General features: G+C 41.0%; 1 protein-coding gene across 1 annotated transcript; it reads left to right on the top strand.

Annotated features, from left to right (window-relative positions):
* Nucleotides 1–31,923: 31,923 nt before the first annotated feature.
* On the top strand, nt 31,924–121,004 carry LOC148035128 (O-fucosyltransferase family protein). The gene is made up of 9 exons (XM_087680097.1): nt 31,924–32,311; nt 32,491–32,686; nt 56,694–56,772; nt 56,860–56,930; nt 100,408–100,496; nt 100,583–100,709; nt 100,792–101,075; nt 119,105–119,234; nt 119,702–121,004. The coding sequence occupies exons 1-9, from the start codon at nt 32,304–32,306 to the stop codon at nt 120,338–120,340; spliced, it is 1,623 nt and encodes a 540-aa protein (XP_087536223.1). The 5' UTR covers nt 31,924–32,303; the 3' UTR covers nt 120,341–121,004.
* The last annotated feature ends 23,175 nt before the right edge of the window (nt 121,005–144,179 follow it).

The raw sequence follows: 144,179 nt of genomic DNA, 5'->3' as shown, positions 1-144,179 counted from the left end.
TGAGGGAGCAGGCAACTCGATTTGGCATGGAGGTAAGCTCACTACATCTATAGAGATGGATAGCGCATCGGCTATATGAGAGGTAGCCATTAGTGCTTGGCTTGAAATGCTTGAAACAATAAGTGGTATGTGGGTCTTGGTGGTTTGCCTCTACATTTTGGTTTTATTGTCGGGACCAAAGGATTCAAGCCTTGAGTGCTTGCGTGCTACGAATCAAGCATTGAAGTAGGGTTTTCCCCCGAACTGGTGCTTCAGGTAGATAGGTAGGAAGCGAGGGAGTTTGAAGAGGTATTCAATCTCCTTAGCAAGTAAATTTTTGGTTTCTTGGATTTGGAAAGGTAGGTTGGAGTAGTGTAGGTGTTTGCTTTGTGATTTGGATGCATTAGGGTAGGAAAAAAAAAGTAAAATAGGCATTAGGGTTTCTCTTGTTATAATAGGGCAAGAGGGTTTGATTTGTTTTTCAATTTGTATTTGGGAGTTTATTTGTTGTTCCAGGTATACACAATCCTTCATTAGGGTCTATTCTTACATTCTAGAAGTTTGTGCGACCCCTCATAACCAAAATCGTTAGAATCGAGTGATTTTTGTCATCCCTGAAAGCTCATCCACATGAATCAAACACTGTTACTAGAGTTCAATTCCCAAAATTGGACGGCCCAATTTTCAGACTCGAACCAACCCATCCTGTCCGATCGGACATAACCTTTTTTATTTCGAAAATCAGACACCATCTAATCGGATGTCTGATTCCCAAAATCAGACGCATGAAAATCGAGCACACAAAAATCAAACCATCCAGAATCAGACACTCCAAAATAGAACACCTATCAAATTGGACGCAAAAAGATCCCCACGAAGATCCGACCAACCCATAATCGGACCACTCGGACTCGGACTGCTCGATCTGTCAATTGGACCAACCCAAAATTGGATGTCAGATTCTAATACTAGACTCCTAAGAATCAAACCTCTAAGAATCGGATAGAAAAATGTCAAAATTGGATGGGTGAATAGAATACAAATTTGACACATCTAACCCCTAAAACCGATCAAGAGATCGTATAGAGCCAAAAGCACATCATAGATCTATCATTGGGCTAAAATCTAGAGTAAGTAGTTCTAAACTTGGCTACAAATGATCCTTCAAATCACGCATGGTGTTTAGCGTAACGACCTTACAAGCTGGGGGGGGACTACCCCCCCTCCTCGAGACCCCCGCAGAGGGGGCTTTGCCCCCCTTCGCACCTCCTCCAAGTAGGTTGGAGAGAAAACGTGTGCCATGACAGGATCCTAGTGTAGTAATGGCTCTATACAAGCATAGATTCTCACTTGCAAAATAGTAACCAAAAATCCATACCCGAACAGAGACCCTAGAACCTCAATGGGCCAATCTAGCCAACAAGGGCAAAAAGGCCACACCACCAAAACATGTATATTTTGCATTCAGACTGCATTTAGTCAAAGCAAAATGGAACAACATCAAGCTACAACTATGAGAATGATTAGACATGACAGTTTTGATGATAGATGCAGCTTGAACGGCACTACACAGATGACCCAAGACATCAATAGAGAATCCACATCTGGTTGTGTAGTTGGGGACTCAAAGGCATGTATCGCAAGGCTTGAATTTATAAGCCAAGACCTGAAAGATGAATACATAGTACCGCTTGCTTATCTAAGGGTCAAACTCACTGCAAAAAGAGAGCATAGTATTGATGCTCTCATCGATGAAAGAGCTGATTTTAATATCTTGACCTATGAAGCATGGACCCTACTAGGCCAACCAGAGCTCACACCAACTAATGCAACTCTTAGTCCTTACGAGGATGCCCACAAGCACTTATAGGGAAGTGTAAAATCCTTGTAACTATTAAAATGGAAGGCTTGCCTATCCTATTCCTTGTTCCTCCAAATAGTTCTAGTCATGGAAAGGAAACCCTCCTAGGAAGACCCTTCAAAAGGGCGACGAAATGTGAGGCTAATTATGTAGCACAGAGGATACACTTGACACTACTGGGTCTGAGGATAATCACAGCCTTTAGCAAGGGTGACCTCATCGAACCTGGAGGGAAAGACAAGGAATTTGGCATACCAGGCAAGCCTAGTAATGAGAGCAAGGACTTGTTGAAAGAGTTGATACAAGTGCATGTTGAATAGGAGAACTAGTGAACAAGGCCATGCTTGAAACAAGAAGGTCAGGAGACAATGCTAAGGATACGTTTTAGACTTACAAATATCGTAGAAGACTACAAAAGAAGCCCAAGCCTTATAGATGAAGTTATCGATGGAGAGCCAATACAACACCGTGATGGATATCCAAAGTGTTGCTACGTGCTCAAGGGTATTACAGAGGTAACCGATGGATTGGGTACCAAAACCCCTTGCTAAACCATCTCTATCAGTTGAAGACTAGGTCGTATCAAAAGCAAAGAAGCACAGGAGGAAATCTAAACGAAAATCTGAGTCTCCAGTCAACAATATTGGAGTGATTGAGCCCCTCACGATTGACATCAAGAAACCAAACACGACTATTCAAAACGTAGATCCTCAACCTAGTGTGCTTAACAAGTGGATATTAAATGTAACCTTCGAGTGTGCATAAAAGCCACTAGTGCCCAAGGAGCCTTTGACTTCCCAAGAGGATAATGAGCACCATAGGCACAATGTTGCCCATGATAAGGCTAATTGCTCAACAAAGCAAATGGCAGAATCGTCTAACAGCCAGGAGCAAATCTTCAAACCAATGCCAAGTCCCCTAGGAGTCCCAAATCTCCTATACCCTCTTTCCCTAAATGGACACAAGAAGCACAACATCAGTCATCAAGTGCAACTACTTAATCCCAATCTCTATCTCCATTTGAGCTTCCAAATGTCCAAGATGCATGACATGACACCACCCCTAATTCTCAGCCTAAGGATATGCATGTGCAATCCACCATGACTAGCTCAACTGCTGATGCTCCAATCTACACAAGTGAATATGCAAATGGCAACAAAAGACATGACCACTTGTGATTTGCTTAAGGACTTGACACCACAATCCACCAATAGTGGTTAGTTCACTAAACTAGCTGCTACTACTTCCTATCAGGAATCACAGCAGTCACAGCCTTTGGCCATGACAATGCCCCTTGTGGAACATATCCTTAGCAATTCACCTATACAAGAGATGTCACAACCAACATCCTTCACACCTTTAGCACTTCCAAAGCACCTAAAGCATAGGCTTGAGGAGAAATCTCTCAAAGATTTGGCCAAGGAGATGGCGCATTTGACCAATGAACCAGAGATGAGGTGCCTAATGAAGCTTCATCACAAGCTAACAGCCATCACATGTGCATACATCCATGTGGAAATTGGAAGGCCAACACTAGAGCACACAAAGCTCATAGTCGAACCCCTACCTTGGGATGAGCAATAACATGTTTGCTCCCGCTATGTAGCTATTGCTGAGGAAGTCATAAAGGACATCCCAAAGGCCACAGCTAGAGAATTGCACTTGATACCCTCACTCTATACTGCTCAATGTGTGACAAACAAGGAAAAGCTCGAAGTAATCAAACGAAAAGGGAAAGTGTAGAAATGGTACTCCAACCAAAGTTTGGTAGCCAAAATTGGCCATCAACTAATGACACTCGCGCTGAGCAAAGAAAGGCCCTCTAAACATCAAAACATGATCCCACGTACGTTGCCCCAACCTCATTATGAGTGTTGGCAGCAATCCATGAGGTCCAACTTTCTACCATTGTCCAAAAACGTCCCTTGTACGACAAATTGCTTCTAGAAGAAGTTCTACACTTGGCTAGCATGCTAGGAGTAGGAAGCATGGTATATGATGTTAGCGCATATGTCTTCTGCCTCACTCAAGTCCCTATAATCCTATATCTCTATGCTTCCCATCAATACAACCTTGACTTCTTCAACTGGTTTCATCCAAGCCTACATGATGGGAACCCTAAATCGTCTCTTGGTTCTACACTAGAGTTACTCGAACCTCTTGAGCAAGAGAAAAACACTTCTAAACACAACACCCGCTCTAATAAGAAGCAATGGAGGCATGTTCCAATGGGTAAGGAGACAAGATTCTAGAGTAAATGCCTGATTATGAGAAACTGCCAATGCAATCAGATGAGGAACTAAATGGAGGGGAATTAACTAAAGAGCTAGACTCTCCAAAAAGAAAGGTAGTTGTACCCTCACAACCTAGTGAGGCTGTTCAACGGGCCGCAGCTATGTCCCATGAGGACACACTAGAGAAAGAGAATGCTGAGGCCCAACCAAGCACATCAATGGCTGACCTAGTTCAAGGTCCTGGGTCTTCAAGGGATACACCTCAATTGCCTAAGAAAAAGAGAATAAAACAACGAAAACAACAACAGTATTTGCAAGTGGCTATAGACGCCAAGAAGATTGAGACCAAGAGTGCTGAAGAATTGAGGAATAAAGCATCGAGTCCATCCACAAATGAACCCATTGCCATCTCTCCTAACAACGGTGAAACCTCAAACACATTCGTATGTTCTGATAAGTCAAAGCAACCATTGCCATCAACGGTTGCTTGTAACACTCTATCCACTGACAATAGAACTTACATTGACCAATCAAGAGTGGATACAACATTGTCACAACAAGTTGACAAACTATACTAGTCACATCCGAGGAGAACCATGACACAATGGCAGCAAAGCCTCAGGAGAAATATGAAAACCCTGAGGACATAAGCAATCCTAGCATTTACCAATCTTGCTTGTCTAGGCCTGAGCCCCCAACTATGCTAAAGCCTAGAGAAACTCCCAGAACCTTGCATGAGATAGTAACCAAGCAACAAGCCTTTATAGAACATAGAAGTGTCACAAAGTACTTGACCGAGTTGGAGGCTAAACTCAAATTATTCGCATGTGCTTACATCCTTGCAGACATGGGCACATTCCCTAGGGAGCAACTTGAGGAATACTTTCATATCCACTATCCTGGGAAGTAGAGAGCTGCAAAGGGTGGAGGAGGAATCGAAGAGATTAGAATAAGAGTGCAAGCAAATGCCAAAAGAGGAGGAAGAATGACTAAGGCAAAAAGGGAGGATGAGATTACTCTAATGAAGATGGAATCAAAGATTTAGCCTACAAGCTGGCACATCGCTGCAACATGGACTCCATGCCATGACACCTAAGCCTAATACTGGCTTAGGAGTAGAGGAGAAATGTGCTCCCCCAATCTTAACTAGTTGAACTCACAGGAACTCTTCTTGCTAGGGGCTTGGGAAGCCAAAATAGCAAATGTAGCTGCCTCAATAGGAGCCACTGGAGTTGGTCCACGAAGAAGGGCATGACTTTAAATCAAAACAACGAAACAAAGAATGAGTGTGGGAACCAAGTCCCCCTCTGTGGCCACAACATGTACAGTCTGAAGAGAAAAGGGCTCCATGCCAAGCCATGCATTCCTTATGGTAAATCTCTTAGGCCCCCTCGGAATGTAACTACTGTAGAGCATTAGGATGATGTCTAGGTGTGCGCCCTCCCAATGCATCTCCAAAAAAAAAAGAGAGCAAACAAACAAAGACTCACACAAAGAAAAAAGAAAGAAACAATGAGCTTTTCCATATATACAAGAGTGCCACATACACTACACCTAGGGGTCCTCAAGTTAGGCATGTTCGATGGCCTTGGTCACCCGACCCTCTAGCCCTTCTTGTCTCCCCACTTCACACTTACGGCACATCAAGGGCAGGACACACCTAGGGAGTTTGTGCTCGCCTATGGTTAGATCTGTCTCCCTAAGTGACACTCACAGCACCTCCCCTGTACACAAACCGGGTCCTTAAGTGTGGGACAACACCACAACTACCCGATCAAATCTTATATCGGCCTTCGCAATCTAATCTCAACATCGATGAGCTCAATTAAGCTACATCGTGTTGTCAAATGCACAATTAATGTCTCAAGAAGCCTTCGAGTGTCCATCTCCTCAACATCGATAATTTTTTCCATCCCATTGAACCCTCGCTTCATCCACACATTGCTACAAGGAACCTGACCAGCAATATTCTAACTACATACTATCTAAGTATGCATATGCACTCACATAATATCTACACCACAATCTATGCATAGTTTGGGTCCTCAAGTACAGGACAATACTCTCAGCTAACTTGTCAATCTATCTCCCAAACTCATCAAACTACGTCTTGTGCATAATAAGAATACTAGCACTATCCCCTAGGGAGAGACCATGTGAGAGGTTTTCAATTGCGGGTATTGAAAACTCCAACGAAAGTACAGTCAGCTCTTCATCAACACTCAACTCTAAACTATTGTCCTTTATTATCATGCAAGCCCAACAAAGAATCGTCATGTGCAGAATCCCCAAAAACCAATGCATGTGCCAGCCATGAGTGTAATTCTCAACAAAGAGCAGCCCTATCACCAACTCCAACAACCCTACCACCAGCCAACCAAGCCACCAATGTGACCCCAACCAACGACCTTCATCCACACCACCACCAAGACTCCTCCAAGGCAAACCACATCAATCCCTTCCACACATATCTTTGATGCATGCCAAAGCCTACTACCTACCACAGTGAGTGCCATGGGACTAGCACTCGTTTAGGAGGGGGTAATGTTAACCCTTAGATGAACAAGGTGGAAAATCTGAAAATTTTGAAGCAGAAGACAAGGCCAAGACAAAAGTGAAACAGAAGACGAAGGGGTGCCAAGAAAAATATGAAAACATAAAAAGTGCAGAAAAGTACTAAAACAGGGAGAAAGACGCACAAGAAAAAGCGCAAGTCAATACTTTTGTAAAAGAGCGCAAGGCGCACCATGATTTATTTTAAGAGCATCAGGCTCTCACCTGTGCAAATTGTAAAGGTAGATGGGTGGTAGGAAGAAAGCTAGAAAGATAGGAGGACAATGGGAAAAAGGGCCTAGGCCATGTAAAAAAGTGGATAAGGAGATGATCGCCCAAAAGGGATTTATGGTTTTGTATATAAAGTTGAAAAGTAAATGAGAAGCTCATTCTTATGTGTGGTTAAAAGTGGCTCTCCTCCTCCTCCTCTTCTTCTTCTTATTCTTCTTCTTCTTCTTCTTCTTCTTCTTCTTCTTCTTCTTCTTCTTGCTTACTTACTTGCTCGAGCTTGTGCTTGAGGGAGGGAGTATGAGAGTGTGAGGGTGAGGGACTGTGGTGGAGAAGCTCTCCATCTTCTCCTCTCTTCTTCTCTTATCTTATCTTCTCTTCTCTTCTCTTGCTCGTGGCAATGGAGCTTGGAGCATGGAGCTTGAGGATCGAGCTTGCTTGAAGCTTGCACTTGGATCATAGAGCTATCGGAGTGCTTGAGGGAGCAGGCAACTCGATCAGGCATAGAGGTAAGCTTACTACACCCATAGAGATGGATAGCGCATCGACTATATGAGAGGTAGCCATTAGTGCTTCGATTGAAACACTTGAAACAATAAGCGGTCTGTGGGTCTTGGTTGTTTTTGTTGAGCTTGAGCTCTCCTCTACATTCATGGTAACCTAATTGGACCATGGCTTGTTGTAATTATTTTGTTTTTATGTACTCCCTAAGCTTGTTTAGTTTCAACTTTTGCCCATGATGATACCATGACTTGATATTGGCTACCAAGAATATCATTGCCACTTAATGTAGACACTATTGCACTCGGCTTGATTGTCTTTGACCATGATGATGTTGTGGCCTACTCTTTGGCCGCTTGGAAGATCTCAACTCGCAAATGTAGATTGTGTGTACAACTACACTCTCCATGACTGGTGTTTGTTAGATATGATCAATGCCCCACCCTCATTAGGTGCTACTTATGGGTGGACATTGAGGGGGGGTGTTAGATATGATCAATGCCCCACCCTCATTAGGTGCTACCAATGATCCATGGTGCTCAAAGTTGTAAGGCCCCCATTATGAGGAGAAGCCAAATGTGAGCCCAGACATTGGTTGAGTCCTGACTTGTATATCAGATGAGGTCTATGTGACCGAATGGCAAAAAGGTGACCGTTGTGGGTCTAATCTTTGGGTTAGACGGAGTGGTTAAGCTGGCCCGATGGTAAAGGGAATATTCCTTGGAATATTCTTTGGAATATTCCCTCACCGACTAGTGGAGGCTCATATGGTAGGTTGGTCAGGCCGACCTAACGACCTTCGCGGGCTATAAAAGATAAACCCCTTCACAGCCATCAATCACTCATCTTTCACCTAGTCAGAGTTGTTGTTCCAGCTAGCCTTAAGCTCTTCACCTATCTTCTGTCTAGATCGTCATCTAAGCTTCACACAGTGGAAGCGCATGGGTGGACAGAGCCATCTTTGTATCAGTTGTTTGGAGCTAAAGAATTTACTGATTCTTCTCTTTTCTGTTGCGTACTCTCTATCTCTATCTCAGATTCTGTTCGCTGCGCCGTGTAATATTTTACAGTGTTATGACACCCTCTCTAATTTATCATGAATAGTATATAGGTACTCTAAGCAACATGCATATTTCTCAAATTTTCACACTTTCTCTTTCCCTAATCTATTGTTTTCTGTAATTAAATAAGGCACCCCCCTATTTGCACTCGATTCTAGACATGTATAACCTAGCCATACATGCTTGTAATAGATTCCATACTACTGTTGCTGCTATATACGATCATAATGCAACCATGCTTTGGTGATTAATTTAAGTTTTTCTTTGAAATATATCTTTATTTATCATGGTTTTTTTTTAATATGCTCTTACATAGTAGTTGACTATGATGGTCTACTTAGAGAGTCAATAAACCCTTAGGTGAAAGTATTGCATCAACTCCTCTCTTCCTCTTTGTTTGGTTCTTTTTGCTTATGGATGACGCACCTAGATTACTAAGCTAGGTACTTAAATATTGGCCTATTTTTCTTGAGCTCTAGTCATTATGTTCAAGGGAATTGGGGAACATCATAATCAAATGTCTCGACATTGAAAAGTCTGAGTGGTATTGATGGTACGATTACTAACCTAATGGATAGGTTCTGTCGAGGGCAATCAGCATGTATGTGTGTGATTCCACACTCTAAACATCTTGAGTTAGTTTTATCCTTGTTAGCTTGTTCTCTTTCAAGACATCTCAACAATAAAAGTCCAACATACTGTGGTTGGCTTCCCCCCATGCATTGACCTTGTTCCTTGCGTAGAGCCATAACTAAAATTATCCTAAAATCCATCGAGATTGGATATCCCTCTTTGTCATAAGTGACATAAAGATTCATGCATGTTTCGTGTTCCAATTGCTCTTCCCCAAACTACACGAGTGTCACTAGGTGGATGAGTGACAACAGGTCTAGATGGTATGGGTATTCCTGTCGGCCTACCCTGGGAGCCATAGGTCTTTGTTTGTTGGATGTTAGTAGTGCTATGGAGCTCCTCTGCTATAGTTGAGCTATCTATTCATTAGATAGAATGGTTGAGGATAGGGCTAAGAATTTGACAGTCTCCTAGGCCATCTAAAATGAATGGCCTCATGACCAAACCCTCCACAACTTGTGCAAGTGTGGGGTCATAGGTTGGGGTACCTTGATTGGAAATTATTGACGCCACAATGGATGCACTGAAGGTGTGGTCTCATGCACTACCTCAATGCATTTTGAAGCTTTGTGAACTCTAGCTTGATGCATGCCATTTCCTCTATAAGGTCCATGCCTTTCCCCTTGTCTTGAATGTTAGAGATAGGCTACTCACTATGGATTTTGGATCTCTTGCTGTGAATGGTAATTATGCTTGTTGATTGAATAGCCTTGGCATTCCTCTCTTATAACAATCATCATCATGGATCACCTATTTGAAAACTTTGACTAGTATATCTCTCTATATACTCAAATTACTTTGCCAACATCTTATAGAGTTTCTCATTTCTAATTCCATTAATGAACATTGTGGTGACTGCTTTCTGCATGGGTTGTTCGACTATTGGGAGATCCTCTTGTAGAGACTATGGATGTGGGTGATATAATCAAAATTTTCTTTCTTGTCTTTTTTATTAACATTAATTAATTTGAAAATAAAATTGTTTATATATCTCACTTTTGAGAATCTTTTGATAAACAGGTCCTTAAGCATATCGAAGTCATTGTGTTCAACATCATTCAGCTAGTGAACTAGGTTTGACCTTTTCCCCCTAGAAATAATCTAGAAGGTTGTGCACATTGGCAAGAGTCTTCAAGATTGTTAGCCTCACAAACTTGTTTAAATTACTCCATGAAGTTGTATGGATCATCTCATGCTTTGTACTACTCAATTTGTTTTGTGACTATAGGTATTTTTTCTTGGTTTGTGGTATTGGGTGCTATTCCTAATCCGGTTAGGATTGAGGCAACTAATGCCATGCTACTTTGCTTGTTGGCCAAATTAACCAGCAATTGCTTAGTCATGATTGGTGTGAGGTTTGGTTCAAGGGCTCTTTTCCTATTGGCATTGGCTCTTGGTCTAGTTCTTTTTGAGAAATCTAGGATATGTAGTTTAGTCTCTCTCCTTTGCTAATAAATTCTTTGTGTTGACAGGAACTTATTGACCTGTTGCAACATATTGACCTGTTGACATGAACCTGTTGACCTGTTGCAACATATTTTTTCCTAGTTTCCTTTTCTCTTCTAGATTTGTTATTATATTCTGTGCCAATCTTCCCAGGCGTGTATCCATGTCTTCTAATCATTTTGGACTAATAGTTGCAAGATTTTTGTTGGAACTTCAGTAGGGTCACGAACCCTAGGTCGTTTGTATCAGAGCTCAAAGCATACATTGTTTTTGACTATTCTCATTAGACTAGGATCTTGATGAGATTGATCAAGTGAAGTAGGGAGATGTTGGCATGTGGTCATTGCATTGTACAATAGGTGCTCAAAATATAGTTGCCCAATTACCCCTTGTTGGCTAGTAAGGCTTGTTAACAAGTAGGTCATATCATGTATATTTGTAGGATATTTTCGATGATGATTGGCTTTGTCTTCTAGTAATCTTTTCCTTTTTCCAATAGGGGCTATTAATTGGTTCAATTTCTTAGCTTTGGGGTTTTGTTTTTCCTTGCTTGGCCTCTCTTGGGTAATCCAGATTCCTTTCTGAATTAGTATGATATGTGTTCCACATTCTTTTTTAGCCACAAATAATCTTTTTTTTCACTTTGTGCAAATGTGAGTGTGTGCGAGAAGTGAGCATTTGGAGTGAGCTCTTGATTGAGTTTTTTTGGTAACCTCTATGGGAGCTCTCATTCAACCGCCAAGACCCACGGACCGCTTATTGCTTCAAGCGTTCCAAGCGAGCTCTATGGCTACCTCTCACATAGTCGATGCACTTTCAAACCTACGAATGTAGTGAGCTTACCTCAATGCCGAAATGAGTTGCCTCCTCCTTCATGCACATCGGTAGCTCCACGATCCTTGATGCTAGCTCACGCACCCTCAAGCCTCCTCCATCAAGCTCCATCCACCATGGCCGTGCTTGTGCGAGCAAGGAGAAGAGAGAAGAAGAAGAGAAGTGGAGATGGTAAAGAGCTTCACCCTCTTGATCCCTCACTCCCACACACTCACTCCCTCACACTCTCATACTCCCTCCCTCAAGAGCACACACACACAAGTAAAGAGAAGGGAAGAAAGGAAGAAGAGAGGTCTCTTGTTAGCCACACACCAAAGAATGAGCTTCCATTCACTTTTTGAACTTTATATATACAAGCCCTAAAATTCCATGGCCGCCCATCCTTTTTACATGGCCTAGGCCCTTTTTCCCATTGTCCTCCTATCTTTCTAGCTTCCTTCCTACCACCCATCTACCTTTACAAATTGCACGGATGAGAGCCCGACACTCTTAAAATAAAGCTTGGTACTCTTTTACAAGAGTTTTTAGAGTTTTTTGAGGCGCCTTCTCTTTAAAATTGTGATTTCACCTCCGCTTAGTCTTTTAAGGGCCACCTTTGCGCCCTTGCTCTTTTTCTGTTCTTTTTTTGCTTTTTGCTTCATTTTTCTATCATCTTGAACTAAGGTTAACATTGCCCCCTTTCGAGACGGGTGCCAATCCCATGGCACTACAAAGTCTCTTTTGTGAAAGGGTGGATTTTGGGCGAGGGCTGGGGGACTCGTGTGATTGGGAAGCTTCGAGAATGATTGGGGTGGATAATTAAGGGGTGTAGAGTGGATGATGGGGGTCTCCGAAGTTGATGGGTCGCAGCATCCTATTGTACCTAGAAAGAGAAGGTGCTCGACCTAATGGGGGTGTCTACCTCGCCATGCAGTGTTTGGTGCTCATGCTAGCGGAACAGGGAGTTAGGTCTAACCCTACGTAATCCTGGGTGATGTCCCACACTTGAGTATCCTATTTGTGTAAGGGGAGGTACGGTGTGTGTAGCTTAGGATGACAAGTCTAACTCGAGGCTGCTGTCAACTCCTTAGGTGTGTCCTACCCTTTGGGTGCCCTAAGCGTGAAGTGGGGAGGCAAAAAGGGCTAGGGGGTTAGGAACAGGGCCGGCCGACCAAGGTCACCGGATGTGCCTAACTTAAGGACCCCTAGATATAGGGACTATGAGCCATGTGCCACGACTTGCGTGTGGATACGTTTTTCTTTCTTTTTCTTTTTCTTTTGTGGGTTCAATAGTAGGGAATTGTTAGTCCTCATCATCAAGATGGGGTGGTGAACGAGGTTTAATGGAATGGCTCAAAAATCTCTAGCTCTGCATGAAATTCTTAAGGTTCAAGCGGACCTGGAGGGGAGTGGTGGAAAGAAATGGATGGCTGCAGCAAGTAAACTGGTTTTCGCTCATATCTTCTAGGACTGTGAGGCAGAAAGAAGGGAGGAGGCTTGCTTGCATCATTAGGCAGGTCATCACGTAGCTATCAATTGTGTTAGGATCAAAAAAGAGTGGGGGAAGGCCGCATTCGGTCAGGGTGAAGTCCTGCCTAAGTAGGATTTTTAAGAGCCTAAGATAGTTGCAAGTGGTAATGAAGGCGGGATCTGGTAAGAGGAGAAATTAGCAATAAAGCATGTCATGGTGGCATCTAAGCTATCGGAGGTGAAGGTGAGGACTTGGGCTAAGGTAGTGGTACAAGGGTTATATATGACAGGGAAGTTGTAACGGCCATGGGTGTTTGCATTGAAGTCTACTCCTATTCTACGAGGGTACGCCATGTAGGTAGGGTTGTTCCTCTCCGAAGGGAGAGTGTTATAGAAGGCCATCCATGCAAACACATCGTCGCAGATGCGCCTCCGCCACAGTGGTTGGCACTCGTATTCGAGCACGAAGTGAGGCACTTCAAAAATTTTATTCTGCCAACATTCCGCATCCTCTATACCCCAGAGGGTGGGATTCTTCTTTCTTTCCTTCAACCACTGTTGGCTTAGCCGGCTTCCAAAATTGATCACCTCATCCACTATTTTAGGTGAAAGGACTCTGCGCAGGGCATTGGGGATGAGGAAGCTGAAGTTGAAGGAAGGCTTCTCCTTTTCTTGTCTCTCCTAGATTATGAGCTTCGTAAAACTGGTCGGCATGTCATTTGGGCATGGCAGGAGGGGTATAGACGGCTGGTGAGCCATAGGGTTAGCCCTCAATCTTTGTCTGGCTTCTTCCACCAATTTCCTCCTCTTCTCCCTCAGGGTGGTTTTCCTTTCCGTAGATGCATCTGCTAGTTGCCCCTGCCCTTCAAGATGGGGTGAAGGGGGTTGTGGGACCACTTCTTCTTCGAATCTGCCTAGGTTGATTTGCAATTCAGCCTCACTCCCCGGGCGCTCTTGTTGTTGTACCTCTTCTACGAACCCCAGAGCATCAATCTCCTTGGGAGTTAGGCCGGCCGATAGCAGGTACCTACGTTGTTCCTTCGGGCTTAGCCCAATTGCAATGGGTTGGGAGGGCATGTGTAGCTCTGCTCGCAGAGCTCTGCGGGCTATGCTCAGCTTCTTTTTTACCGCCTCCAAGGACTCCCCTTCTGTCGCATGAGTGGCATCCATCAAGGTATTCAGGAAGATTCATTATTGAGTATTGAAGGCCACTTGGGCTGCCTCTGCTCTGCCCTTTGCTAAAACTTTCTCTTTTCCACAAGAGCCAGGCGACGCGCCAAGGTCTTCAGTCTTTGCTCATTTTGGCTTACCCACTCTTCGGCTCTCTTTTTCATTTCCTCCATGCCTTCACCCGATCTTTGTACCAAGTCCATGAGCCTCTGCTCCTAGTCTTCCAATTCCCTGTTCATTCTCTCCTGCTCCTCTCTTTTGAGGCTCAGCCTTTCGGTGATAATTTCCATTTCTCGGTGGTGTTGCTCCTCTTCTCGCTTCCTTTCTTCCGCCCCTACGGTAAACTCTTTCATGCCTCATTCGATCTGACCTATTTTTGCTGCTAGATCCTCATGTTGTATGATCAGAAGCTTATACTCTCCTTTCATCTTCTCGAGCTCTTGATTTTCATCTATGAGCTATCACCACCAGCTTTGCTCCTTTTCTTCTTTGGTTTTTATTTCCCATTTCAGGTCGAGAATTTCCTTTTGTTGTGTTACCATTTGCCTTGTCTTTTCGAGCTGGAAGGCCACTACCGCTTCCCTTTCCACTTCCAATTCAGCCACCACTATCCTCCTCCTCCCTTGCCCTCTCTAACTGAGAGAGCAATTCATCAATGTACTCGTCATGGTTTGTGGGTGGCGTCATAGTGGTGGGGATTGGGGTGGTTGAGGCTTCCATTTTTTGGCGTTTTGGCTCTTGCCTAGACTCGGCATCTATAGTTGGCCTTTTCTACCCGGTGGCTGTGGTCTCCCCGCTCTTTCCTTGTGCTAGTTTCTTATTGATAAAGTATTGCATCCATGCCACAAAACTATTCACATCGGTGCTGGCCGGGATGCTTGGGGTAACAGTGGTTGCTTCATTGGCGGGTACCAAGAGGGGAGGATGGGATGGATGGGGGCCTTACCCTTGCCTTCGATGACCATGGATGGCATGGCTTCAGGTACTTGAGCGCTTGAGCAAGGCCTATCTTCCCTAGGTGGACTTAAAGCCCCTAGACCATCGAGTTGGCTCTATTGTTCTATGGACCGGTGAGTTGCTTCAGCCATGTCTTCCTCCTCCTGTCTCCTCAACTCTGCCTCCTCTTCCATAGCTCTTCTTTCTCTCTCTTCTTATGTTTTCCTTGCTTCCTCTACCAACTTTTCAGCTTCTTCCTTCTCCTTCTTTTTTCACTATGCCACCTCTCTTAGGGATTCCTTTTTTGCTCTTTCCAGATCTTCTTTTTCCTTTTTCCTACCCGCCTTCTGTTTCTTCTTCTGAGTTGCCTTCCCAATGGACTCCTTTGTTTTTCTTTGTCCGAGTTGAGCCTCCCGCTCCTCCTTCTCTGTCTCGATTTCTGTCATGTCGTTCGATTACTCGTCCTTTTGATGGGTCAGTGACCTGTCTAGGGTCTCATATGCTCTTTTGTTTCCTTGTTGGGCTTCTTTCACAGCCTCCTAGAGGATGGTCGTCAATATGCTTCCATACCCAATGAATGAGGATTTCGAGGAAGGTTTCTTTCTCTCCATATTCTTAGATGTTGGGGATTCTCCGCCTACCTGTCTATTGCCCAAGGCTAGTACTTTGGCTGCTTGGTCTATTGTCTTACCCACGTAACCATTCCAATCCACCTCATCTAGGGTGCGGGCTGCCACATTCTCTAGCATAGGTACACTGATCTGATGCATGAGGAAATTATAGCATTGGCTAGAGAAAAGGGAGTGCACCAACTTTGCCTGCATGCGGATCTCAACATCGGGGATATCCTGTATGCTGATGCCATCGTTTGTTAAAACTTCTTCCCTCTTCATCTTCAGTAGAGCATACACATCCCTCTTACATTTTTTCTCCACCTTAGGTTCCAGCCCCAGTGCCTTCTCTACCAAGGCCTGGTTTAGTGGTACCTGCACTTGTCGGGCATTGTCCCCCCTTCCCACCATCACCGTTCCGCATTCTTGGTCGAGGTTGTACATTCTCAAAAATTCTACACACTTCATGTGGTCAGGTTCCTGTGCAAACTTCTCTAGGTACTTGTGGAGGTTACACTATTCCACTATTCTCCTTGTGGCATGCTCCTTGGCCACCACCTTCTCAAGGTTGTGAATGCTGCGGAATTTCAACTGACTATAAGCCCAATTTTCCAAGCCGACGTCATACTACGCTCTCTCTTCCTCCGTGAAAGGGAGTCGGTGAGCACGATCTTGCTACTACATCTTTCGTTCCTGTCATAAATCATCATTTTCATTAGTGCTTGCGAAAGAGTTACTTGTTGAAAAGAAAGGCTTTGTGTTCATTGAATGAAAACATTTAAGCTCCAACATAAACTTTCATTTCAGACTTTTTCGCACTTTAATTCAACTTTTTCATGGCATTTTCCTCACCCACAAACTAATATATTCCTTTTCTTCCCGTTTTTAAATGTTGACTGAGGTTTTCACCGCAGTGTGGCTTTTCCTCACGTGTTTATGTGTCTATTTGATTTTGATTGGTTCCCTTCCTTACCTTACCCCCCTTCGCTTCCGGATTTGGGGATAATCCTTCCTAGGATTGAAAGCTAGTAGGCCCTAGGTTGTTAGCTTACGGTCGAGTGTTTACCTTTGCATGAGCCAAGTGTAGAAGTCTGGATTGTATTCTAGCTGAGGATCGCGGTCCATATCAAAGGGTCGGGTACCTACGTGTGTAATGTAAGTAAGGACATCTGTCAGGACGTCACCGAAATCAATGCGACTAGCAATATGTAACTCTTCCTCTGTCAAGAGACGGTCAAGGTAAGGGTTTCCTTTGATGTGCTCTTCTAGGGGTCGGTCACGAATAGTGGTTAATACCCTATATGAGGTGGGAGTGACATAATTTGGCTCATATTCTGACATCTTGATGGCTCGGCGCTGCTTAGCATTGGTCATTATTTGGCATCCCTTGAGTTCCCATTGCAATAGAAGAGCATACCAGCTCCGTAGGAATGGGGATTCGATCTCAGCAAGCCTTTTTTAACTCCTCTAATTCTCGATCAGTGATGCCAGAAGAGGCTCGCTTATCGTATGATGTGATGAGCCGTTGTTTGATGGCTTGCTCTGTAGATATCTATGTGCGAAGCAACTCTGCAAGCTGAGTGGGGTGCTTTGACGAATGCAAATTCCAATGTGTCCCATGAACAAGGCATTGTATGAATTTATGTTGCAAAGGGCTCTTGCAAGAGGTTCAAGTCCAAGTATTCATAACTCAGAGCTAGCGACATGAATGTGGCATCTAAGTGTCTGAGGCAAGCAATGATGTCATCCCCCGTGTCCTTGGATGGATCTGCAACCAATGACAAGAATGATTTCCACTCATAGGAGGGTCTAAGACCTGCGGGTGGTTGAGGTCTGACCGAACGCAGGCTCGATTGTTCTTAAGATTGCAGTTGGGTCGCTTGCCAACGGGCTCAGATGACTGATTGGGACGTCCCTACTTGGGGGTGTGGCCTCCTGCATCTTGATTAAGTCACGTGAGACTCATTTGGGAACAACATGCTAAAGTTTGGGCCGGTAGATTTGGTCGATCTGCATGTGCATAATCCGTTGCGAGTCAACGTGCTTGGTGACTCGAGTCCTTTGTAGCATTAGGCCTTGACTAGTTGCACGGTGGGGTTCGGTTACTCATGCGGGTGGCACTTGATTGGTGCTCTGGGCTGCTTTAGACTTAGGGATCCATATTCGGGTATTATCCTTGTAATAACCTTGTGCTTGCAATAGGGTCTTAGGAACCCAACGCAGCTTCACTACGTGTCGTTGTGTGTAGCTTTGTTTTGGCCTCCTAGGTTTTGGGGCTATGTTGTGAGTCTTGTGAAGGCATGGCCGATTGCCTTTGGGTGGTAGGGTTTGACGTTTAGGCACCCACCTTAAGTGATGTTCATGGGCATCGACCGTGGTTTCAGTCGGTTGCTAGCATAGAGGTCTCGAAGGGTACGACAAATCACAACACTCCTCCTTGGACTTGGCTGGCTATGTGTTTACCAATGGCGTTGCGGGTCTGGTGGGGATTGCGTGGTCCTTGTTGAAGGCTGCCACTATGCGAACACTGCCAATGGCTAAGTGGATACGTTGCGACTCATAATTGACATTGTAGTGAGCTTTCTTTTTAAAGGTTCGACCCAGCAGAGATTATGTGCCTGCATTTCCGTGTTTGGCAACACATAAAATGTCATTGGTGTGCTCACAGACTCAATAGAAATAGCAACCCTGCACTTCCCTAGGAGTGCATATGAGGGCCCCCCATATGGGCTCAGTTTGGTGGTAGTGAGCTGTAGTTGTGGTTTGCCAATACGGGTCCAATGATTGTGGGTTAAGACATTGAAGTCTACTCCATCATCAACTAAAGCATTGACATTGGAGGTTTGCTTAACAGTGATTGTGATGCGGAGGTAGACAGGTTCTACAATTTCCTCATTTTCCTCGTCAATCTCCATGATTGTACCTACCCGTACTCTGACCGGTGGTTCTAACATAGGTGGTTCATGCAAGGGGTGCATGGGGGGATAATACTTCTTGATGCGACTACCATTAAAGAAGCCTACACCCTCGCCTTCCAAAGTCTCGAGTTCAACATTACAGGTTTCGGCTAATGACACGAACCTTGAAGGGCCCTAGACCTTTAAACTTCATTTTCTACTTATGCTCCTTAATGGAGTACAGGAGCACTAAGTCACCTTGTTTGAAGTCGCACTGCTTGACATGTTTGTCAAACCAGCTTTTGCATCGTGCTTTCTTGCATATGAGTGCATGGGTAGCTAGGAAGCGTGTTTCCAAGAGGTGTTCGAGTTCAATTAGATGTTGCGTCCATGCTTCCTTTCCTTCCCATCTTTCGTGAAGTGTGATTCTTAGGCTAGGAACGAAGAACTCTACAGATAGAATTGCTTCCGTTCCATAGGTCAACCTAAAAGGTATCTGGCCTACGACTGTTTTGTAGGTTGTGCGGTAAGCCCACAAGGCTACCATCAGCTTGTCATCCTAGTCGTTGCGTGACATAGAGACCACCTTGGTCAGGGCATTGACTAGAATTTTATTGGTGGATTCCGCCTGGCCATTCACCTGAGGGTAGTATAGAGAGGATTTTTGATGGATAATCAGAAAGGTGGCTAGAAGATACGCGATCACTTGATTAATGAACTGTGTGCCTTGGTCACTAACCAATTCAATGGGGTAGTCTAATCGTGAGATTACCCGCTCCCATAGTAACTTGGTAGTTGTTCTCGCATCATTCTTTCACGTAGCTCGTGGTTCTGCCCATTTTGTTAGATAGTCAGTGGCTACAATGATATACTTGGCTTGAGAGTATTGTGCCGCAGGACTAATGGGTCCTATGAAGTTAACTCCCCATTTCTCGAAGGGTTGTCGTGCAATCACCGGGGTTAGCTCCATCTGATTCTTACGAATCGGGACCTTTGTCCGTTGACAATCGTCACAGTGCTTAATGAACAGCTCCGCATCGCAGAAAAGTGTGGCCCACCACAGTTGAGACTGCAACACCTTGCAGGTTGTTGTCTCTCCACTAAAGTGTCCTCCCGTGATTCCACTATGTGCTTCTAAGAGCACTTCTTGCATCTTGTATTTGCATACACATCTGTGCAACAAGTCGTCTTGCCCTAGCCTATACAGCTGACCTGCTCTATCAACTGATAGGGTTGGATCTTAAGGATGAGCTATCTAAGTCAGGCTTTCTCCATTGGTCTTTCAGGTAGTCCATTCTCAAGCACTTGGACTATGTCATCTACCCAATATGGCATCAAGTCGGCTCGAAATAACTCTCTCTTGCTCGACAGGCTAAACAAGTGCACGTCTGGCAAATCATCTACGATGCCTTGTCCAGCAGCCTCTCCCATGGGGATGCGCGACATGTGGTCAGTCATGTAATCTTGTTTCCCTTTTCATACAACCACGGTCAAATTCTAGAAGTAGAAGGAGCCATCGGGCTATGAGGTCTATGACACAAGGTTTGTTTACTAAATATAGCAAGGCTTGATGATCCACAAAGAAGGTGAAAGGAGTGGCCAACAAATAATGCCAAAATTTCATCACGGCAAACACCATGGCTAAACCTTCTCTTTCTGTTGTCGAATAATTAATCTGAGTCTCAATGAGTTATCTGCTGGCAAAGCTCATTGGATAGTTGAGATTGTGTTCGCCCGGTTGGCACAACATTGTCCCTAAGCGAATTTAGAAGCATCAAAATGCACGTGGAAGGTAATGGTCCAATCCGAGGCTCACAAAATTGGTGTTGTGGTCAAGGCTTTTTTTAGCTCCTCATACTGTGTTGGAACTCTTCAGTCCATTCAAATACAATCAATAGCTTGTACAAAGGTCTAGCAATCAATGTATAATTCAACACAAACCGTCAATAATACCCTGTATGACCTAAGAAGCCTTGCACTCCCTTATACTTGGTCAGGGGTGGAAGATCAATAATGACCCTGACTTTCGAAAAGTTCGTGGCGATGTTGTTCTTCGACATCGCGTGCCCTAGGATACATCCGTGCTTTACCCAGAACTGGCACTTTAAAGGGTTCAAGAAGAGGCAACATAGGCGACAGCGTTCAAAGACCACTCGGAGTCTATCTAAATGTTCTCTCTAGGTCGAGTGAACACACAAGTCGTCTACGAAGACCTCCAGCCCTTTCCTGAGCATGTCTTTAAATATAGTGTACATAAGGCGTTGAAAGGTGGCTGGAGCATTTGTTAACCCGAAGGGCATGACTATGTAGGTGAAGACCCCCCCACTCAGTAGCGAATACAGTTGTATGCCTATCGTCAGGATGCACCTGCACTTGATTGTATCCAGAGAAGCCGTCCAGAAAATTGTAGGCCTCCTCACCGGCCACTCTCTCAAGCATGTGCTCTGTGTACAACAATGGGTAGTTGTCCCTCTTCGTTGCAACATTCACCTTCTTGTTATTGATGCATACCCCAATATTTCCGTTCTTCTTCATTACAATGACTATAGGTGATACCCGGTCTATGTAATCAATTTCGTAGTTGAACCCGGCTCTCATCAGCTTGTCGATCTCTTCTTTGATTGCATGAGCATGCTTGGGATTCATGGGGTATAGTCGCTGCTTGGCCGGCATTTCATCTGGTGTCATGGGTATGTTGTGAGTTACTACACTTGGATCTACCCCCTTGAGTTCTTCTAAGGACCAGGCGAATACGTCTACATACTCTTATAAGAGGGCAACGAGACGTGTCTCCTCCTTATCCATCAGGTCATCGGCAATGAAGATAGATTGGGGTGTCTCCCCCTCCAGAGCTAGGTTCACCTCCTTGACCTTGGCGAGCCCTTCAATGGGTTCACTTGTTTGCCCTTGACGTTTAGCACCCAGCAAGATCACTACCCTATCGCTCTTTTTGAATCTCGTCAACCTTTTGGGGAGGTGTCATGTGGTTTTCGTTGTTCGTCCACTCTTGCATCCTTAGATTGGTCCGCCCTTTCTTCTTTCAAGCATCTGCGCCTTAGGTGGACGGGTAGGTTCAAAGTCGTATTCTATGGTGTCTATCTCGTCCTCACCCTCGTTACTGAAGCAGTGACGGTCCTTGCATTCGTCATGGGAAGTATCTTCATCTAACCGCTTGTCGTCTCCTAGGTCTTGGTCTGTTTCGTGTGGTTATCTGGGAATCAAGGCCCGATTGTACTTGAGGTTTAGGTCATACACCTTAGCCCATCACCACCTTGGTTCATTCAAGAGATCTTAGAGTGGCTTGAATTTTGCTGCTGGATTGCATGCTAGCTTGCCAATCAAATACTCTACAACCCCCTGAAGCTCCCTCCAGTTGGTTGGCACTTGAAAGGTGACAAGGTTGGGCCTTTCGCGAAGGCTTCCTGCCATCATGCAAATTGTCACTGAGGGTGCACTCTTGGGTTCGCCGATCATCTTAAGGGCATGTTTGTACTCCTCGTCGTTCAAGAACAGCAGGTCGATGGTAGCAAGGACATGCATCCAGTCTCACTCGTCTTCAGGACATGGGATATACTTAGTTAGGGGATCATAGGATTTTCTAATCTAGGTACCACCCTTGAGCATCGTAGAGATGGCGTCGAGGTCAATTGGTGTAGTTTCCCAGGAGTCCATTTCTACCCTCACGGCAGCTGTTCTATTGCCTAGGAAGATAAGACCATTACCCCAATCTTCTATCACTTTGGTGTTGCGCATCCAGGGTCGACCCAATAGGACATCATAGTCCACTCCCTTCATGACTATAAAGTCAACCGAGAATTGGATTCCATTAATTCTTATCGACTAGTTTTCTAGCACCCCAAATGGCTTCACTTTCATTCCGTTAGCTAATGTGACGTTGAACCTAACAGTCTCAACAGGTGGATTGCCCCAAGTTAGGAGCACTGCATGACTCATTACACTGACTCCCGCTCTTATGTCTACAATCCCCTTCCTTGTTATGTCGCCTAGGGCTAAGACTAGCAAGACTGTGTGTTTCTCGATGCCTTCCCAGAAAGCGTTAATGTGCAAGGATTTGGGCACGGAGTGTAACGTCAAACTCGGTATTTGTGTCTCTGCATCATGTTGTTGTAGGTTTGTAGCAACTTGCTCTTGTGACCCTTCAACCCACTGCCTTAAGTCCTACCATAGACTCGGTTGTTGCCTAGGCAGATTTCCCAGGTTTATCGTCATCGGGGTGGTCACTAGAGTGGTAAGGAGGTCATTGGCTACCCATCCTTCTCTTGCTCTGGATCGTCCTGGCTAGCGCCCCTGATTGGATTGCTTGCCCATAGAGCAAGGCCTTGCCTAAGCAATAATGCTTGTGGCACCGCTGCATCCCTCAGTTTCGGCGGAGGGGGTGAGAGCGGCATGCTCGTGCTACAGAGATCCTCAATCTCGTCCTCCAAGGTGGACTCTGCATCTTGCAGGTGTTTTCGAGCCACCTTTACCCACTCCTTCACCTTCTCAATTGTCTCTAGTTGGTGCTTCGGGTCGGGGTACTCCCCTACCTTTGCTTCCATTTTTAGTAATCTTCCGGGCTGATATCTCTACTTCAGTATCAGTGACTTTCTTTCCAGCAGGTAGCGCTGTGGCGCTCTCAGTTTTCAACGTGATTTTAGCTTCGGGTCTCTTCTTCCTCCGCCTATGGCTCTTCTTCCCTATTGAGGCTGCATCAAGATTGTTAGGGCTCAGCGGTGACATGCTAGCCTGCTTCATTTGTGCACGGGTCATGGCATGCAATGGTATAGGTGTAGCTTCACCATCCAAATTCTCGACACCAAACAGCCCCAATGGAACGGAGGGCACATTAGCTAAGTTTGAGGGTGTTTTCCGCTTTGGACTGTCAACGAAGAGATGAGTGATTTCACACTCAAGACACCTTGGGTCAGTCTTGTATCTATTTTGTCGCTCTCTTTTTGGGACAATGTGAAGAGATGTGTCTAGGGTGGCCGCAAGTTCAACACATGATTGGTTCCTAGGTCTGGCCTCCTAGGCCTCTACCTCATCCCCTACCTAGCGGCATCATCGGTACTGGTCGATAGTCCATAAGGACTGCATTGCCCTCATCGTCGTGCGAGACATAAGGGTATAGGTAAGGCTCCTCCTCATTTGGCTCTTCCATGTAGTGGATTGGCGCGTTGCTTGGCGGATGTGTCACATAGGGGCCCGGTGGTCTGGGTATGCTAGTGGGATTTATATCCATTCTAGGAACAACCAGCTTAGCATCGTTCGGTGTGGAAAGAGGCAATGGCGCTCCCCTTCTGAAGAATTGTTGCGGCCTGCTTGCTAGGTACGGCTGATTGTATGGTTGTGAGTATGGAAGTCTTCTAGGCAATCTACAATGTGCACTATCGTGACCAAACCTACCACAGTTAGCACAAGGCCACAACTTGGGGTCTTGACACTCGGTCGGCAAGTGGTTCCTGCCACAGTACACACATTGGATGTATGGTCGCGTTGGTGTCTGCAACTTTCCCTTATCTTGGGTGCTTGTGCCTGATCGCTCGCCAGATGCTGAAGCTCTCTCTAAACTTCTCGAGTGGTTCTCATCTTGGGTCAAGTTCCTAGAGCTCCTCTCCTTCAATTGGTCATCGACCCGAATGGCCTCTTCGAACACCCTTGCTAGTGTGTCTCGCTGCAAGCTCGAGTTGCCCACCAGGGCTTTATACAGCTCTTCATTTCGTATCCCACTGATAAATACCGTCGACACTGCTCTTTCAGTCGGCCGTTCACCTATCAAGATTCTCTTGAAGAGACTCCTTACATGCGTCACATAGTCGCGGATATCCTCTTTTTCCTTCTGCTTGACATTCATAAGGCATACTAGTAGGTTATCCGAGTATCCGAGCTCGAAAAATCTCTTAATAAAGAGGTTTTTCAATCCATTGAAGTTTACTCGCTCTGCGGCATCTAGACTCGTGTACCAAGTCCGACCCTTGTCTCCCAAGCAAAGCCCGAATGCTTGAGAGCATTGAGTCAAGTCGGTGAGACCGTTGGCCTTGCAGACCTGCTCCAACTGCTCTATTTGGTATCTTAGGCTGGCTCTTGGAGCCTTAGTTCACCCCCAACCCCGCTAGTAGTATATATATTCATCATTTTTAAAAAAATATTCATGGAGTTGTTAGTCTCTTAAAAATATTTCTCATTAAATCATCACAAAATAGTCAAATAATAGTAGCATTTTTGTAACATTAGCATATACTTATTTAGAAAAGTCAAATTTAGTTGAATATGGTAAGTAAAATTTCTAATTTCTTTTTCTTATTTTCCAATTGAATAAAAATAAATTAAAACACCTTAGTATTTAATAATATATACATTCACACATTCATAAAGACTTAACCCAAGTTGTGAGTTGATTATTATTTGAATAGAAATTATTGGGATTCCATTGGAAAAGTAATATTAGTATTTGTTTTGAAGAAACTATTTATCTAATTATTTTTCTTGACAGATTTTGATTGAAGCAAAATCTTGATCATGATTCTAATCACATTCGTACCTTCGACGATCAAAGGGATTGAGACGTTCTGCCATCCCTAAAGCCATGCCTAAAAACTCTTCACCCAAAGTTTGTAATAAACTCCCTAATGTAGACAACCATCACTTAGGTATGTATAGTCATCAATATAGGAAGGTTTGTCCTTACAATATGCAAGAACTAATGGGGCTGTGCTAAGAGGTTATAATCTTGCATTAAGTCCTTTCATAGGGAATAAAATCCATATGAGCCTAATATCGTTTAGCATTGGAAGGCTTGGGATGAACATGGCAAGGTGGCAACCCACTTTTGGGTTGGTTTTGCTCTTTGGAGCGGTTGTAACTATGATAATAATGTAAATACATTGTTTCCCAAAGGAATGCTTTTGTGTTTGTTGCCTAAGAACATGACAACGAACCCTATGTAAATATTAATTAATGAAGCCATCTTTATGTGTTTCATAGCATGAATAACATATTTTCTTAGATAACTAAAATACACCATGTCTAGAAATGGGAAGCGGATGGATGGTCTTCTTAATGAAACTATCCTATGCCTAGATAGACCCAATTAGTTGGGTGACTTCTTCCAAAAGTTAGGAAAGGGCCATGAATCTTAACAATCCTAAAGTCGAGTTTTAGAACTGATTTAGCACATTTTTCGAGGACCAATGTGAGACTATGCCTTATGGGTAGAGGGGTCGACGCTTCAGCTCCCCCTTGTTTCTAACTCTTAATGAACTAAGGGCAGTGCTTACTACTTTGAGTCTTTGACGGCTCACACAATAGTAACCGTCTTAGCTTGATACTAGAATATCACTAGAGATCATAGATGGGTCATTAAGGGCTTTTACGTTGATCCTCATGGGATGAGGTCAGATGCTTCACTTGCAAGGGAGACCTAGGGAACACCTGGTCATATACATATAATAGGAACTAGGTGTTTTGCACCTAGATTCTCCCTACGCTTTGTGCTAAGATTCTCCAAGTCCTTGGCACTGGTATTCTCAAAGCACTAGTATTCTTCAACGCTTTGCACTGAGATTTGAAGGCATGTTCCAAATGGCAAGAGGGTTCATGGGTACATCACAAACAAGCCAATTGTGAGAGACCCCAAAGCTTTTTTGTGAGCTAAGGATTTCTTTGTATTCTCCTTGTGCTTTGCACAGGTGTTATGCCAATACTTACACTGATTTTAGTTTAGTGCTTTGAACATATTTTATTATCTATTCAAATTTTTATATTCTCTTTCTCTCTCTCTCTCTCTCTCTCTCTCTCTCTCTCTCTATGTGTGTGTGTGTGTGTGTGTGTGTGTGTGTGTGTGTGTGTGTGTGTGTGTGTGTGTGTGTGTGTGTGTGTGTGTGTGTGTGTGTGTGTGTGTGTGTGTGTGTGTGTGTGTGTGTGTGTGTGTGTGTGTGTGTGTGTGTGTGTGTGTGTGTGTGTGTATATATAATCTCTAAATGCTTCACACACACGTGCGCATGTGCACACACGATATATTGTACATATCATATAGGTCTATAAGATATATATGTATCATATATATTTCATACATTATATATTATTATATCCTATACATTGTTTGTGTGTGTGTGTACAGTACATATATCATATGTCTTTAGTATATATACATAATGTATATATTTTGTATATTATATATTATTATATTGCATGCACATTGTATAACATTATGGCATGTAGACGCATGAGGTAGATGGTGAGTGGGCGCATGAGGTGGATAAGAGTGGGCACGTGATGCATGTGCGCATGCCATATGGCGAGGTTTTTGGGGGGGGGGGGGAGGGGATCCGCATGCCCCACCCCACCCACTCACCACCTAGGTTCACAACTTTCAATGCATACATATTGATGTGTGTGTGTGCGCGCGCACGCGCCTGTGCGCTATCGAGCTTGGTAGCTCTCAATTCATGCCCTAAATAGGCTTAGGGTAAAGGGGCCAATAGATTGTCCTCTAACAATCCTCCATTATAATTTTTTTTTCCAAGTGAGTTACATTAAATGTTTTTTAATAGTCAAACTATTTATATTATATAGAGCTCAATGAAAAAATATTGCGATATTTTGATATTTTTATCAAGTAGCCTCAGTTACAAACGAAAGGTTCATAAAAGAGGGGCAGTGAGGGGCGAATAGAGTGACACTCGAGGATGCATTGCTTTAGGGTTTTACAAAATCTAAAATATAAAAAATTTTACATGGCTCAATTCTTTGACTTAAAGCTCATATGTAATTTTAAAAAATTCATATTATATTGTTAAGTGACTAAAAAAGTCAAATATTTATTATAAAATTGTCACTCAACTGGGGTGGGTGTGTTTTCCTTTTGGAGGGCGCTTCTTTATTGGCCCCTTTACCCAATAACGCTCTAGAATTGGTAGCTTGACTTCTAAGTTCTCCACCAACCTATATAATGGTGACTCACAAGTATCTTGCTATTATAAGCTGATTTGCTTTACATATAATTGTTTCAAATCTGAATCAAAGTCTCGAACTTCTTTTTTAGCTTTCAGATCACTTGTTGTAGGCTTGCGATCAAATTTAGAGGTACAAACTTACCTTAGCTTCTTACTTTAGAGAATATATACAAGATATTGAATGCATAGTACAAGGAGTTATTCTTGTGAGGATTTCTTGGAAACTGCAGAAATCGAAAACCCCTCTGAGTCATGTGCAATGACTTGTGGTTTGTGATTTTTTGATGAAAAACCCCTATCCTTTCAAGAACACAACTTGGATGGTTGATCACAAGAAAATCACATCTTATTTTAAGAAAGGTCCCAAAATAAGACCTTAGTCTTGGTTTTTGGTGACTATGACATTCGTAACAAGCACATAAGCTTAACAGTTCATTCCATAAGGCTTTTTGCTCTATGAGCTATCTTAGATAAAGGAACTAGGTGCTCTGCACCTAGATTCTCGCCATGCTTCATGCCGATGTTCTTTGAGTGCTTTGCACCAGTATTCTCAAACCATTAGTATTCTTCAATGCTTCGTTTTGAGATTGAAAGCTAGGTTTTAAATGGCAAGAGGGTTCATGGGTATGTCACAAAGAAGCCAATTGTGAGAGACCCCAAAGTTTTTGTGTGAGCCAAGGATTTCTTTGTATTCTCCTTCACAAGTGTTAGGTCAATACTCCACATTGATTTTAGTCAAGTGCTTTGAACATATTTTATTATCTATTCATTTTTTCACACACACACACACACACACACACACTCTCTCTCTCTCTCTCTCTCTCTCTCTCTCTCTTTGTCTTTTTCATTCCCCCATTTCTTTTCAAATGTGCACACACACACACACACACACACACACACACACACACACACACACACACACACACACACACACACACACACACACACACACACACACACGATGTGCGCACGCGCACACATGATCTATCATCCATATTGTACATATTTTGTACATTATATATTATTATAATGTATACATCATGTATGTATGCATGTATGTGTGCATGCGTACATATATCATATGTCTATAGTATATATACATATCATATATATTTTGTATATCATATATTATTATATTGCATGTACATCGTATAATATTATGGCACATAGGCACATGAGGTAGACAATGAGTGGACACGTGAAGTGGATACAAGTGGGCACTTGATGCATGTGGGTGTGTGAGGATTGCGAGCATGCCACGTGTCCCCCCACTAGGACCACCAATATATACAGAGATGAGATATAGAGATTTCTAATTATAAATATAATATCATGACTACATATGTATAACATATAGGCATTATAATTATAGTTTAATATATTCATATAATATAATGCAAGTCTTTAATATCCAAGAATAACAATATTAACATAATATACAATAACATAATTGTATTTCACACACACACACACACACACGCGCGCGTGCAATGTAATTATAATTATATATACATTAAAATTTTAATGTATCATATTTATTATAAATCGTTCTATATTGAATGTTATTTATGTGTGTGTGTGTGCACGTGTTTGTGTGTGTAAATAAAATCATGTAACATAACATATTATATTGTATATATACATAAGTTATGTTATATAATACAATAATATAAACTTATAAATAAATATAACATGTTTAATTATAATTTAATTCATTCTACAAACACGTTATATATTATAGTACAAAATAACATATAATCACAACACATATAATGTATAATAACATGCAAAAATGATACATTATATTGTGCATATAATATAATATACTTTACATATATTATGTTTTATAACATAATATACATATTATATCATAAATTGTTTTTATATTATATTGTGTATTATAGTATTACATAGATAAATATATACACATATTATATCATAATATATTTTATGTTATATATTTAATCTTTTGTATACTATAATATATATAACATATTCACAAGGTGAAAATGTGCACACACACACACACACACACACACACACAGAGAGAGAGAGAGAGAGAGAGAGAGAGAGAGAGAGAGAGAGAGAGAGAGAGAGGGAGGGAGGGAGGGAGGGAGGGAGGGAGGGAGGGAGGGAGAGAGGGAGGGAGAGAGGGAGAGAGAGGAGAGGGGAGAGAGAGAGAGAGGGGTGACCAACGTGTGGCACCTGGCCCTATTTTTCATTTTTTGGTAGGGGGAGCATGGGGACCACCAAGTGGCACCTGCCCCCATTCCCCCTTAACTAATAGTATAGGTAGTATGGTTACTTGGGAGGAAATAGCCTTTAAAAGGTTTTTGGGAACTATGTAGTAAACTAGGTAAACTCAAGTGTAAGGAAGTGACCAAGATCTCTTTACATGTGTAGCTAATCATGAGTTTCAAATTGTGTGTGTGTTTTTTTTTTTTTTTGGTTTTTCCATGTAATGTCTAGAATTTTTTTGGTTTTTAAAAAGTTTGAGTTTTGAGTTTAAAACAAAAAAACAAGTTCTCAACTTCAATCAAAAGCAACCAAAGTATCACAGTCCTCAACACAAATGCATATGCAAACACAAATTGGTTTGAGTTGTGCAATCATATGAATGCTTTTGATTTCAATCATCAATACAATCATGATCCTAGAGTTTCAATCATCAACACAATCATGGTCCCAGTCTAGCTTCAGCTTGTGAGGTGAGTACATGCATTGATTTCCATAATGTCAATTAGTTATTTAGTTTTGAGTTTGCTATTTGTAAAGGTTGAGTGGGACGACAGAGAAGCTCTCGATTTAGAGAAGAATCATTATTGCCTAGAAACAATTATATATCGGCTCTCCCTCCCCCTCCCCATCTCCTCCACCACCACCTACTCCTCCTACCTTGACCTCCAGCACTTGCCCCAAACCTCCAGTCCCACTGTTGCCTTCCCAAAAACCTCTTAATGGATCCTTGACCCCAGCCTTGAAGTCTCCTCACTTCAAGGCTCGGAAAATGATAAAAAAGATCAGGTTGCTTCATTCTAGAGCTGATTAGTTGAAAGTTCACGAAACCATCATAGGAAACATGCATATACATTCGTAGTCAAACTTATACAAATCTATAGAGGCAACAACATGTGTGGTCTTGGGCTGTCTGGTCACAAATGTCATAGGAAGAAGTTGGGAAAGAAGGCGATGATGAATAAGAGGAGGAGGAGGAAGAAGTGGGAAAAGATGAAGAAGAAGGGACAAGTTAGAGGCAAAGGAGTTAAGAAGTCGAAGAAGAAGGAGGAGGAGGGAGGAATCAAAGGTGAAGGAGCTAGTTTAATTAGTAGATTGGTGGAGATAGAGGAGTTAGTTTAATTAGGGGATTGGTGGATGAGGAGAGAGGTAATTAGTTAATAATTAATTACTTAATAGAGATGAAGGAGTTAGTTTAATTGGAAAATTGGTGGATGAGTAGAGATTGAATACTTTATATTTTTAATCAATAACTAATCTATTAATTAAGTTAACTAATTAGTTAATTAGTTTGTGATGGGACTAGTGTTATCGTTAATTAACTAAGTTATGAGAGTGTGTATATGTGTAGTTCATAGAGCGTGTGTCTAGCTAGTATATACTAATTAGTCAATAGTTGATAAACTAATTACTTATTTATTTATTATTAATTAGTAATTAATTAATTAATTATAAATTGATTATTTAGTTTAGATAATTAAATAATATTAGTTACTAACTGATTAGTTAAGTATTTACATATATTGTAAAATATAGTGTACTTTCTATTATTTAAAAAAAGTCGTATTCACTAGTATTAGATAGGTAATATAGTTAGTTATTAATCATATTAAATAGTATATGATCTGTGTTGTAGTTCATTATTTAGTGTATCAAGTTGCAAACTACACACCCACACACACCCACACACAATTTATCATTAAATAGTTTATTATTGGTTTTGAGTGTGAAACTAATTATTGTTGTAGAATTTGCTCATTCGATTTTGTCTTATCACTGCAAGCTTAGCTTTAGCAAAGGCAAATGCAATCTTCATACATACAAACCTTCACAAGGTTAGAATGTACTCGTTTTGCTTTTTGTCACAATGGATAGTAAAGAAAAGTAAAGAAAAGGAAAGAAAACACACATATTTTTGAAAGGCGAGGATTAATGAAGTGTGAAAGCCACCACATTTGATACTTTAACTAAGCAATTTTCTGAGTTGTGATTTTATGTTTTGCAAGGTATTTTTTATCAACAAGAAGTAATCTCAGGCTACACAACAAGTTTTCACCCAAATTCAATTATCTTCAAAAACTTGTGAGTGTTATTCATTTGATGCATATTTTAAAAGAGATGTTTCGTTTTGTTTAGATTGATATCATACATTTTTAAAACACTTGGCTACACTTGTCAACCTAGTTCTTTATAAGGCCACAAACTTTTATCACGATTGCTATTTATTTATTCAATACAAATATTTTTTATATAAAAAATAAGACCTTATTCAAACCGAAGCTATTCGAAACCAGAAACCAGAAACCACTAGAAAAACTGGTTTCTCGGAAACCCCCTTATGAGAAGAACTCGGAACTGCCATAGATTAGGACATAGATGATAGATCAATCATGAGCACTGCGAATTTCCAAAAGTTCATTTGAGAAATGGTAGTAGAAGTTATTCATACCAATTATGTAGCTCATAGAGAACAGAGAACTACTGAACTCGTGAGGAAGCTGATCTGAAAGGGGCCACTTAGCTGTACAGGCGTTCTCTCTCTCTCTCTCTCTCTCTCTCACACACACACACACACACACACACACACACACACACACAAAGAGGTACATGCATTTGTATCTTCCCGTCAGATCTGAAGAAGATATGCGAGCACGATTCAGATCATCTCTCTCAAGATCAGCTTAACCTGTGCAAAAGTGCGTACTTGCGACAACTCAGAAGATGCGCAGGTATGGTTTATCATATGTGTGAGTTTCTTTCAGTTGTATATGGCGCCTAACTTCCCACTGTTTGCAGTTTTTGTTCGTAGAACTCTGAACATCCCTCTCATTGGTAAAGCATAAATATTTAGACAAAGAGCAGTGTAACTTGGAAGGCTTACTTTCATCCTCACCTTCCTTGAATGCAGGGTTTCGGGGCATCCTCATGATGACATCCCTGCTGGTGTGCGGCGTCCGCAGCTTGGCGGCCGCCAGTTCAAGCAGATCACGGCTAGCATGAGGTCTATGGCTGGCCGCCTTTCTGTCTCTGTTGCTGTATTGCTGTTCTGCAGTTTCTCTCTCCTGTCTCGCATCTCCGAGGATAGGCGCCTGTCCCAGTCTCAGGTATTATCCACATGCATGCTTAAATGCAACTGATGTATCCGGTTTGTGGCAATGCTCTTTTTCTACATATCGCATACCCTACACACATATTTGCTTTAGTTGAGCAGTGGGGGTTGTTTAGATACACATTTTCATAGGCAAATGGAAAGGTTCTGAAACAAGCCTTTCTTCTTGGATAGGGTGGTAAATAACCTGATTTAACACTTATTACAACAAGCAAATATATTCACAAATTTGCCAACTTTTTGGTATCGGATACTGTGTTAGGTCATGGAGTGCTGTTTTCTGCTGTTGCAGGTCTGCCAACTGTTGTTCCTGATCTTTACTGACTGTTGCTGCCCATGCGACCTGATTCTAGTGCAAAATGACATGTTTTTAGCCATCTGCTACTTGCGTTCTAACATCAGTTTTAAATTTTCTGCATTATTTAATTACTGTCCACCTGGATTTCATGTTATTACTGATTGTGTTTTGCCTTCTAGCATCCATGTTTTCAGTTGTTCTCTTTCTTGCAGTCTGTGCAATTGTGTTCCTAGGCTCTGTTGGTTGAGACCAACCAAAATTTTCTTGTTTCAGCAGTTGTTTTTGTGATCAGCTATTTATCCACTGCGTATGAACTTGTGATCAGTATAGTCTATGCTGTGTTTAGCTGTACTTTCTCTTTGTTTCTCTTTTTTTGTTTATCTTCTCATCCTATCCTCTCCACATGGCACATCTGTGTTGCTCTATCGAAGATGAACTTCATGGCCCTAATTTACATGGAGTGGTGTTATGAAACTTGAACGCTTTAATCATGATTTGTACAAAAGAAGGCTGAATACAATGAGGGCTGGTCAATCCCTCAGCCCAAGGTGTCAATGAGGGCACTAGATCAGGCTAAATAATAATGATAGCATCATCGACTGTGATGGTGATGGAGACGGTGACGGAGATGGAGAGTATGCAGCTTGTTGTCCATGATGGAGAAGGAAAAGACAACAGTTACTTGACAGAGCACCTGTGAGGCAAAAGAGTGAATCACTATCCCAACAAATCGATCAACTATATATAACTAGAAATCAACAAATCTGGCCGACTTGATATTGGCTGTTGCATTTAATGCAGTCATCGGTAGTATTAAATAATGTAAAAAAATGCTCATGTGGCATCTAGATAATCGGAAAAAAATGGTAGTCACCATAGGGAGTTGGAAACCATTTGGCAAACCATCATAATTGACAAACACATGGCACATCTGTATTGCTCTATTGATGATGAACTTCATGGCCCTAACTACCTTACGTGGAGTGGTGTTGTGAAACTTGAAGGCTTTAATCATGATTTGTACAAAAGAAGGCTGAATACAATGAGGGCTGATCAATCCCTACATGCAGCCCAAGGTGTCAGTGAGGGCACTGGATGATAGCATCATCGATTGTGATGGTGATGGAGATGGTGACGGAGATGGAGAGTATGCAGCTTGTTGTCCATGATGGAAAAGGAGAAGACAATAACTACTTGATAGAGCACTTGTAAGGCAAAAGAGTGAATCACTATCCCAACAAATCGATCAACTATATATAGCTAGAAATCAACAAATTTGGCCGACTTGATATTGGCAAGTGCATTTTATGCAATCATTAGTAGCATTAAATAATGTGAAAAAATGCTCATGTGGCATCTAGACAACTGGAAAAAAATTGTAGCCACCATAGGGAGTTGGAAACCATTTGGCAAAGCCATCATAATTGACAAACACATGGCACATTTGTATTGCTCTATTGATGATGAACTTCATGGCCCTAACTACCTTACGTGGAAGTGGTGTTGTGAAACTTGAAAGCTTTAATCATGATTTGTACAAAAGAAGGCTGAATACAATGAGGGTTGATCAATCCCTACATGCAGCCCAAGGAGTCAGTGAGGGCACTGGATTAGGCTAAATAATAATGATAGCACTATTGATTGTGATGGCGATGGAGACAGTGACGGAGATGGAGAGTATGCAGCTTGTTGTCCATGACGGAGAAGAAGACGACAACTACTTGACAGAGCACCTATGAGGCCAAAAAGTGAGTGATTATCCCAACAGATTGATCAACTATATATAGCTAGAAATCAACAAATTTGGCTGACTTGATGGTGGCTGTTGCATTTAATGCAATTAGTAGCATAAAATAATGCGAAAAAATACTCATGTGGCATTCGAGAAGTTGGAAAAAAATTGTAGTCACCTTGGGAGACTGGAAACCATTTGGCAAGGTAGCATAGTTGACAAGCACACCAAAATTGGGAAGAAAGAAAGAGTTAGAGCTCCAAATGTCCTTGTGAGACTCTGAGGCCTTACAACTAGGAGATGACAGACTGACAAAAGAACGCAGGCTAACACCACCTCTCAAATCATGGGAGTGTTTGAAGACCCAATAGTCTCATGTGACAAAGCATGGAAGCCTTGGGAAAAGGTTGTGTAGAGATCCATTGTAAAACGTGCTTTATAGTTGATTAGCATCTTTAAACAATCCCAAAACATGCTTAATCAATGAAAAATGCAAAAGTGGTGCACGGTTCAAGAGAGTTTCAGTGGTTCCCCAAAACCCTAGTTTTTTGGGGCACCCTTTAATATCTATAAATAGACAGGTTGCCCACAATTTAGTCTTATTCCGTTTGTATAGGTTCTTGCTTCTTTATTGTATCCTTGGATACTCACAACCCCCCCACATGACCTTTTAGATGCAAGGATTTCCATCCTCTGCTCCATGTGTCCCTATCGCTCCACCTTGGGCTCCTCATGTGGTTACCATGCCCAAACCTAGTCCACCCATGGTCACATTTGAAACCATTGTGTCCCTATCCCTTCACCTTGGGCTCCTCATGTGGTTACCATGCCCAAACCTAGTCCGCCCATGCCCACATTTGAAACCATTGTGTACACTTCTTATATGCATGGTGGGCACTCTGGGATTACTTTCCTAGTGTAGTCCACTTTCCCACCCTATCCCCCCTATCCGCTCTACCCCCATTACACACCTCTATCTCCTAGCACCACTACTCTTGTTGCAACGGCCAAGAATACCTTCAAAGATAAGTGTCGTTTCAACGGGTTAAATTTCACCACTTCGTCGAACTTCATGTATCAAGTGCTTAAATCTCACAGACTTTGAGACCTCGTTGTTGGTACCAAACCCTGGATTAGCTCACCTTGATTACATCTGTCAATGGAGATTTTGCAATGCCATGCTAATGTTGAGTTAATGCTAGGATTGCTTCTGGAGTTCTACTTTGTAAGCCACAAATTTTGGTCGTCAGCATCGTTTATCACATGGAGTTGGATACCATAAAAGAGCAATATGTTGTTGATTCAAACTTTGCTAATTTTTATGATCAGCTTTGGAATGGCCAAAGGCATGAGCACGTTGTGCTAAGAGATGATTTGTGATGGTGCATGGACAACGGTGTGTCACAAAGTAATTTTGGCCCATAGTTATCATTGAAAGTCATGCTTCTCGGTATGCAGCACACAAAGGTACTGATGCCATGGTCAAGGCAATGGAGCATTTGTTGGGAATAAAGGCTCATTGTGCCTTTCATGGTGTTCGGGTGTGAACACACCCTTACACTCTTGTACTTTATATATATTATCTAAACCTAAAGTGGTACACCTATCATCGTACCTACTCTTCTTTTTGCACTCAGTCTCGATCCTAACTAGGCTATCAAAGTGGTATCAAAGCATGGTGCAGGTGAGTAGGTGACGGGTTGCGCGAATAGATAGGCGAGTAGCTGATAGGTTGACACGTGGCGTGCAGAACCAGCAAGAGACGAACCTGGTCGGGCATGGTGCAGGCGAGTAGGTGATGGGTTGCGTGAATAGACAGGCAAGTAGCTGATAAGTTGACATGTGGCGTGCAGAACCAGCAAGAGACGAACCTGGTTGGGCATAGGCGACATGTTGTAGGTCGACATGCAGCACAAGCTCTTTGGGCAGAAATGACAAGTCGTGAGCGACATGCAACAGAAGTTTGTCAGGTCGCAGATCTGGACGTAAGTTAAACAGACTGAGTCGGTTGATCAGGTGCTAGGTAGGCGGCATGAAAGCAGGCAGGACAGGCCGGGAGATAGATCTTGGTCAATGCAAACTTTTTTAATTAAACATTTTAAAAGTTTTTTTTAAATTTAAAAATTTTCGAACATAGTTTTTCACACACTTGAAAAGGAGATAGAATAAAAGAGAGAGAGAAGAAGAAAAAGAAGAAGGATAAAAAGAAGACGGAGAGAGAAGGGGGAGAAAGAGGAAAGAGAATAGTCTTTTTTTAATTAAACATTTTTCTTCTCCCCCTCCCCCCTCTCTCTCATGCGTAGGGCCTAGGTTCTCTCTCTCTCTCTCTCTCATTAAACTTTTTAATGTAAACTTTTTGTTTAGTTAAAATAAGAAGGGAGATATGTATGTATATATACACACACAAAGAGCAAAAAAGAAAGAAGAGGAGAGGGAGGGAACAAAGAGAAAGAGAATTATAGAGAGAAAATATAAAATTTAAGAGAGAGAGAGAGAGAGAGAAGAAAAGAAAAAAGAAAAAAAGAGGAGAGGGGGAACAGAGACAAAGAGAAGAAAATGAAAGAGAAAATAAGAAGAAGAGAGAGAATTTGAACACAGAGAGAATTATAGAGAGAGGAAAGATAAAATTTAAAAGAAAAAGAAAAGAAAAAAATTTAAAGAGAGAAAAAAAAGAAAAAAGAGGAGAGAGAGAGAGAGAGAGAGAGAGAGACAGAGAGAGGAATAAGAAGAAGAGAGAGGAAAAGAGAGAGATCTGGGAAAAAAGAAAAAAAAAGTCTTTTTTAAATTTTAAATATTTTTTGAGAGAGAGAGAGGAAGGGAGAGAGAAGGAGAGAGGGGGAAAGAGAGACAGAGAGAGAGAATATAAAATTTAAAAGAGAGGGAGAGAAAAAAAAAGAAAATTAAGAGAAAGGGGAGAAGAAGAAAAGGGGACGGAGAGAGAGAGAGAGACAGAGGAGAAGAGAGAGAATATAAACATAAAGAGAGAATTATATATAAGGAAAAGATAAAATTTACATACTTTAAGAGAGACTAAGGGGGCGAAAAAAGTGAAAGAAGAAAAAGAGAGAGAGAACATGTAGAGAAAATTATAGAGAGAGAAGATAAAATTTAAAAAGAGAGAATAAAAATAGAGGAGAAAGAGAGAAGGAAAAGAGAGGAGAGAGAAGAAAAGTGCAAAGAGAAGAAAAGGAGAGGGAGGGAGAAAGAGAGAGAGAGAGAGAGAGAGAGAGAGAGAGAGAGAGAGAGAGAGAGAGAGAGAGAGAGAGAAGAAGAAGAAAAAAAAAGGAAAAAAGAGGAGGGAGAGAGAAGGAAAAGAGAGGAGAGGGGGAATAATAAAAGGAGAGAGAGAGAGAGAGAGAGAGAGAGAGAGAGAGAGAGAGAGAGAAGAAAAGTGTGGAGAGAAAAAAAGGAGAGAGAGAGAGAACCAGGAGAGGAAAAAAATAAGCTAAAATAGAAGGCAGAGAGAGAGAGAGAGAGAGAGAGAGAGAGAGAGAGAGAGAGAGAGAGAGAAGAGGAGAGAGAAAGATGAGAAATGGATTGTTGAGCGAAGTTGCCGCGAAGCGGCCTAGCATTCTGTGCGCGCGAATGCTAGTCATAAGTCAGAAGGTAAAGCATTGATAGGCAAAAGATATTGGGTTTGTTGCAATCCTTGTCTATTCTAGATAGGCCTTGGCAGAGCATTGCAATGGATTTTATTTTTGAGCTTCCTAGGACACCTATAGGGAATGATGGGATATGGACTATCATTTGTAGGTTTAGCAAATAAGCCCACTTTAAGGAAAAAATAAACGTTGATCATATGGCGTGATTGTTTTTGCAGCACATTTTTAAGCATCGTGGTATGCTAGAGTCGATCATTAGTGATCGAGACTCGTGGATGACCAGTTTATTTTGGAAGGGTTTTTTTGAGAATATGGGTATCACATTGAAATTCTCATTATTCTTTCATCGGTAGACAGATGGTCAGTTTGAGGAAGCAAATTCCACCACGTTAGATCTTTTCAGATGCTAGGTTTTGTGATCACAAGACACAGTGGAAGCAGTATTTGCTCTTGGTTGAGTTTGGTTACAAAAATACAATGCATAGTTTCATTGGCAAAGCTTTGTTTGAGGTGGTTGAGGGTGGTAAGAAGGTACCACCTATCTTGCAAACTAAGGATAAGATCTTTGAGGTTGATCGTTATGTGAAAAACTTAGATGCAGCCTATGCAAAGATAAAGTAGGCACTTTAGAGATTATAGGAAAAGCAAAAGAGAGTAGTTGATCCTCATAGACGTGCTTTGCAGTTTGCAGAGGGCGATTATGTATTGCTGTGTTTTGAAAAGGCAAGGTTGAAAAAGATAAAAGGAAAAGAAAGACTGTATCGGAACTTGAGTATGAGATACTATGGGCCCTTCCAGGTGTTGGAGAAGATCTGCGATGTGGCATATTGATTGAAATTACCTCCACATTTGTGGATACACAATGTCTTTCATGTTTGTTTGTTTGTTGAGGCCTTTTCATGGTGATGTGCTAGAGGATATGTTTGTTGAAATTCAACTTGAGGTTAAGAAGCTTGATGAGATTTTGGCACTCGAGTAGATTTTGGGACATAAGAAAAAAAGGTCAAAGGTAAAGTTTCCAGACGATACTTGAAATTCTAGAACTATTTACCAATGGATGCCAAGTGGATGAAAGAGGATGACTTGACAGATCATCCTCAGTTGTTGCAGCTTTACCTAGATGCCTTTCAGTTAGAGTCGACTTTAGTTCGGACTTAGTCAGGTTCAGCAGAGTAGGAGTCCAGAGTATTACCTAATGCTCAAGGGGGATTTAGTATTTCCACTCCGCTAGTTGTGGACGGGTTTCGTATGTAGTGGATCTTGGATGTATCTAGCATGTATCCAAGGTATTGTAATGACAATATGTTTGCCATGAGAGCACTACTTAGTGTACTAGTCACTGTGAGATGCATGTAGATAAGTATGAGTTTCACTTGAGCACTGGAACTATACTTTTACATTAGCTTATGATTATTTTGGCATGAAATTTGGCTCAATTTTGAGACAAAAATTGTGATAAGTTTCAGCTCTGTTTTTGATTAGTTTGAGAATTATTTATGGTCACTTTTGGGTTTAGTTTTGCATTAGTTTTTGCAATGAGTTTGTGATCAGTTCTAAGATCAACAAATGATCAGTTTATGATGAGTTTATGCTTAGCTTTCAATGGTTTACAGCTGGTTCCATGGACAATAGCATGTTAGTAAATGCCATTGATAGTTTTAGCCATGGTTTATGCTGAAAATATGCTTTATTGTGGTTCCGAATTCAGAACAGTTGAGAATCGTGAGTTATGGATGCATCCAATGGGTTTCTAGAAATAGTTCTGGATTGTTTATGCTAGTTGAAAATTTTCAGCAAGATTTGGGGCATGTAACATGGTTGGACAACAATGCGTAATCTTGTGATTGTGATGCTTTATGAAAATTCCAATGCAGTATGCTTTTTCTTTGGCACAATGCAATGCAATTGAGGACGAGCGCAAGGATTTTAAGGGGGAGGCTTGTCACGGGGATGTGAAATTTTGAGATGCTTTAATCTTGCTGATAACATTTGATTAAGTTACTAATCATATACGCAAGGTTGTTTAAGCACATGTGATGCACATGGTAGATATTTTATAGTAATAGACCAAGGATCCTGAGGATGTAGTGGGTGTCAAAGGCAAAAGTTGTGATAAGTTATGTCGAATGGATTTTATTAGTCAGTTGCAATCGGATTTGACTCTAGGATAGTGGTTTGGTCAATAATTGTAAGTGGTGACACTAGAGACTAGCATTAATTAATTAATTAATGCTAGTCTAAAAGTCAACAAAGGTTGGGAATCACTTTGGGTTACAAATGGCCTAGCCAATTTAATTATGGATGGGCACATTTAATTTTGGGTAGATTTAGAAGTGTTGAATTTAATTTTTCAAGATTATTTAACTCTGAAAATTAATGAAATGGTTGGGTAATATTGAAAAATGAATTTAGAAGGTTGCCACTTGGCAAAAATACCCATGTAAGAAAAAAAAAACGTTTTTTGGAGAAGAGAGAGAGAGAGAGAGAGAGAGAGAGAGAGAGTGTGTGTGTGTGTGTGTGTGTATGTATGTGTGTGAGAGAGCGAGGGAGAGATTCATTTAGACTGAGGAAAAGAGAGAGAATATACTGCTGATTTGAGTTTTTTGTTGTGGAGGATCGGAGCAACAAGAATCAAGCCATTCGATGGAGGTGATAACATAGTATATGATGTAGGAGACTCATTTGGCTAATATTATGGAAGTAGATGTAAGTGCGGTGAAGAACGTGAGAATGACAATGCTTTAAACTTAACCAACTCGATCAATTATCACCATGAAAATTAGGAGAGAGAGAGAGAGAGAGAGAGAGAGAAAGAGAGAGAGAGAGAGAGAGAGTCGACACCACCTTGAGAGGGGGAGAGGACAAGAGAATTTATTAAAACAAAACCATAGATATCAAATGCTTGAACCATATACGAAAAGGTTGATTGTCTACAATTTTGAAAATTAGGGTTTTGAAATCCTAATTTTTGTAATCTTTGAGCAGCAAGTTGATTCTCTTCTTTAGTAGTAGGATTAGATTAAGCTAAATAGAAAGTGCTTCTTAGATGAGAGATAGATAGGAGAGTACAAAGTATGTGGTTGAGATTTTAGCATGAAAGTTTGCTTCAAATGAAAAGAGAGATTTTCAATATACATGTGTGGCCCTTGGGTTCTCAAAAGTGAAAAGTAGAGGTTACAAATGATAAGTGTTTGTTGAAAATGACAAGTATAGAGACACTTGTAGGGACACTTGTTTCTTCAAAATGACACGTTCTCTTCTAGATGCCATATGTTACTTTTTTAGAGAAAGAAGCTTCCAAACCTTCAACTCTAAAAATCTCTCAAATGGTTAAGAATTTGAGATAGCTACTGAAGACAAAATTGTTTTTTGCAAAATTTCAGAGTCTTTGATGTAAAAAAAATTTCAATTTGAGCAACTTCTAAAAATAGTAATATTTTAAATTTTAAGAGTTGCAAAATTTAGCTTCTAGAGAGCTCATTATATAGGTTCATTGGTTTATGGCTTGTTTTTTCGATCATGAGTATCTGGTTTCACTTTCTAAAACCATTGATTATATGGGCTTCTAGTCAATGTGACTATTTGAGTGTAAAAGTCGTAATCATTTGAGCTTTCTGGTCAATTAAATGGTCCCGACTAAACTTTTAATTTCTCTTGGGTATCTCACCAATGACGACCAAAGTATACTTATAGGGCATTTCGGCCATTGGCCATCCTTAAATAGAAAGATGAACATTTAATCACATTGTGAAACACTTAAATAATATAAATCGCCTTTCAAAGTACATGAGCATCAAATTAATTTGGAATCATTGAGTCAATATGTCTTGGTAACAATTGATATACAAAAGATTTATTACATTCCTTCCTCTTGAAATCGGTTTTATACGTAAGACGGTGCTTGAGGTATTTCTGATCCTATAGCTTCTTTATAAACTGCAAGTATTTTTGGATAGTCTTTAAAATACTCTTATGGCATCCATTTAGAATCTAAAAGAGAGTCATTTTTAAATTTCAAAAGAAATTTTCTAGAAGTGTTTCTTTTTTGATTTTTTGATTATATGAAATACTCTTTGCTTTGGTTAAAGTATCTCTTTCTATTCATCTACTTCAGTGGATTATTTATTATGGGTTTCAATGGCGGAGACCTTTCATAAGGCTTTAAAAGATGGATATGAAAAGCATTGTGAATTCTCTAATACTTTGGAAGTTGTAACTTGTAACAAACATAATTATTCTTTTCAGTGACTTGAAATGGCCCATAATTTCTTGTTGTGAGCTTAGTGACTTGGGATGAAGGCTTGTTAGAGCTTCTTAGACCAGCTTTGTCAAGTTTCAGCCACACCTAATCTCCTTGTAAAATCAATTGCTTTCAATGCTTATCTGTTGTTTTCTCTTGTTTTTCTTGATATCTTTGGATAGTTTCTACATTTTGCAACCTTCTACTTGTATAAGCAACTGTATGCGTACCAATGTAGTCTCTTGAAGTATTATATTCCATTAAGAAAGATTTCGATAAATTAGGTATAATCAAAACATATTCTTTATTGATATAGAACTTTAGAGCTTCAAAAGTTTCCTTCTCTAGTTTGGTCTGTTAAAATGTCATTGCTTTTTTGGTTAAATCATGCGATGGTTTAACAACCATTGTAGACCATTTAATGAATCTCTTATAAGAAGAGTATAATCCTAAGAAACTTGAAACTTCATGAACAGGAGTCAATTCTGGCCATTTTACAATAGCTTTGATTTTTTTTAAATCCATCCAAATTCTATCTTTGGGAGCAGTATGGCCCAAGTAGTGAATCTCTTCTAAGAAACATTTACTCTCTTTGCGATTCATGTAAAGTTTGTGTTTGCAAAGTTCTTGAAATACTATTTTTAAGTGTTGCTTATGCTTTTCTTTATCTTTTGAATGAACCAAAATATTATCAAAGAAAGTACTTGTAAACTTCCAATGTGTACTAAAGATTCTTTTTATTATTCTATTAAAGGTTATAAGAGCATTGGTGAGCAGTTAGTATCTCCACATAGCATGCTAGAGATTGAGTTAAGCTTAATTGGAGAGGTGCTCCAAGTCCTCATTTCAATTTGTACAATGTCCTTCCTATTCTCCAACAAGACAAGGCTATTGCCCCATTCCTCAAGAAGTCATGCATTGTGCATCTATGGACATCCAAGCAACGGATCATAGTCCCATAGTAAATAGAGGGTCACCCTATTTTGATGGATTATAGGCATGCGCCTATCATGATGTTAGGATGAGGAAGAGGACAACCTCAAGAATGATAGCTTGTTGGAATTGTGAACAACTAGGACACATGTCATTGTGCTAAATGATAGCACGAGAAACTCATATAAACCAAAAGTTGTCATGAATATTGATGTATGAATATCTTGAGGAGCAATCCTTTTTTGATGATAGCCACTCTTCAAGTCAATCCGGTTGAATACTTTGGATTCATCCAATCTATCCAAGATATCATCAATTCTTGGAATGGGAAACCTATTCCGTATTGTAATTTTGTTGAGGGCCTTGTAGTCCACACATGTGCACGAAGATCCATCTTTCTTCTACACTAGGAGGACTGGAGAGCAAAAATATGAGGAACTGGGTCTTACTAGACCCTTCTCAAAGAGCTCATCCACTTGCTTCATGATCTCTTCTTGTTGTGTTGGACTCACATGATAGGGTGGCCTATTTGGAGGTGAGCTCTTAGAAATGAGATCAATGTGATGATGTTTTGGCCTCTCTGGTGGTAACTCGTCAGATAAAGGGTTTGCAAAAGAATCTTTATACTACTATAAGAAACTGATTCAGCCCTAGTTTATATCTGAGATAGACTCTTCAATTCTAGACTCTTTATTAGAACCTTTGTCAAAAATCAAGTACGAGGAAATAAACTTTTTCATTGATTTACAAATTTATACATGGGATAAGATGGGAATAGATTTTCCTTCCACTCCCATATCAAAAGATATATTTTTATCCTTGAAAGGGAATCTCAACTTATTTTGATTCCAATCAATGGTTGGATCTATTCTTCTATGCCAGGGTATTCCTAATACAACATCATAATGACCAAGATCTCAGATGACAAAACTGTCATGATCTACATAATCCCCGATCTCAATTCATAGTTTCCCAAGAATGGGAGTAACTTTAGACTCCATTTCTTGAAAAGGAGTACTTGGCATTTCTGGTGTTTTAAATCTCTCCTTTGATAGATATAGAGCTTCAACAATGGGAGGATGGATATAATGATAAGTAGCCTCTGTAGTATCAAAATGAATGAGAACATGTTGATTAGCAATCTTACCTAAGCCATAAAAAGCTTTATTTTCTCTAATGGAGTTTCATCCTTTTGTAAGGATTCCTTAGGTACAACATTTGCTTGAGGTGTCTTTTGGGGCTGGTTTTCCTTCTTTGCCTTATTAGGATATTGACCAACCAATGTGTCATTTTTCTCCGTAAGAGAAACATCATCCTTCTATTGTATAATCTGCTAAGCGCTGATATGTTAGCTTCTTTTTGGATGACAAAGGTAGTCTACCTCCATCCTTATGCTTGGGTTCTTCTTTATTTGACTTCTTTTGGTTAAACATCTTGATCTTCTTCCTTTGTGGTTCTTCTTTTGAGGCTTTACCAAGCATTCATGGCATATCTAGTCCTTCAGCTTCTAAGGTTGTATCTTGGGCTGCTTTCAAAGTATCAGGCTTTGTCATCTTGACAGCTCGTTGTACTATCGGACGTAATCCATGGATAAACCTTCTCATCTTCATATTGGAAGAAACTTCATTAAGAGGTGTAAATTTAACAGAAATAGCAGCAAACTTGTTAATATATGTTTCAACATTGTCTCCATGGCTTTGCTTCAACTCATCCCATTCTTGCACATTGGCTTTAAAGGATGAAGACATAATTTTTTTATTGAACATGTCCTTAAACTCTTTCCAAGACTTGGGTTCCTTTCCCTCTTGAACAACTTTGAGTCACCAATTCAAAGCAATATCCTTTAGATGCATTTTAACCATTCCAATTTTTGATTTTTCTATATAATCTTACCACAAAAGTAGCATTAAACTATCTAGTAAAAGACAAATTTTCAAGAATGTCTCTTACCATAGAAAACGTCAAACTTGACACTCTTTCCTCCAGGCTTGAAGTCTTTTTTAGCATCGTTTTCCTTTGCTAAAAGCATCTTTGGAGATTCAGCTACCATGGAAACAACAGGTTCTTCGAAATTTTCCGCGTCCTTCTTCATGGAGATTCTGGGGACAAGAGGGGGCAGCTTGTGTATGATGAGACTTTGAAGTCACCGCTTGGGTGGATCCTCGAATGATAGGTGATCTATTACCTTTCATAGTCTTAGTTGCATCATTAACATTGATACCTTCCATGCTAAGATAGGCCTTCACAACTGTAATACAGTATGTCTCAAGAGACTTCTCGGTAAGGAAATCTTCAAAGATCTTTGCTTTAATTTGTGCTTTAGCCCTTCTCGTCATCAAAGCTTGAATTTTTCGATCGGCTTCTAGCTCCTTGTTGTTGAGAGTCATGTCTTGCCACGTCAACAATACCATGTGGTAGTTTTGCCACGTGGTAGCAGTCGGACTATTGGACTGTCTGACTACAGCTAGCTGCTGCATTAAATGCAGCTGACCTGGTTATTTTGGGTATTTTTCGAGGCATTCTTTTCAGTCTTTATAAGGCTGAGTTTCCATCAGACTTCCACACTTGTATCTGATAGATTACAACTTGGAGGTGATGAAGACAACCTTCGGGGCTTATGGAGATCAAGGTCGTGAAGGTGGAGACATATGCAGATATTCTCTCTGCACTCTGTGTATATTTTTGCATCCGTATACAACATTCCTCATTGTAGATTTTCTGCGTTTCACTATCTCTTTCTCTCTCTCTTCTCTTTGTTCACTCTTTGTCACAGTCATTTGCTTCCGCATTGCTTCACTTTGACATGGTATCAGAGCACTAACCTAGGGTGGACCTATATGAAGAGGAGTTTTTAGTGCAATACAAGGTTGCATTTTCAGCATTCAAGTGTTTAAGTGAGAGTAGGTGGGCTGTGCATAAGAACAAGGCTGAGGCGAGCATGGCGTGTGAGAAAAGAGAAGATTTGCTGAAGCTGCTGCTGTTTTTTTGCTGTTAGAGAAGGAAGATGGTTGTGTTTTTGGCCTTCAAGTGCAGATTTTACCTTTTCATCATCTCTAGTGGCTGAAGAAGGTTCAGTACGCAGAGAAAAGAGCCCTAGTAGGCTATGTTTTCACAGTTAGAGGGGGTTTCTTTTGCGTTTGTGTACACATTGCAGGTGAAGATGTCTACAGAGATTGACGTGGAGTTCCAGGCGATCATGGACCGGAAGGTGCTTGTCTTACTGGCTTTTCCATCAGATCAAAAGCTCGATGGCGACAATTACTGCATTTGGCATGTGATGATGTTGGCCATATTGGAGTCCTATGATTTGGCGGAGCTTGTGATGGAGGAGATCAACAGGCCCTTGGTGCGAGATGAGTCCAAACTCTCTTGAAGTGCTTGTGCGGAGTTGACCAAGGCCTAGTCTCATTGGGACAAGCTGAATGCTAGGATTCGTTATTTTCTTTTTTTGTCTTGTACAGTAGCCGTGATAGCCCATATAGAGCACTTGACGGTGGCTCGAGAGATATGACTGGAGCTTGACGAGATGTATAATTGGATGACCCTTATGAAGAGGGTTTCTTTGGAGGTGCAGATACGGACCTGTTCGTGAGTAAGTCTTCTTTGCTTTGGGAACACATCAACAAGCTTCGGCAGCTCCAGATGCAGGTTCAAAATGTGGGGAAGCCCATTTCCTCTGAAGACATAGAGATCGCTTTATTGTCTTAGTTGCCGCCACGATTCGGTACTTTTTATTCCGCTCTTATTGCTTCACGGCCGGAGTTGACTCTTTGTTGGGAAGAGTTAGTTTCTATGGTCTTGGACCAAGACAAACAATTGAAGGGACAAAATGCTTCCAAATCAAAGACATTGATTGGTCAAGCCTCTCAGAAGAAGGGGAAGGACCAAAAGAAGGAGGAGAACAACGAATCTAAGAAGGACAAAGAGAAGGAATCGACATGTCATATTTGTGGTAAGACCGGCTATTGGAAGAAGGATTGCCTTGACAAGGACAACGATACCAAGAGGAAGGACATGAAGGATTCTGGAGCGGTGGTTGCATTCTCATCAGTTGCTTTTATTCACTTAGGGCTCATTGAGGACTCTACATCGAAGACTTCTAATGTTGCGATGACAGCTTCCCAGGCTCGAGAGTGGATTGTGGACAGTGGTGCCTCACAGCACATGACTCCTTCGACAGTTGGTGTTGCCCATTTTTGACCCTCGCGTGGGTAGATTCTCATAAGAGACAGCTCTTCTGTGTCTTTTGCTGCACGGGGTGAGATGCAGTTGATTCTAGATAGACGTGGTGATACCTATACTTTACAGGTATTGCATTGGCTAAGTTTAGAGTAGCATTTGCTTTCAGTACATAAGATTTGTTCTCTTGGTCTCTCGGTAGGGTTTGACAATGATGTTCGCGTTTTTGATCGTGCATCGAGGAAGGTTCCCTCTTCAGGGTATAAGGAAAACGACATCTATAAATTGAAGTCTTCTTCCGCTCTTACCTTCTTTCTATCTCTCAAACACAGTTCAAGCTATGGCATGCTCGGTTTGGCCACTTGAACTATGAGTATCTTTGGAAGGCGTCGCAAGGATGGCTCATTCGCGGTTTGCCGAGACATAGTGGTGAGCTAGTAACCATGTGTCTCTTGCATTCGTGGGAAGCAACATAGGAATGCGATTCTCAACAAAGCTTTCAAGTGGTCTACTTCACCTATGGAGCTTGTATATACAGATCTTTGTGGCTCGATGAGGAATGAGTCCTTGAAAGCTCCATGTAACCACCACATAGACATAAACTGCGGTATCTCCTCCATGCCCTCAAGATATCGAATCGGTCGATGGTATGTATTGCGTTGAAATTCCGATCGCGCTACTTTCTAATATTTCCTAGCTTGCTTGTACTATCTAGCAAGCCACTTCTCCATATGGATGTATAATGCAATATACAAAAACGATTCACTTTCTCCTCCATTGTAGCATCCATCCTCTTTTGTATACCATTTCCAACCACCACATCTCCGGTGAGTCTATCATCATCCTTTAGCGACCATAGCATACTGTCATCTGAATCCACCGTTGCTAACCACTGTGAGATATGCATTAAAGCCTTCGACATTAGTCAACCTTCAACCACAATCAATCAGCCCTTCAACGCTGCTCTGATACCATATCAGAGTGTAGCGAATGCAGAAGCGTATGACTAGATTGAAAGAAAAATGAACAAATCGAGAAAAACTTAAATAGAAAGAGACAATAGAACGCATATCTACATCTAGGACATGCGTAACTAAAACGTCCCCCTAGGATCCAACTTGCACATGAGACACGACATAAGCTAAACTCACCATAAAAGGGATTGGACATCAGACTCACCTCCCAATCATAGAGCCAAACAAGCTCACCCTCGAGCATGGGAGTTGGCAGTACTCTGAGCCACGACCACATCCCAAGGGTTGGTGTCCCATACCACTAGCCGATGCCATCTCGATATATGGATGCATTGGCCAATGGGCCAAGAGTCCAAGAATGGTGATCACATAATGAACGCGCATAATAGGGCGTTGAGTCCTATTTATAGGACTCAACTACCCTAACCCCGAAGTATCCTTAGTGCTTTCAGACCAAGTCACTTTGTAACCATTGTGACCAATGTTAGTAGTGTCTATTCAGATGTTCATGGACATAACAGTAATTGTATCCAAGAATGCTAATTGTACAATAGTACACTACCAATGCACATGTAAGGGATGACTAAATCTCTAATAGGTGGTTGTTGTGATCCACAGAGAATGTTGGGTGGCTGCTAAAACTAGACAACACAAGTGTGCAACAAAATTTGGTTGCGCATTAGGGTGGGTGGCAACTTGCAAGAAAAAGCTTTGTGGGTACGAAGCATGGGAGTATGCATAATTGTGTATGAGCTGGAGAGTAGCTTGGATTCTTTGATGACTACTTGTGTTTGTCTTGTATATATCTATATTACTGTTGAGAGTAGAAGGATCATGGCTCTTATCTTTGCTTTGTGCTTTTGAAGACTAGAGGTATTGTGAATTGAATGTCATTCTCTATTTGCCACACTTCTAGAACTTAATCGATGTATGTAAATTAGGTCATAGGCAACCAAGTGGATAGATCACATCTTATTACTATCATGTCTTTTTTGTAGGCATGCATTGAACACTTGTAGAAACACCCACCTATTCCCATTCACCAATACTTAAACTCTTTGTCTCATGCCTTTTTTGTAGGCATGTATTGTACACTTGTAGAAACACCCATATATACTCATCCACCAATACATAAACTCTGTCTCATGATGATCATAAGCACTAACTATCACAAGGACATGAAATTTTAATGCCTTGCTTAGCGTTTGATTAAGTTGTTTATTAAATGTACAAATGTGAGGCACACATGTGATTTGCAAGTTAGTCGTTTCACAATGATGGGCCAAAGACCTTGAGATGTTAGTGGGTATCAAAGGCAAAAGTTGTAATAAGTTGTATTTGAGAGGTACTAGGTGGGTCCTGGTATAAGATTTCGGTTTAGAAGATTTTGTCAGTCATAAATATCAAGTGGTGACATTAGAAACTAGGCATTAATTAATTAAATAATACTAGTTTATGGGTAATAAATGTTGAGGAATATTGGGGTGACAAATTGGCCTCGCCGATTTAATTGTTGGTTGGTAAAATTATTTTTCTAAGTAAGATCATATTTAAATAATTTTTTAGAATTAAAAAAGTTAGAAATTAATTCAATTAGATTGAAAAATCTAATTAGAAGGTTGCCACTTAGCAAAACTTGCCCATGTAAGTGAGGGAAAGGCTATCAAGGTTGGAGCCTCATTCCAACATTGTGGAGGTTGGGAGAGGAAGAGAGAGAGGTGCAACCATAGGAGACTAGGAGAGAGGAGGCCATTGGAGGCAAGTGATAGCATTTTTAGCTATTTGTAGGCAGGTGACAACAAGTTTGGGGCTAGCAAGGGCAATTGACTGCATGTGAGGCTCCTATTCAGCCAAATTTGGTGATGACACTCTGAAATTTCTCTCTCTCTAGCTCCCTCTCCATTCTCTCGACCTATTCCCAGCTCCCCTTAAGAGATCTCAGCCAAATTCAGTCCTTAGAGGGTGCAATTGAAGAATTTCTGCTACTAAACCTTGATTTATGGTAGAAATAAGGGTTTACTAGCCAACTTGGGAAGAGTGCTCAAAATTCAGGGCAAAATTTGTCTTTCAAGGAGCAAATGAAAGTCTAAATCCCCAAGCCTACCAAGGGGCAAATTGGTTTGAAGTCTTGTTGGTTGTTACAGACACTAAGAGAAATATTTGTATTCCTAGATTTGCGTATTTTATGCTTGTTGTAATTAGTGCGTAATTAGGTTATTTACGACCCTTGCTAAGAAGGAAAGCCGGTTTCATGGTTCCATTGCCAAGATATATCAACTCCCTTGAGTAGGTGGACCCAAGGCTGTGTACAAGCCAGAAGAGTTGAAATTATGATCAGCTGAGTGCCTTACTTATAGCAAGCACGTCTTTAGATAGTGAGGTAGGATCAAGCAGGGATGATGCCTCTTAATTTGGAAAATTCGCAAAGTGTTGGGGAAATGCAATACCTAATCTTGGACAAGGCACTTAGTTGGGGTAGCAAGCTGAGAATGTGGGAATTGGACAAGAGGTGGATCCTTATAGGACTCTTGAAGTTGATGATCAGGAAGTCGATAGGGATTTGATGACCAATTTAAGGATTAATTGAGGATAATTATTGAAATGTTTATGCAATTAGCAAATGATCCTATAGTTTGTGCTTTTTGAACTCCCCAAAGGGAGGCAACAAAGGCAAGAATAGGAAATCGTTTTCAAGAGCTTCGAGATAGCTACGCATTGAAGGAAGGGCTAATCTATTAGTATGATGTTTCAAATGTGGATAATGAGCATAAGCAATGATATACCTAGTTTGCATCTAGGATACTGTATAATGATAGTATTTTTGTCATTGTGAGTTGGCATATAGATGTGTATGGTTTGCACCTAAGCTTTAAAACTATGCATTTGCAAGGTCATTGACATGCATGGAATACATGGAATGCACATTTAGATGTGATGTATATTTGCAAGGCATGTATAATATTGGATGTGATGTACATTTACAAGGCATGTATGGGATACATGGATGGTATACAATGTACATTTATAGGTTATGTAAGAGAAGCACATTTGCCTAAGATTCATGTGGTTTGCAATTGATGGATGCTTTACATGAGTATAATGTGTTACATCATTGCTTTAAGGCACTGCTTATGCTTAGTTTATGTATCACTTTGACTGGTGGTCAGGGTAGTGTTGGGATTTGGTATATGGATGCATCCCTTATTGTTTTGATAGTGGTTATGATCCATGTGTGTAGATCATAACCCATTTAAGTGGCTAGAATTTCAAACATGTAGAGGGCAGGAGCATGGTTAAGCAATAGGTGCATACGTTATTTGACTATGATGCTTGCATGGATTTCTAGTAGTAGTAACAAATGCTTTTGACAAATTGGATTGCAATTGAGGGCCATTGCAAGGATTTCATGGGGGAGGTTTATCTCGGGGACATGAAAAATTGATGCTTTGCTTAACATTGGATTAAGTTGTTAATCAAATGTATAAATGTGAGGTGTATGTGTGATGTGCAAGTTAGTTATTTTATAATGATGGGCCAAGGACCTTGAGATGTTGGTGGGTGTCAAAGGCAAAATTTGTAATAAGTTGTATTTGACAGGTACTAGGTGGTATTTGGTGTTAGATTTTGATCTAGAATATTTTAGTAGCCATAAATCTCAGTGGTGAAATTAGGAACTAGGCTCTAATTAATTAATGAATGCTAGTTCAAGGACTAATGCATGTTGAGGAATAGTGGGTGTCAAAAGATGACGTACCAACGAGATTGTAGGGTTTGTGGGGAGGAACACGGAGTGAACTCGGCAAACATGGAGAAGAGAAGAGAAGAGAAGAGAAAAGAAACTCTGATGAATGGAATGAGGAAGTTCTGAATCATGGAGTGAATGTGATACAAGGGAACAAGGGTGCCTCAGCATAAGGAAGATGATGAAGACAACCACGAACCACGAACTGCAATGTCCTCGTGAAGGGATGTGAGAGTAGTGGAGAGCTTGGAGAGAAGAGGTGAGAGGCTGAATGAATCAACTGTAAGGAATGAATGAGAGAGTGGCCTATAAATAGGCACAGTTAGTCTAGGATGGCGCCTCTTTTTGGGGCTGCAAATCCTAAACGGAAAAGGCAGAAACGCAAAAAACGCAAACTGTGGGTGAAGGGTTTCTCAATACCCCCTCTTAGGCCCAAAAAGGAAAACAAGAGAAGAGTGAGGTGGAGAGGCAATGCTACATCCTGAAGAATGCTCATGTAGCAGGTGCCACTTGGACAGTGTCTCTCGTGGGGAAATTGTTCACTTGCCTAAGCGTCCTAGTACAAAGATAATGAAAACATGCAATGCATAGGAGGAATGTCGGACTTTGTGTGGTGCCGAGAACCATAAGGATATGCCCGTACTCGATCTCGGGAGGTGGCTCTATGCTAACCAAGTGACCAAGGCAAGAAGAGAAGAGGAGGAAGAAGATGTAGAGGATCCCTAAGATCCAAGATTTCCACCGGAAAGGGAACCGGCAGTAAAGAACAGTAGATTGAGTGAACTGGAGAACTCGAAACTCAACCTCGGGAGAGAAGCCACTAGCTCCGTGCATCCATGCTGGAAGGAATATTAAGGCCTCATCACCAAGTCGCGGCTCAACCTCTGAGGTCCGGATCTAGGTGATACTTGAAGATCTTGGGTATTAGTAGAAGAGATGACTGGTCGAAGACAGCCACCCCAAGAAAGTAGAGGATGGGTGAAGAACTTCATGTGGAGTAGGTTCCCCCTCTGAGGTGGGAGGTGGAGGGGTCCCCGTTGAAGTCCTGAAGAAGTAGATGCCCCTCTGAGGGCAAAGAAATAATATCTCCCTCTGAATCCCCCTCTGAAGTAGATAGGGAGTGGAAGAGGGTGGGGAAGGAGGCGGCTCAGGATGAGCGAAGGGTGGGGCTTAGAATGAGCAAGAGCTGGGCAACAATCGCTGTCTCTCAGTGGAGCAGATTGGGTAGCTGAAGAAGAGGAAGGAGTTGAGCAGCCACTGTCTCTTGAAGGAGCAGACTGATGAGGAGACGGTATCAAACAATCATTGTCTCTCGGTGGAGTGGACTGCAGAGCCGTAGGTTGTGGAAGCCACTGTACCTGAAAACAAGTGGGAGAAGACTGCCGTTGGCATTGTGACGATCTCCAGGAGGTTGTAGCGCCAATTGATCCTCCATGTGCTCGAAAGGACTTAGTGCGCATTGGATGCGTCTTATTGCCTTGAGCATAGTACTCTAATAGCCGATGCAGAACGATCTCTGTGGTCCAGAAAGGAGAGGTGGCACAAGGAGTGCCTGGTGGAAGACGTATATACTCCGGGGGGGTGGGGAGCAAAGGTCGAAGTCGTCCGGTGATACCACAGTAGGAGCACCCAGTAGTCTGGATATCTGTTGGTAAAGAAGCCATGGATACTAGTGTGCCTTGCTGAAGAAGGAAGAGGTCAGCCACCATGAACCACGAACCGCAATGTCCGCCTAAGGGGTGTGATGGCAGTGTGAAGCACGAACTGCAATGTCCCCCTCAAGGGGTGGGAGGGTAGTGGAAGGGTTGGAAGTGAGCTGCTAGTGAGAGGAGGATGTGACCAGCAGTAAGAGGTTGCAACCAATAGAAAAACGCAGGTGAGGAGAGAGAAAGACTAAAAACGCAAGCAGGACAATCTGTAGGAGAGAGAAAGACTATAAAAGTAGGCAGCAGGTGAGAAATACTAAAAACGCAGGCAGGACAACTTGCAGGAGAGAGAAAGACAAAAAACGTAGGGATGACAGTCTATAGGAGAGAGAAATACTAAAAACGTAGGCAACAGGGGTGAGAGAGACTAAAAACGCAGGCAAGTCAGTCTACAGGAAAGAGAAAGACTAAAAACGCAGTTAGCAGGAGAGAGACTAAAAATGCAAGTAGCATGACTGCGATGACATGGCAGGCTGTACGGCAGCAGGTCTGCACAAGAAAAGCAGTCGCTTGGCTAGAATCAGCTCCAAATTGCGTGAAGAGGGCTGGAAATCAAGTGCCAATTGATGGAGACAGCAATGGACAGCTTCGGCTAAGATGTCCTCCGCGAACGGGGTGTGGGCAGTAAGCTGAAACACCTGAAATATGCAAAAATGAGATTTTGATGCAATGGAAGTAGAAGAGAAGTGGATGCCGAACCCGCCACTGGTCTTTGCCTTCACTGGAGTGGAGGATCTTTGCTGCTGTTTGAGTAGATCCAGCTCTGATACCATGTCAAAAGATGACGTACCAACGAGATAGTAGGGTTTGCGGGGAGGAACACGGAGTGAACTCGGCAAACATGGAGAAGAGAAGAGAAGAGAAAAGAAACTCTGATGAATGGAATGAGGAAGTTTTGAATCATGGAGTGAATGCGATACAAAGGAACAAGGGTGCCGTAGCATAAGGAAGATGATGAAGACAGCCACAAACCACGAACCGCAATGTCCTCCTGAAGGGGTATGAGGGTAGTGGAGAGGCTGGAGAGAAGAGGTGACGGATTGAATGAATCAGCCGTAAGAAATGAATGAGAGAGTGGCCTATAAATAGGCACAGTCAATCTAGGATGGTGCCCCTTTTTGGGGCTGCAAACCCTAAACGCAGAAACGCAAAAACGTAAACTGCGGGTGAAGGGTTTCTCAACAGTGGGGTGATAAATTGTCCTAGCCAATTTAAATGTTGGTAAAATTACATTTCTAAGCAATAAATAATGATTAAATTAATTTTTGGAATTAACATTTTGAAAATTAATTTAATTAGGCTGAAACACCTAGTTAGAAGGTTGTCACTCTGCAAATCTTGCACATGCAAGTGAGGGAAAGGCTATTAGAGGTTGGGAGACAAGGAGAGAGAGTTGTTGTTGCAATTGTCTAGCCATTGGAAATTGTCAAAGAGTCGCTCCTAGTTGATCAAGAGGCCATTGGAGGTAGGTTATAGTATTTGTAGTTGTCTACAAGTAGATGGTAGCAAGTTTGGGGCCTGCAAGGGCACCTGATTGCATGTGGGCTCCTGTTGACAGTGGGCTGTAGTAAATCATGCATTTGCAGCAGGGTAGCATTAAATTTCAGCCAATTTTGGTTATGAAATTTTGAAATTCCTCCTTCTTGAGCTTCCTCTCTATTCTCTCACTCAATTTGGAGCTTCCCTCAAGAGATCTTAGCCAATTCAGTTTCAAGGGGTGTAAATGGAGAATATCTGCTGCTAAACCCTAATTTACAAAAAAATTAGGATTTACCAGCCACCTTGGGAAGAGTGCTTATAATTTAGGGGCTAGTACTTGAAATTAAGCAACTGAAATTTGAGAATTTGAGAGAATTTCAAGAGGCAAGCCCGCCAACTTCAAGTTTGGGGCAAAATTTGTTGTCTAAGGAGCAAATTAAAGGCCGATCCCCAAGCATACCAAGGGGCAAATTGGTTTGAAGTCTTACTGTTTGCTATGGAGAGCAAGATGTATTGAATATTGAAGGAGATCAGGCCGGATCTCAATGTACTTCAACCTTTAGCCATACAAGTTGAAGGAATACTACAAGGGGTGCCTGTTTTGGGGCCAATTGGGTGTCCAATGTCCAAGATTAAGTAGTAACATTTGTATTTCTAGATTTGTGCATTTTATGCCTGCTGCAATTAGTGCTTAATCAGGTTATTTAACACCCTTGTGGAGAAGGAAAACTGGTTTCACTAAGAAACTTGCTACAAGGATAATAACTATGTTAGGTGGGTTGCTTGTTATAAGCCCCAAAATGAGTCAACTATAGAGTACAAGTGAGACGAGCTTGGACACTTTGCGCTTCGAAGTGAGAAATTACTCAATGATATCCAATTTTCTAGTCTCACTAATGTTAGAAATTTGTCCCTTTTTGCTAGGATCTTAGAGGACACTTTTTTAATGAAAAAGACTACACGAGTCCTCTTATGAGGCACATAAAGTGTGGATGAAATGTGCACCCATGTTTGTAAGAAGTTTGACATATTGTCATGACTCACACGCGATTATGTTTAATATTTAACAGCTATCTTGATTTTAAAGCTGCTTTTACAGTTCTTTTTCCCTTTTCAGATAGATTTTGAGAAGCTTTGGACAACTCAACCATCAGATGGCTGGCGTCCATCTTCTGTACCAGGATCTCATTGGAAATGTAAGTAGTCTTCATGTAGTCTTGGAAGTTCATGGTATGCAAACTTTACCTTAATCATAATGATGGTTTTGTTTGGGTTGTCTGCAGCACCCTCAACCAGTAAAAATGGGCACCTTGTTGTACGTTGCAATGGTGGGCTTAACCAGCAACGCAGTGCTGTAATGCCTCTTGCAATATGCTATTATATTGGTCAGATGACAAGGATTACCTTGTTTGCGGTTATTGCTTGTTTTCTTCTTTTAAAGTGGGCAAGAAGATTGGAACATGCCATTCTTCTTGCTAACAGTATCAATGTTTTCCAGTCAAGATGTTCAATTTTGGTGTCCAGTTTATCATATCTCTGCAATGATAGCATGATTGCATGGGGTGTACTTGATAGATTCTGGCTTTTTACAATGAGATTCATTTTCATCAGTATTGGAATTGAAACTAGATGTGTTATCCTTACTCGGCAAGAGGACAGGTTGCATGCTAGCAAGCCAGACAGTGGGCAATCTGATTGTAGTGGACAGGTATCTTGAATCAATCAACCAGGCCCAAGTCAGGTTAGAGAAGAAGTTGTTGGCAAGGAAAGGACAAGATGGAGAAAGGATCACATGTAGGGTGCATATTGGTATGTAGCTCCTTGTATACCATATCCCATAGTCGTTGCCTCATGAGATTTTGGAATCTGATTCTTGAGCTAGTTTTGGCTTCCTAAACCATTTTGCTTTTTCATAGACATCTTTGTTTCTTTCTTCCTTTTTCATCCATTCAATCTGCAGCAAAAAAAAGCATTGGCAGAGTTTGAATCAGCATTCAAGTACAAAAAGGTTGCTGAACTTGTAAGGTTTTGTATGGAATCTGATTCATTTACCTAGTTCTACTTGACTGACCTCCACACGATTTTTTATTGCCTAATATTGAATTGAGTTCTCAAAAGAGAGTACCTTTGCGATTCGTGAGGATTTTAAGGCCTATGAGACAAACAAGGTGCTACAATACTGATGCAATATGACATCGATAGATAGAAAAGAGCATAGCATGGAAACACAAAACTAGAAATATCTCCAAAGGGGCCCTCTCGTCATTGTGACCTATCCTCATCATGGGTGATAAATCCAATGTTCTAGGTAGGAAGCTCATGCCTTTTTGAAGTAAACCTAGACCTAAAGCTAGTGCTTAAGAGGATGATGGATGTTGTAGTTAGGGTCATCCAACTGTGCCTCAAGGATGAGCTCTAGAAATAGTGGCATGCAGGTGAGTACTATTGTTGTACTTTGTCATAGAACCAGCCTAGTATATACTGTCAACTTGAGTGTGTTAGGGGGATCTAATTGCATGTGCCTCTCTAAAGTGGTCAATGCACATGCTTTGAGAGGAGGCAGGGAGTGGGGAAGGATAGAAGGGAAAGGGTGTTGGATGGGGAGGGAAGGGAAGGAATGAGGGAGAGGAGGTAGCCTCTTCACAAGGTGGGACACACACTGATAGCGAGGGTGCTGATGGTGAAGACTAGAAGGCTGGTTGGCCAAGTGTGTTCTGTTATGTGTCACCATAATGACAGGTTCCTTAAACTATGCAAAGGGCTCAGTGACTAGTGTTGGCTATACCAAAAAGTGACTAGGTGGATCAAAAAGTGGCCAATTCTCGAAACTGTGGTGGCTGGCCTAAGGGGACACAAATGCTAATCTCTCCATTGACTTAGTCTAGGGCTCAAACAAGAGACGACCAAGTTGCTAATAACCCTGTTTAGATCTTGGATATATGTGCATGAGGAATGCTAAGGATGAAGAATGGAAGGCAATGGAAGCAACTTTGTGACAATGTTTGTCACATTGTCAAAGAGACCAGATGGATGAAAATGTGGAGAATTCCCAAGACTGTTCAAGTGGACAAAGCTTCTAATCTCTCCCATTCACTTGGTGTAGGGCTCAAGAAAGTATGAGATGACCAAATTGCTAACATTTTCTCTTAGATATTGGGTATGTCTAAATGCCTAAGGAGTGCAAATGATGAAGAATGGAAGGCAATGGAAGTGATTTTTTTGAAGATTCACCACGGTTTCCCTTGTTGGTTCCTCATTAAAACTTATATAAGAAGGGTCTTGGGCTCATTGTTCTCATCAATCTTCTTCAAGCAATTGAAGCTATCCTTCAGGTCTATACTTGTAGGTTATGCTTTGTTATTTCATCTATTTCTGCGCCTTATTCTTAGTTATGAGTATCTTTAGTTTAGAATCCAACATATATATGCCCAGTAGCACCAGATCCACCATGATTTTTGTCATAGTATCAGTGTGTGGTTGAGCTAGTTAGGTAGCTGTGATAGCTAGGTTTGTAGGATGGAATTCCTTGTTGACTAGACTTTTAAGTTGCATTGTTTGTGTTCTCTTCATCTCAATTCGTTGCTTCATTGTTTATAATCAAAGTGAGGTTCAAGTGTGGGAGTTGAACCCATAATTAGCCCCTGGGTAGTCATTCATCAAGGGTTTGTATAGAAGCTAGTCTGAAGCCAATACTTTTTATTTTGAAAGGTTAAAAAAAAAGAGAGAGATTAGAAGCATCTGTGACTTGTAACAGTGTGAATCTGCTTTAAGGAGGCAGCATAGCCACATGACTTATTCACTGTAATTTTGTTTCGATCTATGCCAATGTCTCTTTCTGATGATATTGATTAAAGCAACCAGAAGAGCAAAAACTGGTTTTAGCGGTGCGACTGCCTAGCACTGTTTGCAATTGTGTTTTGTACATTAGATAAAGCGCTATCCAAAGCCAAAGCAACCTTAACCATGGTGTACAAAGGATGTATCTACAAGCAAAGAAGAAAAGTCTCAATGTGGAAAAGATGGAGGTGTCCAACCAGAACATAAATATTGATCATGAAGGCAAAAAGAAATAAGAATATGAGCAATGGTTCCTAGTGGATGCTTACCTCCTTGGTTGATTCCCTTAGTGGGTATTGTTTTTTCCCCTTTTGGATGTACAGTTATGCATGAATGTAATGTTCCGTTAAATTATTTAGGCTGCCTAAAGAGCAAGTCCGCTAGCCCATTTGTGCTTTTTTTGGGGGAGGGGAGGGGGGATGTCAGCAAGAGTAGTAACTTCTCATTTGTGGAAGTTGTTTAAGATATATGGTGGTTCCTCATTGAAAACTATTAAAGAAGGGCCTTTGGCATGGAGGTCCATTCTTGTAAGCTATCCTTTGTTTATTTTCTCAAATTCTCTTATCTATGAGTGTGTAGTTTACTTTCCACCATGGCTATTCTCATTGGTTTTAGATTCAAAATATTTTTTCCATATCCAAGATCTGCTCTCAAACATAATGGTAGTAGAGCTGTACGTGCGTCATGTGCATGCCAAACACTGAATTTCGATGTGGTGAAAAGCTTGAAGTCTCCTCAACCATTGCACATGTAGTCCTATACTGCAAGTTAGTAAAAAGGAAGTGTAACAGTTGGTTGCTACTTCTTGCTCTATGAATAGTACTTGATCCCAAAATAAATCAAAAACATGTAGTGGTCTTTGACTGTGATGTCTACCTACCCAATTTGAACCTGTCCATCTTGTCAAAGTAATCCCATGTTTATGTATAATCTTGTGTTTTGAGTGCCTTGCAAGTGCTGCAAAGCTCAAGATGTGATAAGAGGCACCTTTGCATAGAAAAGCTTCGACAAGCAAGAGGAGAATGGAGTAACAGCCAGGTTTATTCGTCCACTATAGATGGTTTTGAATCTATTAGAGATAGTGAAGGCTCTTCAACATCAATATATTTGTGAATTATATATTATTGGTAAGATGCATAGAGCTTCATTTTAGAAGGATGGGCATGTACACATGTTTTAATGACTTTGATTGAAGAGGTCTCTTAGACTTCAAAAAAGGTATAGGTGAGAGGAGAAACCAACAAATATGGAAATGGATCAAATACAAAATAGTTTCTAATACAGTATGACTAGAACTTGTAAAATGCAGAAATCAAATTGAAAAAATAGTCCCTATAATAAAGTTGCTAAAATCATGACTCGTCATGAGGCGTGGTACGATAGAAACTTCAAGGTTGATTGTTTAAGAGTTTTTGGTGTAGAGAAATGCTAGGCCAAGCATAAAGAAATACACTTGTATGACACATGATAAACACAATTTGATGAATGCTGAGATAAAGATGAGGGTGTTGAGAAACCCTTTACCCTTTACCCTTCGCCTGCAGTTTATGTTTTTGCGTTTTTGCGTTTTGGGTTTGTAGCCCCAAAAAGAGGCGCTATCCTAGACTAAGTGTACTTATTTATAGGCCACTCTCTCATTCATTCCTTATAGCTGATTCATTCAGTCTGTCACCTCTTCTCTCCAGTCTCTCCACTACCCTCACACCCCTTCAAGAGGACATTGTGGTTCGTGGTTCGTGTCTGTCTTCATCATCTTCCTTGTGCTACGACACCCTTGTTGCCTTGTATCATATTCACTCCATGATTCAAATCTTCATCACTCCATTCATCAGTCTCTTCTCTCTTCTCTTCTCTTCTCTTCTCCATGTTTGCCGAGTTCACTCCGTGTTCCTTCTCGTAAACCCTACTGTCTCACTAGTACGTCATCTTTTGACATGGTATCAGAGCTAGATTTACTCAAACAGCAGCAAAGATCCTCAACTCTAGTGAAGGCAAAGACCGGTGGCCGATTCGGCATCCACCTCTCTTCTTCTGCTAACTACCGCGTTCTACTGTGGCGTTCTACTGATGCGTTCTACTATGGCGTTCTATTGCGATGTTCTACTGTTGCGTTCTACTGTGGCATTTCACTGCGGTGTTCTACTGTTGTGTTCTACTGCTGCGTTTTACTGTGACGTTTTACTGCTGCATTTTACTGTTGTGCATTGGGAGATATCCTTCTTCTCCCTCCCACCCTCCCTTATCCAATTTACCATACTGGTATCCATGACTTTTTTACCAACAGATGACTAGACTGCTGGGTGCTTCTACTACGGCACGAATGGTGACACCACCAATGCTTGCCGACTTTGACCTTTGCTCCCCACCCCCCCGGAGTATATGCGTCTCCCAATTGGCACTACCTTTGCCACCTCTCCTCTTTTGGGCCACAAAGATCGTTCTATATCGGCTATCAGAGTATTATGATCGCGGCAATAAGATGCATCCGACGCGCACTAAGTCCTTTCGAGCACATGGAGGCTATAAGACCTTCCAAAGCGATAAGCCCTCCTGGAAACCATCCCACTGCGTGGAGGTTTTCTCCACCCACTTTTGGGTATAGTGGCTTTCAGGGCCCACATCTCCTCCACAGTTCACTCTCTTGAAAGCCCGCGACTGTTCCGCACCCTTGGTGGCTCATCTTGAGCCTCCTTTTTCCCCACCCTCTTCCACTCAAGTTCGAGAGACCACTTTTGGATGCTTTCTGGCTGCTTCTTTCGAGTCCCAGATACCTTCTTCAGCATGTCCGACGACACTTCCTTCGTCATTAGATGCTTTGCAATTCGTGAGCCATGAGTGGTTGGATTCCCTTTCTCTCTTAGACTGGGATTCAGAGGGGGATTTTCTTACTTTGCCCTCAAAGGGGGCTTCCAATTCTTCTTCAGCTTCACAGGGGGCTCCTACTTCTACTCCTTCCGATTCAGAGAGGGACCCTATGTGCCATGAAGTTCTTCATACACCACTACCTTTCACTTTAGAGGAGTGGCTCTCGTTTGAGCAGTCATTTTCTCTACTCATACCCAGGATCTATCTAGATTAGGGCCCTTGGGTCTTCAACAACGACTTGGTGGCTAGGCCTTCGTATTCCTTCCAGCATGGAGTCACGGAGCTAGTGGCTTCTCTTCCGAGGTTGAGTTTCGGGTTCTACAGCTCATCCGGTCTCTCGACCATCTTTACAGGTCTCCTTTCAAGTGGTATTCTCAAATTACAGGTTGGATATTATTTGTCCCTCGGTTAGCATGGAGCCACCTCCTGAGATCGAGTATGGGCATATCCTTACAGTTCTCGGCACCCCACAAAGTCTGACATTCTTCCCATGCATTGCATGTTTTTATTATCTTTGTACTAGGGCCCTTGGGCAAGTGAACAATTTCCCCACAAGGGACATTGTCCAAGTGGCACCTGTTGCATGAGTATTCTTCAGCATTTGGCATTGCATCTCCACCTCACTCTTCTCTTGTTGCCCTTTTTGGGCCTGAGAGGGGGTATTGAGAAACCCTTCACCCTTCACCCACAGTTTGTGTTTTTGCATTTTTGCGTTTTGTGTTTAGGGTTTGCAGCCCCAAAAAGGGCGCCACCCTAGATTATACCTATTTATAGGCCACTCTCTCAGTCATTCCTTACAGTTGATTCATTCAGTCCGTCACCTCTTCTCTCCAGCCCCTCCACTACCCTCATACCCCTTCAGGAGGACATTGCAGTTCATGGTTCGTGGCTGTCTTCATCATCTTCCTTGTGCTACAACACCCTTGTTCCCTTGTATCACATTCACTCCATGATTCCGATCTTCATCATTCCATTCATCAAAGTTTCTTTTCTCTTTTCTTCTCTTCCTCCATGTTTGCCGAGTTCACTCTGTGTTTGTCCCCGCAAACCCTACTGTCTTGCTGGTACGTCATCTTTTGACAAAGGGTGTATAGAGATGGAAAAATGATAGAAGGGGCCTTGAACCTCTATGTCTCAAGGACTGGGGTAGAGGTGAACCATTGAGCTGAGCGTGGTGTTGGAGGCCTTGAGAACAACTTTGAGAGTGTCATAATCGAAACGGATCCCAAAAATTGCAGCAGCAGAAGTCCAATGTGTAGGCTGATGATGTTGATAGTAGTGGAGGGAATGAAACTCGGTGTTTGGGCAGTCAGATGTTGGTGTAGACTCCAGGTGGCAAAATGAAGGTGTGCTGGCGGAAACACAGCATCACGAGCAGCAAATGGTGGTGAAAACGATAAGACCAGTGGTTTTTTACTTGCCAGCTGAAAATGTAGGCTGCAGCAGTCCCAAACAGATGGTGACATGGGAGGACAACTGGGTGGCAGGCTGAGATAGCAGGCGATGGTCCTCTAGTAAAGGATGGCAGCTCCAGCTGATGGCGGCTGCTCCTAGCAGCAGCAAACAAGATGGGCGGTGCCTCCAACAGCAAGATGGCAGCTTTAGATGTGGGTTACAACTCTTAGAGAGGGTGTGGGGAAAAAGGGGGAAGAGAGTGATGGATGATGGCTGAGGAAAAACAAAGATAATGATAAGGGGATAGGGATGCATGTTTAGAACACCTCCCCCTCAGACTAGCCATGGAGTCCTTGGACTAGTGCCACTTAGGCCAGTTCCTAGTTGAGATTCAAAAGCTCTGCACATCATTACTACAGGTAGGTATTATAGAGAGAGGGGGACATCGGACACAGTTTACCGATTTCTTCTAGGTAGTGATTCCACACACAGCACCTACATAGAGAGGGGTTACACTCCAGAGAGATGAGATGAGAGCAACACACCGACTGTGGATATAGGGGCACCGGATGCAAATGCTATAGTAGAGAGAGATGAGGGAGATTTGTTAGTGACACGAGCAACATCTGATAGAGTTGAGGGATCAGTCCAAATGCTACCCCCATACTAATTCATAGGGATATATGACATACTCTGCCCATCTATCTTGAATGGGTGGAACTAGATATCTGTGTATTATTCAGCCACATAACTAGACATGCATTCCTTCATCTTCTTGTTGTAATCCTACATGGGCATTACTTTCTCTTGTACATCACCTTGGCTTCTTTTTGCAGTATATTTGCCGATCATCGTTTAGCATGTCACACTTTGATATCTAGTGATGATCATCATTGTATATGGTTTTGTCTCATAGGATGATTTTGCCCTCAGAAGACATTAATATATATCTCTCTCTCTTTATCTCTCTCCTCTCCCTCCCCAAATCAAAAACAAACACACACACACACACACACACACACACACACACAAAAAAAAAAACTAACAAACCAATCCTAGAGCCTTCATAGAGTGGTTTTTGGAAGGTCTTTATTTTATAGTTTAAATAATGATCGATTTAGATTAAGTTGTGGGGTTTACCTTTGACCATTTTCTTTGTAGGGTTATGCACCGAAAGATTCATCCAACAAGTGTTCAAGATGATATTTGTGAGGTTTGCTTTACAAAATAACACATGGTAATTGTAGAGGTGTTGAGAACATTGGTTACTCTTGGTGATCATCTTCTTGTGTCTTTTTTGCAATCTACCCATAGCAGAGTAGGGATTTTTGAGATCGATTCAAAACTCAATACTAGTAGCCATTTGTGCATTGAAGATGTGATTGAAGTTACGTAATATTGCTTGTAACAGAGAATGGAGATACCTATTGGAGTATGGCCTTTGTAACAACATGAACTTACATGGTCTATGTTTATATATTGTATTTCAAGATAAACCAGTATAATGTTTGAATAGTCTATCTTATAAAGAGTATCGATATACTAAACCATAAGAAGAAGATAATGAGTTTTTTTTGTCTTGAGAAAAGTAAAAATTATATTACACCTTAGAACAAGGTGTCCCAAGGCAAAAACCCAATACAAAGTAGCCTTGTAAGGGACTTCCATATCAAGAATTATATATCAAGGGAAAGTAGTATGAAGAGGAGGTTAGTAAGTATATAAAATAATGTACTAAAGGAGAGTTGGATGCCATTGCCCAACTTTCGAAGGTGGAGTCCTTGCAAATAGGCGTATAAGATGATTTAATAATAAGGTGGTTTAAAAAGCTTATACTGTTTGTGGAGCTCATTGTTTTGGCAACATCTTGAGTATTTCTCGTACCACAAGCCATGAGATATTGATGGAATTCTTTCAATCAAATGATTTAATAATGGAAAGAATAGATGGTATATTTGTTTGTTAAACTCTTCAATTTTAAAGTAGATTCTAGGACGTTGGTGAATGACGTGAGCTGTCAAAAGATGAACATTTTCACATTAAATAAAAGTCTATATTCTTTACAAGAACCATTTAGATCACATTGAATCATCGAATTATGAAGAATGGTTTTTTAATTATTTAAAAAAATTTGCTTGGCATAGTTATTTGTAGGTATACATGTGAAAGTACTCGCAACCTTCACAAGCTTGCATCAATGTATTACAATCTTCTTTAAGATTCGAAGAGTCTGCCAAATATACGTGTCTCGTAAAAATTTTTCGATTTTTAGATTGCTTGTCTTGAAGGTTTCCATCAAGCATCTCATGGCTTATGGTGTGAGACATGCTTGAGATGATGCACATACACTCACAAGAACTTGAACTTTGAAAGTTGGTAAGTGGCTTTCAACTTCCCTTTAGTAGAGCATTATTCTATGCAACATTCTCTTCATCTTCTTTTGATTCTTTATCTTTATCTTCTTCTTGTGGTATGTATACATTCGTTATAAGATAAAAACTCTACTAATTCACTTGGAAATGCATTGTGTAAAGAAAGATCTTACACGTTCATGTTTCTATAGAGGCAATATTTCAAAGTCAGTATCTTCATTGTATGTAAGAAGAAACATTGTAGGACTTCGATCACATCTTCAAGCACATGAGGATTCTAGTGTTGAGTTTTGAATAGATCTTGAGAACTTGCAGTTTGCTTGGTTGGGAAGACGTAAGAAGATGGCGGGTAGGAGTAACCAACATTTTTAATGTTGTACGATTAGTCTATGTGGGTTTGTAAAGCAAACCTCCCAAGTGTCAACTTGAATGTTTGTGAAATAGAAACCATTTAGAAAATTGCTCTATAAAGACTACAAAATGAGAGGGAGAGAGAGAAAGATAGAATGTCTGTTGGCACATACTAATATTGTAAATGACAAAACATAAAAAGAGTAAATTTCAAAAGATAATATAAGTCGAATCTTTTGTTACTTTGATAAATCTAGGATGTTTAAAATACAAAAATACCACTTTTAACGACAAACATAAGATCTCCTATTAGTGTGATAAACCTAGAAGAGATGCAACCTGTCACAAGGATGTAAAATTTTATTGCTTTCCTTAGCATTTGATTAAAAGTTAATCACATCTGCTAATGTGATTTGCACATGTGAAATGTAAGCTAATTATTTCATAGTATGGGACCTAGGATCTTGAAATATCAGTTAGTGCGAAAGTTGCATTAAGTTGTGTGATAGGTTTTAGGTAGTACCCAGTGTTAGAATTTGGCTTGGACCAATTTATTGACAACTAATGTCAGTGGTGACATTATAGAGTAGGTATTAATTAATTAATTAATGCTGGTCTAAGAGGTTGTTAACCCTTAAACGAACAAAGGTGGAAAATCCGGAAAAGCTAAAGCAGAAGACAAGGCCAAGGCAAAGTGAAACAGAAAACAAAGGCACGCCAAGAAAATCTAGAAACACAAGAAGCGTAGAAAAGTCCTAAATAAGGGAAAAATGTGCACAAGGAAAAGTGCAAGTAAATACTTTTGTAAAAGAGCGCAAGCGCATCATGATTTAATTTAAGGAGCGCCGGGCTCTCACCTGTGCAATTTGTAAATGTAGACGGGCGGTGGAAAGGAAGCTAGGAAGATAGAAGGACAATGGGAAAAAGGGCCTCTGCCACGGCCGGCCATGTAAAAAAGGGGATAAGGGGATGACCGCCCAAAAGGGATTTAGGGTTTTGTATATAAAGTTGAAAAGTGAATGAGAAGCTCATTCTTGTGTGTGGCCAAAAGTGGCTCTCTTCTTCTTCTTCTTGTTCTTGCTTGCTTGAGCTTGTGCTTGAGAGAGGGAGTGTGAGAGTGTGAGGGAGTGAGTGTGTAAGGGCGAGAGACCGGGGAGGAGAAGCTCTCCATCTTCTCCTCTCTTTTTCTTTTCTCTTCTCTTCTCTTGTCTTGCTTGCGGCTATGGAGCTTGGAGCGTGGAGCTTGAGGATGGAGCTTGCTTGAAGCTTGCACTTGGATCGTGGAGCTACCAGAGTGTGCGGGAGAGGAGGTAACTTGATCGGCATGGAGGTAAGCTCACTACACCCGTAGATATGGATGGCGCGTCGCCTATGTGAGAGGTAGCCATTAGTACTCGACTTAGAACGCTTGAAGCAATAAACGGTTCGTGGGTCTTAGCAGTTGAGCGAAAGCTTCCACAGAGGTCCTCTCTCCCCATTATGACCCTATCAAAGGAGGGTGTGGATTGAAACTAGTCTATTGGCATAGATGCTTCAAGATTGCTCGGTTGATTGGCTTTATAAGAAGGTCAACATGGTTGTTGGATGAAGGTACACAAGCAAGGCATTGGGCATCCTTTTCCACTTGCTCTTGAGTGAAGTGATAGTGAATTGTCTCCTGATTTCTCTTGTTGGAGAAGATTGGAGCCAATAAATGCCATGACAGTTTGGCCATAATAGCAGATCATAGTAGGAGCTTCAGATTGAAAATGTAGCTTCGCCATCTGACTCCAAGAAGATGGCCTCCATGGTACCATCATGTGATTCCCAATATATTGTTTGATTTGAAGATGCAACAGCCATATCTTGCTTTTGGCTCGACCAAGATATAGCAGCAAGCCGAAGGAAAACACGGACCTGCAAACCCGTTAGATTTAGTATATCCTTGCAATGTTAGTTGTTTACTAAAAAGGAAACAATAAGCAAAGTTGCATAGTTTACCTCAAAACATGCATATAACTGTTCCAATGAGATTTCCTAGGTGCCTTGAAATATTTGCTCAAATTAGAGACAATGTAAGGGAGATAAATGCGGGTATGAATCAGCCATAGGAGTTTCACAAGTACTTGATGGTAGTCATGCTCATAAAAAAAAGGAGCATCATAGTTTTTAGTTAGCTTGACAATTGGATCTAGGGATGTAGCTATTGGCCAAACACCATTTGAAAATTATTGATTAACTAATTGAAGGACATACTTATGTTGGTAGGCAAAAATACCCCTTGGTATGCTATAAGACTTCAATGTGTAAGAAATAGGAAAGAAGACCAAGGTTGGTCATCTTAGATGTGGAGCTGACTTGTGCATCAATAGATTATATGGTAAAAGTATTGGAACCAGCAATCAAAAGATCATCCACATATAGAAGTACATCTAAAGTGTCATGAATAAAAAGATATGTGTCATTAAGGGGAGAAATGGAACCGACGCTCTTTAAGGAATTATGCATCCTATGTAACGATGAATGAGATTCTTTCTTGACCCTGTAGAGAGCTTTTTGTAAACGAAGTACTTTATCCTCATAGCTTGTAACGGAGGTGGCTAGGCCATGTAGACCTTGTCTAAATAACCATTTAGAAAAGCATTCTTTGTATCAATTTGATAGATTGGCCAACTATGTGGGCAGCTAGGGTAATAGTAGTCTAAGGTATGTTAGGTATGGAGTGGGAAGGAAAAGGCTCCTTATAGTCAATGCTATGATTTTGTTGGAAACCTTGCACCACCAAGCCAGCCTTGCACTTGTCTAAGGTCCCATCTGGCTTTAGCATTGTATGGAATGTCCACTTTGTCCGAATGACTTTCATTGTGACTTTGATGATCCCACAAAGTCCAAGTCCCGTTACGGTGAAGACTTTTAGGTTTCTTTGCCATGGTGAGATGCCAATCGAGATGCTTCAATTCGTTTTACAATGTGCTACAAAATTTGTCGTGAAGATAGACGCAAAGGAAGCAAAAGGAGCTAGCTTGAAAGATCTTCTTGAACCATCTTGGATGAAGTTATGGGAATGATCCTCAGGTTCCACATGGTCTCTTGGTACTAGTGAGGTAATAGGTCGCAAGGAGGTGGTTTGGGGTAGAAGTCTATGTGGGTAAGCTAGGAGTGAAAAGCAAATGTGGTTGAGATGGCAGAGGAGAGGGAAAATCGTTAGTGATAGACTCATGAGTTAACGAAACACATCTCTTGTCAAATTTGACATCTCTCCTAAACAAGATCCTTTTCATCTTGGTATTGAACAAATGGCAAGCATTTGGACCTAAAATGTCACATTAGATAGCTTGTTTGAGTGTGTTGAGATATGTTATGTGTACCTATTCATATGGACTCACTTATGGTTGTCGTTTGGATTTATAGGGTGGTTGGGTTCAACAAGATATGAGAGAGAGAGAGAGAGAGAGAGAGAGAGAGAGAGAGAGAGAGAGCTAAGGTGGTCCTTTTACGAAAAAAAAAGAGCTAAGGTGGATGTTGCTCCATGGGAGTGAGAGTGAGAGATAAAACTCTTGTAGTACATAACAAGCTGAATAGATTGATGTGATAGATGTTCATGAAAGTACAATGGTTAGGCCCTCATTATATAGGCCAAGGATTTCTCCCAAGCCTTTGACCCTTATTAAATTGTGGGAGGTATAAAAGGCTTTCAACCTTTGACACACATACTTACACATCTAAGGTGTGTTCACACACGGGAGTGTGTATAATACTAACAAACCCCTCATTGGTCATGGGTGGCTTGTTGAGGTAAAATAAGCATTTTATGTTGAGTTAGCCATTTAAACAATCCGAAAAATGCTTAATTAATTAAATCCCTAATTGGGTGCACGGTTCGAGAGAGTTTTAAAATAGTGCACTGTACAAGGTTCCAAAACTTTCTATAACTAAGCCGATTGTCCTCCATTCAGCCTTAATCTCGTTTTTGCAGGTCTTAGGAATTGTATCTCTGCTGGCCACACCCTTTTGTGGAGGACATTGCAGTTAGAGCTTCCCCTTGTTGTATGCTACCATCTGGCACCAGATTCCAGTCTTACTCTCCGCTTGTTGGTTGTTGCCATCAATCTGGAGCTATCACTTGGTCCTTTGGAGCTGTCATCACTCTCTTGCTGTTGCTTCATCATCTAGCATTTGTGTTTGGTGTTTTCTCTCTCTTCTGCTCGTTGTGTGGCTCCTGGTGGCTGTGTTTACACTCATCTACTGTAACCTAGTTTTTCTTTCTCCTCAAGTATATGCATTTTTGGTATTTCTCTCTCCTCAATGCTTGTCTACATGAGATCCAACCTTCTGTGGTTGCATTTGCTGGTGTTCGACTCTTAGAGGCTACCTTTGGTGCGTTTTGGGATCCATTAGGAGTACGACACACTCTCCTACTTAACACCTCTAACTTGGTCCTTGATATATGAGAGTTCTTGATACAATTTTCATTCTTGCACCTTGTGTTTGCTACACGAGCATTGTATATGCAATATTTAATCATTCATTTAGATTCTTTGTGTTCATTGTCTTTGAGTTACCCTAACCCTAATTGATTTTCTTTTAATTCTATGCTTTGGTATTATGTTTTTGCATTAGGGTACTTCTTCACATGGCTGAATTCGTGACAAGAAATATACAAATAAATGAAAATGAGAAGGTCTTATCTCAAAGAGACAATGTTTAGTCCCGTATAATGGTTTAGGAAAAGAAGAGATAAGTGAGAGAGGTGCAACTTGAGGATGGTCATGGCATGGTCTATCGAGAAGCTTAGGGACCCAAGGTAAGGGATGGTGCAAAAGTGCATGCGCATAGCCTAGAAGTTGATGAAAAGTTTGCATGGCTCAAAGGCACTGTGCACATGACTAGAGGTTGAATGCATTGGGTATAGCTTTTGGGATGAACTTTGAGGTCATGCGTAAAGTAGTTACAAATTTCCCCTCAAGCATAACTCATAATAGAATTATAAAAGAAAAATATAAATCTTTTTGGATAAATATCTAGACAGAGTACCTTGTACAGTGCTGAGTAAATAGATGCGTTGGAAGGGTCTTAACGTATGTATTAGCATGGTTAGTATCTAATTCCAAACACATTATTTATTTCTTAATTATTTTATTTAAAATGTATATTGAAAGGGCTCATCATTGCCTAAAGACAATGATTGAATAGACACATTTAGAGCCTTATTATTAGTAGTTAGTGGCTCGTCAAGATCACTATTTGATAACGTATTAGCAAGGGAATAATGGGTGTGTTGCTTGTTTTTCTTGATTCTTGGTGTAGAAAGGTGTGGATGCTTTGTCCGCATATTTGGTGCACCTTTTCTTATCCAAAATGATAGCGACCATTTCCTTATATTGCATCTCTTGAGCTACTTTGAGGGTGGCCATAGTTTCATTGAACTTTGTTTCTTTCATCATGCTGTTAAGAAGTATAGCCTTTTTATCATCATCATCCGTATGACTATTCAGAGTGGCCAATTGTTGGTACAAAAGACTTAAATGAGCAATATGTTTTTAAGAGTCTCCAAAGGATTGTAGGAGATAGTAAATAATTACATCTTTAAAAATAATTTGGAATGATTAATATCTCCCTTGAATGTATCTTGAAGTTTATATTGTATCTCTTTTGCTGTTTTTGAGAGATTGAGGTGATGAAGAAGGTTTCTAGAGAGGCCGAGCCCAATGATGGCGAGTGCACGCATTCTTCTTAAGTCATCCTTGATGCAGTTGTGGGTTGCCGTTAGGGTTGTCTCTATACGTAGTACGGAGTGATCCGTACGGTACGATACGGTATGTATCCATACGATTTAGTACGAAAAAATAGGCACTTTTTGGCTACTCTTCTTCAAGCATACAACTTTTTTTTTTCTTTTTGCTTTCTTTTTTTTTCTTCTTTCTTTCTTATTTCTCTCCCCTGAGCCTCTTTCTCTCTCTCTCAAGCTTCTCACACCCTCTTTTTCTTTCAAGCCTCCCCCCCCCCTCTCTCTCTCTCTCTCTAGCCGCTTTCCTCTCTCAACCATAGTTGCACTAGTACCATGTACGAAAGGTTTCATACTATACCATACTTTAGGTACTGTACCTTACATATTAGTACCATAAGGTACCAACTTAATGGATACATCTTTCCCATTCGAACTGCACTTTGGGACGAGCTAAATGCTCCTTACATTAATATGATTCTCCCATGAGATTGGGTTATTTGAGATTCAAACAATTTCTCTCAACCTTCTCTCTCTCAAGCCCACACTTCTCTTATTTGTATGATCATGCATGTATGATGTATCCACTCCCATCTATATAGTTATAAGTTGTAGATAGTAGTAGTGCATGTTGCACATGCAGCATTAGGTTTTGGCATGTTACCCTGAAGTACTCATCTTATATACTCTAATAGCATTGCTATTTAGACTTGAAATATCTATTCTATTATCTTTAGTCCAAAATAATCGAGTTATTTTTTTTCGTACTAATATCATACCGTACCTTATAAAATCTTAAGGTACCATTTAGTACTGTATTTTATCGTACCGTACCGTATCGTACCTTTCGTACGTGACAACTATCGTTGTTGTGAACATGCTCTGACTCGCAAGTGGACATGGCTCTCCTTTTACCTTCTAGCACAAGTATGAGATGGATCTTCGTCTTCTAGATTGAGAAGCCAACACTCAAGAATTTTTTGATGATGGTGCCATAGTTTGACATTCCCATGATAGATGCCATGGAGAGGGCTTGGAATTTTTGATAAAATTTAGATAAATTTCAAAGAGGATAAAAAATGCTACTAAGACTTTGGCGAATTGAGTGATTTGAGGTGAGATTTGGTGGTGGCTTAATAAGCCCCAAATTTTATTGACAAAATTTGTGAAAATTTGACCAAAAAATTAAAATCCCCAATTTCATGTGAAGAGCCCTTTACAAGCCAATGCTTAAACATTATTCATCTAAGGTTTAATTTGAAATCTTATCCTTGTGAATACAAGCCGAAACAAAGCATTGATGACAGCCAGCACGTGGATGGTTGGGGTGGCGAACAGGTCAATCAACACATGGATAGTAGGCATCAATGTTGATAGATAGCAAGCATTGATGTTGATGAAGTGGTCGATTGATAGGATATGGGTTGTCAAAACAAGCTGATGTTGGCGTGTGGGCATTGGTGATAGGTTATAGGTTTTGGTTGGGCAGAATTGTGCTGTTGTGTTGGCGTAAAAGGAGTAAGTGATACATGAGACACATTGATTATGAAGCAATGTAGCGCGAGTCAAAGGGAGTAGGCAGTAGTCTCGATGGGCAGAGCTGAAGACCATCATCTTTTTCTTCTTTTTCTTTTCCTTTGTCTTCTACAGGGGTATTGTCAATGGTGGGTAGTTGAGGTAGTGGGCTGAGCAATGGTAGAGACGAGGTGAATGTAGTGTGGTGAGATGTGGCTTTGATACGATTGTTGGGTTCAATAGCATATGAGAGAGAGAGAGAGAGAGAGAGAGAGAGAGAGAGAGAGAGAAGAGACGGAACGATGGAGAGGAGCAATGGCGAATCTGCTCGTGACGGGACGTTCCTGCTGCGGCGATTTTCCCTGCACCTCCTGCTCGTCTAGGGCAGCACGTCGACCTGGATTCGGATCCTGCCCCTCCACGTTGTGTATTCCGTGTGTTTCTGCAGGCGGTTGTGTGGTGGCAGACCTGTGATAGCCTGGATCTGCAGTCGCGCAGAACGTGCACACACACAGAGAGAGAGAGAGAGAGAGAGAGAGAGAGAGAGAGAGAGAGGCCTGCACAGATCGCGACAGAGAAGACAGCGCGAGCGCGAGAGAGGGAGTCCTGGGCGCTGTCGCCTGCGCTGGCCCCTGGCGCCTGCCATCGCGACCTGCCCTCTGCTGTCCTGGCCCGCCAAGTTTTCGTGCCCTGCATACTGCCTCTCTCAAATCGTCCTGTGCTGCAGCGTGGAAGCCCTGTCCAGCCTATTGCAGAATTGCCAGGTTTTTTTCCCTGCACAGACTGGGCAACGACAGTATCAGGGGCAACCAGATAGACCTTCTACAAGGACAGATCTGTTCCCAGGAGGCAGCAGCTGACTGACGAACAGAGGCTGTAGACACCTACGCACAGACAAAGAAAGCAGATCAGCCTCTGTACAGAGAGAGAGAGAGAGAGAGAGAGAGAGAGAGAGAGAGAGAGAGAGAGAGAGAGAGAGAGAGAGAGAGGCCTGCGCCTTTCCTGCCTCCCGTGAGCTCCTGGTTCGGCATCTGACCTGCACAAGTGGTGATACAATATGGCTGGCCTGGATATGGCTTTTATAGACCAAACGGTGGCAGCCCTTGGTCTGGATTCTGATACAGAGGAACCGGAGGAGATGGTTCCTTGCATAGAGGAGATGCCTCCTGGTCCTGACTTTCAGCCTGCGGGCAAAAGCACCAAGCATACTTCGGAAGAGACAATGGATCATTAGGAACGTTCTTATGCTAAGGCTGCCTCGGATTCTGTGGAGTCTCAGGATGTTGACTGGGAGCATTTGCTGGAGTTTGCCAACACTCTGCTTGGCGATTATGTTCAACATAATCACGAAGCGTTTTCTGAATCTGGCACTGAAGATGTTTTGGAAGCCACTGTGGACCCGAAAAATGTCTTGCGCTCTTTTTCAGCGTTTTATGAACGTGTTGTTATACTCTTCTTCACTGGTAGGATCCTAGTGCTTTCCCGTATTCGCCAATGGCTGCACAGTCTGCTACAAGGGGATTGCGTTGAAGAGATTTTTGTTGGGCCCTAAGGTCTTTATGAGGTGCTCTTGAAATCTGAGAAGCATCGTGCGGATCTCGTGTTTAAACTGCCATTGTTCTTTGATCGCCGTTTGGTCCATGTTGTGCCATGGCACCCAATGGCAGATTTTCAGCACCTGCTTCAACGTGAATGCACGATATGGGTTGAAGGGGAAAATTGTCCAGCTGTCTATTGGCCACTGTTAAAGGATGCCATGGCCGTTGTGGGCATGGTTCTGGTCCCTCTCGAGCCTCAGGGCCATGAATCGTAACCGTTTGTGTATGTTATGGAACATTGCTAGGAAAAGGCCTGCGTGGCTACGTCTTAATTGCTCTGGCATGCATCCTTTGCACTTTCGTTTGAAATGGGGTAACTTTGCAGGGCATTGCTTTTCGTGTGGAAAATTGGGGCATTTTATAGCTGAATGCCCAGAGAAGCAACCGACTTCAGATGCCGAGCATGTTGTGTTGCCCATGGAAAATATGGTGCTTGATGCTCCGTCGCAGGATGCAACCCAGCCACCTAAAGTTTTGGATAAAGGTAAACAACATGTTTCGGGTTTGGATTCCCGTGGCAATGACTAGGTAGATGTACGTGCAAAAAAAGGTAAAAGGTTTGATGCTGGCATGGCGGATATTGTGCCTACTGCTTCACAAGATTCCATGCGCTCTTATATGCGCAGGAAAGAAATGTTGTCTTCAGAGCACACTGCTCATGCTATGGTTTCTTCTGCTCGCCGTAATTAGCCTACTGGGAAATTTTATACGGACGGTTCAAAGGGTCCACTTGCCAAGTTGGCTTTTGATACTAGAGGTAACGTGATTACCCCATGGGATTGTCCTTATCCCCGTTCCATCCCCAAGACAGTGGATATACCGTCTACCTCTAAATCTGGCCGTCAGAACTCTTTTGCCGTGTTAGCTGATTTTTTGGATGAGGGAGTCCTTGACATTCTAGCAGAAAAGGTTAAATCGAGGCAAGTTGTGCCTCGTACCTGATTTTCTTTTTTGAATACACATGAAGATAGCCACGTGGAATGTGCGAGGCATTTGTTCTCGCCATAAGCAACATGCCATGTGGACTATATTGCATGAGAATCAGTGGGATGTCTTGTGTGCGGTTGAGCACAAGAGTCACGCTGAAGCAGGAAAAGTTGTGGATTGCCATGGGTTTCGCTTGTTTTATGCAGGGACACATGCCATGCATTAGTTTGGTGTGCTTATGATTGTACATGAGAAATATCAGCTTGTTCTTATTAAAAATGATGTGCATGGCTGTTTTGTGGTGATTGAAGTCTTATTTGAAGGAGAAATCTTATGGTTACTGGGCCTCTATCCTCTGAATGATCCTTTATCCCGCCAGGAGCTTTGGAATACTTTGCAGACCTCCTTGTCACTCGGCAGATGGGGTTTTTTGATGGGGGATTTTAATATGTGTGTTGATTCTTCACAGTTCACATCAGAGCATTCGGTGATGGATGCTCTGGAAAGTCGTGTGTGGAATGCGTTTGCTCTTGCCGTACTTAAGCAAGATCTCTGGTCTTGGATACACCCTTCTTCTATAGGGTTTACTTTCCATTCTGCGCAGTATGCAACTGCATGGTTGCGGTTGGACCGCATGTACATCATGCAGAATGATGATTTTCTTCTTGAAATGCTGGAAATGAAAGTGTTGCAGCAATATGCCTTGTCGGACCATTTTCCTCTACAGCTTGAGATTCTTGCACAACCCATTGCATCTTTTAAGCAATTTCTGGATAGACTCCCTTTGCGTTTCAACTCGTCTTATTTGAAGCATTCAATCTTTCGGGGCTATATGCAGCAATTGATTGATAGATTCTTATTGAACTTCTCCTCTGAGGGCAATGTTTCGTTTGAACGATTGCTCTCTAATGTGCAGCGGGTTGTTCGGTAGTATGGGATCCATCATGCCTCTCTTTGTCGGCGACGTCGACAAGCAGCGGAGGACTTACTGTCTTTGGTTCGTTCTCTGCTGGTGGACACTCCCAATGATGTATTTCTGCTGCCATTGGCGATGCGTTTGACTGATCTTATTAAACAGTTTCAGTTGAAATTTTATCAGCAGGCCAAATTGCAAAATTTGACTGAGAATTTGCAAGATAGTGCTTGTCAGACTCATAAGTTCTTTCGAGCTCTACATGCATCTCCTACTCGAGAAAATATGACTAGACTCCAGGATCCAGAAGGTCAAATGGTCCTTGATCCTCAGACTATTGTGAATATGTGCAGGAATTATTTTCTAGACCTTTTTGGTTCTTCTCCTTCACCTTCTGACCAAGTTCCTTATGCACGCTCGGTTTTCTACGATTTGGTCCGCAATCAGGTTCCACATGACATGCAAACTACTTTGGAGACAGATATTTGTGAGGCAGAGGTTATATATGTTTTGTTACACCTGCCCAAAGATAAAAGTCCCGATTGGGACGGTCTCACCAATGAATTCTTTGAGGCTTTTGCTACTCAACTAGTCAAACCATTGACAACTATGTTTCAGTAGGTTTGGGAAACGGGGTTCATGCATTCCTCATGGAAAGAAGGTCTTATCAAACTGCTTCCAAAAGTTCCTTTGCCGTCAATGTTGAAACATTGAAGACCAATTTCTTTGATGGGTTCGATGTATAAAATCTTTTCCAAAGTGATGGCCAATCAGCTTCACAAGCATCTTCCGGCCATTGTGCACCCTCTTCAATATGGTTTCATTAAGGGTCGAAACATTTTGCATAATATCTTAAATGTGCAAATGGCTATTGATTATGCAAGGCACTCTAATCAAGAAGTGGTATTGATTCAATTGGACCTGGAAAAGGCTTTTGATTATTTAGACTGGCCGTTCATTGCAGAACTAATGTCTACTATGGGCTTTGGTATTCGGATGTCCCGCTTGATCTACACCATTAGTGCTGCGGCTTCTTCGCGAGTTATGCTGAATGGCGGTGTTACTGAGCCATTTGTCCTTGCACGCTCTGTGAGACAGGGTTGCCCTTTGAGTCCTCTCTTCTTTGCCCTTGCGACTTATCCGGTTCTTTCGATGTTATCTTCTATGGCAGCTTCGACTCAGTTGGCTGGATTGTCTCTTCCTTTTGGACAGCACTTCATTAGTCAATCTTTGGCTGATGACAGCTTTATGGTTTTGCGTGCGGACAAGGATAATCTTCGCAAAGCATTAGATGTATGGACGCTCTTTGGTCAGGCGTCTGGTCTTCATATCAATGCTTTCAAATCAGCCATTCTCAGTTGCATGGAGTGAGATTTACAGTCATTGGGCTGGCAGGGACTGGTTGTTCCCCATGGTTCCATTGTCAGGCATCTTGGGTACCCTTTGGGTGTTGATGTTCGGCCAAAGCAACTACTAGAGTGGATTTCACAGCAACTGGCAGTCAAGTTTCTGTATTGGAAGTCGCAGGCTTGGCCCTTCCATGTTCGCCTCAAAGTGGCTCAGACAATTATGTTGCCAATGCTCACATATTTCTTGCCATTGCTGCCTTGGACTACTACTACTTTGAATGCTCTTACTCAGTACATTCGTTTCATGTTATGGAAGAAGGACTTCCTGCATGCAGGCATTTCATGGATTTCTTGGTCGCATGCATGTATCCCCAAACGCATGGGTGGTGGGGCTATTTTGGATGCCGAAACTCATATGCTGGCGCTTCGTTGGTTTCTTTTTCGTGCCATGTGCTTGGATCGTCACCTGTGGGTCATTATAGCCCGTTATTTTCTTGAGGATCACGGGCTTGTGTATGGTAATACCCAAATTCGGAGCTCCTGGTGGCATGTTCTTAATGCAGACTCTCGGTTTTCTAGTCCTTCCTCATCCCTGCTTTCTCATTTAGTATGCTCTTGGAAATTGGTTCTCCAGAAGGCTCGGTGCCATCCAGCGGAGGACCGCTTGCATACTAACTCTTTTCAGTTGGAATTGTTGGCAGCCTTGCGATTACTCTCTTGGGAAGGCAAACATGAGCTCAGACCAAAATTTAACCGCATGGCACGTTTGGGCTTCACTTCAGTTGCAGATGTCACCCTTGCCAATCGTAATGTGTTGATATCGTTTCGTACAGCCAAGAGGCTTTTCAGAATCCCTTGTGGATATCGTGATTTATGGAAACAGCTTTTGCTAGTGCTCCAGAGCAGACAACCGTTTCCTGCCCTTGCTTTGGATCGTCCTTGGTAGGACTGGGACCTTGCAGATCGGCTGAATTTGGAAAAGGCCTCAGCTAACCAGGTGTATCATCTTCTGATTAAAGATCATCAATGGCTGGTTACTAAAGCTAATACTGTATGGGGATTGTGTAAATCTCAGTCATGGTGGAAAACAACTGTGATGGAGGGCTGGTTGAACAAGACACCTTTCAAATGCAAGGTCTTTCTTTGGGTGATGATTGGTGGTCTTCCTCTTGCTTCAGCCCTTTCCAAGCGTCGAATCTCTAACGGCAATTGTTTCTTTTGCACCACCAGTGTGGAATCGGTTCGTCATCGATTTATTTCTTGCCCTCTCGCTAAGAATATCTGGTCACTCTTGTCAGCGGTTTGGTGAGCAGTGGTTGGTTTCTCGCTAAGCCCTTTTGATTGGGTTTTTGTATGGCCCAAATACCCCACACCGGCATAGTCGCATATGAAGATCTTGTTTCACTTTCTTAGATACTGGGGCTGCTGGCACAATTGGACCACTCGGAATGCCTTTCTTTTTGATTCGGCCTCTAATGTTCCGGGACATATTGCGAGGATTAAAGGTCTCCTGCATTGGCAGATAGATCTCATTCGCCACTCTGACTTACTCCCTCGGGAGGACTTACTTCCCTGGCATATGGCAATTTCCTCTGCGTCTTTGCCATGACTTTTGTAACTCGATGGCTTAGACCCATTGTGCATCTTGTAATCATGTAAACTTGTATATTTTTTTCGTAATTAATACAATTACCTTTTACGAGAGAGAGAGAGAGAGAGAGAGAGAGAGAGAGAGAGAGAGAGAGAGAGAGAGGGGGAGGGAGGGAGAGGTTTGTATTGGTCAACAACTTTGGACTCTTATTGCTTGTGCTTTCCTTGAAGAACATGGCCTTTGGCACGGCAATGCAAGGATTTAGGATTCTTGGTGGCATGTGCTTAATGTTAAGGCCCACTTTTGTACACTTGCCTCATGTCTTCTTGACCATTTTGTGTCTTCATAAAAAATCATCCTTTCCAAGGCTTGTTGGCATCCAAACATGTGGTTAATTCATTGTCGATGGAAATTCTAGTCGTCTCTTCGATTCTTTCGTGGGAAGGTGAATTGAAGGAGAGACCTAAATTTAATTGCATGGCATGCCTTGGATTGACCTTGGTAGTTGATGCCACTCTCTTGCTCTGATATACCTTGATGTCCTTCGCACCATTAGAAGAGTCTGTTGGGTACCGTGTGGCTATAGTGATCTTTCGGGTAGTCTTTGATCTCTTGTAGGACCGGTAGCCCTTTTGTGTTCTAGATTTTGATTGCCCTTGGCAGCATTGGGATCCTACAAGGCGTTTGACCCTTCAATCCTCTTCAATTGATTAGATCTACCATCTCATGATCAGAGACGACACATAGATTACCACCAAAGCCAATTTTCTTTGGGGATCGCACAAATCTAAAGCTTGGTGGAAATTAACAATAATGGAGTAATGGATCAATAAGACGGCATTCAAGTGCAAGGTATTTATTTGGAGAATGTTGGTGGGGGGCCTTTCTTTTACGTTGGCCCTTTTTCGCAGAGGTATATCTAATGGGAATTGTTTCTTCTGTACCATTGCGGTGAAGAATTTGGGCCCTTCTCTCGAACATTTGGCTTGCAGTGGTAGGGACAAGGATGTGTCCACTTGACTAGATTTTTGGAAAAGATAAATACAATCGTTAGCCTCAACCTCATGTAAAGATTTTGTTTCACTTTTTCAGATTTTGGAGTTGCTGACATATTTGGGTCACTCGCATGCATTCATTTTTTATGCCGCCTTAGGCATTTAGTGTCATGTTCTGAAGCTTCAGGGATTTCTCTAGTGATAGCTTGACCTTCTATATCATGCTGATATCTTGGTCAGAGATGATTTGGTCCCTTAGCATGTAGCAATATCCTTTGTACCTTTGACGTGACTTTATATCTTTTATGCATGATAGACTGGAGCAATCTTGCATGTTGTAATCTTGCAAACTTGTATTGGTATTTTTTCATAATTAATATAATTACCTATTATGAAAGAAAGATATAAGGTGGATATAGCTAAGAGAGAGAGAGAGAGAACTCTCGCAAGTACACAATAAGTTGAATAGATTGATGTGAAATATGTTAACGAACACACACAACACAAACAAACCTTAGACCCTTACTAAATGCTGGGAGGTGTAAAATTTGTTCACATCTTTGACATGCACACTTACACACCTAGGATTTGTTCACACACGGGAGCTTGTATAATATTAGCAAGGGTTGTACTAAGTGTGGCTAGGCACGAAATCTTGATACTTGGTGTTCTCATGGTGAATACATCTTCTCCTTGGGCTTAGCTCCCTTTGACATGCACTACCACTTACTAGAGAGTAGGTTGAGCTAGGTACCATTTACGTAAAGTTTGTGTCATTATTAGAAAGTCTTGTAGACATATCGACCAAGCTGGTCAATTGATTGATTTTATAGTACTTGCTACTACTATGGATCGGAATGGATGCTCCCTTTCCTTTTACTTTAGATTGATGTGAAGAGAGGATTTCCTCTGGCTTTCCCTTCCACTTTGAGAGAGAGCAGTTTATTCTCTTAGTGGTGACATGATTTCGATTACATTTTTTCTACATAGACATTATCATTTTTGTATATTGTATCATCATCTGTATCATTAGGATGACTATGGTTGTAAAAGGGTGCTTGGGCAAGTGAACAATTCCTTGCGAGGGCACTATCCAAGTGGCATTGTTGCATAGCATTTTGCATGAGCATGTTGCATGACATCTTACATTGTTCTTTGCATTACCCCATGCATCGGCATTTTGTTCTTGTAAACATGCATTTGTGTATATTTATCCCTTTTCAATGAGAGAGAGTTCAACTTTGGTTCCACTATATTCCCGACAGCTCCCATGGTAGTCTTCTAAAGCAGTCTCTTTGCTATTCTTTACCATATGTCCCCCATGCCTTTTCTTCATCAACCATGGGTGGTTGGGATAGTTCGTCTGTTTTGTGATGTGTTGGGTCTAATCATTCCTTTGATTGTCCCAACCCCCCTAGGGAATACATTACTTTATAGGAAGAAATCAATCAATCAAAACACTTAAAAAAACAAAAAAAAAGATTCATTGTGATTCCGTTTGCCTTTGTAGGTCTTTTGCATTTGGACTTGCCCAAGTGCGGCCAACATTTCACATGGATTGTGTACTTGCATTTGTTGGTCCTTGCTGACCTGCTACGTAGACTATTGCTTGCATTTCATAGATTTTTGCGATCACCAGGCTGCCACACCATAACACAGCTTGCATCGTGCTGATTCTACTGTTGCCTACCTCGTCTGACTTTAATACAGCTTCACTAAGGTGTGTTTGCTGTTGCCAAACATCTTTGGAGGCTGTCACCCGTGATTTGGGATCCGTTAGAGTAGGACACACTCTCTAGCTCATACTTTTTGCCTTGGTCCTTTAGGCATGAGAGTTCGAGAGTCAATATTCACTTTGCATAGTGTGTTTGTTGCATTGACCATTGTATATATTCATTCATTCATCATTCATTAATCTTCTTTAGTTTTCATTTTCTCTGAGTAACCCTAAACCTAGTTGTGTTCTCCTTTAGTTTGTGGTTTCTGGTATGATTGCGCTTGCTATTTGTAGACGAGTATTTCTTTACATCAGCCACACTATTAGATTTCAGTGTTCTACATTAGTGACTGGCCCTGGACTGTTACATGACATTACCCTCAGCTCTAGGCTATCTTGTCTACATCTTTTTGGTGGTATTGCTGTAGATTGGATCTCCACATCGAGAACGCCACTGTTCAACACTCTCCCCTCAGCTTGCTCCCATGAGAGTCAGTGCTTGTGGGACATCTTTGCTCCTTGAGAACCCAAATTTGTATCATCTTTACTTATTCATCCTTAGTATTCATTCATTAGATACATGTGCTCCCTTCTTGCATTTTGCATTTTGACCAAACTCTAGTTAACCTTCTCTTCTTGTAAAAATCATCCCCTCCCTTCCACTCCAATTGTTCAAGCTACATGCAAAATTAAGTTCATGGATTTGGCTATATACCAAAAAAGCAATACCTTGTTTGCTTGTTCTTTTTCCCTCCTTTGGCCTTCAAAGCTCCATGGATTTTCTTGCTTTGTTCACTTCCTTACACTAAGCTCCATGACCTAAGTCGTGCTTGTTTTGTTGGTTGGCTTGCTTTAGTCCTAGAGCCCATGCTCTTATTAGTAATCATGGTCATCTCCTAGTAGTGAGCCCTACTTGGGTTTAGGGAGTGACATTCAGAGCTCTGTCAGGGTCTACTTGTTTTGTTCACTTTTGGTTGTATTGTCCTTTCTCCTTATTTTTGGGTCTCGTCCATCTTTTTGACCCTTGAGTTTTGAGCAACATCCTAAGCAAAAGGCATTTACCTTGTGTATTGTGTTGCAATGTATAACATTGCAAACATCTTTACAAAGCCTTTATTCGAAGGAAAAATATGTACATTTTGTAAAGCTTTAGGGCTTCTATTGTGCAAATGTGTCATGTAACACCTCCAAGGTGGAATAGTAAAGATGTCTCCAAGGAGAAAATGTTGGATTTGGTGTTCTAAGTTAAGGTATTTTCATCATAGTTTAAGAATTTTTTTGTAAGTACGTATAATCACATTTGAATGGATATTACTCCAGTCCAAACTATTTCGTGTAACACACTTGAAAATGTTGAATCATTGTTGCAAAAATAGGTAGAGCACAAGACTAACAAACAAAGCTAGAAAGCTTTAGAGATGTCATGTAAAGTAAAACAAGGTATCCTTAATGTTAGGTCGAGAAGATACTCAATGTTTGATCTAACTTCTAGAATACTTAAGTGTCTAGATGTTTGATCTAATTTCTAGAATACTTAAGCTTCTATAGACCATTTGCCCATGAAACCATAAGTGTCTAGATGTTTGATCTAATTTCTAGAATACTTAAGCTTCTATAGACCATTTACCCATGAAACCATAATACTAGATGCTTAGAATACCTAAATTGAATCTTGGCTTTTAAGATAGATGTATCAATTTTCTCTTTGACAGTGACTACTTGCTTGAATCATCTCTATTGGAGCTTGCAGGAGATGTGCAATCCCCACATACACTTGGAGGATTTATGACGCGGCTTGCAAGAGCACTTCACACCTTAGTTGCTATGTATTGCGTGCACGTTCCCCCCTTGGCCCCGCCCCCGCCCCACCCCAACCCACCGACCCACCCCTTGCGAGGAAATCCATCTTTGTCTCCAGCAAGGCAAAGCACGAGGGACCTATACACATGGCCAAATACACTCGATCTTTTGCTGCCTAGTGTTGTGGAAGAAGAGGACATAGGGCAGGATAGCAAGGAGGCGTGGAAAGCATTCTAGGCGCCTGAAGCCCATACACCCATCACCTCCCCAGACACGTGGCATGCATATGCTACCTCATTATACTAGGTACATGGGCAGCCCTCATGGCCCTGACCGACATAGCACAAACTCGCAACATCTATCTTTTTTAGTACAACGATGGTTCGCGACGCCATCAATAGTCTTCAGAATAGTCGGGCTCATGACCATGATGGAATGGTAGTAGAGTGTTTATCACATGCTAGAGACACCCTAGCACCTTGTCTAGCCCACCTATTCGATAGGACTCTCTGTGAAGGCTTCCTTGCTAGTTGGTTAGCTAATACTATAGTACCAATCCTGAAAGTTGGAGACCCCATGATTCCTACGAACTATAGGCTGGTCATGGTTAGCAATGTGCTAGCCGAGTTTTATGGATCGATACTAGAGTATGAGCTGAGCAAATCGATAGAGAAGCGTCGACATCGGGTATGTGGACAGGCAAGGTTTAGGAGGGGTTACTTCACTCTTGATCATATCCTCACACCTTGAGCCATCATCGAGGAGAGCAAGGCATAGGGGAGGTGGGTATATTGCTACGTTGTGGATTTCCATAAGGCCTTTGACACTGTACCATGTGCTAGGCTCCTGCAGAGACTAAAGGAGATTGAGGTCCCAATGAAGATGAGATGGGGGATATTAGCATTGTATGAGTCTGTTATAGGGGGGTATATAAGCACTAGGAGGGATGTCAGAGGAGATCATCAGCACCATTGGGGTGAAACAAGGGTGCTCAATCTCACCTACTCTATTCAGCCTCTGTATTGATGAGATATGAGGTTACATTGATGGATGGACTTGGGGGGGAGGGTGTTGGCCTAGGGGGACAATGATACCCATACTATTGTATATTGATGACATAGTCCTCATCTCTAGCACATCAGAGGGATTGCAGCACTACCTAGATGCACTACAGGCCTTCTGTCAGGAGAGGGATCTCTCAGTGAACCTTGGAAAAACCAAGGTTATGGTATTCAATACTTCCTCCTAGCGGATTTGGCAATCAATATCTCATTTAACATATGGAGAGGAGATAGTGGAGGTGGTCTAGAGATATGTTTACTTGGGCATTACATTTTCAAGACCAAGATTCAAATTGAGGAGAGCAACAGAGGATAGATTGACATGAGGCTATGCGGCTTTGGGAGCGATGGAGAGCCAGTGCGCACACATTGAGTTTCAGGAGCCTTGGATGAAGCTTTGGCTCTTCAACACTTTGGTCACACTAGCACTTTTGTATGGGGCCTCCAAATGGGGATTGAGCCTCTACCACACGAGAAGAGACACATAGGATTAGTCGTTATCTAGGGGAGGAGATATATGAGGGGTGGAGGTAAATGGAGAGACCCCTAGTATTGATGATTTCATGGATGTTTCGAAGTAAGGCCTTTGTACTACATGAGATTATCAGAGCAGAGATGGGAGCACCACCTGTAGTGATAAAGGCCCTCTTCTAGATAGTGGCTTTCTTGCATAAGCTTTGGACCTTGCTGAGAGAGAGACTCTTGGCTCGCACTAGTCATCTAGACATCTACTATTACATGGGGATACTGAGTGCTAGTATGCCCGAATAGAGGCGTGGCTATAGTTTCTTGGATTACACATGGATCACCTCCCACCACTACAATACAACTTGGATTGCCCCCACTTGGAGCTCAATCGAGAGGAGAGCCGAACCACATCATCGGGATGGACATTATTTAGATACACATAGCTTGGACATGGGTTACACCTATTGAGGATTTGGGGATGAAGATGGATTTCTACCAGAAGCATCTTCTACACATATCCCCTAATGGCTTTGTTGTCTGCTCGAGATACATGGATGCACATCTCTCTCATAGTGTACAATGTACCATTGGGCACCTTCGTACATCCTCATACCAACTTCGGAGTGAGACACAGATAGATACGGCACAAACTTTTCTCGGAAGATAGGATTTGCCAGCTTTGTTACCTCAAGCGAGAGACAGCGGAGCACTACTTATGCAGATGCCCGGTGTACTACGAGATCCGAGGGCACTTCCATTACTTGTTCAGAGAGTGATTTGGGCCACTGTACACACTAGCCTGCACTCACAGAGCTATATAGAGCATGGACTACTCCCTCCACCATAGAGTCCTCCCCGGTCCAATTGATAGCGCCACCACGGGGGACCACCTTAGACACAACCATGGAGAGATGCAGAGCTTGCCACCCACGCCCAACTAGTCCATGCCCTTGCAGGAGGCATCATCTGCAGATAAAGAGGATACTACACCGTCAGGGGGACCCTACCTCACCTCTTCAGCCTCTCTATGCTAGATAGATCCATGAGAGATGCCCTAAGCTGAGAGTGCTTTTTGAGCAGTTCCACAGTGTATCCGGCTTCGACATCATTTTGTACCCATCAGCTATGTATTTTTCACTATTTATTTTCCATTTAGATAGTTATAGCATTAGATGTTAGCTATTTTGGGACATGGGAAATTCCCCCGATTCGGCCTTTTGTAGACATTAATATAACTCTCTCTCTCTTGCGCCAAAAAAAAAGAAAAACGAAAACTGTCTAATGTATGTAAACTGTAGTTTCTATTTGAGTCTTGATACAATCCCTGTGTGAAACACATCGTCACCAAGTAAGGAAGAATATCCTTTAGGGGACACTAGTGCTGTAATTCCAGCCTAGTCATTGGCACTAGAGCCTCCATGTCAAAATAGCCACTAAGTTTGTGTGCGTTTTATGGAGTGAAAGATGTGTACCTGTCAATGGTTGGTCATGTCATATTGCAGAGAAGATACATGTTGAATGTGATAGCTGTGTATCATGCAAGCAATCAAGATAGCCAACAGCCTGCTTGAGTGACACATTAACATTATTCATTATTCTACTGCGTTGCCTTACTCAACACCATCAAACCGTATGCTGGAAAAAATTGTAAGTGGCGAAAATCTGAAATAGCAAGGAACTTCCATAAATCAGCTTTGAAAGTGGCCCAATCAAAAGAATATCTCATACATAGAGAGCCAAGGTAAGCAAATGCTCTCCAATTTTGTGAACAAAGGGAAACTAGCTTTTCTCTTATCAAGCTTGCAGTGCTGGCTAGAAGCCATAAAAGGTGGTGCTAAGACAGATCTTTCCTTCAGACTCGTGCTACAGAGACCATGAAAACAGCATGGCATTGACTTTGTGATGCAAGTCCTTGTTCTGATTGGTGGTTGAATGGATGAGCATTGCATCCATGATATCCTACACATGCAACAAATATTTAAGACATATACAACGTGGGACCTTGGCTATCATTTGATTAGTATTTACTTTTTTGGCCCACCTAGTACTGATTTTTGTTAGTGGCAGGTCATGGAACCCTCAAGAAAACTTTCATCATCCTTTGAAGCATCTTCAAAACAAAAGAGATCATTATTACATATGCTGCAGCCACTGGTGCCAAAGTAACTAAGTCCCTAGAATCTAGATGTATGACAAGTAGCTCTTGTAATTCTGCCAGTTTCAATTCTTCTTAGGAGGCAGATCATGGAATGCCCAAGAAACATTTCATTATCTTTTGAAGCATATTGAATCCATAAGGGATCTATATTACATATGCTGCAGATACCGGTGCCCAAGTAACTAAATCTCTAGATGTATGACAAGTAGCTCCTCTAATTCTGCCAGGTAAGGTTCAGAATCTTTTGTTTTTCTTTTCTTCATTGGCAACAACAGATGTGGAACCGGATCAATATAAACGCCCCGAACAATGTAGTATGCTTAACAATTATGATATTCGCTTGTTTTCGAGATTTAATATAAAAGAGAATGAATACTTAAAGCTTAAAATGAAAATTACTCATTGAGGGTCATTTACTCATTGAGGGTTGAAGATGGCCTTCCCCCCCCCCCCCCCCCCGCCCCCCTCCCCCCCCTGAAGGAATGTATTTCTGCTCAACCCAAGTCCCTTAGGGAAGAGCTCAGTTACAATCAACCTGAGAGTGAGGAGAAGTAATTCTCACTCTCACAAGATCATGCAAAGATGTACAAACACACATGCATTATCTATTATGCAATGACAAGAACTGATTTCTTTACAGTATGAGAGAAGAAAGAGGGGAAATCAGTCTTTCTTCATCGTTGATCAAGGGTACATGGATAGGGCTTGCTTCTTGTTGCTAAAATGGAAGAAGGAGCTCGAGAAGGAGGTGCTGTAATGAATTTACAGGCTTGCTGTCTTGTAAAACAGCAATGATAGAAGAGGGAATATGGAGGAATTTGATAATGGAGAAGTGGGGGATGATGATGGGGATGGATGGGGCTAGTTTCTGGCTATCTGTGGGTGCTGTACATGAGTTTACAGCAAAGAAAAATGATCCTGAATGAAGAAAAACGAGCTCTTATTTATAGGAGAGAGAAGAGCTAGTACAAAAGGGAAAAGTGGAGTAGCACAAGACAAGTGTCCAGCCACATGTCATGAGATGTGACAAGTGGTGGGACACTTGGAAACTTGTGTGACAAGTGTCTTGACACTTGTTTCCTCTATGGCCTTCCTTTTTGGGTTGAATACTGTCAAGAATAGAAACAACCAAATTTAGTAAGCACAGTCAAAGTACATAATTTACTATTTTTAGAATGACATCCCTATTTTTTAGGACTAGCATTTTTAGGCTAATTCGAGGCTCCTAAAATTTAGGGATCCCCCCCAATATGGGTGTCATATGAAAGCTTTTTCCGTGTACATTGCAAAAACGGTATCAAAATCTTCATGTGACTTTCCTATGCAAAGAAATGTGCATTTCAAGATTTCAGCCCACACATGCACATTGTATAAGCATTTCATGATCATGCCATCTTGTTGATTGTAACTGTCTGTTCTGGCGGATCTAGCTCACACTTCAAGGCATCAATCCTTTTTGTGTGCGAGTCTAATCCTGATATGCGTGGGTTTTGGTCACAGGCGCCCAATCGGTCATATAGGTGGAAGTGTGAACTATCTTTTCTCTAACCCACCGCGTGGGTCCACCATAACCTGTGACCACTCATTAGTGGCCAGCTCCAATGCACTTTTTTTTATATCTAATTAGTGCAAAGGAAACAAATTTAATAAATCATTATATAGACAAATTAATGAAAAAAGATACAAATTCTATTTCTATAGAGTTGTGACAGCCCTTTGGCTTTTATTCAGCTGTCCTCAGCTGAAAAGCTTCTTGATATGGCTGAAGAATGTCTGGGTAATCCTTCATGAATTTTTCATCTACCCACTGTGTATCTGTTGTGGGTAGATTCTTGAATTTTAGTAAGAATTTTCGTATCACAAGGCCACTTCTCGTGGTTCGATCCTTGTGAAACATAATCTGTTCAGGTTCCAAGAGTTGCTTTGTTTCTTCAACTTCTGGGGAATCTTCAGTAATGGGTTTCTTTGGTTTTGGTGCTATGTAAGGTTTTAGCAAACTTACATGAATTGCATTGTGTATTTTCCAATGAGCACGAAGCTGAAGTCGATAAGAAACTTCATTTATTTTCTCAATCACTTTAAAGGCTTCAAAGTATCTACTGGAGAGCTTTGGAAAAGATGAATTTCGACCAGAACCTTGTTTGAGCCTGCTTTTATCAAACTTTAGCAAGACATATTTACATTTTTCAAAAGTCAAAGGCCTTCTTCGTTTATCTGCTTGCTTCTTTTGTCGCTCTTGGGCAACTTTGATAGTGGCTCGAACTTGATCCATTGCTGTTTTTAAATCTGAAGCAAACTCATCAGCAACAAAAATCTTATCTTTAGTACGAATAATTGGAGAAGGAATCACTTTACCCTGTACTATTTCATTTGGAGCTTTCCCTGTGGATGAGTGCGCTGTATTGTTGTAAGCAAACTTCAATAATGGAAGATATTTCTCCCATTGTGACTTATGTTCACTAACATAAGCTTTCAACATATCCAAAAGAGTGAGATTCATCACCTCTGTTTGGCCGTCAGTTTGAGGATGAAAAGCTGAGGAGAACTTTAAAATGGTTCCTAAATTCTCAAATAAAGTACGTCAAAAGTTACTTGTGAATTTGGAGTCTCTATCTGAAATGATCTCAGAAGGCATACCATGTAATCTGAAGATATGTTGAATGAAAAGTCTTGCAGCTTGTGCGGATTTCAATGTTTTATGACATGGAATAAAATGTGATTGCTTGCTGAATCGATCAATTATGACCCAAATCATATCATGACCTTGAGGTGTTCTTGGAATACTTGAGATGAAATCCATTGTGATAGATTTCCATGGATCTTTGGGCACTGGAAGAGGTTGCAACCCGCCTGGAGTCTTCTGCCTATCATACTTGGACTTTTGGCATACTAGACAAGTCTCAATGAAGTTATGTGTATCTCTTCGTAATGTTGGCCAATAAAAGAGCGCTCAATTGCACTTAGAGTGGCTTCCCTCCCTCTATGCCCTACATAAGGGGGTTTATGACTTTCTTCAAGCACCTTTTGTCGAACAGGAAGAGTGACACAAAGGCGATTGTTCATGAGAAGGTAACCGTCTTTGATGGAATAATCTAGATGAGAACCTCCTTGCTGTAAATTTGACCAAATTGCTGCAAAATCAGTATCTTCATCATAAGTATTCTTCATCGTTTGAAAATCTTCATGATGAGCCACTGTAATAGTTGCAATGCGAGGCACTCTAGAAAGTGCATCAGCAACTACATTTTGTTTCCCTGGAGTGTACATAATTTGAAAATGAAACATAGACAATAAATTTTCCCATCTTGCATGTTTCTCTTGCAAATGCTTTTGAGTCTTGAAATACTTCAAGCTCTGATGATCAGTTTTAATAAGGAATTCATTGCCTAAAAGATAATGTTTCCATATCTTCAAAGCATGAACCACTGCTAAGAGCTCCTTTTCATAAATGTCATACCTTTTCTCCACATCATTTAGATGGCGGCTTTCAAAGGCTACGGCATGGCCTTCTTGATTTAGCACTGCACCAATACAATCACCGCAAGCATCTGCTTCCACCACAAATGGTTTTACCAAATCTGGAATAATAAGAACAGGTCCAGAAGTAAGAGCTGTTTTCAGCCTTGTGAAGGCTGCCTTCTCTTTTTCCTTCCATTGGAAAGAGGTCTTCTTCTTTGTAAGGTCGTGAAGTGGAGAAGCCATATGTGCAAAATGCTTGATGAAGCGGCGGTAATAAGAGCCTAAGCCAAGAAACGATCGCACCTCATGTACATCATGAAGATTGAGGCTATTCTTGGATTATCTTGATCTTTTCAGGATCCATCTGAATCCCTTTAGAAGAGATGACATGCCCAAGGTAATTTATTTTATGCATGAAAATTTCACTCTTTTTACCATTTACCAAGAGTTGATTTTGTTGAAGTAATTGTAGAACAATCTTCTAGTGCTGATGATGCTCCTCTTCATTCTTGCTAAAGACAAGAATATCATCAAAGAAAGTACCGACATATTATCGATGCTCTCTAAAGATGTGCTCCATCATTCGATTAAAGGTGGCTGGTGCATTGGTTAATCCGAAAGGAACCACCAAGAATTCATAAATACCGTATGAAGTGCGGAAAGCAGTTTTGTGTACATCTTATGGTATTACCCTAATTTGATGATAACCACTCTTTAGATCAATGCGGTTGAAAACCTTGGAGCCTCCTAGACGGTCCAAAATGTCATCAATTCTGGGAATAGGAAACCGATTCTTCACAGTGATTTTGTTGAGGGCTCGATAATCAATGCACATCCTGAATGTGCCATCTTTCTTTTGAACAAGAAGAACCGGTGAACAAAATGGTGAGCTACTTGGCCTAATTAGCCCACGGTTGAGTAGGTCTTCGACTTGCTTTCTGATTTCTTCTTGTTGAGGACGGCTCACACGGTATGGTGCTATATTAGGAGGAGAACTGTCTGGAATAATATCAATATGATGGTCTTCTGGCCTTTCTGGGGGAAGCTGATAAGGAAGATCTTCCGAAAAACAATCTTTATACTTTTCCAAGAGCTGAAGTCGCTCTTGGTTTTCAGCATTCATATTATCTTTTACATCAGTGACATAAAGCAAACAACATTGAATACAATCCTTAATTGCTCTAGAGACTTGCATATGGCTTACCATAGGTATAGTGTCTCCAGAAACTCCAGCTTGGATCTCGTACTTCTTGCCTTTGTTGGTGAGTTCTACCTTTTTTTTCTGAGAGAAGATGGTTGAATCTACTCTAAGATTCCAGGGCATGCCAAGAATCACATCGCAACCATCAAGGTCTTCGATACAGAAGGTATCTTCGTCACTGTAGCCTTGAATTTGAAACTTGAGCTTGCCAATGTAGGGTGTCACTGTCTTCACTGTGTCACTTTCATCGGCATTTAAAGCTTGGCGAACTTCTACCGGAGTGTCCATCTCTTCATTCTTTAATCCAAGCTCTTTAGCTAATTGCAAGGAAATGACATTTTCATTCGCCCCAAGATCTATCAAGAATAGTGCTTGCTTATCTTGCAACTGTCCCCAAGATTTTAATAATTTGCGCATCTCTGGAGTGTGACTTGTGTTTGCAACTACATCACTGATAGCATTGATTTTCACTGGCGACTTAGGCTTGTTGTCAGAAACCTTGCTTTGTTCTTTGTTTGGACATTGCTTCACTATGTGGCCTGTTTGTCCACATTTAAAGCACTTCCCTTCTTTCATGAAGCGCTGCTTTTCTTCTTCGGAAAGTCGCTTTGCTTGTGGGTATAGATTGGAGCAAAATTGAGGAGCATTAGGAGGTGCATAGGGCTTCATCTTCTTTTGATTTGATGGCTGCTTTTGCCGTTGTTTTTGTCCTTCATTTGGGGCTGAATACTCCTCATCATCAGTACTCTCTTCTTATCATTCTTTTGGAATGATTTGTTGCCATTGTGCTCCATTTCCTATGTCTCAGCATGGTCAATGAGTTCCCTGAGACTAGAACAATGATAATGATTAAGAGTAGTACGAAGTTTAAAATGCAAACCTCCTTGAAACTTCCTAAGCTTTTCCAAACTGCTAATCTTCTTGAAATGTTGGACCTTCAAAAGTAGCTCCCAAAATCTCTTGGTATAGTCACCAAGTGACTCATTTTTCCTTTGCCAAAGCCGATTCCATTCCATTTTTACATCTCTTTTGAAACGAATAGGAAGAAATTGGCTTTGCATCATGCGAACAAAGGATCGCCATGATTTTGGGGTAGCATGATCATATTCCAACCCCGTCCACCAAGTATGGGCTAAGTCGGTCAAATGTAAAGTTGCAAACTTAATCTTTTCTTTTTCTTTATACTTGTCACGACCATATAAAATTTGAAATTGACGAATAAACTTCAGAAGAAGATTAGGATTTCGGGAACCATCATACATACTGAACTTAATCTTCTTTTCAAGTTAAGATAGTGACTTAGTCTTCTTCTTCTTCTTATGCCTTCGTCCATGCCCGGATCTTGAGTTTGAAGATGATGAAGTGCTTGATGGGGATGAAGATGGAGACAAGGGTGAAGAATGTCGACGCCTTTGACGATGATGAGGTCTTCCACGAGAAGGGTGTGACTCTTCGTCACTAGAAGAGGGTTCATCAGAGTAGGCGCCAGATGACTTTGAAGAGGAGGATGAGCTTCGACGCGATCTCTTTCTTTGTCTTGAAGTAAAATGGGACTGTCTCTTAGCAGTAGTTGGACTTCTTGATCGGCTCCTTTCATTGGTATGGCTTTGTCTCCTTGAAGCAGATGGGCTTTTTTCCTTGAATTCTTTGGGATTCTCAACTTTTTCTAGTTTGAGAAGTTGCTCACGAATTTGCTGATTCTCCTCTCTAAGACTTTGAATGGCTTGCAGGATAGCACTCGACTGATCCATTGAGACTCTAAGAAAAATATGCTCAAGCACTGAATGCAAGGGCTGAAAACAAACAAACTTATAATTGCAAGCACTACTAGTGTTGGGGTGAGGATCGAGCCAAAGCTCTGATACCACTATAAACGCCCCGAACAATGTAGTATGCTTAACAATTATGATATTCGCTTGTTTTCGAGATTTAATATAAAAGAGAATGAACACTTAAAGCTGAAAATGAAAATTACTCACAAAATTACAGCCATGAAAATGTAAAAGTTATGGAGACAAGATTGAGGGTTGAAGATGGGCAATCCTCCCCCGAAGGAATGTATTTCTGCTCAACCCAAGTCCCTTAGGAAAGAGCTCAGTTACAATCAACCTGAGAGTGAGGAGAAGTAATTCTCACTCTCACAAGATCATGCAAAGATGTACAAACACACATGCATTATCTATTATGCAATGACAAGAACTGATTTCTTTACAGTATGAGAGAAGAAAGAGGGGAAATCAGTCTTTCTTCATCGTTGATCAACGGTACATGCATAGGGCTTGCTTCTTGTTGCTAAAATGGAAGAAAGAGCTCGAGAAGGAGGTGCTGTAATGAATTTACAGGCTTGCTGTCCTGTAAAACAGCAGTGATAGAAGAGGGAATATGGAGGAATTTGATAATGGAGAAGTGGGGGATGATGATGGGGATGGATGGGGCCAGTTTCTGGCTATCTGTGGGTGCTGTACATGAGTTTACAGCAAAGAAAAATGATCCTGAATGAAGTAAAACGAGCTCTTATTTATAGGAGAGGGAAGAGCTAGTACAAAAGGGGAAAGTGGAGTAGCACAAGACAAGTGTCCAGCCACATGTCATGAGATGTGACAAGTGGTGGGACACTTGGAAACTTGTGTGACAAGTGTCTTGACACTTGTTTCCTCTATGGCCTTCCTTTTTGGGTTGAATACTGTCAAGAATAGAAACAACCAAATTTAGTAAGCACAGTCAAAGTACATAATTTACTATTTTTAGAATGACATCCCTATTTTTTAGGACTAGCATTTTTAGGCTAATTCGAGGCTCCTAAAATTTAGAGACCCCCCCAATATGGGTGTCATATGAAAGCTTTTTCCGTGTACATTGCAAAAACGGTATCAAAATCTTCATGTGACTTTCCTATGCAAAGAAATGTGCATTTCAAGCTTTCAGCCCACACATGCACATTGTACAAGCATTTCATGATCATGCCATCTTGTTGATTGTAACTGTCTGTTCTGGCAGATCTAGCCCACACTTCAAGGCATCAATCCTTTTTGTGTGCGAGTCTAACCCTGATATGCGTGAGTTTTGGTCACAGGCGCCCAATCGGCCATATAGGTGGAAGTGTGAACTATCTTTTCTCTAACCCATCGCGTGGGTCCACCATAACCTGTGACCACTCATTAGTGGCCAGCTCCAATGCACTTTTCTCTATATCTAATTAGTGCAAAGGAAACAAATTTAATAAATTATTATATAGACAAATTAATGAAAAAGGATACAAATTCTGTTTCTATAGAGTTGTGACAATCAACCAGATGCTGTTGTTGCCTATATGAGAGCAGATCTGATTTGTCTTGCCTTCTGAGAAGTAGCAGGTATGTGATATTGTTACATAATTCTGGTACCATTGTTTAGCAAAAGAGATACTAACTGATCAAAGGAGTATAATTTTGACATTTGTGTTACTCTTGGAATCTAATCAAAAGGAAGCAGCACATTGCGACATGGGATGCCAAATGGGATGGAGAGGAATGGCTATCCCTTATCACTTGTGTCTGTGCAGTCATATGGAACAATGCCCAAACAGTCCTCAAGTCCAAAAATTGACTGTCCCCTGTGACTATTCAGTAGCAAAGTTTTGAAAAATGTTAAGCCATTCAACAAGAACAATGGATACACGTGAAATGTGTGGAATACTCTCAAAAATGTTGTGTCAAATTGCTCCTCAAAGTCTTTAATGCTCTTGGTCTATGCATAAACAGAATAAGCCTTAGTCATACAATCATTTTCTACCTGCTTCCTTGGGTCAGTGATGCACATGTCCTAAAACCAAGAGGCAAGAACATCTACTAGCTGTCACATATTTTTAGCAGTAGGCAAAGACAATAAGCTTGAAGTATCTTGAGATTTGATTGTGCTTGCCACAAGTTAGATGAAACCAGGCAGGTTTTAAGCTTGGATGCATATCTTGAAGCCCCCTTTCGCCATCATCATGCGACATCCTATAAGGGATATTTGCTATCATTTAGTTAAACCTTAGCAGCAAGCATTGCAAAAAATGCTAGATAGGATTTAGTAGCACGCGTGCGCGTGCGCGCGCGCGCACACACACACACACACACTCTCTCTCTCTCTCTCTCTCTCTCGTAGCTTTACTTGGACTTGGAAAACTTCCCAAACATTTTGTATGTAACCTTTTGGTCTCATAGGCCACCTTGGCCTTTTGTAGACGTTAATATAACTTTCTTTCTTTCTTTTCTTTTTCTCTCTCTCTCACACACACACAATGAATAAGTGAACACTATAGAAGAGTGCTGGAATGTCATATCCACTATGTGAGCATGATATGAAAGTAGAGTTCCAAAGGTACTAAGTACCACATCCACTGACAAGTGTTCACACAGGAAAAAAATCATTCTCCAACTCGAAGGTAAAAAGTGCTTGGGATAAGGGAGCATTCACACCAAAACTTAGGAGGAACACATGATAAGTGTAACAAATCCCCCTCGACTAAATGATGTGAATGTATATAGGGAATAGGCAGATCAGTCCCTAAATGATATCAACCCTAGAGCCTTGTGAAAGGCTTCAAACTTCTCTATTGAGAGACCTTTTGTAACCACATCTACCAAGTTGTGTTGTGTAGGGACGTAAACCGAGTCAATCTCCTTTGTGACATAATGATAATGCACCTCAATGTGCTTAGTGTGAGCATAAAAACTAGATTCCTTACAATTGCCATGGCACTCTGACTATTAGTATAGATAGGAGTCGGTGACTGTTGTCCCATAAGATCAACCAAAAGGCGTCTGAGCCATACACATTTCAATGTAGCTGTAAATACTGCTCTGTATTCAACCTCACAGCTAGATGCAGCCATTGTAGACTGCTTCTTGCTCAGCCAAGAATACATGAATCGCCAAGCATGAAACAATTACTGCTAGTGGAGCCCAATCATTTTTTGTAAATACATGCAAGCAAAGTGAAGTGCCTTTAGGACGGAAAAGGCCCAATGCTTGAGTGCTTTTAAGATAACGAAAGACATGTTTAATTGCTTGCCAATGCATAGTACCATGGATGTGCATAAAGCATGCCAATTGAGAAAACCTTAAATTGAATATCCGGCAATATATCACACATATACAATAGATAGCCAACAAAGTGCATAAAGAGAAGTATCAAATGGATCTCCTGCATCCTCAAGTGTAAACTTGTGGCCTATCTCAAGTGCAGTGGAGATAGGCTTGCAATCATGCATCTGAAAGTATTCAAGGAGTTGCCCAATATACTTAGACCGTTACAAATTAATGCCCCCCTCAACTATAGTAAACTATATTTCAAGATAGTGCAAGTAACCAAGATTTGTCACAGCAAAAGGATGCTGCATTTCAGCCTTTAAGGCTGCAATCTTTGTTTCATGAGGTCTAGTCAACAACATATCATCCACCTAAAGAATGAGAACCAAGAGGTTATCCCCATCTTTGCAAACGTAAAGCGTGCTTTCTGTGTGTGAATTAGTGAAGCCAAGAGCAATCAAATGTGCATGTACCTTTTTGTACCATGCCCTAGGTGCCAAATGCATTTGACAACCTTGTCTTGCAATGTATGTTTTCATGGTTGTGGCACTAAAGTATATGCCAAACAACCAAAGACATGAATGTGGGACACCATTGGTTTTTGGCGATTCCAAGCCTCGTAAGGGGTACATACAACCAATGCTTTAGTGCTATGATCTAGCACATACATTGCACACATGATAGAATGAAGCCATAATTTTGGGGGCAGCTTATTTTGTGAAAGCACACAACGTGTCGTTTCCATCAAAGTGCAATTCTTTCCTTCAGCCACATTATTTTGTTGAGGTGTGTAAGATGTTGTACATTGATGTGTAATGTCTCTTTTAGCCAAAAAAGAGTTGGACTCTCATGACATGTAGCCCACCCCCCCCCTTCTCGAGATCAAGCACCACATTTTCGCTTCTCAAGCAAAGGAAATTGCCATAGTTAAGATGACTAAACTGAGCATTCCATAACTTAGTGTCATTCATAATGGTGGCATCAACTTGCATCCTCTAATACTCTCCTCTCATATAGATCAAGTTGATAGAGACATTGTACAATGTCCTTGTTACAATGAGGGCTTTCCCATCACTAAAGTCATGGATATTGCACCGATCCATGTGGAATTTAACTACAAAACCAACATATGCAATGCTTGAAATTGAAAGCAAGTTTTTCTTTTTGCCAGGCATGTACAAGACCTTTTCAAGCATGGTAGTTTTTCCATCTAGTGCAATAATAGGAATCTGTCCAATGCCTTGGATTGCATACAAAGCATTATTTGCACATACAATTGATCCCCCTTTTGGAAATTTGCATATGATACAAAGAAGTCACGAAAGGATGTTATGTGCTTGGAAGCACTGTTGACAAAATACCATGTGTTGCTGTTTTCAGCCATTGATAAGCCATGTGCATATGAAGAAGGATCATACAAACAATGCACAACAAAAGCATAAGACGGCAACGGGTCAACACAGGCAGGTTGACGCCAGGCTTCTTCCTCAGCATGCCGAGGTAGGTAAGTTGGCAGATCACAAACGTGACATGGTCGTGCAGGCCTGAGCAGACAGGTGACATAAAGGGGACTGATTTGACAGGCAGCAGATGGGACTGTTTGGCATGAAGTGTGTTGTTGTACAGGCTGGAGCAGTAACCGGTATATGAGAGAGTAGCTGAGTGCGAGCTTAATGGTGGTGGCAGTTGCTGAGAAGAGGTATGGCTCTGATGCCACTGATAGGTTAGGATTCAGTAGCATGCACACGCTGACACGCACTCACAGTGAAAAAGTGAGCAGCAAGAGAGAAGAGAGTGTTAGAATGTCACATCCACTATGTGAGAATGATATGAAAGTACAATCCCCTAAGTATCACGCCTATTGATGGGCGTTCACCCTTCTCTTGCTAGATGGTAAGAAGTGTCCATGGATAAGGGAGCGTTCACACTAGAACTTTCAAGTAATGTGATAAATTGTTCCTACAATTTTAGTGGTTTAGTGTGACCCACACTAATGCATGCTTGTTCAAAGTCATAAAATAGAAGCATGGCAGCTTAGGGGATGAAGTTTTTGTCAGCCACAACTTAACTTGGGTCTACTGATTATGTGGCATTATCTAAACAGAGATGAGCTGGCATGCTACTGAGGTGGGGCATTGCTGACATGACAATTTGTTGTTGTATCAATGATATGGCAGAGGTGGCCTGATGATGTCAACAAGAGCTCAGAGTTCTGGAGAGAGGCACGGGAACTGCAAACACGTATGCAAGTTGTGTATGTTGCACACACTTTAAGTGGCAAAGATAAAAAAATGGGATTGGTTGCGTTACCATGGTTACATCAGCGTTAGGCACATGCCTACACTCAAGATTTTATAAATATTAATATAAAATAAAAAATATAGCCATAAATATGAATTCAAGTATAAATATAAATACAAATTTAAAATATGTATATGAGAGAGAGAGAGAGAGAGAGAGAGAGAGAGAGAGAGTGTGTGAAAAATAATTGGTCTCTGCAGATATGTAATGCAGTTCTTGCTGCTAGAGTAATGAATGCAACACTGGTTTTGCCTGTCCTTGATACAAATTCTTTCTGGAATGATACAAGGTAAAGTGTTTCAAAATTCCAGGATCTGTTAGTTAGAAAAGGATGCAAAAGTGAGTGCATACTGTAAATATAGCTCTTGGTTCCAGTGATTTTGCAGGTATTTATGATGTTGACCACTTTATCAAAACACTGAAAAATGATGTAAATATTGTCCGTACATTGCCAAGCTATTGGACAGTTGGGAAGAAGAAGAAGAAGTTAAAACCGTTTCAGGTGCTCCCAACTGGCATATTTGATCTTCAACTTTGAAGTAGCATTGTTTCTAATTTTACTGAATTAATTTTGTCCTTTATAGTTACGCCCTCCTCGAGATGCTTCTCCTGACTGGTATACAACAGTCGCTCTAGAAAAAATGAGGGAGCATGGTGCTGTGTATTTGACTCCATTTTCACATCGGCTAGCTGAAGAACTAGACAACCATGAGTATCAGAAGCTGAGATGTCGTGTGAATTTTCATGCCTTGAGGTTCAATGAGGACGTAATCAAACTTAGTCAGATTATTGTCAACCGTCTACGTTCTGAAGGTCGTTTCATGGCAGTTCACCTTCGGTTTGAGTTAGATATGCTTGCTTTTGCTGGGTAGGTGCAAGTTATATTTCTCTTAGTAGTGACTAAGGTCAAACTTTTAACTGTAATTAAAGGGTAGTATCTTTTGGGTGTATCTGCATCTTTGTATCTTGAGGAAACAGAATGCTTAGCTTTAAATCCACTGTTTCGCAACATGAAATTCAATATTGACCAAATTTGATGACAGCTCAGAAGTATTTGGCATACAAACATTGTGTTGACATTCAAATTTGGTATAGTTGCTTTCTTTATCTAGTGCAGATACATGGATGCTTTATCCATTCTGTAAACTTTATGCATAAATGTGTTCTATTAGTTCTTTTCCAACAAGTTTTTTGTATTATTATCTGGTTAATGAAAACAAGGCTGCCCATGAAAGCCTGCTGTGTATGTAGGCCAAGACAGGACCGTCTCTGTGCTATAAGACAGAGTTGAGAGCCAACACAGAACTGAGTCCATGCATGTGCCTGGTGTTTGCTATTTCCATTAGCCATGTGCTATGGGTTGTGCATTCACTATTCAATTTCTATGTATGTATGCTTGCATGTGATGCCTCTATAGTTTGGTCAAGCCCCCAGGCCCCAAGCTATCTTACAAGACATACAGTTTGAGTAGCAGAATGTTGTTCTGTGGATCTGCTGGGTATTCACTGTTTTTTGATTCGACAGAGTACTCCTTCATTATCTTATCAGCTAGTGCTTGAGAGATTTCAGAATGCAGGCCAGATTGTCCGCTTGTCTTGGACACATGAATAATAAGCCTAGTCATACTACTTGTTCCCCACAAAACTTGCAAGTCCATTGGTGACGATTAGACTTGCCCGAGGCCTTCTCAAGGTTTGTGGTGTACTGTCTAGAAGCTTGATGGAGAGGCTTAGGCATTGTGGTAGAGAGAGAGCAAGTAAAGGTAGTGGTATGGATGGAGGTAGAGGTAAAAGGGGAAGAGGAAGAGAAAGAATGGAGGTAGAGGTTTGAGGTGGATGAAGGGGAGGAGAAAGAGAGAGACTGGAGGTAGATGAAGAGGAGGTGAGAGAGAGGGAGAAGAGGTAAATAATAGGTAGAGGTAGAGGTAGAGGTTGGTGAAAGTGGAAGAGGGAGAGGACTCACGAGGAGAAAGAGTAGAGTGGTAGAGGCAGATTCAAGAATCAAGAGATAGGTGAAGAGAGGTGTGAAATCAAATTCAAGGAGACCCCTCTTTCTAAGGAGGGCAAGGGCTGAGCAAGAAGTTCAAACATTTGAATGCCTCTTGGGTCACTGCTTTATCCTGGACAGGAATCTCATATACCAACCATACGAATGTACCAGTATGATTCTATGCAAACAGAATGGAACTAGGACCATACATCCTATATATTGAGCATTCACCATGTATTTGCTACATATCGTGTATGCATATGATGTTTCTCTATGGTGTAGTGAAGCCTTAGGTGACTTTAATTTGTTTGTCATATTTTTTGGTGGGCTCATGGGCTAATAGCTTCAACTAAACTCAGAGAGAGATTGATTAGGTTCTTCTCTAGTGCACATTCATCCTGTGCATTATTTAAGAATATATTTTGTACTTTGAGAAAATTAAACTGCAAGTTCGGTAAACTGGTTACAACATCACAGGATTAGGTGAGAGGATGTCTAAATACTATTACCTCTAATCACATATTTACACAGGCTGTTTAGTGAGATGATATATTTATCTAGATAGGCCAAATGCCAGTTATCTAGGTAGCATCTATGGTTGCTCAATCAATTTGTTGTCAGTCAGTCTTGCAAGTTGACATCAATATCTTAGGCTCAAGGATTCTCTGTGGTGTGCATTTCATAGAGATGGTGGTGTTGAGAAACCCTTCACCAAACCCTTCACCCTTCACCTGCAGTTTGTGTTTTTTGCGTTGCTGCGTTTTGCGTTTAGGGTTTGCAGCCCCAAAAAGGGGCGTCATCCTAGACTGAGTATGCCTATTTACAGGCCATTCTCTCATTCATTCCTCACGGCTGATTCATTTAGTCCGTCACCTCTTCTCTCCAGCCTCTCCACTACCCTCACACCCCTTTAGGAGGACATTGTGGTTTGTGGTCCATGGTTGTCTTCATCATCTTCCTTGTGCTACGGCACCCTTGTTCCCTTGTATCACATTCACTCCATGATTCAGATCTTCATCATTCCATTCATCAGAGTTTCTTCTCTCTTCTCTTTTGTTCTCCATGTTTGCTGAGTTCACTCCGTGTTCGTTCCCGCCAACTCTACTATCTCGTTGGTATGTCATTTTTTGACATGGTATCAGAGCTGGATTTGCTCAAAGAGCGGCAAAGATCCTCCACTTCAGTGAAGGCAAAGACCGGTGGCGGGTTCGACATCCACTTCTCTTCTTCTTCCGCTGCATCAAAATCTAATTTTTGCAGATTTCAGGTGTTTCAACTTGCTGCCCACACCCCGTTCACGGAGGACATCTCAGCCGAAGCTGTCCATTGCTGTCTCCATCAATTGGCGCTTGATTTCCAGCCCTCCTCATGCAGTTTGGAGCTGATTCCAGCTAGGTGACTGCTGTTCCTGTGCAGACTTGCTGCCGTACAGCATGCCATGTCATCACAGTCCTGCTGTCTACGTTTTTAGTCTTTCTCTCTCCCGCTGCTGTTTTTCCTTCGTTTTTAGTCTTTCACTCTTCTACATCTGTCCTGCTTGCCCTTTTAGTCTTTCTCTCACCTACTGTCTACGTTTTTATTCTTTCTCTCTCCTGCAGGCTGTCTTGCTTACGTTTTTAGTCTTTCTCTCTCCTTAGCTGCGTTTTTCTATTGGTTGCAACCTCTTATTGCTGGTCACATCCTCCTCCCACTGGCAGCTCACTTCCAGCCCTTCACACTGCCCTTACACCCCTTGAGGCAGACATTGCGGTTCGTGGTTCATGATGGTTGACCTCTTCCTTCTTCAGCAAGGCACATTGGTATCCATGGCTTCTTTACCAACAGATGTTCAGACTACTGGGTGCTCCTACTGTGGCATCACCGGATACACCACCGATGCTTGTTGACTTTGATCTTTGCTTCCCACCCCCCCGAAGTATATGCGTCTTTCACTAGGCACTCCTTGTGCCACCTCTTCTTTTTGGGGCATAGAGATCATTCTACATTGGCTATTAGAGTACTATGCTCAAGGCAATAATACGCTTCCGATGCGCACTAAGTCCTTTTGAGCACATGGAGGATCGATTGGTGCTATGACCTCCTGGAGATCGTCGCAATGCTAGCGGCAGTCTTCTCCCACCTATTTTCAGATACAGTGGCTTCCACGACCTACGGATCTACAGTTCGCTCCATCGAGAGACAGTGATTGTTTGATACCGTCTCCTTGCCAGTCCGCTCCTTCGAGTGATAGTGGTTGCTCGACTCATTCCTCTTCTTCGGCTACCCAGTTCGCTCCACTGAGAGACAATGACTGTTGCCCACCTCTTGCTCATTTCGAGCCCCACCTTCCCCACCCTCGACTACTCAAGTTTGAGGGGCTATCTTTGGGAGCTCTTCGGCACCCCAAATACCTTCTTCGGCACGACCGGCAACACTTCCTTCGTCATCAGACATTTCGGAGTCCGTGATCCATGAGTTTTTGGATTCCCTATCTACTTCAGAGGGGGATTTAGAGGGGGAAGTTATTTCTTCACCCTCAGAGGGGACATCAACTTCTTCTTCGACTTCGGCAGGGGCCCCTCCACCTCCCACCTCAGAGGGGGAACCTACTCCACATGAAGCTCCTTCCCGCAAACCCTACTGTCTCGCTGGTACGTCATGTTTGTTGTTGAGAAACCCTTCACCCTTCACTTGCAGTTTGCGTTTTTTGCGTTTCTGCGTTTTGCGTTTAGGGTTTGCAGCCCCAAAAAGGGGCACCATCTAGACTCACTATGCCTATTTATAGGCCACTCTATCATTCATTCCTCACATTTGATTCATTTAGTCCATCACCTCTGCTCTCCAGTCTCTCTACTACCCTCACACCCCTTTAGGAGGACATTGCGGTTCGTGGTCCGTGGCTGTCTTCATCATCTTCCTTGTGCTACGGCACCCTTGTTCCCTTGTATCACATTCACTCCATGATTTAGATCTTCATCATTCCATTCATCAGAGTTTCTTCTCTCTTCTCTTTTCTTCTCTTCTCCATGTTTGCCAAGTTCACTCCGTGTTCCTCCCTGCCAACCCTACTGTCTTGCTGGTACGTCATCTTTTGACAGGTGGTGCATGCTTCTTTGGAAGTCCATAGTTCAGCTCTTCAAGCCTTGGTCATTGACAAAAAACAAAAGGATGCAACAAATGCAATAGCTCATTAAGGCAAGGCGAATTTGTTTCAAAAGCATCCATCTCGTCTTAGAGCTGGCCGTAGAAAGTCTTCATTGCTTTCTTGATAGCATCAATACCTGGATGCCCTGTAGCTGTAGACCACAACTTCTTTTGATACCAAAGACGACTATGCATTTTAAGTAATCCATCCATTCAGCTGTCAAACTCAGTAGAGTACACTATTATTTGCTAGAGGTTCAAACGCACCAAGCTTCCACAATGAGAGATTCACCTAGTTCTATATCAGCTATGTAATCATCCTTAAGAGCTCACACCTCTGATCAGCAGAGTAGGTGTACCAAAACAGCCAATCAACATATGCAAAAGGCCCCAACACAAGTTCATGGCTGAAGACTACAAGATCATGAGCATATAGGCTCTCGCAAGCTATAACTAATCGCCCAATAGCAATCCATGTCATAATACCATTAACAATATAAGTGAAAGCAAGATCCTTAAGTGTATTCCCAAAAAACATAGCAATGGTCTACGAGTGAAGAAACCTATATGAGAAAAATGTCACATCATAGTGACTACATTTCTAGCTTCTTTTTCAAGAACCAAAGAGAATATCATGCTTGAATCCACATGTCACACTAAAATGCATTCATAAATACTATGCTTCACGAGATGCCTCAGTCATCCATAATGGTTGCTTCACAAGACTTGTGCCCATAGCCATGGTTGCTACATAATACTTATATCCATATCCATCGCTAGGGATCCACGTCGCTTCACACAACTTACACTCATGGTCATCTCGAGAGATTTACACTGGTGATACATCTTGAGCACGAAAAAGCATTCATATGCTTTTAGTGCCCTGCACTCACCATACCAAATAAAATACACTAACATGTAACACAGATGATGTAAAGCAACATGTGCATTGTTGCTGCCATAAATATGTCCATATGTGCATCCACAATTGTCCAAAAGTACGATACTTAGTGGTTGAGTAAGCACATCCATACCTAACCATACAGGAACTATTTGAACATTAGCAAGTGCTCCATGAGTGAAACATGCACTTGTGTAACAAAGAAGAGATGAATGGTTGTCTTGAGACTTGGGCTTCTCAAATCAATATTTTAAATGATTCACCACTTGCTCTTCAATCAAATTTGATTAAGGGCTCATTAATCAATGGTGATAAGTCAAATGTGAGCTGCTTATTAGACTATACTTAAGTACCAATCCTACTTTACAACTTAGGTGAGTTGCTTACTAGGGGAAGCTTTCAAATGATCAATAATTTTAAGATGCAAATTTTTAATTCAATGAAAGTTTCAAGGGGTTTCAATTAAATGAAAATTTTACATTGAATTTTGTTGATTTTGCCTTGTCCTTGTACAACTTAGCTTGTACACTTGTCCATGCTTGATGCTAAATCCTTTACTATTGTTGCAATGGTCAGCATACCAAAAGCTAGGGATACTGTACTTGGTATTGGTAACGTATGACCAGCATTCATTCCTTGAACCCCATAAGCATTTGGGGTTGTAGATGCATTACCAAACATACTACTTTGTGCCCCAGACATCAAACCAATGTTGCCATACATAGGTTTTTGCATATTTCCAGTCATACCCAAATACATTGGGCATTGCTCACTATGCATTGGCTGTTGTATACCATAGAGATTTGTGCCATACATTCCGGTTTGTGGTCCTTGTCGAACCATAGCATGAAAAATCGTTCTTCCATCAAAGTATCATGTTTGTTCCATCATTACATGTATGCCCGGGTCCAAAATCCATTGGATTGGCACTTTCATGATGGCCTTGCATTTGCATTGCTTGCCTCGTAGGTACCAATTGTTTTGCTTCATTAGCATCTTTGGGAGCTTCAAATGAAGGCTTTGGCATTACCTTCGGTGCACCTTGTTGTCACGAAGGTGTAGAAGATGTCTTTTTTTTCTTGTCTGCTGTCCTTTCAAAGAGATTTGTTGCTGTTCTCATTTGATTCTTGAAGTGGTCATCAAATTTCTCTTTACTTTGCTGGTCATCAGCCTCATTATGCCTTGAAGGCCTTGCATCTTACCTAATAGCAACATTTTTAGCTTGCTATCCATGGTTTGAGCCTTGTCCAAGATCAAAGATTGCATTTTCTTCATTCCCATGTGATTGTTCATGCTGAGAGACATCATCATTGCTTGGTTACATCTCACTGTATAAAGACATATGGTTGTAATTTCTCTGCTGAGAGCAAAAATCAGCACTAGCACAAAGCTTTGGCTTGCAATCAGGTGTCTCGGGCCCACGAAATCAAGAGATTGAGTGGTATCCCAGCAATGGAACCATGAAATCAATGTTCCTTCTTGGAAAGGTTGGTAAATTCCTGATTGAGCACTTAATTAGTAATCAACAAATGAACATAACTTGAAATGCACAAATTACTTTAATAATCTTGGACATTGGATATCTTGTTGGCCCTAAAACTAGCGCCCCTTTCGGTATCTCTTCAACTTGATGGCAAACGGAATGAGTACAAGCTGAGATTCACAATCTCCTTTGCTATTCCAAAAGCCCCTTGTTGTAGCAAGAATGAGCAATTAATTCAGGCCAATTGCCCCTTGATTTTTCACGGAGGACTTGCACAAATGGAACTACCAACTAGCCAAATCCTCTTCCAATTTACAATGAATGCGTTGGCATTTGAATTCCCTAGCAATTACACAAATTTTGGATGCTGAATTCAGTGTACGATGTCTTATCAATTGGCACGGGTCTGGAGGTGGTGGTCAAATCTTCATTTCTGTAAAAATTTGGGGTTTATAGTAGAGATCTCTTTGCTATCCACCAAATTTGACTGAAGTCTAATCCAAAAGGCTGAGAAATGTTGAGAATGACTGAGCACAAGCTGGAGAAGGTGAGAGAAGAGAAAGATATTTTATTTTCACTCGAGAAAGGCCTGAAATCTGATTATTGCCTGTATCAAATAGCATTAAATGTTGTGGCCAATTGCTAGGAGACCTCAAACTATTATCACTTGCCTCAATCAGCTGTCGCCAACTCTTGAAGGTCTTAGAATTGCTGTTACCTTTATTAGATGGCTTGATTCTTGTTGCATTAGCTGTCCGAAGGTCTTCCACAACAGAAAACTCAGACCAACAGCTTGTCGTCTCTCTTTTCCTAATGATTGACAAGGCATGGGATCACAAGCATATGAATGCACAAGAGTCAATGGTGCACCTACTGTATAGAGCTAGAATTTTTATGAGAGTTGTGAGCCTGGTTGCTATATAAACAATGATCAAAAGAGAGAAAACATGAGTAGTTAAGAGGTAGCAAATACTACAAAGGAGTGATACGTTCATTCCTTTAAGGGACATATACCCAAGATAGTGATGCTAAAAAGATACATGAGGAAGATCCATCATCACAGCATAAATCCTAGCATCTCAAGCAAAAATGAGATTGCCACGTGTAATCTTCCATGCAGAATCACCAAAAGAGACATGGCACCTCTCATATCTACCTATTTAATAGAGATAAGGCTTTTAGTCAAAGCTAGGATATGATGTACATTATGAAGTACAAATGGAGTACTAGTACCAAACTGGGGAGAGGGCAAGAACCGAGCTTTTTGAGTGAGCATTTGAGTGAGCTTTTATGGGCAACCACTGTTTTTTGTTTCACATAGTCTACTTATTCCACCCCTAGATATTTCCACCTCCACCACCACCACCACCACCACCACCACCACCACTATCTTCACTCTGTCTATCTTTCTTTCTCTATGTCCCTCGCCACCACCACCATAGCACGCAACCCATTCCCTTGAGAGTCATCGACTGTTAGACCACTTTGCGTTTGAGCATTCTATGCATTCAGTCATTTACATTCGATGTTCATACATTCATCGTATTCTATGTGTCTCCATTTTTGTGTCTTTTGTGTTTTGCATTTTTATGTAACTTACTATGTTTTGGTTGTGTTTGTATAACCCATGTTTTCTTAGTGCTAACCCTAGCATGTCTCCACAATGACCATCAAGCAATTGATCATGTCTCGTACTTAAGTCTTCATCTCAACATTTTGTGTCTTAATCTCATCCAATTCTTGACAACAAGCAATAAACACAATTGAAACCTCGGTATCTCAGATAAAGCATCGGCCACACATTTTTCTCTCCATCCACTTGAACAATTTGGAAGTGGAACATGGACAAGAAATGGCCCATCTCCTACGCCTTTTAGCAACTTTGTTTGAGTGAGAATACCTCATAAGTCTAATGATCAATGTGAACCACAAAGTCAATATCTAATAGATAGTGCTTCCACACAGCTTGAATATGGATGACAACCTATAACTCTTTCTCACAACAGGCGAAATCTTCTTAACATGTTATAAAACTCTACTCTGGTAGGCCATCAAAAGGCATCTTGCATGAGAACTACACCAGTGTTGTTCTCGCATCCATCACAATGCATTACAAAATCTTTTCTTTGATCAAGTATAATCAAAACTAGTTTGAAGTAACCCTTTCCCTTCAATTGATTGAAGGCTGCATGCAATTTATTTTTCTGTCCATTTAAATGGCACCGCCTCCTTCTTTAGAGCATGAAGAGGAGAGCGCAATCTTTGCAGAGTGGTGGATGAACCTCCTACAATAGGAATATAATCCAAGTGGGTCCATCCTTAATATATTTGGAAACTATGTGCCTCAAGAAGTGAATCTCCAATAATAATTTTCTTTGCCATTAAGGACAAATCAATGCTTGAGTAATAGATGAAAGACTAAAACTAGATGCTTCTGATGCTCATTCTTTATATGATGTCATCAAGGAATGGCCCTACGATGGATCTATGTTGATAAAAGATCCTATCCATCACTGATTGAATCTCATGGGATTATTGGAGGCCCAAACTACATCACTAAACTCTCTACAAGACAAAGGTTGTCCTAAAGGCTATCTTTTCCAATACGTATTTGATGATACCTAGTGACCCACCCTTTAAGATCCTAGATATCATCTATCCAGAGAATAGGAAAGGGGTTTTTGATGGTAATTTTGTTCAAGGCATGGTAGTCAATAATGATGTGTGACATGTCAAGAAAAGTGACGGGACGGTATGCACTCATGCCATATCAGAGAGAGAATAGGTTTTACAAGGAGAAGCACAAGAGTGTATGGCAAAAATTTAGAGAAGAAAATTGAGAAAAAGAGTGAAGAATGATGAATACACTCATGCCATATCAGAGAGAGAGTAGGGTTTACAAGGAGAAACACAAGAGTGTATGGCAAACACTGAGAGAAGAAAAATTGAGAAGGATGATGTAGGACAGCAGGTCGGCCTGCAGCAGGTTGAAATGCAGCCTTAGGATGATCACTGGCTGCAAAATGCAGGTCAGCCCTCAGCTAAAAGCCACTTTTGTTGCCGAAGAAGGGAACAACTGTGAAAACGCAGGTCAAATTTGCACATAATCTACTCATCGGTAGGGGGAAATCTGGCGCCCGTTAGTAGCCTTAAGGATGTGGACAGCTGGCAACCTGAACTGGCCCAAAACGCAGCTTGCAGATGGAGTGGCAAGGCACCTGGCAGCAAACAGCAAGGAAGAATGCTCCGGAATTGTAATATCCTCCGATTCAGGGTGTGAACAACAACGGAGAGATTGAGGAGTGAAGAGAAGAATGATGGATGAAGAGTGTGGTGTGATAGATGTAAGTGAGAATGTGTGTGAGTCTGTGCCCTATTTATAGGCATTGGGGCGTCTCAAGTGACGCCCTAGAATGTGGGCACCTAGCCCTTTTTGGGGTTGTGCGTGCGAAACGAGAAGGAATTAAGAAAAAGAAACAAACTTAATGAATTGGTTTCAAAACAACACCCCCTCTCAAGCCCAAAAAGGTGACGAGAGAGAGAGAGAGAGAGAGAGAGAGAGAGAGAGAGAGAGAGAGAGAGAAGATCCACCCTATAAACCAAGTGTTCCATCTAAAAGGAGACATGTAGTGAAGAATGGTAGATAGGATGAGTTGATAGGGCCGGAAACTTGACCTCGGGAGAGAAGCCACCTCTGTGTCTCCATGCTTGAAGGAATATGAAGGCCTAGCTACCGAATTATTTTAAGGACACCTTTCAATGATGTAGTGGAAATAGGGAAAATTTGAAGGTGTCACCAAACCTTGAACCTTTGTTTGCCTTCTCCAATGAAGAGAATCTTTAGCTCTCTAAGCACATTTGCTTTGGGACCATGTCAAGAAAAGTGATGAGATGGTATCACTCATACCATATCAAAGGGACAGTAGGGTTTGCAAGGACAAACACAGAGTGTATGACAAATATTGAGAAAAGAAAACTCCGAAAAAGAGTGAAGAATGATGAACATTGAATCTTGCCGATACAATGAAGCAAAGCTTTGAGATAATTGCATTATCTTGGATGATCAGGTGTGACTTGTAGCTAGCTATGGAGGAGAGAGAAACGAGAGGGAGTAGGTAGTAGATAGTGTGAGCTCAAGAGAGTGTATTAGCTCAAGATTGCACGACAGAATTAAAGTACAAAGTACAACTAAGGTCTACGGTTGACCTAACCACACTCCCACACCCTAACTAGAGTTGGATTAACCTAGCTCTAGAGTTTAGTGTAACCACAATTAAAGTCCTAGACACACTACACTTTGACACTTTAATACGTGTCCATACCATAGAAATTACATTGGGCATTGCCCAAAGCTAGCAAATTCTAACACTTCCCTGGAGTGCTAATGTGATGAAGTACAAGGATTATCGATCACCAAAGGGTAATAAGTTCAAGGACTTGTAGAAGGCCTCAACCTTCTCACATGGTAAAGCCTTGGTGAAAATGTTTGCAACATTTTATTGTGTAGGAATATACATTAAGATGATCTCTCATACATAGGATCTCTCTTTGACCTAGTGGTAGTAATCTCAATGTGTTTTATGAGACCATGTATTGCAATAGTACTTGAGTGGTTGAGAGAATGGGTGTAGAACCCTCCAATAAAACATGTCGATCATCTAGCAATTTGCACAGCCATATATATTAAACTGTTGTTGTGAAAGGTGCCATGTACTCACTCTCACGAGACGAGATGGCCACTGTATGTTGTTTCTTACTAAGCCATGTGATGCATGAACAACCCAAAATGAAACAATATCCACTAGTATATTGTAGAGTATCTGAGTCTCCAATCCAATGTGAATCGTTGTAAGCATATAGTTGCAAGTCCCCCCCTTGGGTTAAGGCATGTGTTTGAGTACCTTGCAAGTAATTGAAGATCCACTTAACAACTTGCCACTGAACTATATGTGGATTGTGCATAAACCTACCCACTTGAGATATTGCAAACTGTATACCAAGGCCTGTGTTGCCAAGATAGATAAGACATGTAACAACTTGGCTGTACATTGCAACATCAATCAACTCACTATCATCATGCATAGAAAGCTTCAGCCTCGGCTCCATAGGAGTACTTGTAGGTTTACAATCTTGCATGTTAAACCCATGTAGAAGCTTTTCCCAATACTATGATTGTGACATATGTTGATTTTGGGTGAACTGAATCTCAAAATAGCAATGTAAGAGGCCTATATCTGACATAGCAAATTCATCATTCAATTCATTCTTAAATTGTGTAATTTTATCCTCTTTAGATCTGGTGAGCAACATATTATCTACATAAAGAATGATGACTAGCGAGTCCCTCCTTTCATTCTTAATGTATAGAGTAGGGGCAATTGGATTGTTCTTGAACCCTTTGTTGTTCAAATAAGCATCTATCCTTGAATACCATGGATGAGGAGCTTGTTTCAAGCCATACAAAGCCTTATTTAATTTGCAAAGCAAGTGCTATTCGCCTTCAACCACAAACCCTAGATGTTGTGATACATAAATATTCCTATGTAGGTCACCATTAAGAAATGTTGTCTTAATGTTCAACTAATGCACTTTCCATCCATGATGGGCAGCCATAACAATAATACATCTAATGGTACTCATGTGGGATGTAGGAGCAAAAGTTTCCTTAAAAGCGATGTTCTTTGTCTAAGCATATCCTTTGGCAACCAAGTGCGCCTTGTACCTATCAACAGAACCATGAGCCTTGTGTTTGAGTTTAAAAAACCCATTTAGTACAAATAGCTTTCTTGTCAAGTTGCAACTCAACAAGATCCAAAGTACCATCAATAGCAATAGAGTCCAACTCCCTCTTTCATGGCTTGCAACCAATGTACATCGTGGTGTGCGTGATTAACTCAAGTAGGCCCATCCTCATCCAAAAGTGAACTCATAAATGCATGGTTGTCAAGAAGAGCATCTACTTCTAGATTTTCCACAAAATGTATCTGAAACCAGCCTTCCTTCTTGGAATGGGTGGTGATAAACTGATTTAAGAGGTAATTACAGCAATAAATAAAGGCACATAAAATGAAATACACACTTTACCATAACATTCTTGGACAGTAGACTCCCTGTTGGCCCCAAAACTGGTGCCCCTTGCGGTATTTCTTTAACTTTCATTCAATTGGAAGGAGTATAATTTGAGATTCTTCAATCTCCTCTTGCTAACCAATTGCTCTTGCTGTCATAAATGACCTGCAAGCCTTTTGGGTCATTTGGCCCTTGATTCACCCAGGACTTTTTCTCCAATTTGACCCTTGGCTGGCCAAATGCTGCTCAAAATCAATTCGGGATGGGTTGGCTTTTGAAATCCCTTGATAATCTTCAATGATCAGCTACTGATTTCAGTCCCTTGAGCCTTCAATCTATGGCATGGATCCTAAGGTGGCTGCTAAACCCTAATTTCTGCTGTAAATTAGGGTTTATTGCAGAAATTACAGATCAGCCCACCAAAAATGGCTGAGATCTCCTCCGAATGGCTAAGAATTGCTGAGAATGGCTGAGCATAGGCTGAAGGAGATGAGAGAATGCTGTAGAGTGTAAACGCCCCGAACAACGTAGTATGCTTAACAATTATGATATTCGCTTGTTTTCGAGATTTAATATAAAAGAGAATGAACACTTAAAGCTGAAAATGAAAATTACTCACAAAATTACAGCCATGAAAATGTAAAAGTAATGGAGACAAGATTGAGGGTTGAAGATGGGCAACCCCTTCCCCCCCCTCCCCCCCCCTCCCCCCCCCCCGAAGGAATGTATTTCTGCTCAACCCAAGTCCCTTAGGGAAGAGCTCAGTTACAATCAACCTGAGAGTGAGAAAAAGGTAATTCTCACTCTCACAAGATCATGCAAAGATGTACAAACACACATGCATTATCTATTATGCAATGATAAGAACTGATTTCTTTACAGTATGAGAGAAAAAAAAAGGAAATTCAGCCTTTCTCCATCGTTGATCAGCAGTATATGGATAGGGCTTGCTTCTTGTAGCTAAAATGGAAGAAAAAGCTCGAGAAGGAGGTGTTGTGATGAATTTACAGGCTTGTTGTCCTGTAAACAGCAGTGATAGAAGAGGGAATATGGAGGAATTTGATAATGAAGAAGTAGGGGATGATGATGGGGATGGATGGGGCCAGTTTCTGGCTATCTGTGGGTGCTGTTCATGAGTTTACAGCAAAGAAAAATGATGATCAATGAAGAAAAACGAGCTCTTATTTATAGGAGAGGGGAGAGCTAGTACAAAAGGGGAAAGTGGAGTAGCACAAGACAAGTGTCCAGCCACATGTCATGAGATGTGACAAGTGGTGGGACACCTGGAAACTTGTGTGACAAGTGTCTTGACACTTGTCTCTTCTCTATGGCCTTCCTTTTTGGGTTGAATACTGTCAAGAATAGAAACAACCAAATTTAGTAAGCACAGTCAGAGTACAGAACTTACTATTTTTAGAATGACATCCCTATTTTTTAGGACTAGCATTTTTAGGCTAATTCGAGGCTCCTAAATTTTAGGGACCTCCTAAAATTTAGGGATCTCCTAAAATTTAGGGACCCCCCCAATATGGGTGTCATGTGAAAGCTTTTTCCGTGTACATCGCAAAAATGGTATCCGAATCTTCATGTGACTTTCCTATGCAAAGAAATGTGCATTTCAAGCTTTCAGCCCACACATGCACATTATACAAGCATTTCATGATCATGCCATCTTGTTGATTGTAACTGTCTGTTCTGGTGGATCTAGCCCACACTTCAAGGCATCAATCCTTTCTGTGTGCGAGTCTAACCCTGATATGCGTGAGTTCTAGTCACAGGCGCCCAATCCGGTCATATAGGTGGAAGTGTGAACTATCTTTTCTCTAACCCACCGCGTGGGTCCACCATAACCTGTGACCACTCATCAGTGGCCAGCTCCAATGCACTTTTCTTTATATCTAATTAGTGCAAAGGAAATAAATTTAATAAATTATTATATAGACAAATTAATGAAAAAGGATACAAATTCTGTTTCTATAGAGTTGTGACAGGACAGAAGCCACTAGCTCTGTAACTCCATGCTGGAAGGAATTGGAAGGTCTCATCACCAAGTCATGGTTGGATCTCCAAGGTCCCGATCTAGGCAGTCTCTGAAAATCTTGGGTACCAATAGGAGAAATGATTGCTCAAAGACAGCCATCCTTAAAGAGTAAATGGTGGGTGACGAATTTCATGATGAGTAGGTGCCCTCCCAAGCCTCTGATGCCGTCGGAGACGTGGAAGATGATCACCAGCTGTTGAGGGAGCGATTTGTAGTCTGATGATGCCGGGGAGTGACTTGGGCAGCAGAACACAAAACCTAGAGTGTGAGTTGTCAAACGCAAGGAGAGCAGCCCAAACGTTGACGCCAGGTGGATAGTGATGATACCAGATGATGGAAGATGAGCCAAGTTGCAAAAATGCAGGTCCCAATAGCCTCTAAGACAGACGAGTGGTGGAGGAGGAGATAGGCTGAAAAAACGCAGTTCCCAAAACCCTTGTGATAGACGAGTGACGCTAGGTAATGGAGGAGCAGCCAAGCTGCAAAAACGCATGGCCCAGCGGCCCCTATAATAGGCGAGTGATGAAATTACTGGCACTTGGTGATGTAGCCTGTCGTTAGAGGTTAGGATGTTGACACCAAGCTGGAGATGACAACGCCAGGCAAGGTCGTCTCCACACTGAAAAACACAGGTGAAGGTGGAGCTTGATGGAGAAGGGTGCTGACGGCAGGTGGAAGATGCTCCAAACACAAGGCCTGATGATGGAATAGGGTGCCTGAAGGAGAATAGAAAGGGTGAAGGCAGCCATGAGCCATGAACCGCAATGTCCTCCTGAAGGGGTGTGAGAGTAGTGGAAGGGCTGGGGAGAGAAGGGAAGGGTGTTTGATGATGAAGGAAGAGGGGTGAAGAATGACCGAAAAGTGGTAGACATGAAGAATGAATGAAATGACTGCACATTTACAAGCATAAGTTGTGTAGGCTGGCGCACCACTCTGTGGGTGGCCATTGAAAAAAATGCCCAAAATGTGGACACCAGCGCTTTTTGGGGCTGTCAGTGCAAAACCCTAAATGAAGTGTGTAAACTAAAGAAGTTGTTTCTCAAGAAGCACTTCTCAATTTTGTCTTTGATTTCTTCTACTTTCTTCTCCTCTTCTACCACTCTTTTGACCAGCCAGAAGAAGTCTGTATGCATTAGATGATCAAGGACAAAAAGATAAACATGGAGTGGAAGACTTGTAATGCATTTGCAAAGAAAGCTTAAATCGCATAGGTTAAGTGGAAAGTGAAAGCATGCACACTGACTTACAGTTGGTAAAACAAGAACATTGAGAGAGAGAGAGAGAGAGAGAGAGAGAGAGAGAGAGAGTAGAGATAGTTGGAAGAATAGCTTGTATTAGATAAGTGTTGAATGGATGAAAAGTAAGCTATAACGTATGAATGATTCATACTATAGGTACCAAAGCCAATGTATTAACCCCATAAGGTTCAACTTAATGGATACTTATTTTCTAGTTGGATCTGCCCTTTGGGATGAGTTGAATGCTCCTTATAATATATTGTTTGAGATTCAAGCAACTTCCCTACCCTTTTGTTTAAAAAGAAAAGGTTTAAAGCAGCTTTCAGAGGGAAAAACAAATTTTTATCGTACTGTACCTTACAAAATCTTCATGTAGCATTTAGTGTCGCATTTTATGTACCATACTGTATCGTACAATTATCTCTATAACTATCTAATACAAGCATGTGAACTGCAAAAGCTACAAAAGTACTGCTACACCTAAGGGGTGGCTAGGCAAGTTAAACAGCCCTCCCCAGCAAGAGGGTAAAAAGTGGTCATGTTGCATGTTCACAATGGAACAACTACATCAGGAACACACAGGTGTTACAATCTTTAAATGAACAGCTGTGGATACTTGAAGATTGGTGGCCAATCCATGGAAACTTTTCTAGAAGAATTGCCTGATGAACCAGTATCCTTTCATGTTAAGTCTTGCAGAGCTTATAGAAGCAATACTTATTGTGAATACCAGGGTATTGTTCTTGGAATCTCAATGCTTAGTCTTTGGAACACTTATCCAAAATCTTTAGAGCTTTTAAGCCTAGGGTCCATCAGAAATGGGAAAGGCAGAAGATGACTTGGACTCCCTAGTGTCCGCTTTGGACTTTTGGTGGTTTACATGTTAACATTCATCTTGAACCACCCTCCTAACCATCTCTCAGTTTGCACCTTTTATATTCTGTCAGGCACTGATATAAATGTCTACACAGTTGAGCAATATTGCTAGAGCTTCAGCTGAAGAGGTAAAGGGCACAGATTACTGCCTGTTAAGAGCATCAGCCACCTGATTCTGCTTATGGGGCATGCACCTGACATCAAAATCTGGAATGCTAAAACTCATGCCTTTATCAAATAAGAAGGTAGCTCATAAGCCTTACAATGTGTCTGTAGGTGAGACTGTGCACCCAAAAAGGTCTCCACTTCCTGAGTGTAAACAACTGTAAGCAGCTTTTTGGCCGTAATGGGGATAATTCTATTTGTTGCAGTTTTGAAATATCATCACAAACCAACAAGGGGTCATTGGGGTCTGAAGGGTGCACTACTACATTTTGAATGTCTGCAGGGTGCACTACTACATTTTGAATGTCTGTAGTCTTTAGTTTTTTAAATGTAGTCCTCATAGTGGGCTCAAAGAGGAAAGGGTCTCCGTCCTGTGTCTAATAGGTTGGTCACTTGTTTGTAGTGCACCATGGAGATTCTCACAACTAGTCAAGCATCATAAAAGCAATGCTGCCAAAAAAGAAGGGTTACTACCTTGTTGGGTCACTCTGGAAGTTATGTCTGATTCTCTGGAAGAGGCCAACAATCCAGGGTTAGGTATGGACCCCACCAGCGTATGAAATATAATATGACCAAGGCAGTAGAGCTTGATCTTGAAGAACCTGGACTTTAATATATCCATGTTGAGCGTATTGGCAGCCAAACACTGTAAGACCTGTTTCTATGTTCTTGTTTAGAAAAAATGTATGTCATAATGTTGTCCAGACATTTTTTCATGATAAGGCTGGAAACTCTTTGATAATGCAAGGAGCAAACATAGTCACTTAATTGCCTGTGTGATACTTGCACAGAGAATGATTGTGTTGGGATAGCATGTTTTCTATCTCTCTGTTCTCAAGCATAACAGTTGTTTAGGGGATAATTTTCTCACATGCAGACAGAGGGTACAGTTCATTATTTATCTCGTCTCTGTTTGCTAGAGAAGCAGCTTGTAGCAGTCACATTAAAGAAAAACTGGCCTGTTTGTGATGTATCTTTTTCATTTCTCTGAGTTTCTCTGCTGTTTTTACAGATGCCTTGCAATTTTTACGCCAGAAGAGCAAGAGACTCTGAGGAAATACCGAGAAGAGAATTTTGCTGTTAAGAGATTAGTGCACAATGAACGGAGAGTGATTGGAAAATGTCCTCTTACTCCTGAAGAGGTTGTATGCTGCCATTCATCGATATTCATTTCAAATATTCTCGCTGCACTTTAGCTGTTAGTTGTTAGTTAGTTTTATACATGACCCCATGTTTGTGTGTTAAAGGTGTGAACACCTTTTACACCTCTCAACATTAAATAAGGGTCAAAAAGTTTTGGGGGAAACCCTAGGCCTATATAACAAGGCCCTAAGCACTGTACTTTCAACACACACACACACACACACACACACACACACATATATATATAATTGTGACCTCCCCAGCCTACTGGTCACACACGTGAACTTCATACCTAACATGTCTGTCTGGTTGTCTATTCATTTTTGTGTCCTGTCAGTTGCTTCTATGTCAATAAGTAGCTTTGATGTGCTCACAAAAATGATGAAAATGTTCACATTTTGACTTCTGCTGTGCTCATCATTATGATGAAAACTTTTGGATTTTGACTGTAGTTTTCATTTGACAGGTTGGGCTGATTTTGCGCTCAATTGGCTTTGACAATTCAACTCGCATATACATTGCAGCAGGTGATATATTTGGGGGCAATCGGTTTATGGAGCCCTTGCGGGCACTGTTTCCTCGTCTTGAAAATCGTACTTCAGTAGCCACAACAGAAGAGCTGGCAGCTGTCAAAGCGGAGGGAAAAGGTTTACTGGGTCCTGCTGTTGATTACATGGTATGTCTTTGGGCAGACATCTTCATGCCGACATATGATGGACCTAGCAATTTTGCCAACAACTTAATAGGTCATCGTCTATATTATGGATTCAGAACAACTATTCAGCCCAATAGGAAGGCACTTGCTCCAATCTTCATGGAACGGGAAGGTGGGAATACCCGCAACTTTGCAGCAAAATTGAGGTTGGTAATGAAAGAGACCCCATTTGGTGGGCCACGTCCTCGTATGTATCCAGAGTCGTTCTACACAAACCCATGGCCTGAATGTTTTTGTAAGAGCAATTCTGAAGACCCCCAGGAGAAATGCAGTGCCGGCAATGGGCCAGAAGAGTCTGAGTATGATGTCACAGGAGGTGTTGAGGAAGCCATCTTACCAATTAAAAGATACGACAATGGGGCAGGCAGCAGTGAAAGTTCACAAGGCTGAGGGGGGAATAGTTCATCTGGGTGCTTGAAACCAAGATGGAGAACAAGAAGTCCTTAGCAGAATTTGGCTATCGAAGATATCATTGTTAGTACTTCATTGATGCTGTGTACATTGTTGATTAGGTATCAGATTGAAGGCATTCTTTCATTATTTTGTGCCAACTTACAGCATCCCAATTTTGGGCCTTTAAAAATGTAGATTGAGGGATCCAGCTCCAATGATCAAGGTGTTGTAGCATCGTGTGGCTGGCAGTCTAACTACGGCCAAATTTACTAACGACTATAGTTGAATCATTTTCATTATTAAAGGGTCAGTGTTTGGTTGGAAGCACACCACTTTTGCCGGAGCCATTAGAAATACTGTAAATCATCTTCAATTCTAATTCATAGTTTGTCCCAAATTTGGGACTTGAAATGTAGATCAAGGGATGCAGCTCCAATGATCAAGGTGTTGTAGCACCCTGTGGCCGGCAGTTCAAGTACAGTCAGATTTACTAACAAGTATAGTTTAATCAATTTCTTTGTTGAAGGATCCTGAAATCGGAGGCACACCACTTTTGCCAGAGCTGTTAGAAATGCTGTAAATCATCTTCAGTTTTAATTCACAGTGTGTCCCAATTTTGGGCCTTAGAAATGTAGATCGATGGATGCAGCTCCAGTGATTAAGGTGTTGTAGGATCCTGTGGCCAGCAGTCTAAATACGGCCAGATTTACTAATAACTGTAGTTGAATCACTTTCTTTGTTTAAGAGTCCGTGTTTGTTTGGAAGCACACAACTTTTGCCAGAGCTGTTGGAGATACTGAAGTCATCTTCACTTATGATTCATGGTTTGTAAGTGCCAGTTAGTGCTATGTATTAGGCACTCTCTTGTGTAGTTGCTTGATAAGTGAGTGTTTAGTATTGAATCACTGACAAGAAGTGAGATTTACCATTTTTTTGAAGAGTACAAATATAAATTGATCAATTTTTAAGAGCCCAACAACAAATAAAAAGCAGGAATTGACTCGTGTATGTGACATGGCCACAAACCCCTAAGCCAACACTTAATGGATAGTGCACTGTGTGGTGGGGATAGTGTGTTTTCGCTTTAGTACCCAATAGTTCAAGTGATTTTGGAATTGGTGCTGCATGGTGAATCTTATGTTTTGCAAAATTTCAAAAGTTGAGTCAGAAAGAGTGATTGCATTTCTTCGTCTTCCTTGCTTCCCCCCCTTGTACACTTTCTATGCCAACCTATCTTTCTTGACTCTTATTTACTAACGATAGAAATCGAGCCCCAAGGATGGAGGTGAGGGAGATGCGAGGGGGAGGGCAATAGACATATGGATGATGGAGCACTAGTTGGAGCTTCATCTAATGGAGGAAAGACGGCCATGATATGAGCAGGGAAAATATTATGGTGGTATGAGGAGGCAAAGCATTATGGCTGTCATCAAGATCAAGCAACCATTAATGTAGGCAAGGAGTAGCATCATCACCACAAATGAAAATTAGGCAAGGGTGAACAAGAGGTGGAGCAACTCAAGTGCAAGAATTCATTTTGTAAAACACACAAGGCATGGTAGGTTAATCTAGGTTGGAGCTAAATGCTACCAATTGTTGAATATGAGAGAGAGATTAATGTTTGTTGAGATCAAAACTCACCTATGAGACAAAACTATGTACAATGACAAGTCATTGGATATCACGGCATGACACGCTTAATGGTAATCAGTGATATACAATGTGAAGCAAATGGTAAAGTGATGTACAATATAATGTCCATATAGGGATACATCAAAATGAGGGGTGGGTTGGTGGAGCACTATGTGATGCCATTGTGATGTGATGCCATTGTGCAGTGCCATCTTGTTAAGCTCCATCTAGTCAAGATCGGTGGTATAATATGTTAGAGATAGGTGGAGAGTAAGGATAGCATTTGATCTAGGCCCTTAGCTTTGTTAGGTGCCGTTCTCATCTCTTTACCACTTCTCTTTAGTGTAGTCCTTGTGTTTGGTACTTATGTATCCTTGGTGCACATGGGGCTTTGATCTTTGGAGTGTCACCCCTCTGTGTAGGTGTAGTGTGTGTGATTGCAACTTGGAAAAAATCAATGAGTTGTGATCGTTTGTCTCCTCTTTACAAGATGTCGATATATTATTTATCATTGCTCCCTTGGTCAAAGTCAAATTTGTGGGGGATCATTTAGTCTATTCACTTTATGCTTTGGAAAAAGGATCATTTGTTGGATCTCTTGGAATCATATTTGTACAGTGAAAACAACGGGGGTTGAGCTATTTTGAATACGGACACTCACATAATTGTACTTCGATGTGTTTTGCTTGAAGCTATGTTTGTTGGTTGTTACAACATTTTTTCTTGAAGGCCAAAGCACCTTACTTGGAAATACTTGGATCTAGGCCTCATGGTGGCATGTTATTGATATTGATTAGGCTATTCATCTCAAATCTTACATGGGAATACTTAGATCTAGGTCTCATGGTGGCATGTTATTGATGTTGATTAGGCTATTCATCTCAAACCTTCCATGTTTTTGATTCACTTGGTCTGTTCTTCAAAAGTGGTGCTTGGAATTGTTCTTGGTATCTAGACACTCGTGAATTGTAGGTTCACTCTCTACAAGTTGAATTGTTGGCTATTTCAAGGCTTGTTTCTTCATGGGAAGGTAAACAAGAAGCTAGGATAATGTTGAACAGAATGGTAAGGTTGGTTTGATCACTATTGCTCACATGCTTTTGCCTATTAGACCCCTTTGTGAGGGTTTTTTCGTATCTTCAGAGGTGGTTCTCACTTATGGGAAACCATTTCAGGTTCCTTGCATGTTTTGCAATCCTTTCCCCTCTTACACTAGGATAGCCCTTGTTGAAGCCCTTGTCAACTAGAAAATATATGATAACCAAGATTGAAAAAGTCTTATCTTCAATTAATTTGCATGGAGGTAATGTTGTCATTAAACCGTTTGCTCTAAAGTCAAAGGATGAAAATTGTGTCCTTGCAAAACTAGGTTCTTCAACATCTATTTGTCATTTTCTCAACCAAGCTATTCAACATCAATGTCCAAGAAGGTCATGTTTGAATCGACAAGATCACATTATAGTTCAAAATAAGGATCAAACCAAGCAACAACATTCTCATTGGGAGATAGAATCATGTTAATATGTCTACACTCTATTGTTCTATGGCAATTAACAAGGCTACAAAAGAATTTAAAACTTTCTTTATAGCTCATTTGCAAGATATGACTAATGAATTTAAGTTCGGGAATTGTGTTGCATTATGGCATCCATAAGCTCATGTAAAATTAGGCATTTCAATGGACCAACTTGGCATAGTCTTTTTTTTTTGTCAATCCTATTAAATAATCAAGATATAGAGTCAACCAAATATGTCTCACCCAAAGACCTCTTTGTAAGGTCTCTTTCAACATTGATAACACATTACTATGATGTCCATCATGACCTCTTTCTTTTCAACATCAATGTCCAAGCTATTCAACATCAATGTCCAAGAAGGTCATGTTTGAATCGACAAGATCACACTATAGTTCAAAATAAGGATCAAACCAAGCAACAACATTCTCATTGGGAGATAGAATCATGTTAATATGTCTACACTCTATTGCTCTATGGCAATTAACAAGGCTACAAAAGAATTTAAAACTTTCTTTATAGCTCATTTGCAAGATATGACTAATGAATTTAAGTTCGGGAATCGTGTTGCATTATGGCATCCATAAGCTCATGTAAAATTAGGCATTTCAATGGACCAACTTGGCATAGTCTTTTTTTTTTGTCAATCCTATTAAATGATCAAGATATAGAGTCAACCAAATATGTCTCACCCAAAGACCTCTTTGTAAGGTCTCTTTCAACATTGATAACACATTACTATGATGTCCATCATGACCTCTTTCTTTTCAACATCAATGTCCAAGCTATTCAACATCAATGTCCAAGAAGGTCATGTTTGAATCGACAAGATCACACTATAGTTCAAAATAAGGATCAAACCAAGCAACAACATTCTCATTGGGAGATAGAATCATGTTAATATGTCTACACTCTATTGCTCTATGGCAATTAACAAGGCTACAAAAGAATTTAAAACTTTCTTTATAGCTCATTTGCAAGATATGACTAATGAATTTAAGTTCGGGAATCGTGTTGCATTATGGCATCCATAAGCTCATGTAAAATTAGGCATTTCAATGGACCAACTTGGCATAGTCTTTTTTTTTGTCAATCCTATTAAATGATCAAGATATAGAGTCAACCAAATATGTCTCACCCAAAGACCTCTTTGTAAGGTCTCTTTCAACATTGATAACACATTACTATGATGTCCATCATGACCTCTTTCTTTTCAACATCAATGTCCAAGCTATTCAACATCAATGTCCAAGAAGGTCATGTTTGAATCGACAAGATCACACTATAGTTCAAAATAAGGATCAAACCAAGCAACAACATTCTCATTGGGAGATAGAATCATGTTAATATGTCTACACTCTATTGCTCTATGGCAATTAACAAGGCTACAAAAGAATTTAAAACTTTCTTTATAGCTCATTTGCAAGATATGACTAATGAATTTAAGTTCGGGAATCGTGTTGCATTATGGCATCCATAAGCTCATGTAAAATTAGGCATTTCAATGGACCAACTTGGCATAGTCTTTTTTTTTTGTCAATCCTATTAAATAATCAAGATATAGAGTCAACCAAATATGTCTCACCCAAAGACCTCTTTGTAAGGTCTCTTTCAACATTGATAACACATTACTATGATGTCCATCATGACCTCTTTCTTTTCAGATTATTGAAATTCTTGGAACTTGGGATATAGGACAAATCCTACACAGTGTATTGAAGTATGCATTCATGCCCAATATAATTCCCGTAATTGTTGCAATGTTTATTTTTTCACATAGAGAGAAAGAGGTAAGTTGCTCCATTCTTTTCAGGGCCTCATGGAAGTATGAGTAGATTTGTCCCATTACAAACTTTTCTTTGTTGACCATGTGCAACAAGCATGAATGGCTTCACTAAGTGAATGATATTTTTTACCTTTTGCCCAAATACAACACTTTAAATGTTTGACACATTTTCTCACACCTTTACTGTATTCAAAGATCTTGGCAATTATGCCAAGATCTACTTGCCATCAATAATATATATGTGTATTTATGCTCTTTGATTAACGTTACAACATATTTAGCATTCAAAAATGTAAGTTGAATGGAGGACATCTTCCCCACATCTTTCAATAACAAGTTAAGAGTGTGAGATGCACAAAAATCCCAAGTAATCTCTGCATACTTGGCCATGACATGTTCTTTTGCATGCTTATTGTTGGAAACATTATTCAATAGGATGGTAGTGACGTTCTTCAAACCTCCTAATAATGCAACGAATTTCTCATAAACATGTGTACAATGTGAATATTCTTTTCCTTAAAAAATGTTTTGATCGCCTCCCAAAGTATTAACTCTTGAAGATGTAATGGCAACACTAGTAAAGACTTGCATTGGTTGTTTGTACAAACCTCTAACAAAATCATACCTCCATATGAAGGCAAAAGAAAAAAAAACTTGGCATTTTAGTTGTTCTTTGGCTTTATTTCATTTCGATCCACATATTTAGTGCCCATTCTATTGTAATTTGGCAAAGAAAATCTTACTTCATATGTGGACGTTTCGATTTTGGATACACTAAAGAGAATACCACAACAATTTTCTTTCTTCAAGGTCCTTTGAGATTTACCTAACATATTTGTGTGCTCACATTCTGAGACAACTTGAAGCTCAAATACTTGAATTAAATAGAACCAAGAGGATGTTATCTTCCTTCAACATTTTGGAAAGTAGTAGCATCCAAATATTTTTAAAATTTTGAATTGAGAGAACTTAACCTTTGAGTTAATGTTTTGTAATTTAGTAATTCACTACTTTTCATTAAATCTTTTCAAGCATACTATCTCTTATGATGTCATAAATAAATTCGTTCACTTCAATCAAGAACGGTTGAAGCAATTCAATGTTCTTGAAAATGGCAAGTTCCTTTGTGCTTCAATAAAGCCAAAATTATACTGTTTTGTTAATCCTCACACAAGAGAGCACATTGTAGGGATTGGCACTTTTTCTTGGCTCACAAAAAAAAGAAGTATTTGCTAGCATATGAAACTGCAACACATTGAAAGTTTCTATATGGATATTTCAATAAAATTCTACTTAGATACAAAAACTTTTTGAATTGTTGATTGAATAAATTCAACTACGTGCATGTGTACAAAGACTCAATAGATTTAAATGGATAGAGTTGTAAGAAAACTCAAATTCTAAGAGCTTCATCCTCAGTTTGCATCAATTTATATAGCAAACACAAATCGATGCTTTCCTCAACTTTGAGCAAAAATTGGCCACAATCATTTTATACCAATGAAGATAGCTCACTCATTAACTTTAGAATCTTATATGACACTTCAACTCTAATTTTAATCTCCCATGCAATCAAGTCCTCTGTAGTATCATCAAACAATACACTCGACAACTCATGAAAAAACATTATTTTGTAGTAGGCATATGCATATGTGTACATAGACAAGCATGTGAAGGAATTAAGCATGAAAAACTAATAACACCATTATTTGTTGTGTCTACATAATTGGACTCAATCATTTTGGTTTGAACTCTACAAGTAGAAAGATGAACAAGCTTTTCGATTATTCTGCAAAGTGCATGAAGTGTATCTATATGTGAGCATTGGCCAAAAGGACTATCTAAACTTGGCTTGAAGTGTGGGTCTTTGACATGCCTAGAGGAAGCTCTATTTCAATCACTTGGATTCAACTCCACATCTAGAGACATGGGTAGAGAGAAGGATATCTAGAATTGGCTCTATTTGACACATTATACATGTATTTGAGTGTCTTCAAATCCTCAACTATGTATGATTCCAACTTGTAGTTCACAAATCCCTCGATAAATAACAGTTCTCTTGCTTGTTGGCTCTTTATCACGTTAGATATTGAAGTCTAATGAAAAACCCAATATAGTATATTAAAATCCTCTATATCTACTTCAAGAGCTCTTAACCACCAAATATTGTGTTCAAATTGAATAGTAAATAATATTGGATCACTGCATGGACTTGATAAAAGTGCTCTATTGAATGAAGGTAATAATGTTGTACAATTCAAAAGCTCGCTTTTATCAAGCTTAATCACTAAACTTGGTTACTCCTTGTGCCTCTTCTAGAGGCAAATCATAAAGTTTGATCATTACATTTTACAATGTTACATGCTCTAGGAAAGTCAAGAAAAAGGCTGTTAAATTAATTGAAAATAACCTCTTTTTCCTTGCCCTTGAGAGCTTGCCTTGATATGGAAAGGCTCGCCTAAACCTTCCATCACTTTACTACTTATAGTCTTTACCACAGATGGCCTTAGAAGTAAAAAATTGTGTACGTGGCCTTGTTTCATATTTGATTGCATTAGCTAAAAATTGTGTATATGCATCTCAATGAATAGTGTATTGTCTAGAGTCATTAGCATTAGCGCAATATCCAAAGAGTAATGCTTGATAAAAGAATCCAAGTATTGTTTCTTCACTTTTTTTACTTTGGGTCTACTGGTGATAATAAAATTGAGATGCCTTTGAAGCATGTTTCTAATTTACATTTGGTTGAAGAAGAGACCTAAACAACATCAATATCACAAACCAAATACATTTATAAACAAAATCATATTCAACATTTCTTAAGTAAAAAATTTACCTTATTACTTGGATTCTTTTAATGCAACCACCTCCTCCTCGCTTGAGATTCTCAATGTTCTTCAAAGATCTTTGATAGTTTGAATGCCTAAAATAGTTTTCTTTTGCTAGTACGCTTTAACACATTTCTCCAATGAATGGATATTTTGTTGATAATCCTAGAGTTTTTGCAACAACAACTCTCTTTGTTTTGTTAAGAAGTGATTGTACGATATAAGAACATCCTTCTCTATAACAAGTTCAAGTGTATATCCTAAAAATCCATTATAACCATCACCAATAAACCTCATCAATAAGGAGTTTTTGTAGAAAGGAGGTGTGTTATTTTTTATGGGATCTTTAAGGTATAACCTTCCATCCAACCCAATGATTAAGATTCTTCTTTCCTTCAAATCTAAGCACATGTTTCATGGACTTTGAAATAGTGAATTGGGTTTTGTTATTTTCCTAATTGGTTCATACAAATATGATAAAGATATCTTTTACTAGCACTACAAATATAATTACACGATTGATCCAACATAGTATGAAATTAAAAAAACAAGTAGAATGACGAAGAAACTAGTGAGGAGCAAGAGAAGGAAAGAAGAAATGAGAATGGAGGGAGATAACCAAAATGTGAAAAAAATTCAAATTGAGTATTCACTTTTACTTTCATGAAGAGAAGGTAGGATCTTTATTGGGGCAATCATTGTCACCTCTTTGAACACTTAGATTTCTAGTTTTGATGTAACCTACGAGAATGTGAGATGACAGTGACTTTTTGACCATTTTAGATATGTTTCTTTATAAAAACATATTTTTAAATAATAAAAAGACTAGGTTTTCTCAAATATTTTCTCTCACTAGGATATCTTACAAGGCTTTTTCGAGACCTCAAAACTCCCCTAACTCCTAAACGTGAGACCTATTACTACCTATATACTAGGAAGGCTAGGATGGTAGCCTTTATGATATTGATTCTTTGTTTGGATGACATACTAATTGTTGGGAAGATAGTCATGGATGTGGATGCTTTAAAGAGAAGGTTGCATGAAACCTTCTTGACATGAAGGACTTGGGAAATGTTGGTCACATTCTTGATATACGTATTATGCGAGATGAATACAAAAAGAGACTCGGTTTATCTTAGAAGGAATGTATTGGAAATGTATTAAAGCATTTCAATATGGAGAGGGAAAGGTTATCAATGTTCCATTTCCTCCATATTTAAAAATGAGGTAGAAGGACAACTCCAAGTCAGATGAGCAAAAGGCTGAGATGGCCAAGATTTCTCATCTGCAATTGGTAGCTTGATATATGCCATGGTTGCATTGGAAGGAAGTAAGAGTATTTGTCATGGTTAGCAGGTATATGGCAAGCTTGGCAAGAAGCATTGGAAAGTAGTAAAGAGTATCATAAGATACTTAAACTACAATAGATCTATGTGCATATACTACAAAAGGAATTATGTATATATTTTTAAATCTTTTTAAGAAGAATCTACCTTTTGAGCACTTTTCACATTATAAGTGAAGAGCAACATTGTTGGGCACTCTTATCACTCTTATTAGGCCTAAAAGCTTAGTCATCTTAAGTGCCACCCACCTATCATCTAAATAGTCAATTGCAATATGTTTGTTGCATCAACAAATTATACTATTATATAATGAAGCCTTGGTGCTTGTTTATGTTTAACCATAGATCTCACTATTTTTGTGGGACTTGCTATTACCCATCAAATGGAGGTGGTTATGAGGCTCTATTTTAGGGTTGAGCATCATACAATACTATTAGATCTTCTAGAGCCACATTATTATAGTGGACATGGTGTGCAATATTCACATTGGGCCTCATGTAACATGATTGCCTCAAGCTTAATAACTATGAGATTGATTAAATACTCAACATTATGGTAATGGAAATGAGGGTCAATTTTAAGATTAAGCCTCATGCAACCATTTGATCAAGCTCAGTAGATATGAGGTTGAATTGAACCTAGACTTGCATTATTTTAATGGGCTTCAACTAGAGTTTTATTTTCTTAAATGAGATGAGGCTCATGCAACACCATTAGCTGAATCCTTGGAAAAAGATAAACTTAGAAACGAGCCTTTTAGCTCCCCCCTCCCTCCTCCTCAAAACAAGAAAAAGAGGAGAGAAGAATAGTAAAATAATCCTATTCTCTCTCCATTTTTGCAAAATCGTTTTGCTTTTTTTATATTATCCACAAATTTTATTGACATTCCTTCTCTCTCCTCATTTAGAAATCCTTTTTCAACCAAATTTTATATTAAAAAAGGAGTTAGTTTACGAAAGTGTGGTGTACTTGGTTGTCAACGCAAAATAATTAGTAGATATGAAGTAATTGATATTTCAATTGAAAACAAGGAAAATAAAACTTCAAAATCTCCTTTTAAGATATTTTGGGGATTTTTTATACCATAGCTTTTGGTCAAAAAACAAAACTATTAGTCAAATTTTCCATTTTTTGAGATGTTTTCGGAGGTAAAGTTGAACTTTTTGAAATAAGAGAACTCTTGGATACCCCTACTCTCTAAGCCATTTTTTTCCATTTCTTTACTCATGGCTCTACTATGACCTCTTCCCTGTGATTATGCAACCTTATTAACACAAAGAACTACTTACACCTCTTTTGCTCACAATCACTCATCCATAACTACTACATGCAATCTATCTATATATGTCTATATATCTCCCCTCATTGCACTAAACTACATCCTTCCCCTTGATACCTTTGTGTGCTTCTCTATGCATCTCTACTCTATCTCCTGAGACAAGCAAGACTGACTCTCCATTTCTATTAATATCTTTATGCATCCTCTCCAACCTATCTTCATATAGACACCAAACCAACTATTTCCACTAATGTATTTATATGTGTATCTCAATGTCTCTACATGTGCCTTTCTAGTTTGTCACTGTAAACTCAATAGCACTATTCCTATTAACATATAAGTATATCATTTGGCTTCTCCCCATTTTAAATCTCTAGTTACTAAACCTTATATTCTCATTAGCATCTCTATGCAACCAATTTATGTACCTACAATGAAGGCACAAGCAATAAGTAAAATGAATACAAGAAAGGAGCTGCATATTGCAATAGAGGTTGAATATGTCCTATTGTTTAAAAGGACCCAATGTACCAGTAGCAACCCTCATGTTCTATAGAGTTACAAGTAGATGGGATTGAAGCACGTGGACTAGTGGGTTGATGGGAGAATCTATCCAATTGATCCCCTAACCAATAAACCTCCAATTTTCTCAAGAACTATAAATTTGTTGATGTGTGTGAGGGTAATAATGGGTTACTTGGTGACATGAAGAGACTCAATGATGATCAGGCATTCAAAGTGTTTAGAACCTGCTAAGAAACCATAGAAAATTGCCATGATGTAATTGATGCACATCATCTTCATAAACAATAGCTCATATGTTAAGTGGCACAATTGAATGAGACTAATTCAACAAAATGATCAAATTGTCACAATGTAGGACACTATTCATGACATTGGTATCTCATATGAGGAGGAAATGGCACAATTGAACAACCTTAGAAAGATTAACATCAAGCTAATGCAGGAGAGCAAATAAAAGAAGAAGCCAATCAATGAGTTAGTTGTGAATAGTGATCATTGGAAATGACGTAGTAAAGCATGCAAAGAAACTGAGAATGAAAAGCTAGGTGAGGGTGAGCTTGGATCACCTATCAGAAAATTTCTAAAGACGAGTACATTGGAAAATGCTTTGAGCAATCCAAAGTTTAAGACTATGAAAGAAAAGGTAATTGAGTCCACTTTGAAATATCTATCAAACAAGTTCTCAGCTATGGATGCACAATCCATTTGTGAAAAGGCTAGTATTAGTATGGTGACTTGCTCCAAAAATATTCAAGGGTATGAAGGCTAGGTTTGGTCTTATGTTGAAGAGAAATAGAATCAAGCCTCTTCCTAGTCCTTCAAAGTTAAGAGAAACCAAATGGAAACTTAATGCAAAAGGTTTTGGAGCTGATAGGAGATCCCATGCATGTTCAAGGTGTGGAAACACTTAATGGTGGGACCAAAAATGCATATGAGGTGAAGTTCACTGAACTCAACAATTATTATCTAGATCTATATGAGGTACAAATGGCAATGGTAATGTACTATAAATATATATGTTCAAAAATGTAATGGTAAACTGTAGAGTGTCGAAAATTAGATAAAATGAGGTTGTCAAAGGAATAAATCTTGAAAGACATTATGTAACTTTGATCAATAGAGCTTTACAAATCGATAAGAACAATCAAGGAAACTTTAGTGTTCAATTAGAGCGCCATGTGTAGTACCTCGCTGCATTTGAGATTCCTAAAGAAACATTTGAGGTACGATGGTTGTTCTTTACATACACAATCATTCAAAACATCATCCATCATAATTCAAGAACATGGTGAGATGCTCTCACTTGAAGAGTATAATCAATACTTAGTAGAATTGCATCTTATAAGAGACGTGAAAACTCTAAAATGCATGTGTGGAATCTCCAATTGTGCAAATGCAAAGCATCCATGCTTTTATTGCTTGCTAGAGAGGGTGGAAGGAAAGGTCAAGAAGAAGAACTAGCAAAGAGTGACAAATGTTACATGATAAAGAAGATCCCACTTGGAAGCCCATCTTCAATATCTCATTCGATCATGCTCATATTTGTTCATTGCATATGTTTGCCAAAATCATGAAAAATATTATATGAGTATATTTGCTTTGCTTATAGGATGCAACCAAAAAAAGAAACCATTGCAATATGTAGTAATGTGAAGCCATTGCTATAAAAAATTGGGCTACACAAGCATCAAGTAATGATTTAAAAATATGAGAAGAGATTAAGAAAAAAATGGTAACTTGTCAAAAAAGCCTTGCTTTGGAGGAGTGAAGGATAGGAAGTTCCTTTCCACAGCACCTATTAGTGAGGAAGGAAATGTCACAATTCATAGGCCGCAAGATTACGATGGGTGGAAAAAGTTGCATACTACAGTTCCTAATCGAAGTAATGGAGGTAAAACAAGGTTGACCAAAGACAAAGTTTGGATTAATCTCAATAAATTAGCTTTCTTGCTTCAAAAGATAGTGCCTAACAATGAAGATAAGCAAGAGTTTATCGATGCTATGCATAGCTTCTATGAAAACATGGTGGAAGCATGGATATATTAAAAGTGTATGAATTGTATAAATTATTGAGTATATTTTTACTCATGTCATGTGATATGTGCCTTTATAACATATTCTTAAGGTGCATGGTCCATACTTTGTAAAAAACGTAACCATCAAAGTTTGGTCCACACAAGGGATGGAAAATTGGCATCAAATAGCACATGATATATACCAAAGGGAGACCAATCATGATGTAGGGCTGAATGGTAGCAATCCAATGATCCAATTGCTATCTTGGTGGTACAGGATCATAGTAGCAGATAAAGCTCAACTCTAGCACAAGAGAGCAAATGAAAGTGTTGATGAAACAGCTACATATACAATTGAATCTGATGCCTTAAGTGCCAAAGAAAACCATGTCAAGTGGCTAGAAACAAGGCTTTGAGAAGATAGCAAATGGGTTTGAAAAGAGGTGAGATAGTAAGATGAAGAATGTGTTGAGTGTGAACAAAATTTATTATTTAAAAGAGAAAGAGAAAGCATGTCTATGTAAATAAGTCTTGAAGTTTAAGCACTATATAAGAGGGTTCTACTTTCTATGTTATTCATTGAGATTTCAAATCTCTAATTGTGTAGGAAAGATTACTAGGTCTAAGGTAGCCACGAAGAAGCTTTCCCTCAAAGCCCCATAATGTATTCAACTTATTGGAGTATCTACTAGCTCAGATATAGTCTTGAGACAGCAGTACTTCACAATCTACAAATCCCCTTCTCAACCTAACCCAACTTCCTCAAGTCACTCTATGAGATGTTCTCCTTAGCATCCCCCACAAGAAATGCAAGTGGAAGCTAGGTACAGTGGCTCTAAGAGAAATGAGGAAGTATCAGTGCTCCTTTGATCTCATCATTCCAAAGGCAAGTTTCTCAAGACTTATTTGGCGAGATTATGTAAGACCTCTACCACACAGAAAGCACAATGTGTTTTTTAGCATAGCGTCAAGATGGACTTGATTGCTTCACAAAAGAATATCTTCATGCTCTATAACATGTTACAAAGGCCTTTTTAATAGACTTCATTGATTGATGTTCAATATTGTGTAATACATGCAAAGTGCATCATTGTTGTAATTCCCAAGAACTTCCAACTTATAAGAAATCTTCAAGTAGTGAAGGATGCATTCGTTCTAATGGAATGAATATAGTTTGTAGTGTTACCTTTTTTAGAATAGTGTTCTCCTTGTGCATTAGACATGTGACTATGTTCTAGTGCAAAATTGTTATACTCACTTAAAAATATGAATTAAGTTTTTACTCTCATCCTTCCCTCTCAACTTCAATGTGCATATTTACTATAGTTTTTGCTACTAGCGTTATCAATTTCAATAGAAAAAACATATGAAAATTTACTATTTCTCATTGCATACTTTATTCCCCGATATCACTATATAGTCTATGTAGTGCAAAGTCTCTAAGGGTCAGTAATCATAACATTCATTTCTCGATTTTCAATCCATCTATACTTTTGGTATAAGATAATTTAAAAATATCCAAATATATTGAAATGTGACAAAAATTCACACCCACACCCATTAGATGGCCACAAGCCTAATATTTTTATTTTAAAAAGCCAAGAGAAAAGTGGCTCTAGATGCTAGACTTCAAAAAAGGGGTCTCATGGTATTTTGTTAGCAAAAAAATTAAAGGGCTCTTACCATCTAATAGGTGCACATGTGAAGTTTCATCACATTTCAATAAAGGTTATGGATTCATGATCACACAAGGGACTATGTATATGAAGCTACTTTAACCCGATTTTTAGGTTTGAATGGATTAAAAGTTCATTCTTTTTCTCATTTTCACATCTTGCTTTCATTATTTCTTCCATTCTCACATCAACAACCCCTATCTCTCCTCCATCCCACCCTCCTTGAGCTTGCATGGCATACACTAAGCAAGCTGGTTGCCATTTTTTCCCCCAACAGATGTGATGTCATGCTTAGAGCACAAGGTAGATCCTTCTTTGCTGCAGCAACAAGTACTCATCCTCGACCACAAAGACTATCACAAAAGAACAGGGGATGGAGACCAAGGACTATTGCCCCCTTCGAGAGATAGGGAGAATCCAATGTGGGTATGAGCTTCTCATCCCAAAAAGATCCTTCCAAAAGATCGTTTGAGAAATATTGTAGGACATGCAGTTGAAAGAGCTGGGAAGGTTTTGGGCATGAGTGGCTAATAGCCCATTGGCATGCAAGGAGACTACTACAACCATGGAGACTCTATAAATAGCTGCAAAAGGATTTCTCATCAACATGTTCAATGATACACATCTAGCGGCCATCCGTGCAAAGTGTGTCACAATCATAGATTAAAACATGAACTTTATCATTCAACTTCGACATGGACAAGGGGACTCCTCCGTAGGTTTTGCCACGAGTGCTACAACACCATCATACTTGGAAAGCCAAACATTTTGTATACTATGTAATATCAGAATATATATGTGTGTGTTAATCTCATGTGATACATACTCCATTCAATTAGTTTAACTAGAGTTGTTTTATTTTCTTTCTTGACATGTATCTTGCCAGGTATAGCCATATAATGTGCCACAACCCCAACTGCAAAAGCAATATTTGGATGGGTGGCTATCATGGCATACATAAGACTACCCACGGCTGATGCATAGGGAATCTTGGCCATCTCGGTCCTCTACTCATCTCTCTGTGGACAATCGTCCTGTGAAACCTTCACATGAGAGGTAATGGACAACTAATATGCTTAACATCTTGCATGTGGAAGCGCTAAGGACTTTATGTACGTACTCCCTTTGTGGCAGATAGAGGAGTCCCTGAGATCTATCACGCGTGATGTGCATACCAAGTATATGAGAGGCATGTCCCAGATCTTTCATCTCAAAGCTCTTCTTGAGCTGATCCTTAAGAGCATCGAGCTCCTCATGAGCTGTCCCTGCTAAAACCATGTCATCCACATAGAGTACCAAAATCAGTAAAGAACCGTCATGGGCTTTCTTCGTGTACAAGCACGGATCCATAGCACTACGGCTGTAGCCCTGTGACTGCATAAATGCATCAAACTTATGGTACCATTCCCTAAGTGCCTGCTTTAAGACATATATACTCTTCTTTAGCTTGCACACTAGGTGTTCCCTACCAGGGTCTGCAAAGCCCTTAGGCTGCTCCATGTAAATCTCATCATACAAGTCTCCATTTAGAAAAGCTGCCTTGACATCCATCTGGTACAAGTCTAGGTCAAGCTGTGCAACCAAGGCCAAGACTAAACGTAGGGTGGTCATCTTGACCACAGGAGAAAAGACTTCATCAAAGTCAACACCATGCTCCTGCTTAAAACCCTTAGCAACCAATAGATCCTTGTATGCCGGCTTGGGGTGTCCAGCGGTACTTTTCAACTTGTACATCCTCTTGCATGGCAAAGCCTTCTTACCTTGAGACAAGGAAACCAAATCCCAAGTCTAATTCTTATACGATGAGTCAAGCTCAGACTCTGCATAGCCCTCTCCCAAGAGTGACAATCACCTCAGCGCATAGCTTTATCATAAGTGAGAGGCTCTCCTGTATCTGTAACCAGTACATAATCCGTAGAGGACGCAAAAAGGTTAGGAGGTCGTCTATCTCTAGTAGAACGCCTCAATCTAGGCTCTGCTGCCTGATCGACATCCTGTCTAACATTAGCATGTCTAACATCTGGGTCATGAGCATCAGGTGATGTTGCACGCTGTCTAGTTGGCCGTGGAGCGAGCTGAACGGGAGCAGGTGGCTCCTCCTGAAAGATAACTCTGCGTACCTCAACCACTTTCTCAGGCTGCATATGCATTTTGTCCTCATCAAAGATGACATCATGACTGTGGATCACTTTTCGTGCCTGCGGATCACATAGACGGTAACCCATCTCTCCTACATCTCCATAGCCAATGAAAATGTGTTTGACACTCTTAGGATCCACCTTATTGTGTTTGTCCTTGGGCACATGGCAAAATGCCTCACAGCCAAAGACACGCAAATGATCATAAGAGGGGGGGTTTGACTGCCCATACCTCCTCTGCAATCTCAAAGTCAATGCCACTACTAGGCGACCCATTAATAAGATGCAGTGCAGTAGTAACTGCCTCAGCCCAAAAGTGTTGCGATAAGCCAACTTGGCTAAGCATGCTACGGACCCTTTTCTGAATGGTCCTATTCATGCGTTCAGCCATACCATTCTGGGGTGGGGTATAAGGAGCGGTCAACTGATGCTTAATACCCTGCTCATCACAAAACTGCTCAAAAGCATGTGATACATACTCATCCCCATTATTTGATCTTAGGCATTTTAGCCTTTGCCCAGACTGGTTTTCTGCCAATGCAAGCCAATGCTGAAATGTGTCTAAGACATCAGATTTTCTCTTTATGGGATAAGCCCAAACCTTACGTGAGTAATCATCTATGAAAGTAACAAAGTACTTTGCCCCACCAAGTGACTGACACGACATGGGCCCACATACATCTAAGTGCACAAGAGCCAAGGGCTCACCCATGCATTTGTTACTAGACTTTTTATGCGTATTTCTAGTCTTCCTGCCATACAAACAATGATCACAAGAATCAAAATGTGAAGAGTCAAAACGCGGAAGATACTGCAAAGCACGGAGAATTTTCATTCCTTTAAGAGACATATGCCCCAAATGAGCATGCCAAAGGGATACATGGGGAATAGAACCCACAAACAAAACATGATTCAATGTAACTCCTGATACAAGTAAGGGATAGAGGCTGCCAGACTTGGCACCTCTTGCAAGAACAAGCCTGCCACGAATAATCTTCCATGCAGAGTCTCCAAAAGACACAAAATACCCTACATCATCAAGCGCTATCCAGCTGGCATAAGGCTGTGAGTCAACGCAGGTACATGGGGCACATCATGTAAAACAAAAGAGTTGCCAGAAGAAAACTGCAGTTTAACATCTCCAATGCCCACAATGTCAATAGACATGTCATCACCAAGGCACACAGAACCAGACATAGTACAATAGGTATGAAACCATAGGTATGAAACCAATCTCTACAGGGTGTCACATGAAATGACACACCCGAATTCAAGAGACAGCATTGTGCATACATAGAGTGTATCTCAGAAGTCTGTGAGGCATCACATGAAGAAGCTGCAAGTATGTAATCGTCATCTGAATCAGTGGCCTGCGTGACATTAACCTCTTCTATCTTCACACTAGACTTTGCAGGTACTATGTTGCACTCAGAGGACTTTTCCTACACTTTATCTTTTCCCTTTTCCTTGTGCTTATCATCGCGTATTTTATGGCATTGCGGCCTAATATGTCCTGCTTTCCCACAATAATGACACGTAAGATAAGACTTCCATCCATGGGACTTACTGCGACCACGGGACTTGGACCTGGACTTCTGAGAGTCCCTGCCCTTATGATCATTATCATGCCTGCCAGGTCTGCGATCTCTAACGGTCAATGCATGTGAAGAGCGGGAAGCATCATTGTTTCTCTTGTTGATTTTCTCAGTCAATAAAGCACTCTCAACATCTTTGATTTTCAGCCCATCAAGCTTGTTCATGCATATGGCAGTACGGAAGACATCCCATGATTCAGGCAAGGTGCCAAGCAGAAATAACCGGTGCAAGTTGTCTTTGAACTCAATACCCTGTGACAGCAGACTCTTCATGATAGCATGAAACTGAGTGAAACGAGATAAAAGGGAGGTCCCCTCCTTCATGCGAAGGTCCATTAACTGCTTCAGTCAATACATCTGTGACACAGGACTCTGCTGCGCATAAAGCTCATGAATCTTCTCCCCTAAATCCCATACACTCTGATTCTCATCTTCAACAACTTTATGATGGACCTCTTTTGAGAGTGAAAAAATAATGGTAGACTTGCATAGCTCATCAACTTCCATCCAAACATCATCATCCATATCCTCAAGTTTGACACCTTTGAAATGCAAGGGTTTAATCTGCAACTTCTACACCAAAACTTGCCATATTTGGGACTTCCAATACCCATAGTTGGTACCATCCAACTTGGCAATGTTAAAGAGAGATGTGTCTTTCAGATGACCAGTCACACTGTCCCAAATCAATGCAAAATTGCAGGTTGTAATTAGCAGAAAATGCACTAAAACCACTACTAAAACTAGGTGAAAGAGTGGATTTTACCAAGAGAAGCACCTGTCCACCAAATATGACTAAGATAACATCAAATAGTAAGCATTACCCTCAGAGAAGTGCTCAAAATCTACAGATTTCAGCTTGTTGTAATAAATGACAGATTTCAGTAAATGAGAGCTAACTGTGCCAAAAGCGGATCCCAAGTCAATCATATACTGCCAAGACCATAACCAGCATCATGCGGGCATAACATAGGCATATGACAGTCGATAAGCATGAATCCAACACCCAAATAGTCATGAAATATCTGCCAATGAGTAGGCACACCCCCCGTCAACGGAGCAAAGTGTGCCTGCCACTACCAAGACTTGACACAAGTAGGTGTCAGCTCACAAGGAAAGGGACCAAGACATATGAACCATGCATCATCCCAAAGGGTAAGAAATCCCAAATAGTCTCAAAAGCTCAAATAGCATAAGATCCGCTTGCTCTATGTCTGTCAAGCATCCAAAGACGCTCCCACTGGCACAAAAGCCATATGTACGAGCTCAAAAGCTCAACCAAGCCAAGTCAAAGTGCCAATGATAGAAGACCAAGACAATACATCAATAGTACCCAATGAGCACATCAGCTAGAGAGCATCTGTATGTAGCATCCATAAGCATGTAAGACATCCCCAATGTAGATCTCTGGCAAACCAAGTAACATCCAAGACAAATTCCGAATGATCAACTGTGAAGAAAAGCCTAAGCTTCAGTGACCACTCAAGTTCAACAAGTACATGGGATAATCACTGTAACATGAGCATCAAGCCATAGGCGACGGGCAAGCATGTACCCAAAGAGCATCAATTGTCAAAGCATTTACCAATGTCAAGCATAAGCCAAAGTCAATGAGTGCGGGCTGAAATAAGCTCAAGCTTTACAAAAAAAAAAGTATCCGAAACCAAAGACAAGCTTGAAGTCGTATCCCGAAGCATCAATATCTCATTGGATAACCCAAGACATAAGGCCGGAAGCAATAGGCATAACGCATGTAATGTAGCATCAGCCCACTATATTACAATATACAACTACAGTCCAAAACTGTGTATTTGCAGGCCCAAATGATCATCAAAGTGATGGCAAATCAATAGCATTACAACCACCAAGCATTTGGCATACATCCAATGGCATACGGGCATCAATGTATGCAAATAGAAGCTCCAACTGATGAAGAAATGACTGTCACAGATCTGTAAAACAAACCTGCTGCTATATGCACAAGCAATAGGAGCTCAAGATCAAGGTTGTCCAAAGCCAAGTATAAGCATCAATACATTGCATTTGTCATTTCCAAGTGTGCCACAATGATGAGGAAGCTGAGCATAGCCATGATTGAATGGAGGAGCTGCTGAATAGACCGGTGGAAAACCAAGCGGCGCAAACAGTGCAAATTTTGCTACAAGACCAACTGCTCAACGTGGTGATGAAGGGGCTGAATGGGGGCCACAAGGGTTGCCACTCAAGCCCTAGAGCAAGGGCATAGAGGCCATAGAAGGCTCAAGCCAAGATATGGCACCTTTAAGCCTCAATGGGTCTTGGATATGGCTGCCCCTGCCCTGCCTAACCTGTAACCAACAGTAAAGAATGAAAAACAAGCTTCAATACCTCTGATACAATGCCCTGAGGGTGCCCAACAATGCCAGGAAGAAGCTCGGGAAGCCGGGAAGTGATGGAAGCTCAAGGGAGTCGACTATGGCTACCAGGATGGAGACCCAATGTGAGGAGGGAGCCGATGGGAAGCTGAGAGTGCCATGAGCCAAGCTCAAGAGTCGGGAAGCCAAGCTCTGATACCAGTTTGAAATGTGAGAAGGATCGAAGCTTGCATGTGAGAGCTATGGCGGGAGAGCAAGAACAAGAAAGAGAGAGACAAGAAATGGAAACTCCAACAACCACAATGTGTGGCCATGCCTTCCTTTATTCAAACTGTCACTAAAAGACTAAAGAATAAGTGACTGTGATAGGCACCCGCCACTTGCAATGTGCAGTGGCGGGTACTGTCAGTGTAGTAATACACGGGCGGCTAGGCGGAGGCACCTTTACCCCCAACACAAAGGAAGGCAATGAACGTGACAACAATCCCTTCTCTCCCCCTCAACCATAGTCTGCATGGCAGTAGCCAGGTGGAGATAAGGGGGCTCCATGGCATGCCATTCCCCCCCCCAATAATACTATAAAATCTCCCCTTCCCCCTTAGGCGAGAAAGGATCGCAGTATTTTTTCCCCTGCTGTCGGGCTGAGAGAGAGAGAGAGAGAGAGAGAGAGGGGGGGGGTGCACTAAGGGACATGGAAAGAGAGAGAGGGAGAGAGAGAAAGGGGGAATCTTCCAAGAAGCTTCCAAGCTTCCTCCCCCTTTTTGAGAGGGTTCCCACGGATGTTCTCCCGCGAGGAGTCAACTCCTTAGTAGCCCATGTGCACATCCGTGAAGAAAAGGCCAAACTAAACAATGCCTCCCAAGCGAAGTAAGGTCCAATCTAGTGTGAATCCTGCATCAATTGATGGAGCTACAAGTCAAGGAAGTGCGACACTTGGTAACCAGGTACCGCTACGGTGTCTTGTCCTATGAGCAGAATGATAAAAGCATAGTTATCATAGAAAGTAGTCATATTTTTTCATCGTGTGATTTGTATAACTGAAAAGGTAGATGCATATGAATTTAGTTCATGATGGTCATGATAGGCCATGAGTTGATTAAGCACTTATGGGTTTCTGCAATACTAAACTGATTATTAGGCACAATTTTTTGCAAGTGCATCTTAGACTACCAATATATATAAATATGCAAGACCCTGTAAGATGATTGCATCCTATAATCCTTTAAAGAGAATTAGCTTGCATTTACGTTAGGCATGATGAATTCATGTACCTCACACTTGAAAACATGAGTCACACCTTATGATTTGCATAAATTCATTGAAATGGTTTTTCAAGGATCAAAGCTCCGCATTGTATCATCAACTCAGGAAAGACTTGCATCTAGAATTGCATGTCATTGTGGATAGTTCGGTTGCTCTACATGATAGAGATTCATCCTAATAGATAGATTTAAGAGGCACATGTAAATTATTAAACTTAACTGCAAGAGGCCATTCGGTAAATGAAAGCCTATATGATAAGTAAGGCTAGGGTTTAAGTTGTCTTATTTAGGGTTAATTGTAAATAGGCCAGGTTATTGTTACGATCGTGGTTGACTTAGGATCAAGTAAACACATTCATAGGTCCCTGCCCTAGCAACTAGCTGTGATAAGCCCAAAAACACTCTTAGAGGTATCATTTTAGGCCATGATACAGCTCGATGTCAATACAAGAAAAACTCGAATGTTGTATCTACAAGAAAGAACAACCATTTGCTACATGACATTCGATGCTCGCAACTACTCAAGGATTGCAAAGGACTTAGTTTACTCTTGTCTTGCAGGAGGAATGAACAAAAGTTTATGTTATGAAATCTTGAGGGAATGAAACCCTAGGGTAGACCTAGAAACCCCGATAAAGTTCTAAGGATGGAAAATGGTTACCAAATGACCAAGTGAAATCCTAGTTTGAATCATCTAAGACCTATGATCTCAAGATAAGAACCTCGGGCTACAGGTTAACAAATTAGGGCAACTACCATCCGGGAGCTATTGGATATAAATGCAATTGCATAATCGCTCGCTCCTATCGCATAAGAATGAGGGTCGGAATGAGGGTATTCCCTATCCCTCAGAAGGTCATTGCAATCGATACCAAGGCAGGAAAGAAACCCACAAAAAAAAAAGAATGAACGCTAAGCGTTCAAAAATAGGGACTCCACCTTAGCAGATGTCCTGAGCACTCGCTTTCATTATTGTTTGTGCTTGTAAATTTAGGAACACCATCTATGAAAGGATTGTATGACCCAAGCTCACAAAAGAAATTGGGATAATGAATCAGGTTAAATTCATGGAGGGCGTGCCAAACCACCCCTAGCTGGCTGCCAACCCTATCCAAGGGGGTTCTAAATAATCGTGACGGGAACATGGACCGAACCCGCCACGAGAGGTCTCTCCATGGATTAGTTTGAACGTAGGAGGACACTTGAATGCCAAGGGGGGCTCTGGCTGTAAATTCCCTGCCTTCAGGTCCTACTCAAATGATCTACGTGACTCAAGATGGATTCTCGAGGCCATGTCACTAGTGCAAGGGTGAAAACTTGGAGGAAATAAGACGCATCCTCACGAATTGTGGGAATTGTCCTTTTTTGACAATACTTGTATCTCAGTTAAAATGCTAATATAAAGTTTACTTCCAAGGAATCTGTCTGAACTATTTTTGTATCAGTGCCATAAGTTACGTGAATGAACCCAGTTCCTTAAAAGGTTTAATTAAAGAAGCTGATTTTAAATGTCACCCACCATAAATGTGGTAGGACCTAATTAAATAACTAAAGAACACCTATTGAGGGGAGCGGGTGGGCAAAACCCCCAAAGGGTCCGTCCTACGGAAGGGTGGTCCCAGAGAACTAGGAGGCTTTTCACAAGGTTCTATAGACGTACAACCTTTAGGTATTGCTAGGTTAGAACCCGATTCATGCCATTTTAGGGGACCGGAAGGGGACTATGGCCTACAGGCAGAGAGGTTGAGTGACACATCCCTCTCATTTCCCATTCTCTTTGAACCAAGTGCAACTTGGATCTACTTTGGCTTGGGTATCTCTGCGTAAGGAAGAATGTCCAGGATCCAATGTTAGAAATAGACCTTGACCTCTAGAAACCTGGATTT

The sequence above is a fragment of the Lygodium microphyllum genome, chromosome 6 (assembly GCF_053477565.2).
Source record: "Lygodium microphyllum isolate KBCC chromosome 6, Lygodium_microphyllum_v1.1.10, whole genome shotgun sequence".
Taxonomy (NCBI): Eukaryota; Viridiplantae; Streptophyta; class Polypodiopsida; order Schizaeales; family Lygodiaceae; genus Lygodium; species Lygodium microphyllum.
This window is presented reverse-complemented; position numbering and strand designations above follow the sequence as displayed.

Excerpts from the sequence above, each read along its gene's own strand:
- LOC148035128 (XM_087680097.1), top strand. Across the intron at positions 56,931-100,407 it reads TTAACCAGCAACGCAGTGCT|ATATGTAATGCAGTTCTTGC; the intron begins GTAATGCCTCTT and ends TGGTCTCTGCAG. Across the intron at positions 101,076-119,104 it reads GATATGCTTGCTTTTGCTGG|ATGCCTTGCAATTTTTACGC; the intron begins GTAGGTGCAAGT and ends CTGTTTTTACAG.